This window comes from Marmota monax, unplaced genomic scaffold (assembly GCF_021218885.2).
Source record: "Marmota monax isolate L192 unplaced genomic scaffold, Marmota_monax_Labrador192_F-V1.1 WCK01_AAM20220418_F8-fsc00003, whole genome shotgun sequence".
NCBI lineage: Eukaryota > Metazoa > Chordata > Mammalia > Rodentia > Sciuridae > Marmota > Marmota monax.
The window spans coordinates 11,492,278-11,636,456 of NW_026694084.1; the positions used below are offsets into that span (position 1 = coordinate 11,492,278).

General features: G+C 36.7%; 4 protein-coding genes across 42 annotated transcripts in view; 3 read left to right on the forward strand and 1 right to left on the reverse strand.

Annotated features, from left to right (window-relative positions):
* Positions 1–11,664: 11,664 nt before the first annotated feature.
* Positions 11,665–23,937, forward strand: Cthrc1 (collagen triple helix repeat containing 1). Its single transcript, XM_046464805.2, has 4 exons — positions 11,665–12,000; positions 16,021–16,242; positions 18,461–18,677; positions 23,420–23,937. Exons 1-4 carry the CDS (start codon positions 11,848–11,850, stop codon positions 23,560–23,562), a joined length of 735 nt encoding a protein of 244 aa, XP_046320761.1. The 5' UTR covers positions 11,665–11,847; the 3' UTR covers positions 23,563–23,937.
* A 9,462-nt stretch (positions 23,938–33,399) lies between these two features.
* Positions 33,400–48,152, reverse strand: Slc25a32 (solute carrier family 25 member 32). The gene is made up of 8 exons (XM_046464745.2): positions 47,635–48,152; positions 42,010–42,160; positions 39,195–39,280; positions 37,950–38,110; positions 36,428–36,541; positions 35,956–36,101; positions 34,843–34,998; positions 33,400–33,961 (listed from the first exon to the last, which is right to left on the reverse strand). Exons 1-7 carry the CDS (start codon positions 47,786–47,788, stop codon positions 34,860–34,862), a joined length of 951 nt encoding a protein of 316 aa, XP_046320701.1. The 5' UTR covers positions 47,789–48,152; the 3' UTR covers positions 33,400–33,961; positions 34,843–34,859.
* A 58-nt stretch (positions 48,153–48,210) lies between these two features.
* On the forward strand, positions 48,211–88,447 carry Dcaf13 (DDB1 and CUL4 associated factor 13). Of its 2 annotated transcripts, XM_058585651.1 has the most exons (12): positions 48,295–48,385; positions 54,982–55,040; positions 61,153–61,352; positions 61,918–62,025; positions 66,317–66,406; positions 67,382–67,537; positions 71,040–71,117; positions 72,698–72,780; positions 77,727–77,891; positions 85,983–86,118; positions 87,508–87,671; positions 88,265–88,447. In XM_058585651.1, exons 2-12 carry the CDS (start codon positions 55,022–55,024, stop codon positions 88,350–88,352), a joined length of 1,287 nt encoding a protein of 428 aa, XP_058441634.1. In that variant the 5' UTR covers positions 48,295–48,385; positions 54,982–55,021; the 3' UTR covers positions 88,353–88,447. The 2 variants fall into 2 exon arrangements, with proteins under 2 accessions (XP_046320699.1, XP_058441634.1); XM_046464743.2 differs by lacking the exon at positions 54,982–55,040 and having other exon boundaries at positions 48,211–48,385.
* Positions 88,448–140,775: 52,328 nt separating this feature from the next.
* Rims2 (regulating synaptic membrane exocytosis 2) overlaps positions 140,776–144,179 on the forward strand; it is a 567,034-nt gene continuing 563,630 nt past the window's right edge. For 7 of the 38 annotated variants that reach the window (XM_058585652.1, XM_058585655.1, XM_058585668.1 and 4 more), the window contains exon 1: positions 140,776–141,334. In XM_058585652.1, the coding sequence (XP_058441635.1) occupies positions 141,159–141,334 (176 nt within the window). In that variant the 5' untranslated portion in view covers positions 140,776–141,158. The remainder of the gene's footprint in view (positions 141,335–144,179) is intronic. The other 31 variants (XM_058585661.1, XM_058585658.1, XM_058585659.1 and 28 more) reach the window with 11 other exon arrangements.

Here is a 144,179-nt window from a genome sequence, read left to right on the forward strand (position 1 = left end):
TAATTTTCTACACAGTTGTTAGCAAGTTTAACCAATAGTACCTTCTATGCCATAATTGACAATGAATTGTTCTATTAATTCATGTTTTTTCTTTGGACAGTTACCTATTTCACCTATTTCTTCTTACTTGGTATCCAAACATCTTGACTTTTAAAAAAAAATTTTATAGTGGTAGATGGACAGAATGCCTTTATTTTATTTGTTTAGTTTTATGTGGTGCTGAGGACTGAACCCAGTGCCTCACACATGTCAGGAGAGTGCTCTACCGCTGAGCCACAACCCCAGCCCAATCTTTTTAAATTCCTTTATTTATAAACCTTTTTGCACTCACTAAGAAATTTCTTTGTTTAAAAAGAAATTCCAAATTCTGTCATTGTCCAGAAAAAAAATAAGTTTTATTTATTTATTTTTGGTACTGAGTATTGAACGCAGGGTTGCTGCTTTACCACTGAGTCACATCCCAGCCTTATTATTTTTATTTTGAGACAGGGTCTCACTAAGTTGCTGAAGCTGGTCTCAAATTTGCAATCCTTCTGCCTTGGCCTCCTGAATTTCTAGGATTACAGGCCTGCACCACCCTGCCCCGCTATTTATAATTATTATAAAGTTGAATAGTTGAAACTTGTTCACTGAAACAATTTGTCTTGCATTAATGCTTGACATCCCCATATTCATATTAAGAATTCACACACAAATGAAAATGGATTTATATCCCTTATTTTTCCACTTGCAATCATATACTTAGGTACCTTTGATCCTGGGGGAAAAAATCTAATATTCAGAACTACCAATAACAGGAAGAAGAGAAAAATATTTTTGAGAATGAAATGTTCCTCATCATAGTGAATTCTTAAGCACATTCTCCAAGTATGCAGCATGCTAGTTGGACGTCTGTTAGCATAATCATTACACATATGGCAAGAATAGCACACAGGTTGGTGTCTTCAAGGTGAAAAGGCCAACCAGATAGGCCTCACTTGCCTCCTGCAAAGCACCAATAGCTGTGATCAGAAAGTGTAGATCAGTTTTGAAGTCCTGAACAATATCTCACACCAGACGCTGGAAGTTTGTGAATCTGGAGTTCAGTGGACTTCTTGGAGTGCCACAATACCAGGCCTGATGAGTTTGTTCACACCTCCAGTAGAAGGCGCACTCTTTCAAGCCACTTTTGTAGCCAGTTGTTTCCTGGGTGCTCTATCACAGGTAGATTTCAGGCAGTCTGCTTGGTATGAGCCTCAGCCTCCGTAGAAAGACCTCCTTACTTAACTTCCTTCTTCAACAGGAGCTCGTGAGCTAAAGGTAGACCTGGCCAGCTATGGTGGCAGTAGTACTGCCACAGCTGCGAACACAATCCAAATCTATTGATCTTTCTCCCTCGTGTTACTAGTCAATTCCCATTTTGTCACTTCTTAGCATTCTCTATTAGACACTTTTGGGAGAAGTGAAACTGTATTCGGTTTGCTCCATTATTTGCTAAAAACTTTGCAAATTTTATCGAATTGTAATTTCTATTATAATGATCTGACTTTATAGCAACAAAGCAGTCACATTGATAACACTCAGGGGAGTTGGAGGAGGAAAAACAAGAATCCATGGTTCAGCCGATGCAGTTGGAGATTTGTGGAGGGAGGCTGAAGAACTGGATGTATTTTGTAAACCTAAATGTTTGGGGATGCAATTCCAAAAATCCTGCTTACTTTGGCTTCCTTTTATCATAAAACAGGCAGTTCTTTGTACCTTGAAAGAGACACACAGGCTGCAAAGAGTCATCTGAACTGCCCAGAAATGCCTTTAATCTTGACCATTTTCAAACCCAGATCTCCACGGTGAACAATTTTCTGAGAACTTACAATACAGAGTCTGTTCAGAGAATACTGTTTTTGTAAAAAAAAAAAAAAAAAACCTCTATACACAGGGCATAATGAAGAGAAGAAGAACGTGCCCAGCTTCGGGTAGCTTAATAAAAAGGAAGACAATTTGACAGGAAATGAAAGACTACCCAAGTTGAAAGCATGTACCATGCTATGATTCAAAATAAATAAAAGCAGTTCTTCCAGATCTAACAGACCAGAGTTTGCCCTCGAGCACTGCAAAGGATGTCAGCTTCCAGTTATATAAATATGCAGAAATAAAGGATGATAGCTGTGCAGTATTCTTACTTAATTGAAGGCCAGCGACTTTTGGTCATCTTTCACCAGTAATTTAGGCTCTGTGTTTTTCCATCAACTTGTATTCTCTTAAGACTATAAAATTTCCTACCATTTGTTACCCAATAAGGCTCAGTAAAAAGAGTAGCTAATCATTGAATAGCAAACCAAATAGTCTGGTAACCTAAATACTTAGGAATATGGAGAAGCCACCACTTTGTTGGATATTAAGGTTGACTGTGGGCGTGCAAGTGAACATGAGTCAAGAGGGCAGAATTTAATGCCCCCTCTCAGGACTGATCAGCAGCGTTTGCCCATGGATCCATTCTTCATATTTTCCTGCTCTGCTCTGACTGTGGCAGTCTACTTGCCAGAATTTGTTTTGGAGGCCTGCAGATGGGCTTGAAGAATCAGAGACTGGACAGTGGTTATAGGCGAGCAGCCAGGGTACTGCTCATCTTTCTCTATGCGGGTGGTTCTTCTGGCAGTGGCTTCGTCTTTTTTGTGATTTCAGTTTCTGGTGGACAGTCCAGCATGGTTCCAGCTTTGACTGGACACCTTAAGAATCCCCAGCTTAGGAGAAGGTAGCAGCTTATAGTTATTGCCAATTCTAGGGTTGCCTAACTGTCTTCTGTTTAGCAGGTAGTCTGTGTGGGTGGCCAGCTTTTTGTATAAATACTCCCAGTTGGACCCTGAAAGATACAACTGATGTATAAATTAGGTGCCATCCCGTGAATCATGCCTTCTTTTCATTCTGTATGGAATGCTTGACCTATCTAATTGTTTTAGTCAGCTTTTTCACTTCTGTGACTAAAAGATCTGACAAGAACAATTAGAGGAGGAAATATTTATTTGTGGGACTCACAGTTTCAGAGGTCTCAGTCTATAAACAGATGGCTCCATTCCTTGGGGCTCAAAGTAAGGCAGAACATCATGGCAGAAGAGTAGATCAGAGGGAAGCAGGTCACATGATGATTAGAAAGCAGAAAGAGAGACTCCATTCGCCAGATACAAAGTATATACCCTAAAGTCATGTACCCACAATACCCCACCTCCTCCCACACCCTACCCACCTTCAGTTACCACTCAGTTAATCCTGTCAGGTGATTAATTCATTGATTGGGTTAAGGCTCTCATAACCTAGTCATTTCACTTGTAAATCTTCTTGCATTGTCTCACACATGAGTTTTTTGGGGGACACTTCACATTCAAACTATAACACTAGTAAAAATAATAATAGCTAATTTGTCATGAGCACAAGAATTGTGCTAAGACAGCATTCTCCCAATTGATCTTCATACAATCTTTTGAAGAAGGTACTATCACTATCTTCATCTGAGAAACTTGAGGTGCAAATACATTTTAAGTAATTGGTCCAAGGTCATGATCCTTAAAAAGTACAATCAAAATTCAACTGAGGTGTATATAATTTCAGTCTATCACTTTTAATCATTCTATTCCACTGTCTTTACCATGTTGTATTTATGAAAAATATATATAAAAGTCAGATATCTTAAAATTAAAACTAACTCATGTGGTACAAGAAAAAAAAAAAAGAATTCATTAACCATGTAACTGAAAAGTACAAGCTCACTTTGGGATAGGGTCTTCTTTCTTTCCAGTTCTCAAGAGCTCTTTACAATAACAGACAAAACAGCCACTGATCATTGGTAGCCCCAAACTCAGACTCAGTCTCTGCCAGTTTAGCAGATAGGCCAGTATTTGCTGAGAATGGTTTTCTGTTGTTGTTTTGTTTTGGGCACTGAGGATTGATTCCAGGAGTACTTAACCACTGAGCCACATCCCCAGCCCATTTTATTTTATTTTTATTTTGAGACAGGGTCTCACTAAGTTTCTTAGGGTCTTGCTAAGTTGCTAAGGCTATCTTTGAACTTGCAATCCTCCTGCCTCAGCTTCCCAAGCTGCTGGGATGACAGGAGTGTACCACTGCACCCAGCCCCACCCATTTTTATTTGTTATTTTGAGACAGGATATCACTAAGCTGCTGAGAGTCTCACTAGGTTGCTGAGGCTGGCCTCAAACTTCCTCCTGCCTCCCCCTCCCAAGTTGCAGGCATTACAGGAGTATGTCACCATGCCTGGCCTGAAAATAGTATTTGTTATTGTTGTCATTGTTTTGAAAGAAGTCCCAGTAAGAACTCTTTTTAGCCTGTTTTGGGGATTTCCTACTCATCTCTTAACCATTTACTATGACCAAATAAATGTGATCCTTAATAGCTGGGGGCCTGGATAACATACCCCCCACTTCTGGGTCAAACCCCTACTGGACCTATATGGAATGGGCTCCCTCCTCTAAAGAAGGATTCTGTCACCAAAAGAAATCTAAGTGTCTCTGAATGGACAAAGGCAAGGAATGTTCAACTGAAGAGTTTTCCTCCTTGACTCCAGAAATATAATGAAATTTCTAGTTATTTCTCACCTCTTACAAATTATGTTTGAAATATATTTTCTCATTTTGCACATTTCTAGTTTTTATATTGGCATTCACAATTATTTCTATTTTCAACAGGAAACCCTCCTTTGTACTTTTCTCTGCCTTGCTGGGCCTGAAGGCTAAAGACTACATTTCCCAGAAGTCCTTCCAGCTGACTTCCTGTTAGGGTCTAGTGATGGGATAAGTGGAGGCATTATAAGGAGATAGGAAGATGTAAGGAAGATAAAGGGAACTTCTTGCTATTGAGTCTTGCCAGCCTTATGCTGACTTAGGACAGTACCTGCCATAGCCGACAGCTTCTCTTGCCACTTCTATCACCAGCAGAGCTACAGCCCTGCAGAAGTATCAACACCAGCTGGCCTTGCTCCGTTGATAGTTCAAACTGTGCACTCAGTGTCCAACAAGAAGTCTAAGAACTAAATGTGCACCAACTGGGCAGGCATGAACCTTTCTCAAGGCCCAATTTTCCAGAACTTCCCCACAGACACCTGTTCTCTTTTGTTTGGGGGTAAGCTGTTTCCTTCAATATCTGTCTGGTTTTCTCTGCATTCTGACTTTCTTGCATCTGGGAAAACAATTTTGTATGTTAAATCCTCTCTAATTGAAATATCAGCAAGGCTTATGTCACTACTCAAGTTCTTCTGTCTTAATTCTAGTGACTGTCCCATTGGTCCTTTAAAAAGTGGCAATTTAAGCCCATTTATTTCCATCTCTATTTCAACTACACTAAGTTTACAAGTGCTTCTCGCTAATCTCACCACTCTTCTTTATTCTTCTCATCAAACGGAAAATCATTATTTGACTATTTATATAAAATAGTCAAGCAATTATGCAAATACTGCTATACAAAGACAGAAATGCTGCTGAAACTAAACTTTTGACTGGCAGGTAGTAATCATATGTTACTTTGAAATGTGAAATGTTCATTGTTAACTGATTCATAAAGGATACACTTAGCACATAAAGACTGAGAATTAAGTGAATGTGTAATATTTTAAAAGTTGAGAACGATTTTTTCTGCTTTCCTACAAAGTAAAAGTTTTATATCTATCTATCTATCTATCTATCTACCTTTGGAGGCTGATCCCTACCAATAATTCAATTAGAGTATTTTAATGACTATTTGATCTTGACCAAGGCTGATATCATTTTGTGTTATAAGGAGTCAAGACATGAAAATCAAAAGCTTTGAGCCATAGCTAATTGATATACATAGGAGGCTCCCAAAGTTTTCACCTCCTTAAGTATAAGCCTAGTATAGTCCCCTCCCTTGAGTGTCAATGAACCTGTAAATATGATCTATGTCATTCTTGTGATTATTTTACATTGTATGGCAGAAGGGTTTTTACAGAAGTAATTAATGTCCCTAATCAGTTGACTTAATTAAAAGGAAATTATCCTAGTGTCCCTGACTTAATTGTGTGAGCCATAAGGGACTACACCCTTCCTGAAGTCAGAGATTTAATATGTGAGATAGATAGAGTTCCTTTGGAGGGGCCACCTGGCAAGGACTTCACACCAACTACTGGTAGCTGAGAATGTTGATTAACCCATAGACAGCAAGAAAATTGGGCTCTTGATCACATGACTAGAGGAAATAAATTCTTCCAACAACTTAAGGAAGCTTGGGAGGGGAATTTTCCCCTAGCTAAGCTTCCAAAGGATGATGCACCTGAGCACAACTGTATAATGCTGAACAGAGGATATAACCAGGTGTGCTGGACTTCTGGCCCACGAAAACTGGGAGGTAATAAATCTGTGCTGTATTAAACCACTAAATTTGTAGTAATTTGTTACAAAGTAATAGAAATGTAGGGGATTCATTTGCAGTAGCAGCAAAATGCATAATAGCCACAATAAGAAATAGATAAGACCTAAATTTAAAAATTACAAAGCTTTAATGATTCACAAAATAAGTTTTGGAATGAGGAGATACATTAAGTCCCTAAGATTAAGTGTTTTAAAGATGTCAATAATTTTTATGATAATAAGAAATTCATTCATAACCTAACAGATAAATAAAAAGGCTTGTCTTTCTTTTCATGTAACAGTCTGATGGCCTCAGATATCGATTGACTGTGGAAGAAATGTTGAAAGACTTATAAATAGCCCATATACTTAAAAATGGTCAAAAAATATGATCAAATTTTAAAGTGGCAAAAATTCTATACAGAAATATTTCAGACTAATGAGTGTATAGAGATGTGAGGCCTCATACACTGCTGTGAGTATATAATGGTATGATTTTTATGAATATAATCTGATATTATGTATCAAGAACCTTAAAAATTCCTTCCTCTAGCCAGCACAGTGTCCCATGCCTGTAATCCCAGCAGCTCCAGAGGCTGAGGCAGGAAGATTGCAAGTTCAAAGCCAGCCTCAGCAATGGCGAGGTGCTAAGCAACTCAGTGAGACCCTGTCTCTAAATAAAATACAAAATAGGGCTGGGGATGTGGCTCAGTGGTTGAGTGCCCCTGAGTTCAATCCCTGGTACCAAAAAAAAATCATCTTCTGATAATAATTCTATTTCTATTTTCTATCCCTAGAAAATAATGAGATGTGTGCAAAAGAAGGTTGTAGAATGATAAATGCAGTATTATTTATAAGTTGAAAATAACCAATGGGGTTGGGGATGTGGCTCAGGGGTACAGCACTTACCTAGCATACTTGAGGCCCTGGGTTCAATCCCTAGTGAAAGAGAGAGAGAGAGAGAGAGAGAGAGAGAGAGAGAGAGAGAGAGAGAGAGAGAGAGAGGGAGGAAGGAAGGAAGGAAGGAAGGAAGGAAGGAAGGAAGGAAGAAAGAATCTACGATAATAAAATTTCCCACATCAATTCTACTTCAAATGATTGATGCTATGGTTTGAATGTTTCCCCCAAAAGTTCATGTTGGAAGCTTAATTCCCAAATTCATGTTAATGGTATTTTGAGGTGGGCCCTTTGGGAGGCAGTTAGAATTGGAAGAGATCATGAGAACATGAGAGTGAGTCCCCCCTGGTGACATTAGTGACTTCATAGGCCTTAGGGTCAAAGATGCCCTCTACCTGGAGTAGTCTTCTCATAAATAGTGGCACAGCCAGCACCCTTGTCTTCTTCAAGCCTTTGCCAAAGTGTCACCTTGTCATGAAACTAGTCTACCCTATGCAAAATTATGCCTGGCTTCTTCTATACTGCCACTGCCACTTTTCATCCCTCTTACTTCATAGGAAGAGAAAGATCTTAACTGTAGCTCTTGCTCAGTCTTACCATGCGATACCCTCTGCCATGTTTTGATGTATCAAGAAGGCCCTTATCACATGTTGAACAGACTCCAGCCCATGTTCTTGGACTTCCCAACACCAGAACTGTGAGGCAAATCAACTTCTGTTTATTTGTAAAAACTTTGTAAATCACCCTGTCTCCAGAATTTTGCCATAACAACAGAAAACAGACCATCAAGACAATTGTTCTAAGCCAAAATATAATCATTTCCCTAGGTAATGATGGGTTTGGAAATTGCCATGTGATCTGATCCTAGCAGAAGATACAATCCAAGGTCTATAAGGTGACGTCAGAGGTTTTTTGCCCTAAAAAATGACAGACGGGAGACAGTGGGAGATTTTTCTGCACATTTCTGTGCCTGAATGTGGTATCTGGGGCCTTCTGATTGTCATAAGAAAAGGAAGTCAGATGGTAAAACTGACCCACTGAAGATGGCAGGGTGGAGCAATGGAAAGATCTAGGCACATTCTCACTTCAGGGCCTTAAGGTCGAAGATGCCCTCTACCTGGAGTAGTCTTCTCATAAATAGTGGCATAGTTAACTCCTTTATCTTCTTCAAGCCTTTGCCAAAATGTCACCTTGCATGAGACTAGTCTACCCTAGGCAAAATCATGCCTGGCTTCTCCTATACTGTCACTGCTACTTTTCATCCCTCTTATAATTTTCTATTGTTTTCCATAGAATTTATTGCCTAATATACCTTATGATTACATTATAATTCATTTTTATGTAGATTGTTTACTATCTTTTATGATGAACTAAATTATAAGCTTTATGAGGGCCAAGAAGCTTATCTTTATTATTCACTGATAAACTTCTATAGCTTTGAACAGAACTGAACATATAGTAGACCTCAGTAAACATTCATTCAATGAGTGAATGAAAGAATCCCGAAGTAACAGCAGACTTAAGAATCAAAATGTCTCACAGCGTCACTCTTTGGTGTGCTTCTTCTTTCAAACAGAAGAAAGATTTCCTAGGGGATAAAAAAAAAATGGATTTGTTATGGGTGGTCTAGAGGGTAAAACCAAGGCATATGGGTCAAAACTATTTGGAGACACTTAAGGGAACAGCTTCTTTGGTTCAGAAGAGCCCAGAATCCTCCAAAGGGCATCTCCCTGGCCAAGCCCCTGACTCTGGTTTTACCTTTCCATTGCAGTCCCTTTACTTTGATCCTTTTCTGCCCCTATGACACCTGACCCCAAAGGCACCTACTTGGCTTAAACCTCTGGCTCAATTCTTTCCTCAGTTTCCACCAGCAAGGCTGTATAAAGGTGGAATACTCAAAAGAAATATTACTAAATGCTGAACCTGAACTAAGAATTATCTGACCTCAGTACAATCCTTCTTTGAGGCTTGCTGCATGATCTTGGAAAGTTTATTGAGTTCTGAGTTGCCTGTAGTTGTGTGCCTCAAAAGTAAATTAGGTGGATTGCATTGACTGATTGCTAAATTGAGGCTGACTCTGCAAGTCTTTGTTTCTACTCTTCTGAAGAGGTCAGTGATGTTATATTAGAACTTGTATCACACAAATGAAGGGGGATAAACTATACCCAACGATATTAACTCATTCACTCGCCTTCCTAATTTTTTTCCAAAAGTTTTGTATTGTTTTGGGAACAGGTGCTGAATATGCACGGAAAATGCCATCTGCAGCTACTTCTATTTTAATTATTAACAACTTAAATATTTAAATTCAGGGGCTGGAGTTGTGGCTCAGAGGTAGAGCACTCACCTAGCATGTGCAAGGACCTGGGTTTGATCCTCAGCACCACATAAAAATAAATAAATAAAATAAAGGTATTGTGTTCAACCACAACTAAAAAATAAAAATTAAAAAATATATATATTTAAATTTTAAAATCAAGTTTTTCTTGAACATTTTTAGCTCAACATAGAAGACATAGGCTCAACTGACACATAAATTTAAAAGGTTTAATTTCACTAAAATTTAGCTCTACTTATAACTCAGCCAAATAAATAATTTTACATAATTTTAAAATATATTAACAAATCTAATATATCTGATTTTTCTCAAATGCCAAATGTCTATTAGGAACAACTTAAAGGTCTAATAAGAAGAACCTTTTAAAATACTCAGCACCTCTCTCTCTCTCTCTCTCTCTTTTTGATGAAAATGTAATTATTCATTTCAAATTAATATCACAAATTTAATGTGTTAAATTTTCTTAAGTGTGTTGTATACAAAAATGTCATTGCAAGACTTAGTCCTAAAATTAACCTTGAAAATTAGAATCTGCAAAAGACTCATTTGTTCATCCTTGGCTGGGGAAATCTGGGGAAACAGCACTAGGGACTCAAAACTAATTCCTAATCTTTAATGGGAACTAAAATTTTTAATGGTAGAACAGGCCTAAAGATTAGAACAAAAACAAGCTCATCTGAATAAGATAGTAACTTTCAGAGGTGATAGGATAAAATGCCTTTGCAAACCCACAAAGGAATAGAAGTAAGCACAGAGACAGTAAAATTAAGCTAAACTTTGGGGCTAATTTGGAACCTGGGAGACAAGATATGTGAAAGACCTCTCCTCTGTATGCCATAATGCACTTTTGCTTGATTATAATATCATCTTTAATTAATGATATCCAGCTTACTTATCTTACAATGTGATTGGATTAATTCTGTAAACATGTAATTTAAAACTGCCTGGATGTTAGTGCAGGGTTAGTTCTTTGCTGGTTCCCCTTATCTGGACCCCAGATTTACAGAGAGGGACCATTTGAAATTACAGGAGATCACAGCTGCAGCAGGAGGAGGAGAAGGAGGAACTAGAACTAGCTGGAAGAAAGAGTTTCCAGTGGTTCCCTGCTCTCCCTTCCAGCCTCAAGGCTGCTGTGACCACCGTGGTTTGGCTGCAAAAGGGCATCAGCCAGGACCTCCTTCAGCTTTCCTTACAGGGCCAGATTCCTGGACATGTGATCTGTTGGTCATATGGAGCATGGCACTTAGAAGGACCCCACACTTGGCTTATTGCTCTGTTGGTGTGTTTTGAAATTCTCTCTCTCTCTCTCTCTCTCTCTCTCTCTCTCTCTCTCTCTTTCTCTCTCTTTTAAACAGAGGCCCCTGCATTCTCATTTTTCACTGGGCAGGGCAAATTATGTAGCCAGTCACAGCTTTGGAACTCATTTAGATTTTTACTTCTGACAAACAGGAATGAAGTTTACCTGTGGCTAGGTGTTAGACCAGGAAGGAGCATCCTAGAACTGCCTTGATCTGCTTCCCTGCACATCTGCTCCTTCTCATTAATACTCATCAGTTGAGCTCCCACTAACTTTGGGGTACCGGCTGATCTCTACAGGGAATCTTGTTGAGTTGAATTTGACATCAGCAGCATTACCATTCAACAGCACCCTCCATGTTGCTATAGATGTAGCAGGATTAGTTTTGCGTGTAGTGTACAAAGGTGTACCGGCTCCAACTTGATCCTCCCTGGTGGGTAGCCTGGACCCTGAGAAGCCTTTCTTCCGAATAGAGGGAGGACAGATAAACGGACACAAGGGTTTCGAAAAGGATAATGTCAACCAGAGATCAAGAGTGAATGCTCAAAGTGAACGTCTATCATTGAATGTTGGTTAACTTCCCTGACTGAGCCTCCTCCAAGGCTTCACCTGTGGTTCCTGACCACAGCCACGCCTCCCCGACTCCTCAGGCGGGCGCAGCACGGTGTCCGCGCAGTCGGCGGAGGGTCCCCGCGGCACTGCGGCTGCGGAAGGAGGGGCGGGCCCGGGTCTGGCCCGCCCCGCGGCGGTCGGGGGTGGGGGCACTAGCCTATTACGGGATGGAAACTCCGGGTGTCCAGGGGGCGGGAGGAGAAAGAAGGGAGGTCTGCGCGCGGTGAAAGGCGCATTGATGAAGTCTGTGGCGGCCTCGGAGCACAGCAGGGCTAGACGCTGACCAGGTCTGGCTTCCGCGGTCTTCTCCTCCGCCTACGCCTCCTGCTCCGCCGGGTCTAGCCGCCAGCGCCATGCACCCCCCAGGCCGTGCCACCTCCCCGCAGTGGGGGCTCGGCCTCCTGCTGTTGCTGCTGCTATTGCAGCTGCCCGCACCGTCGAGCGCCTCTGAGACCCCCAAGGGGAAGCAAAAGGCGCTGATCCGGCAGAGGGAGGTGGTGGACCTGGTGAGTTGGGGGAGCCGGATCGGGGCTGCAGCACCAGAAGAGGGTAATCTAGAGGGCACGGGCGAGGTCGTCTGTCCAGCTCTTAGGGGGAGAGTGACCGAACAGTTGTGTATAATGTATCCTGCGATCCTGTGGTTGTCCTGCTTTGTCTATGTATAAGGAAGGACCCAGGTTATGCGTGCAGTAGAGTCTTGGAACTGGAGGGGAGACCAAAATCAGAGGCCATCGTGGGGCGGAGATGCAACGTGGGTCGGGTGGAACTCGCCCAGTAATTTCTGGCCTCAGGGGAGGCCACCCTTGGGAGGGGTGAGAGAGAGTTAGGGCGGCAATGAGGGTAGAATAAAGATCTTGGGTAGGTAGAGTGGGCTAGAAAAGACCCTGGATGGCTTATCTCCTGGGCTTGAGCCAGGGCCTTGCAACGTGTCCTTTGTTGGGGCTGGTGGCCACGTCTCCCTGAAGGAAAGAATAACAACCCCCACCAAGCATTCGTCCAACTCTCTGTAACTTGAAGACTATGAGTCACAGTGGGTCATCTTCCTGGGGAGTATGGGCTGCAATTTACTTTGTTGGACAACCACAGCTGGGGCCAGGAAAGGTTCAGAGGGTTTAGGCCGAAAGGGCAAATGAAAGGTACCAGCACTGACCCTTCAAAGACCCATTTCATTTGCTCTGTTTAGATGAGCAGTCAGGTCTTCAGCCTGTGGCCACCAGGTAGGAGCATCACAGTGGTGCTATGGGAGGAGAGCAAATAAGTAGCCCAAGTGCTTTCTGAGGGTCCAACCTGAGAGAAGGTCTGTTTACTTAAAGCTCTTTCCCTCTAAAAGCCAATTAAACCCTGTGGGGGTGGGGAGGCAGTGTCCTGTGGCAAGAGCAAGTCTTTCACAGACATCTGTAGTCCTTGGCACATCACAAACTTCAACTCTTAGACCAGCCTCTTGCAGACGAATATGGTTGATAGGCATTGCAGAACATAAGACAGGAGACATTTATTGATTTTTTTTTTAAAGTTTCAAATTTGTTAAACTGCCATTCTAAACTGGCAGCCAGTTCTATGCTGGATTCAACAGCGCTGGAAAAAAATTCCTGCCGTTTCACACAGCACTTTTTGGTGATAGGCTGTGTAATTTTGTTCCACAAAAGCAGACTATGTGTTCAGGACTACAGTTCTATTTTAAATCTCTAAATTGTTAAAACTGTACCAAATGGCTGTGGTTTGTGTGTAGTTTGCATTTTATGAATGTGTAATTATGATCACAAAATACCCCTTCTCCCCATAAAGCTAGCAATTTTCCCCCTCTAAGGATTTACAGCCCCTGTGGTTTGGCCACAACTCTAGCCCAACTTGGAAAAGCTTATTGTGCAGCCAGGCTCAGGTGCATCCTGTGGCTTGGGTTTGGTTTGGGTGATAGAAAAAGTCCACGCAGTCATTAAGAAGGTTTCAACAGATTCTATAAAGCAACTTCTTTGTATAGGATCTTTCAAAGCCTTCCTTTCAAGTTCCCACCAAGTTCTGCCCCCTGGTGGCTAGTGAAAGAAAATGGGGTGGGGCAAATTTGAGCTTACCGGATACATTTTTGATTTTATAGACATTTTTTTGAGACTCTAAATGTGTTGGGCTAGCATTTTAAGGTGGATGAAGACAAATTTAATACCAGTCAAACCAAGTCCAATAAAGTCATGTGATCTCTGAAATGCAATTTTTACATGGAAACATGGCACTATTGACATTTTGGGCCAGGTAATTCCTCATTGTGGGGATGTCCTGTGCATTGGTAGCATGGTTAACATCATTTCTGACCTCTACCAACTAGAGTCCATTGGTAATCTCCCCACAAAAATTGCTGCAACCCAATGTCTGTGGACATTGCCAAGTGTCTTTTGGGAGACGAAACTGTCCCCAGTTGAGAATCATTAATAGTATGGAAAAATAATCCTTAATCCATGTAGCATCTTTCCCTGAGGAAAATAATAGTGAAAAAAATGAATAGTACCAAAAGAAATTTTATTGTTTATTCCTTCACACGTTAAATATATGTCCAAACATGTATGTATGTATATGTGTATTATATATATATATACACACACACATATCTATCTATCTATCTATCTATCTATATATATATATATATATATATATACACACACACATATCTATATCTATCTATCTGTATATATATCTTCAAGTGAAAGTGAATGAAATTATTAAAATGAAAATTAATTCTAATGTATGCCAAACCTTAAAAAAAACAGTTTTTATTTTGGCATGTCTTCAAATACTTTTGCAATTTTAAAATACTTTTGTTACTATTTCTCTGAGTAAATAAATAATAGTGCCTTTTTTGTCTTAAAGTAGGGAAAATGGCAGTATCTAAATTACAGAATATCATGGACTAAAACAAAGATCAAGCTGGTGATGTGAGAAGCAAATTTGTTGGCAAACAGTCTAGTAGGATCCTTCATAGATAGTGTTATTATTGGATTTTGTAATCTGATCATGCCCAATCTCAGATTATAAGGTTAAAAAATAAGCTTTGACATCCTTTTACTATATAAAGAGCCTTGGATGTGTTCTCAATGAATAGTATATTTATACAGAATGATAATATTAGACAATTTATACAAATATCAAAAGTATTAAAGAATTTAAATGTATGCAGTGAGTTTTGGAAAGTCTAATGAATGGTACCCCTGTTCCCATGTGAACTAATTCAAGGGTAGGCACAGGAATTGGACAGATGGAGCTCAAAATATCACCTTTGCTGCATGGCTCAGATGTGCAAGCAATTGGGTTTGCTAATGCGCTCTTCCTCAAATCTAGACCCTTGTGGAGTCCAGTCAAGGAGACATCTATCCTGAGTCACAGCCTCATACTAGTCTTTGGGGGATTAGAATGATAATAGCTGGCATGTACAGTGTTTACTGTATTCCAAGCATTGTTCTAAGCACATTTTTTATATATGATGCACTTAAATCTTATATACACCCTACAAAATGGGAATCTTTGTTATTATCCATATTTCACAGATAAGGAAATGCACATCGAAATGTTGAGTAATTGGCCCTATCTTAAATAGCTAATAAGGGGTGGAGCCAGGATTAAAATCCAAAGAAACTGGCTTTAAAATCCATGTATTCAAACTCTACAAAATACTCCCCACTACATACATATAAACAACCACCGCAAAACAGAGAATCCTAGTACTTACACATGGTTTGATATGTGATTGCACCCCTACTGAGGACCGGTGGTCATATGGAACTAAGCCACTTACTTCTTTTTGGGAAGGCAGGGTGGGTTAAAGACCAGAAGTGTTACCCTTGTACTACTTCCTCCATATAAAAATGATTCAGAGGGTTTGGGCCAGCATGGCAAATGAAGGGTCCCAGTGCAGACCCTTCAACAAGTGGAGGATATGTATATCCAACGTAGAGCTGTTACCAGTACAAGGTAATTATTGACTGCTAAGATTTTATTTTACAAATCTGTCCCTAGCAATTCACTGTAGGGAATAATAACTCAGAAGAAAAAAGCTATATAGATGAAGATTTTCATTACAATATTAATGATAGGAAAAAACAAGTAAATTTAATATCCAAAGATGGTGCACTGTTTGCATGAACTGTAAGAAGAGTATAATTATGAAGTTCAAGTCCCTTTATAACCTCTATAAGGTTAGGAGAAAAAAGGCAGAATATGAAATTATATCTATCTAGGAATACAGCTATTTAAAATTATATGTGCTTTAATGAGCAGTGGAAAGAAACAGGCAAATGAAAACATTTTGTCCTTTTTGATTTGTGTGTGTGCATACATATGTGTGTGTGAAGTTTGTGCAATAAAAAATGATGGAAATTGCAATATTTTAGAAATAATTTTTAAAAGAATTATCTATAAGATCTTACCTAGAACACGGACAAGTGGTTTGAAGGGATTCAAATAAATGCAATTTTAATCATTATATTGAATCTTTGAAACTTATGGTGATGAGAGTTATTTTCTCCTTTCCTTTCTTGCTATAGTACAATGGAATGTGTTTACAAGGACCAGCAGGGGTGCCTGGTCGTGATGGGAATCCTGGGGCCAATGGCATTCCAGGTACCCCTGGGATCCCAGGTCGGGATGGATTCAAAGGAGAAAAGGGGGAGTGCCTGAGGGAAACCTTTGAGGAGTCCTGGACCCCTAACTACAAGCAGTGTTCATGGAATTCATTGAATTATGGCATAGATCTTGGAAAAATTGCTGTAAGTAAAGTCTGAATTACTTTCAAGTTGAAGCAAAACTTTAGGATTTTATATTCGACTGTTAATTTTCTAGGTAGGATTTTATTGTGGTTTCTTTTTTTTTTTTTTTTAACCAAAAGACTAAAAAATAAAATAAAATAAGGAGCAGGTAACATATAACTTTTAACTTAAAATTAATGAAAAAGTTGATAACATTTCAGTTAATTTCATAAAAGTATTTTAAGACAAATTACTTTTATGTTTTTTAACCATAATGTTTAAAATAAGTTACTCTTGTTTTTTAAATGCAAGCAAAAAAAGAGAACGTGGGTTTTCTAATCTTTTCATAAAGTGAATTTAAATTTAAATCAGTCTAAGAAATTCTTCTGTGGCTTCAGACCTAAAAACGGAAAAAGTTTCCAAGAATTACCACATTATAGGATCTGCAAATGGGAAGTCCGTTGGTATTTGTCCTTATTTCAGGTAGTATGCTCAGCTTAAAATTGCTGAAGAGAAGTGAAATGTACCAGATGGGGTTTACTATAACCATTTAAAATTATCCTGCAACATTTTGTATGTGTATAGGGGGATTACTCAAAATAGCATGTCTGATGTCTGGCAAGGCATTTTGATTGCATTCAGTTCTCTCTCTCTCTCTCTCTCTCTCTCTCTCTCTCTCTAACTAGAGCTTGAACTCAGAGTGCATTACTACTGAGCTACATCCTCATCCCTTTATAAATTTTTTTGTTTTGAGACAGGATCCCCATAAATTGCTGAGGCTGGCCTTGAACTTGCAAACCTCCTACTTCAGCCTCCCAAGTCGCTGGGATTATATAGGCATACACCATCACACCCGGCATGATTCAGTCACTTTGATTAGTGTTCTTCTAAAGTAATTGGGGGCTGAACAGAGTTGAAGTTGTACTATTTTATAAATCATCATCATTTGTTGATCAACTCTGATGTGATTCCACATGTACACCACAATATCTCATGATTTTAACTACTACTACCACTCCTAGGCAAATAGAAGAGATTTTATTTTTATAAAGTATTCGAGTCTTGCAATCTGCACATTATCCCTGTTCCTCATCTCAGACTATTATCTATAAAGAGTTTGAGACTGACTTCATTTTCTGATAGAAGTTCCATCTAGCTGCCATAGTATTGGTGACTGTGAGCTTTTCTCTGTTCATATGTAATTTCTTAGAAAGCATTTTTTTAAAAATGTTGCCTAGTTATTTAAACATCTGACATTGATAAAATGCTCACTTATTTAGAGTTGTTCATCACGAGTTGCTGAGTTCTTTCTAAAAGCTATCCTAATGGATGTTGCCTTATTAATATGTTTTTGAGTTCTTTTAAAGGTAATCAGAATGAGTACAGGATCTTTTAAAAAATACTTGATTTCTTCAAGTAAAAGATGATAGGGCCATAAGTGAAAAGATAAATTTTTCAAAGACTAATTAGAGGAAAAAAAAAGAATCTTGGACTTATGATTGTGTCATAGAGGTAAAGTCTAATGCTTTACCCCCTTATACTGTTTGCTCAAAGAGGCCTAGTCAGAGATTTATGGATAGCGCTAGCCTAGAATGCAAGTTCCCTGAAGGCAGGGATTATATTTTGTTAACTGCTGCATCCATACCAGCTAGCACATAGTTGGTACTTAGTATTTTTTTTAATGTTTATTTTTTAGTTGTAGTTGGACACAATACCTTTATTTATTTATTTTTATGTGGTGCTGAGGATCGAACCCAGGGCCACGCACATGTTAGGCAAGCGCTCTACTGCTGAGCCACAACCCCAGCCCCGGTGCTTAGTATTTTTTGAATAGAAAAAGAAAAGTAAGGCTGGGGATGTAGTTCAGTTGGTAGAGTGCTTGTTTGCCTCACATGCACACAGCCATGGGTTCAAACCCCAACACCACAAAAAAAAAAAAAAAAAAAAAAGGTATATAGAATGGTTGGTTGAAAATACTGAAAACTAGCTGTTTTTGGTAAATCTGAAAGATACATATAATGAAGTGACGAATTCTAAGAAAGCCATTATTTGATTTTCTTAGAGTTCTTATATCTTATATTAAAGTCTATCTCATAAGGAATTTCCCTTTGTAAAAGTTAAGCTTTTTAAATACATTGGAGAGAAGAATAATTAAGTAAAATTCACAATATAATTTCAAAGTCTCTTTTTAACAAACAGGGAAAGTGTTAATCAAATTGCGTTTTTCCGTTTGTGGCAGGAGTGTACATTTACAAAGATGCGCTCTAACAGTGCTCTGCGCGTTTTGTTCAGTGGCTCGCTTCGACTGAAGTGCAGAAACGCATGCTGTCAGCGTTGGTACTTCACATTCAATGGAGCTGAATGTTCAGGACCTCTTCCCATCGAAGCCATCATTTATTTGGACCAAGGAAGCCCTGAACTGAATTCAACAATTAACATTCATCGAACTTCTTCTGGTATGTAAAATAGTGATATTACCTCAGATCAGTCATGGTTTTAACCGAGTTCCACTATCCTGTTGAGTCACTAGCCCGCTATGAAGGGCTCTCTAGTAAATTTGCAGTTTATGGTCCTCCACCCTGGGGTGCACTTCAAAATTACACAGGATCTTTTTAAAAAATGTATGGATACATGGGTCCCATCTCTGACCAATTGACTCAGAATCTCTAGAGGTAAGACCCCAGCATCAGTGTTTTTCAAAAGATCCCTCAGTGATTCTGATGTGCCCCAGGGTTGAAGAATCAATGATTTCTTACTCATCTACTTAAAAATAGCTGAGGGAAAAGGAAGAGCCCCCCCCACTGCTTACCAGAAGAATTAGTATTTCAGCAATCTTTAGGGATCCAAGTCAGATACTTATCTAAAAGACATCAAGGGCATTGCTTCCACTTTTTCTCAAGTCATAAAGAAGATATTTTAACCCACTCTCTTTGCATATAAAGAAGGTGCAGGGAAATTGAGCATCTTTCCATGATATAGTAGAATTATTTTCAGAAAAGCAAAAACCAGTCTCCCAGCCCTCTTTTTGATTAGACTAAAAAGCTTTGTCATTAAGCCCTTACTTGAAACATGTGATGGACAGAAAGAAGCACTTCCTATCTGAGAAGCAGCCTCTAAAACAAGAAAAAAAAAAAAAAGATATAAAATTCCAGGGGCTGGGGTTGTGGCTCAGTGCTAGAGTGCTTGCCTAGCATGTCTGAGGCACTGGGTTTGATTTTCAACACCATATATAAATAAATAAATAATGAAGGTCATCAACAACTAAACAAATATTTTAAAAAATATAAAATTCCATTTGGAAGTGGTATGTTTAGACAGTAGTTGATATAAGCAACTAATTTTCTATGATATTATCTTCAGGGTGTGCATTAATGTCTTGCTATATAATTTAAGGTCTAAGGCCCAGGAACTTTGACTATATAAATTATTAAACAAAGCATTTCCCAAACATTATGTGGAAATAATTATGATCAATTTGGTAGGGTGTTCAAATAATTTGCTATTAATAAGAGTCTCTGTAACAGTGTGAATTAAAAGTTATTTCTATATAATAAAATCACTTTTCCCTTGCATACTGAAACTCTTTCTTAAGGGAAAGGGAAGCAGGTGCACTTAAGACAGCCCATCCCAGGAGGATTTATGTAGCCTTGGGTATGCCTGGAGTCTGAGGAAACTTTGATTGTCATCTGTTACCTGAGTCTAGGAAGAAAACAGGTCAAGAACTCTCAGTCCTATGTATTTTAGGTGCTTAACCAGCTATGTTACATTAATTATCACAGCAAAAAATTTAAATTTACTCATTTGACAAACAGTATTTGATTTGTTAAAGATGATGAAGTGACTGTTTGACTTTCCCCATGTGAGGCTGATGCTAGACCCAAGTTTTCTGGTTTCCTGAGGCTGTTGGATGATGGGCCTTGATATCAAAGTCTTGGGAAAACAGAATATTACTTGGCATTGTCACCTGGCACAGTACTGAGAACACCAGAGTGGGTGGGACTGTGGGCCCACCGCTTAGTTCCCCCAACTTTAGAAGTGCCAGGTGCCTGGATTCTGATGGACTGCTCTGGATTCAGTTAGCTAATGGAAGCAGATTGCTTCAGACCTACATCCCAAAGGCTGCTGGAATGGACTAACCTCAACCAAATGGGAATCCTAACCAGTCATATGAAAGCACTAAGCTTAAATAGAAAACCTAACCAGTCACTATACTACTTTTATGCCAAGATTCATTGTCTTAAAGAATCTGCCAACCTATAGTTCCTCTTCCCCCTTCACACATACCTATTTTTGCCTGTTATGATGACCCTGCTGGAATTTTGTTTTCCTTTTAGGTGTAGGTGAAAACCCTTAGTAAGATGGAATGCAAGTTGTGTATTTGTATGTGGAAAAGTCCAAAGGATATGCAAAAAGGTGCATAATTATAAGGCATGAGAACAGAGAAAAGGGAACAGGGATTTATTTTTGTAATAAATTTATGTTTTTTACTTTTTTAAAAAAATTGTTCTAATTAGTTACACATGACAATAGAATGTATTTTGACATATCATATGTAAACAGAGTATAATTTCTTATTCTTCTGGTTGTACATGATGTAGAATTACACCAGTCAAGTAATCATATATGCACATAGGGTATTAATGTCCAATTCATTCTACCTCCCTCCCCTCCCTTCACTCCCCTTTAATCTAAAGTACCTCTATTTTTCCCTAGTCCTCATACCCTTATGTGAATTAGCATCCATATATCAGACAAAATATTTGGCCTTTGGTTCTGGCTTATTTTGCTTAGCATGATTTTCTCCAGCTCCATCTATTCATCACCAAATTCCATAATTTCATTTTTCTTTAAGGCTGAGTAATATTCCATTGTGTACATATACCACATTCTCTTTATCTAGTCATCTATTGAAGGGCACCTAGGTTGGTTCCACAGTTTAATTGTTATGAATTGAGCTGCTATAAACATTGATGTGGCTGCATCATCATAGAATGTTGCTTTTAAGTCCTTTGGATATAAACTAAGGAGTGGGATAATTGGGTCAAATGATGGTTTCATTCCAAGTTTCCGGAGGACTCTACATACTGCTTTGCATCAATTTGCAGCCCCACCAACAATGTATGAGTGTACCTTTTTCCCCACATCCTTACCAACATTTATTGTTGCTTGTGGTTTTGATCATTGCCATTCTGACTGGAGTGAGATGAAATCTCAGTGTAGTTTTTATTTGCATTTCTCTATATGAACATTTCTCTATATGAAAAATACATGAACATTTTTTCATATATTTGTTGATGGATTATATTTATTCTGTGAAGTGTCTGTTCAAATCCTTAGCCCATATATTGATTGGGTTATTTGCTTTTTGATGTTATTTTTTTTTAGTTCTTTATTTATAATGGAGATTAATGCTGTATCTGAGGTACATGTGGTTAAAATTTTCCCATTCTGTAGGCTCTCTCTTCATGTTTTTTCCTTTGCTGAGAAGAAGTGTTTTAGTTTGATTACATCCCATTTATTGATTCTTGATTTTACTTCATGTGCTTTAGGGGTCTTGTTAAGGAAGTCAGTTCCTAGGCTGACATGGTAGAGATTTAGGCCTATTTTTTCTTCTATTAGGCACAGGGTCTCTGGGTGCCTAAGTCCTTGATTCACTTTGAGTTGATTTTTGTGCAGGGTGAGAGAGAGGGGTTAAATTTCATTTTGCTACATAAGGATTTCCGGTTTTCTCAGCACCATTTATTGAAGAGGCTATCTTTTCTCTATTGTATGTTTTTGGTGCCTTTGTCTAGTATGAGATAACTGTATTTATGTGGGTTTGTCTCTGTGTCTTCTATTCTGTACCACTGGTCTACAAGTTATTTTGGTGCCAATACCATGCCGTTTTGTTACTATGGCTCTGTAGTATAATTTAAGGGCTGGTATTGTGATGTCTCCTGATTCAATTTTCTTGGTAAGGATTGCTTTGGCTATTCTGAGCCTCTCATTTTTTCAAATGAATTTCATGACTACGTTTTCTATTTCTATGAAGAATGTCATTGGGATTTTAATAGGAATTCCATTAAATCTGGATAGTGCTTTGATAGTATGGCCATTTTGACAATATTAATTCTGCCTATCCAAGAGCATGAATGATCTTTCCATCTTTTAAGGCCTTCTTCTATTTCTTTCTTTGGTATTCTGTAGTTTTCATTGTAAAGATCTTTCACCTCTTTTGTTAGTTTGATTCCAAAATATTTTATTTATTTGAGGCTATTGTGAATGGGGTAGTTTTCCTAATTTCTCTTTCAGTGGATTCATCACTGATGTATAGGAACACATTTGATTTACGGGAGTTAATTTTATATCCTGCTTCTTTGCTGAATTCATTTATTAGTTCTAAAAGTTTTCCAGTGGAATTTTTTGGATCTTCTAAATATAGAATGGTGCATTATCTTTTTAATATATTGATTGCAATTTGACAGAATTTTATTGAGATTTTTTTGCATCTATGTTCATCAGAGATATTGGTCTGAAGTTTTCTTTCCTTGATGTGTCTTTGCCTGGTTTTGGTATCAGAGTGATACTAGCTTCACAGCATGAGTTTGGAAGGATTCCCTCTTTTTCTATTTCATGGGATAATTTGAGGAGTATTGGTATTAATGCTTAAAATAAGTTATTTATTATAAGGAAAGTCTGTATAAAATGGAATTCCCAGATTGAAGGGCTGGTATAATGATTATGTTAGAATTTCTTTTAATATTATAAAAGTCCTTTCTTCTATTTGAGTAGCATCAACTGTACAGATACGTGTTTGGAAGGAGTTCCTTAAAACAATTTTTAAAAAGACTTGCATATCTTAGTTCAGGTCTCTTCCAAATTTGGGAAGTCTTGGCTTTTAAAAGTATAGGCTTCCTTTGTTTAGTAAATAAATTGCTTTTTGATTTCAGGCTATCTCTGTAAGTAAACGGACTCTGGTTTTATGATTGAAACCTGTAAGAAAAGTTAAGCTTGTAACACAAAACAGCTATGCATACATCTTTTAAAAGTATTTATATACCAAGAAAAAGTACATAACTTTATTATGAAACGCTTATCAGGTATTAGAATTTTAGTTAGCTTTATATAAACAGAATTATAACCTAGCTTTCTAAAGTAAATACAAAGTGAATGGTTTTGCTTTCATTTTTGAAGACTTTAATTGTCATTTGTTTTGCAGTGGAAGGACTCTGCGAAGGGATCGGTGCTGGATTAGTGGATGTTGCTATCTGGGTTGGTACTTGTTCAGATTACCCGAAAGGAGATGCTTCTACTGGATGGAATTCAGTATCTCGAATCATTATTGAAGAACTACCCAAATAAATTTTTCATTCCCTACCTCTTTTTTTTTTGAATCATACCTTTGGTTCATTTAAATGACATTTAAAAAATCATTTTATACATATATTTGAGTGAAAAACAAAGCTAAAAATGTTTACAGACCAAAGTGTGATTTCACACTTTTTACTATCCATTTTATTTCAATCAAAATGGTTTCAGGATTTTTTTAGTTGATTAGAATCCTTTCCTCCTATTCACATTCTCTGAACCTATAGTTGGAATGTCATTGTGGTCTTTAGTTTTTCCTATTCTGTTAGCATAGCCTTTTAAAAAAATATCCAAATTACCAGTTTTTGTACAAGTTGTAAATGTTTAAAATTGTTTTATATCTGTTAAATAAAACTTATTTGAAACAAATTTCCTTAAACTAATTTCCACTAAAATTGAAGTTTCCAGTATTTTATATCTGAAGAGTACAAATCTAATTTTGTATTTATTCATTTAACAACTTATGAATTTCAATATGGTGCCATATCTTGAAGAATTCATAGAGAAAAGGATGTCTAAGTGCTAGGAAATTGTAAGAGAACTGTAGGAATTTTATCTTTATTTAACAGAGTAAAAAGACATGGACTCTGGCTTCCAGTTGTTTACCCTTTGGTAGAAAGGATCAGACATACACAAAAATAAAAGTGTTGAAAGGGATAGTGTAGGTCAAAGGAAGAAAGATCAGAAAGAATTCACGAAGGCTGGGTAGGTGTAAGACTGATGAACTTAAGCAAATTATAGGCTTGAATTGGAATTATTAGTATGAACTAATAAAATACTTTATCTTAAGTAAAGCCAGAAAACAGTAAGGACATAATCTTTTAGCCTTGTACTGAAAGGGCCTTCTAACAATGATCAGTCCAGTGACACTCAGATTGTGATCCCAATATACCATTTGCTACTAAAAGGATCTTTAAAAAATGGGTGATTTGGGGACAGGAAATGTATCTGAGCCTGTAACACTTTGCCATACTTGAAAATAAGGCAACTATACAAGACAAGTCAAAAGGCTCTTAAAGAGCCAGCTGGAACTGTTTCCCATTGGCAAGGATGACACGATTTGAGCATAAATAAAAATAATAACTACAGTGGTTTGAAACATATCAAGCATGTTTCAGTGCATGCATTCATAATATATTAAAATAAATTTTATTGGTCATCTTATAGGATACCAGCAAACCAGCTTGTTACTTTGAAAATTGGTAAATAGAACCAAACATTTGTTCTGCCAAGTTTTTATGAAATATAACTCTGTAACCAAATAGTTGATGAAGGGGAATTTCTCTTTATAGAAATACATATACACATACACACAGTATTATGTATCTTATAGCAATATCCTACATTGATATAACTAATAAAAGTAATAACATTACTTTTTTTTCAACCCTATGAATGAAGGAATCTAACAACATTCATCAATGACTGATAACATTCCCAAAACAGTTTAGCGCCTTCTAATAAAATTACATGGCACCATCCAGGAAGTAGTTTTTCCAAGAAATCAAACCTGGATCTGCTTTTGCCTCCATATCTAATCATTAGTTTGTAGGAAATACAGGAGATAAAAGAACATGTTCATTGATACCAAAGATACAATCAGAAAAATTCAGACTTGAAAGACAAGTTGGCTTTTTCAACAAATAAATTGTAAGAAAAGAAAAAAAACATGTATTAAAAGAGATTTAAGATTATAACAACCAATTAAAACGTTTGCATTATGTGGACAGATTCAAGCAAACCATAAACACAAAACAAGAACAAAATTTCCTTGAGATAACTGACATTTGAACACTGTCTAGATATTTAATGGTATTAAATAATTGTTACTGAGGTCCAATAATGTTATTATAGTTATTTTAAAATAATGTTTGCTGGGGCTGGGGTTGTAGCTCAGTGGTAGAGCACTTGCCTAGCATGTGTGAGGCCCTGGGTTCAATCCCCAACACCATGTAAAACTAAAACAAAATAAATGCATTGTGTCCATCTAGTAAAAAAAGTTTGCTGAAGAAAAATTGATATGATTCCTGAAATCAACTTCAAAATAATCTGAAAAGGGGAAGTAGGAGGGTCTAGATAAAATAATATTGAAGATAGTAGATATTAACCCCCCCAAAATGTGACAAAGAACAGGGAATTAAAAACATTTTGGGTAAGAGAAAGAATATTAGTTAAGATTCTAGGGTAGGAAGTCATGTTTAGAGAACAACAGGTTGAGCTCAAAGCATGTGTGTAGGAAAAGAGAGAGAAATTCGGGAAAGGAGGTTGAGAAAATGCTATGGAAGTCAATACCTGATTTGTCTGTAGAGCAGCAGAGTGCTATTGACAGGTGGACAGAGGAACATAGCCAGGCACAGCGGTACACACATCTAATTCCAGAGACTTGGCAGGGTAAGGCAGGAGGATTGCAATTTGAGACCAGTTTCAGCATTTTAGCAAGCCCCTGTCACAAAAAAAAAAAAAAAAAAAAAGCACAGGGATATAGCTCAGCTGTAAAACACCCTGGAGTTCAATCCTCGGTACCAAATAAACAAAAATCAAAATAAATTTTGATAGCTCAGTGAAAAAAAAGAAAATTAGAAGTCCAAAGACTGAAGGAAGGCTAGATGATGAGGCTGTTGAGACAACAAAAAGTCAAACCCACAATCAAAAAGTGGGAAAAAGAAAGAAATGAGTAGGCATTACTCCAAAGAAGATACAAACACATGAAAAAACACTCAACATCATTAGTCATTATAGAAATGTAAGTTAAAATCATAATGATTTAACCACTTTATACCCAGTAGGATGGCTATAATTTAAAAAAATGGAAAATGTTGGTAAGAGTGTGAGAAACTAGAACTCTTAATAACATTGCTGGTGGGAATATAAAATGGTACAGACTAATGAGAAACAGTTTGGTGGTTCCTCAATGTTAAATGTAGAATTACCATATGACCCAGCATTTCTATCCCTAGATATATATCCAAAAGAACTGAAAACAGGTTATAAACAAAAACTTGACCATGAATATTCATAGCCATATTATTCACAATAGTCAAAAGGTTCAAACAACCAAAATGCCCATTAACTGAAAAAAATGAATAAAAATATAGGGTATGAATACAATAGATATTATTTAGCCATAAAAAGGAATGAAGTACTGATATGTGAAAGAATCTAAAAACATACTAAACAGAGGAAGCCAGACACAAAACGCCATGTTATAGCAGACTGGTGTTTGCTGGGGACTGTGGAAGGAAGAATGGGGAACAACTGTTCACTAAATACAGAATTTCCTTTAGAGATATTGAAAATGTTCTGGAACTATATAGTGGTGATGGTTGCATAACATTATGAAGCACTAAATGCAACTGAATTGTATAAATTGAAGAAAATGGCAAGCTTTTGGTACATACATTATACACGGGGTGGGGGTGGGGGTGGGAGAAGCTACTGGAATGGATGGCTTTATAGAAATTGATGACTCTAGGAATAAAAGAGTGAACCTATTTGAGAGATGTCCAAAAGAGACTCAAAAAGAAACTGGATATAGGAAAATGGATCACAGGAGAACCAAGTATCACTTTTGAGATTTCAATCTTGGACACTGGAAGAAAAAGAAATAGGTCCGATTTAGTGGCCAAATGGCTTTGAAGTTGCTGAGTTTGCATTACTAACAGGAAACTGTATCACAGATGACCAATGGGCAGTTGGAAATGAATCTGGTGCTCAGAGGAAAGTTTAGGAATGGAGATGGATATGTGGAAGTTTTTAGCATAGAAGTGATAATTAAAGCCATGAGATCACAAAGAAAAAAAGTGAAGACAGAGGCAAGTGCAGGACAAAGAAAACTTCAGAATAAGGAAGTTTAGTGGTTAATAGCAATTCTAGTCCTTTCCTTAAATTTATTATTGCTTCTCCTAATCAAGTGCTTCTCAACTTTAGCTGTATATTACCCTCACTTGGGAGAAGTAGAGGACTTTCTAACTCAAATTTAGAGGTTACTAGAGAGAAGTGTGGTCAACCAATTACATCAATTACATAAAAATAAATTCTGTAAAGTGAAAAACATCATAAGCAAAGTTGAAATACAAATAAAATAGCTGGTTACAGTATTTGTAACTCGAATCACAACCCCCACTAGTAAAAAGTCCCTAGAAATTGAAAAGTAGATCATAAGCAAAGGTAAATACAGGTAACTGTTCACAATGTTTGAACCTTGTATCACAGTCCTCATTTGTAAGTAGCTCCTCAAAATCATTAACTAAAGACTAAATCCCAAAAGAAAGTAGGCAAAGAACATAGTTCACAGACATATGAGAATAAACAGGTGGGAAATAAATCCCATAAAAATCCAGGAGATTGTCACCTCTTTGTTATTTCTGGGGGATTATTAATCTGAAGTATGTTGATACATATTCTTCATGGTGATACAAGTTGCTGAACCTTTTGTCACCTACCACAAAAAAAAAAAAAAAAAAGCTACACCACATGCAGACTTTATTGGATTTTAGAGGCAACATGTAACACCCGAGTGTGCTACTTCAACTCAACTAGAATCATCCCCATGGCTGCCAGTTTTGAAGGAGAATCACAGCAAGAGAAGGCTCTGAAACAAATCCAGTCTGCTGTAGAAATGGGACTACCACTTGGTACCTATGATCCAATGGAGTCAATGATCTAGGAGTTTTTATAGTTAATAGGGGTGGTAAATGATATCTTCAGGGAAAATCAAAGACAGAACCTCTAGTATTTTGTAAGAAAATTATGGCCTTTTCTCTAAAGATAACTATTTTACCCCCAAAAAACAAAACCCCAAACAACCAAGCATCTGGCATGCTACTGAGCATTGGTAGACATCAGGTGACCATATGGCCTGAGTTTCCCATATTACCTGGGTGTTTTCTGACCCATTTGAAAGTTTGAGAATGCAGATGTGTAGTAGCAATCATAGTAAGGAAATGGCCTATGAGACAGCTTGGGAAAGTCCAGAAGGTACCTTTAATACCAACTCTCCCATACTTCATGCCTACAGCCTCCTGGTGTGTTCAACAGTTGACTGATCTTAAAAAAAAAAAAAAAAAGTGAGCCTGGTTTACAGAAAGGTCTGCATGTTACTATGACACAAGCCCAAAGCAGATACGCTGATGTAAGCCCAAAGCTGTAGCACTATAGTCCCCATAACAGGTGACCCTGAAGGAGAGTGAAGGAAAACTGAGTGGGTACTTCACGCACTGGAGTGAAAACTGATCAAAGTATAGACCTATACTAATTCATGGACAGTTACTGTTGCTTTAGCTGGATGGTTAGGGAACTAGAAGAGCCACAGAAAATGGTAACAGGAAATTTCTGACAAGATGTGGTGGATGGATCTCTGTGAGGATATTTGTGTCCCTTGTCAATGACTACCAAAGTGCAACCAATGCAGAGCACACTCTTAAGAATGAGGGATTGCCAGACAGGGTGGCATATGCCTGTAATCCCAGCGGCTTGGGAGGCTGAGGCAGGACTGAGAGTTCAGAGCCAGCCTCAGCAATGGTGAGGCGCTAAGCAACTCAGTGAGACCCTGTCTCTAAATAAAATACAAAATAGGGCTGGGGATGTGGCTCAGTGGTCGAGTGCCCCTGAGTTCAATCCCCAGTAGCTCCCCTTACCCCCGCCACAAAAAAAGAATAAGGGATAAAATACAGTGGGTGTGTCAGTTTTTTCTCCAGCCACTTCAGTGCTTTCAAAGATACTAGGTAATCATATAAAAGTCCCAAAGTACTTACTATTCATACAGTGGCATCAATTTCTATAGAAACAAGAGTTCATTACATGGCAGCTGATGGAAAGTAAGAGTTTAGGATCTATATCAAATGCTGTGTCACTTATGAAGCATTCAACTACAACCAGTAATAGAAAAATCCAACTGAGACCAACTTTTAAATGAAGAAAATTTATTGTTCACCCTGAAAACTTCAGGGATATATGTTGATGGATAGATGGCGAGTTGATTCAGAATTCCATAAATGTGACTTAGAACATGGTTTCTGTCAATCTCCTATAGTTGCTTCATTGATGTTGACTCTATTTTGGACAAATTTCACCCAATTCATGATCCTAAATTGGTTTCCAGGAGGTCGGAGAGTTATATGCATCCTCATTCAAGAAACAGCAAAAAGAAACATCTGTCAACATACTCAGGAAAAAGATCTTTAAGTGTTACTTTGATTGAATTAAATAACTGTCATTTCCAAACTGGCCATTATCATTAGCAGAGATAGTACCTTCAGATTGGCCTTGCCAATCAGGGCTAATCTTTGGGGAGGTGAGGCCGGTTCCTTCTAAATCATAAAGCTGAGAATGGAGGGAAGAGGTAGGTTTTGAAAGAAATTCAGGCTACTTCTCCAAGAAATAGAAAAGGACACAGGGCAGTCAATAGCAGGAATTCATTACAGATATTTCCTATTTACTCTTTTAGAAAGAAGTTCAAAATTTTAACCCCAAACCACATATTTTCTGTATGTTACCTAACACATATGATTAAGAAAAATCATTTCTTCATTATATTTATTTATCTACTTTAAAAAATATTTTTTAGTTGTCATTGGACCTTTATTTATATATGGTGCTGAGAATCAAAACCAGTGATTCACATATGCTAGGCAAGCGCTCTACCACTGAACCACAACCCCAGTCCCTATATTTATTTTAATAATCACTACAGAGAATTTGCTACAAAATTGGTAATAATACAATTATTATTGTATTATTCAAAAGAAATCCTAATGACTTCTGAAATCAAACACACTTTAGCTGATATCCCTATTTTAGTGTGCTGTCTAAAAAACATGACACTATAATTGTTGTCAGACCACAAAAACATGTATTGAAATGGAATGGCCATCTTTTTTTTTTTTTTTAAAGAGAGAGAGAGAGAGAGAGAGAGAGAGAGAGAGAGAGAGAGAGAGAGAGAATTTTTTAAATATTTATTTTTTAGTTTTTTTCAGCAGACACAACATCATTGTTTGTATGTGGTGCTGAGGATTGAACCCGGGCTGCACGCATGCCAGGCGAGCACGCTACCACTTGAGCCACATCCCAGCCCTGGAATGGCCATCTTTACAAAGCATGATACCCATTGCTTTGGGTATCTGATCATGGTTTCTGATGCACAGCTTCAAGTTGTTCATTTTTTGGCTTGTCTTTTAGTACTCTACAGTCATGTTCTGGTTTTTCCTTTGCCAACCTCTCCCATCTCCATCCCTTCCTAGACTTATAATACTTTTTCATGATAAAGTTTACTTTTCCGGGGCTGGGGTCGTGGCTCAGTGGTAGCACACTTGCCTGGCACATGGGAGACACTGGGTTCGATCCTCAGCACCATTTAAAAATAAATAAATAAGATAAAGGTATTGTATCCATCTACAACCCCCCCCCGCCAAATTAAAAAAAATAAAGTTTACTTTTCCTTTATAAGTTGAAATCTATGGTGAAATACATCCTCACAGTTCACTTACTACCTCAGCTATTTGCAACCTGTCCTCAACTTCTATAAATCAAATCTGCTTAAAATTGCCAATAGCATCAATATTCAAACTACCAAAATATTTACATGGTTGATAACATTCTTTTTTAGTTTGCTTCTCCTATCTGATTGGTTTTCCTATCACCCCTAGCCATGTCTCTGTACTAATTACTTGCACTTCTCTTTTATGGAGTAAAACCCCAACAGGTTTAGTAAGGTTCAGAGTTAGCCTCTGGCTGCATCTTTATGTGTGTGTTTGTGTGTTGCTGGAGATTGAATCCCAGGGCCTTATGCATGCAAGGCAAGCACTCTACTAACTAAGTTATATCCCGAGCCCACTGGCCCAAGTCTTGCAGCTCACTTTTTCATTTATTATCCTGACAACTCACTGCTCAAGACAGGCCACCTCCACTTCCTGCTTGCTACAATTTTCTTGAGATTCCCTTTATAATCTTCCTTCCCTTTATAATCTTCCATCAAGGTCCAGCTTAAATATTTTCCCTTTCATGAACCCTGTTCTAGTTCCCCTCAAGCTGTAAATCACCACCTCTGACTTGATCGACCATGTCTAAGCTACCACCGATTCTTTTTCTTTTTTAATTTGTTCTACTTAGTTGTACATGACAGACGAATGCATTTCAATTCATCATACACAAATGGAGTTCAACATTTCAATTCTCTGGTTATACACAGTGTAGAGACACACCATTTATGCAATCATACATGTACCTAGGGTAATGATGTCCATCTCATTCCACCATCTTTTCTACCTCCATAACTCCTCCCCACCCCCACCCCTTCGCCCAATCCAAAGTTTCTCCATTCTTCCCATGTCCCCACTCCCCACCCATCACAGATCAGCATCCACTAATCAGAGAAAATATTTGGCCTTTAGTTTTTTGAGACTGGCTTACTTCACTTAGCGTAATATTCTCCAACTCCATCCATTTACCTGCAGATGTCATAATTTTATTCTCTTTTAATGCTGAGTAATATTCCACTGTATGTGTATGTATGTATATATATATATAATATACATATAATATATATTTATTACAGATTCTTTATCCATTCATCTATTGATGGGCATCTAGGGTGCTTCCACAGTTTAGCTATTGTGAATTCAGGTGCTATAAACATTGGTGTGGCTATATCACTATAGTATGATGATTTTAAGTCCTTTTGGTATAGATTCCGGAGTGGGATAACTGAATCAAATGGTACCACCAACTCTCGACTAGACACCTGTAACCTTCCTAACCAGTATCCCTGCTTCTTGCCTGTCTCCTAATAGTTTCTCCACAGTCACCAGAATGATTTCTCATACAATCTAAACTTCTTACCATGGCCTACAAGATCCGGTTTCTGTTAAGGTTTATTGGTCCAAGAACTGTGTTACATTTTTTTTTTGATTAATTCAATTAATCCTGTCAATAATCCTATGGCTATGTATCCGATGCTGCTGATGACTCATCTAGATCCCTTTTACAGGGCTGGTGCATTTGTACACTAGTTGCTACAGGTGTTGGCTGCCAACAGCTTTCCACCCTTATGTGGAGGACTGCCCTTACTCTTCTTTCCCTTCCTTATCCATTTTCTTTATTCTGTTATAGAATTTTCCTAAGAGTACTCCTTCAGTCATTTGCCCAAGAATCCCCATCTCAGGCACTGCTGGAGGAACTGATCTGACACATAATTTCCCAGATGAGGAACCAAGAGGTAGGTGAAATGATCTGCCTTAGGTCAAACAGAAAATTAAGAGGTTGAAACTTGAAGCCAGTCTGATTTACCAGCCTGCACTCTTTCCTGCAATGCTGTAGTGGTACTTCTCCAACCTCCCCTCTCTCATTTATCCTCTAGTCAAGTTAAGTCCTGCCTGAGGGTCTTTGTAATTTCTATTCTCCCTGCCTAGAATATGTTGTCTCTATTTTCTTGTAGTTTGTTTCTCCACTTCTTTAAAAATGTCTCAAATATTACTATCTCAAAAAGACCCTGCCTTACACAAGCCATCCTAAGAAGCTAACACTATCCTCAATTCTACTTCATTTTATTTGCTTTCAACACCTGAAATTATACACAGATTTGTTTTCTGACACTCATACTAAAATGAAAATCCTGAAGGTAGGAATGTTTTCTAGCTGACTTACCACTATATCCCTGAAGCCTGGTAACTGGCACTCAGTAACAGGTAGTTGATAACTATTTGTTGTTGAATGAGTGAAGTAAGATCTCCTTTCTCAGACCTCTTATAGAAACTCTCTGTAGAAATTTCCTTGCATGTTCTTAATTTAGAACTGTAGTTATTTAATGCAAATTTTATTATGTAAGCTTACATGCTCTGGAGGACAAGAATTATGATTTATTAATTTGGGGATACATAGCAGAATTCAAATGACGGTACTTCTAAAACTCCAAATATCAACTACAGCTTATCTTTCCATATAGGTATTAATATCAGGATTTCATATGAATTACAATATAATCCAGAAATATGAAAAAAATGCCATGCTTAATTTATAAAGCATTCCTATGCATGTTACAATATGGATTAAATACAATTAGGTACTCATCATTTCATCTTTATTTTTAAAACAATGCCATTTCCAAAATATAAAAAATAGACCTATTTTCAAAGAACCATTAAAATATGGCTTTGAAAACCATAATATTTTATTTACAACAAGTAGATGGTAGTGCAATAGCATGCAATGATGTTTATGATAAATAAAGTGTCAGTATTATTCTGGCATCTTTTTGGGGGTAGGCTTTTATACTTACAGAGAGTTAGAATGACTTTAACAAGTAAAGATCAATAATAGCCATTAATGTAATGTGTACTTCAATGTGAATTTGAGTGATCAATGTAGATTGATCATTTATTTGGGAACTGGATCCATACATCTGGAAATTAAAGTAGAAAGTTAAAACTTTTTTTTTTTTTTAGTTTATTAACAAACACATCCCAAATACTCCAGCATTGGTACAAGGGAATCTACTGAGCATTTCTCATTAAGTGATTCATAGCCACACATGCTAAATAATGACTGTCATAGCCAGACCCTAGAAGTTTAGATTTTACAACTTTAAACTACATTAAGTATTTATGTCCCCCACCAAGAACTAAGTCCAGGATTACGTTTTAAATTATGTTAGAGCCATGGGGGAAATAATAAGCAATGTAATGACAAAAAATTTTAGCTATTTCTCAGAAAATTACATAATTCCTCAAATTTTTACAGTTGGTGTGTTCCAAATGAATTTTAAAACTAAAGCATGTTTACAATGGACTTTTCTCACTAAAATATCCCCACTTAAAAAGATCTGGATTTGGCTAATACCTTATTCAGTAAATTCTTAACACCTTATTCAGTAAATTGTTAAAGTTTAATTTATCCTTGAAACAAACAACATTCTTTTAAGAAGCTGTTTTCTTGCTATTGCACAAGGTCAATTTAAAGTCAATCCAGGCAAACAAGATTCCTCTAATCCATTTAGCAAATGTTGCAAATTAGTTTCTACTTGAACAATGAAATGTCTGAAACTCTACAGTCGGTGTCAGTTTTAACATGCTGATGTCAGCCATGACAGGTAGAGGTAGCCAAGTCCCATATACGTGAAGATAAGAAGCAGAAATCATTGTGAAGACTTAGCAGCTCTTTGACTTCTAAAGATTAAAGACAAATTATGTTTATGAGCCATTTTGCTGTGTGGCATTCTTCTGAGTTTTATGTCTCAAACCCAAAGGAGCTTGTTGCTGTCTTGGGCAAACATACTGAAATTACCTTTCTTTTTTTCTTTTTTAGCTTACTTTCTTGTCTCTAAGGCCAAGTAAAAAATGTGAGACATTTTCATATACCACAAAGGTAATACAGCAGGCTGGAGTCACTCTAATCAAATTGGGGGCAATTCCTTTGTAAAATCCACCGATGCCTTCTTTCCTTTAGAGGGAAAAATAGATATATGCTTAATTTCCTAAACAGTAAGCCAGAAAATACAAATTTTAACTGAGATAGGACAGGGAGTAAATAGTCAAACCTTGCTCTGATTTAAGTAAAAATATAGTTTGTAGCCATTTGTAGGGGCCTACATTCTTTTTATAAACTGACTAAGAAAGGGGTTGGAAACACCTCAAAACTGAACTGGAAAAGTGCTTTAAATTAACCATCTTTGAAATGCTTTTAACTGTACGGATATGTAGCAGTTTTAACTGATCTAATTAAAAATCACATAGCTTATATAAATGTCCACAACAGTAAATCTAACACATATAAAAATTTATTTCCTTGATGCCTCCAATATGGAATAAGGCCTAGGAACTTATCACTTAGGTTCTCATTCAGTATTTCTTGAATTGAACTCAATTTACCATTACAAATATTCTGCTCTGGTTTTTTAGAATTAAAGGTAGATAACAGTTATTCTCATAAAGAAAAGCAAACATCTCTTCCATACTGGGGCCTTCTAAAATGTATTAAACTAGTAGGTTTTACTGCTTCTTACATTCAATACCAAATATTTACAACACCTCAATTTTATTATTTTTTCATGTATCTCATTTTTTTTCCTTGAGATGAGGGTCTTGCTGTGTTGGTCAGGCCAACCTCTTAATTCACAATCCTCTTGACTCAGTCTCCCAAGTAGCTGTGTCACCACCCACAGATCTCATTTTATTTTTATATCCATCTTGTCAGACTAGTTAGTCTAAGTTTACAGATGAAAAAAATCAAGTCTCAGAGAATTAAGTCCATGCCTACACAGCAGTAGTACTTAATGGGAAAGCAGTGACCACTAGCCATATTTTTTACCACAGCAATTTGGCCTTTGTTATACAACATGTACAGAATAAAATAAGTAAGGCTCTTCATCACAACAATTCTGATATTCTGCACACTTACCTCCATGTCTTTGCAATTACATCCGTTACACCACTATAAAACATGTGTTGATCCTGAAGACGGGCTCTCACAACTTGATATGGGTATGTTGCTGCTACAGCAAATATTTTGGATAGTGCAGCCACAGATATATATTCTACTGTGCTCTAAAATGCCAACACAAAACATTTACAGACAGGACTTCTTTAAAAATATAGAATAAAAACTATAAAGGACAAAAATATTTAAATAAACCTTTAGATGAAAAATACTGTTTTTCCTCTTTAATGCAAACTCTATGTAATTATGTGGTTTCACTTTAAACATATGTGTATCATTAACTTAATATATAACTGAATATTTAAATACAAATTAAATTAGTAGAGTCAGCATTCATTATCATAGCCATACTACCAAAGTACACATGACAAAATTTCCATCTCTTAAATGCCTATACAAGTAAATGACATCGTTTTTACAAGAATCATCTTACCAGTTGGGCTTCTGGTAATCTATTGATATGCTGGTTATATTTCAATTTTAGCAATTCATATGCCATAAACTGAAGGGCACCATGTGATGTTCCAAACAGCCCAGGAATAAATCCCTAAAAGGGAACAATTAAAAAAGAGCAAAAACTAAACAACTTTCAAAGAAAGATACATTTAAGTCAAATATATTTTCTCTCCTCTTAAGTGTAGTACTTTAAGCAAAATTTTATATAAGGTTAAAATACTATTTTTTTACTTTAAATTGGGAGGTTGGGATAGGAGGATTGCAAATTTTGGCTAGTCTCAGGAACTCAGTGTGGCCCTAAGTAACTTAGCAAGACCCTGTCTGAAATAAAAGGGGGAGGGGGCCTTGGGATGTAGCTCAGTGGTAAAGCCCCCTGGGTTCAATCCCCAATACTGGCTGCCCCTCCCCACCTGCCTCCAATATGTATTTTCTTGTTAGTTCTTCTTTAAACAGTACATGTATAAACATAAAGACAATGTACACCATCAAGAACCAGGTATGAGCAGGCAGTTAGATTCTGGAAAAGTGAAAAAGGAGAGGTAATGATAATTCAATTAAATAAGTATAGATATTCTAAAAGAATAAAGCAAAAAAGTGATGGAGGAAACACAGAATTGATTTATTTCCAAAACTTTTGCCTATAAGTCAGTAGTCTATAACAATCACCTCATGTTATTGATTTTAAAAACTAGTACACAATTCTTCAAAAAAACTAACATTGAATAAATCTAATTTTGATTTTAAACTGTGGATGACTGAAAAATAAGTACTGTGGGAACTAGGTGTGGTGGCACATGCCTATAGCTTGAGATAATCAGGAGCTTGAGGCAGGAAAATCACAAGTTAAAGAACAGCCTGGTATACAGTGAGACCCTGTCTAAAACTATAATTTTTTAAAAAGAGCTAGGTATGCAAGGGTATGTAGCTTAGTGGAGGGCACCAGCCTATCATATATGAAGCCCTGGATTCAATCTCCAAAAATGTGGGGAAAAAATTTATAGGAATAAGACACAGGTGGGAGTGGATGATAGAGAAGCAGAAAATGGGGGGACAGGAGTTATAAAAATCAGAAAACAGATGTTAATGCCACTAGTAAGATATTTCAAAATTATCACAATAGGCAAGGGAGTAGGGTTTTTGTTATTTAAAAAATTCAAGTAAGGTTTGAAGTTTGCACAATTTCCAGTAAAATAAGATGCTATCAAACTCACTTATCTCTTCTCCAGACATGTTATCCCAACTTGGCTGTTTGACTTACTGAAAAGACACCTGACAAAGTTTTAGACAGTTCTCACACCCACCAGTGTCATGATGATAGAGAATAAATAGCTTAAAATACAATTTCAATATTATAAGTTACATTTGAGTTTTCATTCAATTGTATCTTGCCTAAGGGAGGCTTCTTTTTAGGACTGAATCCAGGTCATTCATAAGAGAAACAACAGAGCCAAGAGAAACTGCAATTTTCAGTTATTGAAAATATATTGATGACTCATTACCTTATACAATCCACGCACACCTTCATACTTATATATTTTCACAAGTGCATCAAACATTCCTTTATATTGCCGCTGTGAGGAGTTAACAACACCTTCATACTGTAACATAAGGCGAGTTTTTGTTACCCATAATGGGTTTGTAATGCAGAGGGTCATGGCTCCTAAAATCAAATTTAAAGAAGATTACTCAGCATACAGATGCTTTTCTACTTAATTCAAACTAAAATACAGTCCATTATGTAAAAGAGGAGGTTACCTAGAAGCTGTATCTGGAACGGCAAGATGTGGTCTTTTTAGGGTCAAATCATAGTCATAATTTTTGAGAGTTCTAAAAAAATTCCTCACGTGGGAGTGAGAGGTAAGTTAAGAGGGAGACAGAAATGAAAAACACTTCAGGATAGCAAAGATGCCTTGACTCCTAACCAATGTAGCCTGGTATAGAAAATAGATGGAAAGGAGACACAGATCTTAGGAGCAGAAGACAGAATAAACCAGAGGGGCTGAAGGTAAAAAGGAAACCAGGAACCTAGCATCTCATTAATCTGTGCATGTACACACATAGGTCCAACCCCTTTATCACAATCTTCCCCAAACCCATTCAAAGTAGCTACTTCCCCTCAAAAACTAACTGTGTGATGCAATAAGTCACAACTCACATTCTTCACCGAAAATGACAACTTTGTAAGAGAAAAAACTAACTAGTCAAGTTTCTCATTTTCTACATTTCTAAGGAGTCCTTTATTAAACCAATATTTGTTGAGTCTTGTTATGATTCTGCTAGCAGCTAGTTATTACAAAATGAGTGAAATTGTCCTTGCTTTAAAAAACATTCAGTAAACATTGAGAAACCAAGGTAGCAAGGTATCAAAATAGGATTTATAAAGATTTATGGGTCTCACTTTGTTCTTTTCTCTAGATAGTACACAAATATAAGTCGATGAATGAGGCTACTAAATTGAATACTTACAAAATTGAACTTATACTTTAAAAAAAAAACATATACCAAATCATCTTAATCTATTAGGGATTCATAACTTTTTAAATTTTTCCACCCTTTGTGATAAGTACAATTTTTGAAATCCAGAATGCTCAATAAAGACAATCCTAAGAAATATTATGTGATAACTAATTAGTATACTTAGATAAATTTACTTAAATTCTGGTGTCCAAAAAAAAAAAAGACAAAAAATAAAAATGGAAAACAAATTTGGAAGGTGATGTTTTATATTTCACACATTGCCTTACCAGCTTCAGCAGCTGAGATGAGGTATTCTGTTGCCTCTAACCGTTCAGCTCTTCCTTCTGTTTTATATGATTTGATGGCATTGTAACTAAAAGAATTAAACATAAGCAGTTTAATTAAAATAGATGTCTTAAAACAGTAAAATCTGTTTTAAAGAACGTGTAACTTAATGGCACTATCCCCAAAGTAAAAGTCAATGAAAAATACAACCACAAAATGAGATCTTATTTTAAAAAAATGAACATGACAGAAATGGTTTACTATAGGATTACACCACCTCTCCCCAACAAATATATATGGCTGGCAATACATATGTAAAATATTTTAATCACATATTCAGCAGTTAATTTAAAAGGACAAGAAAACGGAGAGGATGGAAAGATGTAACTGTGATGCAGAGACTGGGAAGAAAAGGCAAAGGAGAGTCCAATTTGTGCTTAACAAATATGTGTGCTAGGCATCTATGTTTAGGAACTTCCTTTGCTTTCTGACAGATAAACATCAAATATAGATCTTTCTTAATAGATTAACAAGGATCATAAGTGGCATACAAATAAACATAGTAAAAGACATAATAAAATGATAATCATAAGAAAAGACACAGTAAAATAAGAGATCCAGAAACTATGAGATCACAGAAGGCTTTATGTTGGAGGTGGCACTGAGCTGTGTATTGAGATGGGTACAGTTCCAATAAGGAAAGAGATGAGCATGGGGAAAAGTGATAATAAAGTAGATGGTAAGATAGTGAAAACTGAACCTCAATCGAGTAACAGAGATTTGGGTTTTATCTGGCAGAAAACAGTCACTAAACATTTCATTGCAGGGGAGTCAAATCAGGCCTGTGTTTTCTAAACACAAATTTTACTTTCCTCCAAGAAGGATTCAGTTGAATCAATATTTTCAGGTTTTCCCAACACAATTCTAACATGAAACAAACTTTTATTATAAGCAATTCTCATCACATAAAGCTAACTCATATGGCTTGTTCTTAGAAACTCTCTTGGATAATATACAGAAATCAAATTTATAAAGTATTCTTTCCGGGCATGGTGGCACAATACCTGTAATCCCAGATACTTGGGAGGCTCAGGCAAGAGGATCACAAATTCAGAGCCAGCTTGGGAAACTTAGAGAGATCCTGTCTCAGAATAAAAACTTAAAAAGGCTAGGGATGTAGGTCAGCGGCAGAGCACCCAGGCTCAATCCCCAGTACTATAAAATAAAAACAAGCCCAAACATATATGTGTGCATATATCCATACAGTTTACCTGAATATGTCTTTAGGGTGAAAATAAGAAAAACTTTAAACAAAACAAAGGCTGAATTTTAGTTTGTTTTCACTTTAAAAATTTATTTTAAGATTGGTTTGGATACTGCCATTAACTTATGAGAGATTAAGTACAATATATAATGCAAAGGAGAAAAAGGGAAAGACATGGGTGTTGATGTTTTCCTAAAAATGTCCTCTGTTAAAAGAAAGAAAAGCTTTCTCATTCGTGGATGCAGTCTCAAATATCAGAGGCAAGCTCTCAGCAACATGTACTTCTCCACAGCAGTGCCATGTTGCTCCCTCCTTCTTATACACTCAACAAGATGAATATGCCTGCCATAGGCTCTTTCTGTGGCTTCTTCAGAAGGCATGCAATAGAAGTTATTTCTAATAGTGATGCTATCTGACTGGTGAAGGAGTAAGGAAATGAAAAAGAACATGCTGGGAAGATGGAGCAGGTCACATAAGAGTATAAAGTGATTTGCTTCAAAACCTTTTAGCTCTTGCTTTCTTTTCTCAATCAGGCTCTTAAGTTATATGTTTTTAAGGACTCCAAATCTGCCTTTTCTTGCCTTTCCAAGTTCATTATGAATCAAAATGCATTTCTGGGTTTCTTTCTTTCTTTGATACTTTAGTGAAGTAAAGTACCCAGGGTGCTTTACCCCAGTTTTTTTCTGAGACAGAGTCTTGCTAAATTGCTGAGATTGGCCTCAAACTTGCCATCCTCTTTCCTCAGCCTCTTGAGTCATTGGGATTATAGGGATGTGCCACCACACCCAGCAAATCGAATACATTTCTGTAAGTCATCTCAAATATTTCAAGAATATATCTGAGCATAAATAACTAATGATCTCAGGATACTTTTTAGTATTTATAAAATATTCTATTTTAGTATTTATAAAATTTTCTACTTTGTAATTAATCTTGTATTAGTGTATTAAAAAAGTTATCTTCCTTTATAAACAATAAATACCAAAGAGAACTGAAATTCATGATTCATTTTAGACAAGAGTTCCAGGTTCCTCCAATCTCTGCAATACTTTGCAAAACTACTGATAAATAACAAGTTGGTATATTCAACTTTTTCAAGTCTATTTTGGCTGTTAGAAATGCTCAAGAGTCCTGATATGGCCCAAACACCTCAGAAATTCTGAGGGTGTCTTAAAACTTCATTTTGAATTGTTCAAATTAGATGTTTTTCAAATGGCTTTAACTAAGATAAAAAGTTCTCTTCTAATCTGTGAGCATTCTGCTTATAAAAGAAATCAGTTAAAAATCTTGCCCTCCTGAATTCATAAAAATGGCTTCTATAAGGGTTTCCCATCTCAATTCTTCATCCTTTCCTTTACAAACTTTCTTCTAGACCAAATGCTTCTGATGATAATAACCGAAAGCAAAGGAAACTAATAAGCCATTTGTTCTCTAATCCTTCCAGTTCCCAGAACTGATTCAATGACTCATCTTTCTTCATTAACCAGTATAAAAGCCACCAAAACAAAAATTCCTTTTTATTTAATACTGTGAAATCTCCCAGATCTACTCACAAGAAAAAGTAGAGTCCCCAGGATAAACCTGCACCCCAAACATTTGGAGTTACTCCTTGATAAAGTCCCCGCAGTCCATCAAGTTTCCAAATGGTAGTCAAGCAATGTAAAATTCCTTTATACTTTGGTCTCAGTTCCAATCCATCACTCACTGCATTAAAGGATACACAAAAATTCTAGTTCAGAATCACATATAAACATAGATTCATAAATTAGCTATATAAAGAAAAAAATTCAGAAGAAAACCCCTTATTAGGCAGGAAAAAAGTATTTCCTAGGATGTTCTATACTTTAAAATTAATGTTAATAAATTTATCAAAGTATTTATTGAGCACATATTAAGCACCCAAGTAATATTTTAGGAAGCATCAGATTGGCTATTAAATAATCCTCCTGAGTCACTGGGATTACAGGCATGTTGCCAGAACACCTAGCTGTAGTTTTTTATACTGCTTTTTCCCTACTCAAAGAGAATATAGAAACATTCCCCCTTGCTTTTAAGTAGATTCCAAAAATAAGACTTTAAAAAAATGTGATAGTTTTCCATTTCACAGACATTCTATCATTTATACTATCATTCCCCAATTTGACATGTTAATTTTCTTTTTCTATTACAAAAAGTTCTCTAAAGAATATCTTGTATAACAGTTTGTATGGATTCTTTTTTTTTTTTTTTTTTGGTACTAAGGATTAAACTCAGGGGCATTTGACCACTGAGCCACATCCCCAGCCCTATTTTGTATTTTATTTAGAGATAGGGTCTCACTGAGTTGCCTAGCACCTCACTTTTTGCTGAGGCTGGCTTTGAACTCTCAATCCTCCTGCCTCAGCCTCCTGAGCTGCTGAGATTACAGGCGTGTGCCACTGTGCCCAGCTTGTATGAATTCTTATTTTCTTAAAATTAACTATTAGAAGGGGAATTGATATGGCCAGGCGTGGGTATAATCCCAGGGTGCTTGTAATCCCAGTAATTTGGGAGGCAGGAGTCAGGAAGATCCCAAGTTCAAGGCCAGTCTCAACAATCAAGACCCTGTCTCAAAAAATAAAAAGGGCTAAGGTTGTAACTCAGTGATAGAGCACCCGAGTTCAACCCAAATACACAAAAAGGGGAAGGGGGAAATGATATGGGTCAAATTTAAGTTACCAATTTAAGTTAGAAATACATATTGAAATTGCCCTCCATAGAGTTTACAGTTTATTAGCCACAAATAAGCATGCCCAGTTCAATGTACCCTTGCTTCTACTTTACTGTGTGTAATAAGCATGACAAAGAACAATCACTGGTCTTGTGTTTCAGTGTGAGTGTATATACTGGATAGCAATGGTAAGATTTATTTACTACTAAGAGTTGTGGTCAAAAAGTGCAAAATGTTGGCTGGAGATATAGCTCAAGAAAGAGCCTGCCTAGCAGCCACTTTGGACCCCATTGGGGAACAAAACTAACCAAATTATACTGTTAAATTGTGTGCATATACAAGTAAGTAACAACTAATTCCACTATTATGTATAATTACAATGCACCAATTAAAAAAAAAAAACAATTAAAAGAAACCTCACTCATTATCTCCCTGTCTCCATCTTCAATCTCTCCCTTCCTTTTTTTTTTTTTTAAACCATCAGAATTTAAACAACTTAAATCTCTCTTGAGTTACCTCGTCTTTGATCCCATTGCCTTCCTACAGTTAAGCTGCTACAAATGAGAAAACAACAATCCAACTTTCTCACCTCCCTGGCAATCTAGTCTGGGCTTCACCTATTACTTCAAGGGCTCTAGTTAAGGACCTCCAAGTGCACTCTGGGAGTCCTCTCTTCCTTAAGAACCCCTTAGTGGCAGCTGACATTGTTTACCTTCTAAAACATCTCTGTTTTGGCTTGCTTCTTCCCACATCCTCCTGATTTTCCTCTTCTTTGCCACTAAATTTTCCTGGCCTCCTTTCCCTCTGCCCATCCTTAAATATTAGTTTTTATAGGCACTCTTTCTATTCTCAACTAAGTAAATTCACTGCTATCCCTGTACTCCAGTTTCTTGATAACTAGTCCTGATCACTTTCCTAACATCCAGCCCTGGATACTGTTTTTACATGGCTTAACTTTCCGGAATTATTTTTTTACTTTCATTTCTAGCATTTAAATTTTCCCTTCCACTATACCAAACTATCCACTCAGAGCTTCAGACTAATAACATATGCTATTGAATCAGACTTCCTAGGATTGAATCCTAATTGTTAACAATTATTGTGTAACTCTGAGTAAGTCATGTGATTACTCTTGTATCTGAGCTTTCTCGTTCATAATATGAGGGGGGGAAAAACCCAAAAATGAACTCTAAATGAGTTAACATCAATTAAATGAGTCAGTATTAATGAGTTAATATGTGGAAGGTGGAGCTAGGGATATAGCTCAGTTGTACAGTGCTTGCCTAGCATGTGCAAAGCCCTGGGTTCAAGTCCTAGCACTGTTAACAGACCCCCAAACAAACTTTTTTTTTTAGTACCGCAGATTGAGCCCAGTGGTGCTTAACCAATGAGCCATAACCCCAGCCTTTTTTTGTATTTTATTTAGAGACAGGGTCTCACTGAGTTGCTTAATGCCTCACTTTTGCTGAGGCTGGCTTTGAACTCCTGATCCTCCTGCCTCAGCCTCCCAAGCCACTGGGATTACAGGCCAAACAAACATTTAAAGCACCTGGAAACATGTCTACAAAACTGCAAGCACTAAAAATATTAGTTTATTTATGCCACTGGGTCTTTCAATACCACATAAACTTTACCATGTGCTAGTCTTGTTACTGTACACTATGGTTCCTTGGTTAGTATTAGATTTAGTCATATTCTCCTTTCTTCCTACTTTTCCCTAAAAAACTCACAAATCTTTACAAATGGGGTTATTTTAGGAAATTACTATTTTTATACATTCTTATTTGCTGGGGTTGAATCCTTAAAAATTATTTCATGAAGTTAGAACAGATCTCAAAGATCACCTAACCCAATCCTTCCACCCAACACAAAAATATCTTCTAACCTCTGTCTGAACCACTTCTAGTCATCACCAGTTTCATTTCATAACACCACAATGTTGTCAGGCCAAAATCTGCTTCCCTATAATTTCCACTTAACTTATGTCTGACCTTAGGATCAACCCAAAAGGCAGCTCCCTCTCCCCCATAGAAGTTCTCTATCTTAAGGATTTTCCCCATTCCAAGCTAACCTAGTTTTTTCAGTTTTCTCAGATGAAATGATTTCCAATCTTTCTGACTTTGGATATCTTGAAATTTCAATTCACATTCAGAACTCATGAAAAAATTCCAGGTTTGGTTTAGTAGCACATACATTCAGGACTAAACTCCCATCATCAGATATTATCTTTATTTTTTCAGACATTAATTTTATTAAATGGTTTTAGTTATACGAAAGAATAAAAACCATGGGTTAGAGCATTGATGCTGATGACCAGATGCTATATCTCCATTACACATCTAAATTTTCCTCTTTTCTATTATATCAAAGTCACACTGTGGGTTTTATTATTCCTCTCAATACCCTATATGTAACCTAAACCCTACTAGTTTTCCACTACTCTCCACTTCATCAAAATTACCATCTTCTCAAGATACCAAGAATTTTCTTCCCTCAGGTACTGTCCACTTCACAGCATTGTCTTAAATTCATCAACCAACAGTGCTATTTCTCAATGATCATCACAACTGCCACCTTTTCTGCTCCTAAACAAAGTTGCTGAAAAAAGACATCAAGTTATACAGGCCCACACCTGCAGCCAAGCCTAAATTCTTTTATTCACGTTCAAGCCACTGTATACCGGGATTCATAAAGGCAGCATGTAAGTAGTTAAGTGCAAGAGGGTTCCAGAGTTGGACTCCATGGGTTCAAATTCCAGATCTACCTTTACATTCTGTGACGTGGGCAAGTTAAGTCAATTTCAGTTATCCTCACCTGTATAAGAGGATAATAAACTCACAGGATAGTGAACAAAAATGTATCTAAAGCTCAGGTGGGCATGGTGGCACACATGCCTATAATCCCAGTGGTTTGCAAGGCTGAGGCAGGAAGATCTGAGACCCTATCTCTAAATAAAATAGGGAATAGGACTGGGGATGTGGCTCAGCAGTTGAGTATCCCTGAGTTCCTCCAATCCCCAGTACCAAAACAAACAAACCAACAAAAAAAAAAAAAGAATGTTTCTAAAGCTCTTAATTCATTGCCTTTCTTCTAGGAAATGCTCAATGAAGATTAGCTATCAATAATCGTAATTATTTGTATATGCATCAGAAACTCCATGAAATTATCCATTTGTAGTGTCTTTTCTAAAGGTAACACTCCATAATTTTCACCAATTTTCCTTCATCAAATTGTTTCATGTCTTCTTTCTGTCAAAGTATTAATTATTCTACAGAGAACCTCAAGATCCAATCTTGCATAGAACCTTTACAAATGCATATAGCCATTAACAATTATGATTTTCTTGATAGCCTATCTATATTCTTATGTTGTATTTTGATTTATTCTACTATGCCCTTGATGTTTGTTGTCTAGAATTATCTAACATTACTTCTAAGTCTCAAGTCTTACAATTAGATACTAAGTTCCCTGAAGTCAAGAACTTTATAAAACACTTCTGTAATTAAGAGATATATAAGAAGTGAAGTAAATAAAATACCTAGTATTACTGTAAGATAAACCAAAATTGCAAACTGAATGCTCAGGGCAGGACTTAACTTGTATTAATAACTGAAATAAAAGAAAACAGTTTCCAAATGAAGTTACCAAAGTTTATTTTGAAACTATCTTTTACAGAATTTAGTGTTGAGTTTAACTTCTAAACTGCTAATAATTCGAAAGCAACTCCATTTTGAAAATCAGCATCTACCCTGCCAGGCATGATCTTCCTGTTAGGCCCACCCTCAATGACTACCCAACTGCAGAAACCACAGCAAAGGCGCCAAATAACAATCACAGGACCAGACGTTATTTTTTAACTACTCCATTGTACCTGACTATAATAGTTTAGAAGTTTTTTCCAGCAGGCTACTGCGCCTTGCAGAGGGCAGCCTGGCAGATATTCTCTGTCTTTCCTTGAACTCAGAGATGTGTGTCCAGGATATTTGCGCCAGTTATCCTAATACATATTCACTTAAACAAAAGAATATCTAGATCTGGCTACTTTTTCGTTCAAAGGACACTGTACCACACTGTACACATCAAAAACCAAAGAAACTTTGAAGATAATTCTATCCCAAACACCTGGTACTTTCCGTTCTGCTTCCAAACACGTGGCTGACCTATGATTTCGAAGTACCTCCTAGAATGAATGATTCGCCCGTGTGACAGCCAAGTCCTAAACTGTCACAAGCCCATTCCCCCCCTCCCCAACACACACACTTTGCCCACATTCCCCATCCCTTATCCTCGGGGAGCGGGAAAGAGAGCGGCCAGGCCCTGCTTTCTCAAATCCAGTTCCAGATGAGGCAGCGTAAACAGCATCTTCTTCAACGCCCTCCTCCTCGCAGTACAGAAGATACAAGGGAGAGGTCACGGCCCCTTTTTGAGTTTCCACTACTCAGCCCGTGCTTGCAGCGAGAAGGACCCCGGTGTCTAGGCGGGCTCTTACCGGCGAAGCGGATCTTCACGAGGTCGAGCGGGTGCAGCGCGAGGTTAGACAAGACCCCGCCGCTCACACCAGCTACCAGGTTCTCATACCGGACGTGGCGGAATACCGTGCTCCACGCCGACGACCCGGACGCCGACTGGCCCTGACCGTTCATAGGCTCAGGGTCCGAGGAAACCACGGCGCCCAGGGCCGCGGAGGTGGAACGAGATGCAGTGGCCGCCACTGTGGCGACGGTCGCCGCCCGGGAGCAAGAACCGTAGGGCGCGAGCCCACTTCCGGGACTGGCGAAAAAGCACCGACGGCCGGATAGCGGGAACCGAGCCCGGAGACCTTAATGCGGAGGGGCGTGAGGGGGCGCGGCCACACGTCAAGCCGGTGGAGGGCGTGACGGAGGCGGGTTGCACGCCTCCACCTAGTGCCCGCCCTACCTCCCCGGCTGAAGCAGCATGCTTGAGCCAAAGGACGTGGACGAAAACAACAGCTCAAGAACCGCCCCCTGCCAACCTTTGCCGGCACTACTACGGAGCGCCGCGGGATCCAGCTGAGCCCCGCTGGCGGACACGAGGTGGTATCACGTGACAGGAAGTAGTCTGCGAGAGGCGGAAGTGGAGTGTGCGGGAGGAGGAGGTGATACTGACCTGACTGAGAGGCTCTTGGAGTCAGGGAGGAAGAGCCGCCAAGATGAAAGTGAAGATGCTGAGCCGGAATCCGGACAACTACGTACGCGAAACCAAGTTGGATTTACAGAGAGGTGAGGGAAGGTGATTGGGAGGGGCGCCTTCTGCCAGGCGTAGGTTCGGTCGGCCTCCACTTCCTTGAAGTAAATGAGTGGGGAGACCAGCACTTCGGTCTAGTTATTTTCCCAGTTCTCTTTCGCCCAGAGGAACTTTGGATAGTGCTGTTGCGGAACTGGGTAACGGGTATGTTTTTTAAAGTCCTTTTTTTTCCCCTAAGAATTTTTAGCGGTAACTGGGAGTTAGCAATAGGGAGAAATGCTTCCGCCTCCGCAGGTTTCTGTTGAAAAGTGGAACTTGAATGAACCACACTCGTGTATTGAAGGATTTAAGGATTAAACAGGCTTCTTTAAAACTTTCCAGGTTCTGTAATCATTTTATTTCCACTTAAAATTACTTCTGCTTATGGAAAGAAACAGATGGGTTTTAAAGCTATCAGTTTTCGCTTGCCAAACCATCCCTGTGAAAAGTTTAAGGGCAGAAAGGGTAAAGTGAAATTAGTAAGTTTTATTTATAATTAACGACCTGTTCGCTCATTAACATGTCGACCACTTATGAACTGTGATTTTGTTTATGAAACCTAAATGACAAGAGACCAAGCTTGTGTGGACAGACCATTGTAAGTGAAGAGAATAATACCTGCAAAGGCAAGGGCTGTGTCTTCTTTCTCAGGCATAGAAGGAAGGCCCAGGTCTTCGGAGTTCGAATGATGGATAAGCGATGAAAAATGAGGCTGGAACATTATTTCACTTATGATTAATAGAGATTTGCCAACATATTTATGAGCATTGCTAAGATGTAAGTGTAAGGGTAAGTAACAGGACAGGGATGTTCCCTAAAATGCAAATTAGATTTGTCCTTCAGACTTGACATCGTCCACAGTCATTGAACCTCTGGTCCCTACTTCATCTCCAGTTTCACCAATCACTACTTTTCCCACTAGTAGCTTATATTCATCCTTGCCAACATGAGTGCATTTCAGGCATTCTCTTTCAGATTTCCTGTGGCACACACTTTTCCCAGTTAAGCTGCTCTGTCTGGGAAGCTTTCTTTGAACAATAATTTTGCATATTTATTCCCTGCACGGACTCACTTCCACTTCAGTAGCCCTCTTTTATGACATTTTTATACTTTTGTCAGTGTTTATCATAATGTCTTGTGGTTATTACTTTGGTGAATTGTTTTTCCCATCAGACTATACTTGCAAATAGAGGGAAAATCTTTTTTGGTGTTCACTGTTTAGATAATAACCTGGTACATAGTAGATGCTTTATGAATGTCTGAATGAATGAATGAATGAATGAATGATTGGATGGGCAGGTAATTGGTTATAGAATCTCAGTGTTAAGATGTTCTTATTCATCTAATCTCGTTATTAAGGTATTTTTCCCTACATTTCCCTATTTATACTTTCTGATGGAAATAACAATAAATGGAAAGATAGAAGTTTTGGAGCTCTGTAAAATAAAACAAGAAAGACATTTATTGTCTTTATTCCATTTTTATTTTAAGTGTTATTTTCTTATAAATTTTACAAAGTATTCAAGAATTGGGGTAAGCATTGGGGAATCTGTTTTCTAAAATCCCATGGTAATTCTGATGCAGCTGGTTAATATGTGTGAGAACACCTTACATAAGTATATGCAATGAGGTCTGGGGATGTAGCTCAGTGATAGAGTGCTGGTCTAGCATGCACAAGGCCCTGGGTTCCATTCCCACCACTGCAAATATATAATAAATGCAGTGAGTTTATAAATTATTATGTCTTCAGTGCTGGTGATGTATGGTAGGTCCTCCATCAATATTAATTGAATGTTTCTTATTGACTGGATTATGAATTTAGGGGTGGACAAGATGTTATCTGAAAAACTTTATAGAAGCCATAAGATTTGAATAGAATCTAAGGGGTACATAGGGCTTAGATGGGCTAGAATGAAAGTTGGAGTAAATTTTTGTTGGAAGCCATAGTGTGTGGAAGAATTCAAGAGTGGAACAGTACAAGACAATTTTAAATGACAGTGGGTAAACGTGTTGTCTGGAACTGAACTTCACAAGGAACTTGAAACCAAACAGGTAGATTTGGGCCAGATTGTAGAAGACCAGAAAGGAAACTGGAACTTCTGGTCTTCTAGAACTTTATTCTATAGGTCATAGATCTCTGAAAATGGATGTTTGGGGAGGGGCATTTATTACAGTGTGGAAAAAAACAATTGGAACTTCAGTCTATTTCCAATCTTAAAAAACAAATGAATTTTTATTTATATAATATTTGGATTGATAGGGACGACCTTGTTTCAGCCATGTTAAAATAGTCACATACTATATAAGGTAATTCATATATCCTGAGGAGTGAAGGATTGACAGAGCAATACTTCTAGCTTCAGCATTTTGCAGTTTATATCTATTGGGGGATTATAACTTCTAAATGATGAAAGGACCATGAAAATCTTTTCATGTAGAAGTTTCTTGGTTTTATTATGGCAAAGTTCTTGAAAGAGTTATGGAACATACAGTGAATTAAGCATTTCTTAAATTTGGCAGGCTTCAGTGCTTAAGAATGTGAAGTAGGAGGCTTTTTAAAGTTTTTCTTTTTTAGAAAAAAAAGTGTAACAATCCTAATATTCTCTTGTACCAGACTAGAACCTTTTAATCTATCACAGTGTTCAATTGTATTCAAATTTTTAACCATTTTTAATGATGAATGGCAAAATGACTTCAAAAAAGTCTTGTAATATGTAGATATTATTTTGATGATGTATGCTTGGAAATATATCCACCATTTAAAAATTTTTATACTGAAAATGATGAAAGTGTTATCTATAAAAATTCATTTTGCCTTTGAAAAATTTTGGAAACAAAATTTTTTGTTGTTGTTATTGTTGAAACTGTTGAAATAGCAATTTTGTAGGAACAACAGCTGTTGACATCAGAGGAAGTAGAACTTTCTGGGGGGTACAGGAATTAAACTCAGGGGCACTGAGCCATATCCCCAACCCTATTTTGTATTTTATTCAGAGACAGGGTCTCATTGAGTTGCTTAGCGCCTCAGTGTTGTGGAGGTTGGCTTTGAACTTGCGATCCTCCTGCCTCAGCCTCCCGAGCCACTGGGATTACAGACGTGTGCCACCACGCCTGGCTAGGTAGAACTTTTTAAAACATGCTTCAGAAATAGACTTTGCAAAACTTATGGATGGAACTGAAAATTAAATATACTAAATGAATGTAGCCAACTGTAGACTTCTCTTTGGATCTCCTTACCTTTGTGAAGTACAGGCAGTCCTCACTTTCCACAATGCTGTATTAACTGAACCAGTTCTCCTCTTTGAGACATTCTCAGTGACTGAAGTCACAGGTATTACCATGGGAATGTGCCACACAAGGAATTGGTTCCAGGGTGTTTTCAATGCCATTAATATAGTACTGTGCAGAAGCTAGTACTGCCTTGAGTTCTTTTCAACTATGTAGCCCTTAAAACCAAATGCTGAAACAAATTGAGATCCGACTAGAACCTTTTAATCACAGTGTTTAGTTGAAGTTTGTTTTTAAATTTAATTATTAATGCATATTGATTGTGTGAATTAATGGATTTCATTGTTAGGTTTCCCTCCATGCATGTAACATGATTTGATTGTATTCAACTCCCTACTAACCTTCATCCCCTTCCCTGAAAATTCCCCTTCTACTTTCATGGGATTTTGTGGGGTTTTTTGTTTTGTTTTGTTTTTAATTTGTTTGTTTGTTTTTTAGATTCCACATGAGAGAAAGCATGTGATACTTGTCTTTATAAGTTTGGCTTATTTTACTTAATGTGATGCTCTCTAGTTCCGACCATTTTCCTGCAAATGACATGATTTCATTCTTTATGGCTGCATAGTATTCCAAATAAATAGTCCTGGTACTCTCTTGTGTATGTATATCACATTTTCTTTATCTACTTATCTGTTGATGGTCTTCTAAGATGATTCCATGACTTGATTATTGTGAAAATGCTCCATTGAACATGGGTGTGCAGGTATCTTTTTTATATGCTGACTTTAATTTGTTTGGGTATATGCCCAGGAATGGTATAGCTGGAATGTATATGTTCTATTTTTAGTTTTTTGAGGCACTTTCATATGGTGTTTCATAGTGCCCGCATTAATTTACTTTTCTACCAATAGTGTATAAGTGTTTCTTTTCCCCTTGCATTCTCACTAGCATTTGTTATTTTTATTTTCTTGATTATAGCCATTTTAACTGGGGTTAAGAAAGAATCCCAGTGTAGTTTTGATTTGCATTCACCTTTAGCTAAAGATATTTTTCATGTATTTATTGGCCATTTAGTTTTTCTTTTGAGAAGTATCTGTTCAGTTCACATACTTATTTGTTGATTGGATTACCTGTTCTTTGGAACTTTTTTGAATTCTTCATATATTTCAGATATCAAGCCTATGTCTGAATAGCTGGCAAGATTTTCTCACATTCTCTAGGCCGTCTTTTCACTTTGTTGATCGTTTCCTTTGCATCCTTTGCAGTGAAGAAGCTTTTTAATTTGATGTAATCCCATTTGTCAGTTCTTGCCATTAATTCCTGAACAACTGGAGTCCTATTTAGAACTTCACTGAATCTTGAAGTATTTGTCCTATGTTTTCCTGTAGTAGTTTCGGGTCTTACATTAAGGTCTTTTTGAGTTGATTTTTATATAGGGTGGAAGGGATCTATTTTCAATCTTTTTTTAACTAGTGTATGCCCAGTTTTACCATACCTTTTGTCAAAGAGGCTAACTTCTCCAAAGTCTATTTTTGGCACTTTTGTCAAGAATCAAGTGGCTGTAGATATGTAGGTTTATTCCTGGGTCCTCTGTTCTATTTCATTGATTTACATATCTGTTTTTATGCCAGTACCTTGCTGTTTTTGCCATAGTGACTGTATAGCATATTTTGAAATCAGGTATTTTGATGCCTCCCTATTATTCTTTTTACTCAGGATTTCTTTTGCTATTTTGGGTCTTTTGTACTTTCATATGAATCTTAGGACAAAATTTCTAGTTCTGTGAAGAATGTCATCAGTATTTTGATGAGGATCCTAGATTACTTTGGGTAGTGTGGCCATTTTAACAGTATACTCCCAAATGATGACAGGGTGTTCTTTCCATCTTTTAGTGTTGTCTTCAATTTCTTAACAGTTTTATATTTTTCATTATAGAGATCTTTTACCTCCTTCGTCAGATATATTACTAGGGTTTTGTTTGTTTGTTTGTTTTTGAGACTTGTGAATAGAATATTTTTTCCTGATTCCTTTATCTGCAAGTTCATTGTGGGCATATAGGAAAGTCATTGAGTTTTTTTTTTTTTTTCTTCACATACACAGCTTTTATTTTGAAAAATAAAATACAAAAGTCATCAAGTTGTGAATTTGTAATTGTATACAGTAGTCACTGATTTTTTTATATGTTGGTTTTGTGTTCTGTTAGTTCAATAACTTTATTAGTTTTAATTTGTCACCAGTCTATGTTTGGTAGACTCTTTAGGGTTTTCTAGGTATAGAATCATATCATCTACAAATAAGGATAATACAACTCTTCTGTTTATCCCTTTTCTTTTGCCTGATTGCTCTAGCTAAAGTTTCTAATTCCGTATTGAGTAAAAGTGATGAGAATGGATACTGTTGACTTGTTTTTAATTTTCGAGGAAAGGCTGGTAGTTTTTTCCTTATTCAGTATGATGTTGGTTATGGCTTCATCTCATATGTCCTTCATTAGGTTGAGATGTGATCCTTTTATACCTAGTTTATTCAGAGTTTTTGTCATGAATGTTGAATTTTATTGATGGCACTCCTGCATTTGTTGAAATGATCATAATGATTCTTATCCTTAATTCTATTTATATGATGTATTACATTTATTAATTTGTATATGTACATCCCTGGAAAATACCTTGATAATGATGTATGATCTTTTTGGTGTGATGTTAAATTTAATTTGTGAGTATTTTATTGAGGATTTTTGTACTTATTTTCAAATGATTTTATAGTTTTCTCTTTGGTTTGGAAGAGTTCCTTTCCTTCTCTTTTATGGAATAGTTTGAGGAACACTGATTAGTTCTTTGAAAGATTGAATTCAGCAGTGAATTCATCCAGTTTTGTGGTTTTCTTTGTTGGGAGGCTTTTTATTACTGCTTCAATCTCACTGCTAGTTTTTGATCTATTTAGAATTTTATATTCTCTTAGTTCAATTATAGCAGTCATATGAATCCAGAAATGTATCCATTTCTTCTAGATTTCCAAGTTTATTGGCAATGGCATATAATTATATTCCCTTATAATCCTCTGTATTTCAGTAGTATGTGTTGTATTATCCCCTTTTTCATCTCTATTTTCATTTATTTGGGCCATCTGTGTTTCTCAGTTAGTTTGGCTAAGGGTTTTTCTATTTTGTTTACCTTTTCAAAGAACCAACTCTTCATTTCTTCATTGATTCTTTGTATTTTTTTTTTTTAGTTTCAATTTCATTTATTTCTGCACTAATGTTTATTATTTCTTTCCTCCAACCAATTTTTAGTTTGGTTCTTTTTTTCCCTAAGACCGTGAGATACACCATTAAATTATTAATTGGAGATATGTTTTTCCAATGTAGGCACTCACAGCTATGAACTTTCCTCTTGTAATTGCTTTTGATGTGTCTCTCAAAATCTGGTAAGTTATCTTTCCATTTTTATTTGATTCTAGGCATTTTTTAATCCACCCACCTACCCCTGATTTTTTCAGTGATACCCTGTTTATTCAAAAGTGTATTGTCCAGTCTCCATGTGTTTGCATAATTTCTGAAGTTCCTCTTGCTCAATTTCTTCATTATTCCATTATGGTCTGATAAGGTACAATTTGTGTGTGTGTGTGTGTGTTAAGACTTGCTCTGTGAATTAAAGTGGGATCTTAATTTGGAGAAAGTTTTGTGTATATGCTGCCACTATTGGGGTATTCTGTGATGTTTGTTGAGTCCATGTGATCTATAATGTAATTTAACTCTGATATTTCTTTGCTGATTTTTTTTTTTTTTTGCCTGGATGACCTGTATATTGGTGAGAGGGAGATATTGAGGTCACCCACTATTATTGTATTGAGGCCTCTTTCTCTTTTTATGCCCTGTAGTGTTCATGTTATATAGTTGATGCTCCAATATTCAGTGCATATGTATTTGCAATTTTTTAAAATCTTCTTTTCATGAATTGTACCTTTATCAATATGTAGTAATCGTCTTTGTCTCTTCTGATCAGTTTTGGCTTGAAGTCTATTTTGCTGGATATTAGTATTGCTATTTCTGCTTGTTTTTAGATTCCATTTGTTATATCTTTCTCTGTCCTTTCACTTTCAGTCTGAGCATGTCTTTGCCAGTAAAGTGAGTTTCTTGCACACAGCAAACGGGTCTTGTTTTTCAGTCCAATCACCTACTCTGTGTCTTAATTGGAAAATTCAAATAATTTACACTCAGGGTTATCGTTGAAAGACATGTATTAGTTTCTGTCACATTATTTTACTTTTGTTTGTTGTGAATATTTATGTTCTTCCTTATTCATCTTAAGAGGTTGATGCTACTTATGTGTTTATCAACTTTTCAATGTGACTTATTTTTTTTGTGCTCTTATGGTTATGTTTACCTTGCTTCCTCATCTGAGTATAAGATTCTTTGAGTATCTTTTATAATGCTGGTTTAATGGTCATGAATTCTTGTAGTTCATGCTTATCCTGGAAAGTATTTCTTTGTTATTTTGAAAGATAACTATGCTTGACATAAGTGATTTGGCATTTCTCTTTTGCAGCTTTTAATATATTTGTTCTATACTCTTGTTTGTTTAACTACAGTATGTGATGGAGAGGTTCTTTTCTGGTCATGTCTCTTTAGGGTTTTAAATGTTTCTAATACCTGGGTGTCCATGTTAGCTCCAAGATTCGGGAAATTTTCTGTTATTTCACTGATTGGAGTTTCTGTGAAATTAACCCATAGCTCTACTCCTTCCTCTAAACCTGTGAGTCTTAAATTTGGTCCTTTAATGTCCTGGGGAACTTATATGTTCTAACCATAATTTCTTTTTTTTTTTTTTTACTTACTGTTTGGATGTGATAATCATCCACCTTGTCTTCAAACCCAATTTTCTTTCTTCTTTTGATCTGTTGATGGAGCTTTCAACTGATGGTTGCCCCCCCCCCGCCCTTTCTTCCCCTCTCCCTCTTTGGACTTACTGATTTTTGCATTTCCAAGATTTCCAGGTCTTTTTCCCATTTGCTGTCTTTTTATTGAATTGCTTTTTCATATCTTGCATTGTTTTTATTTATTCATTCAACTATTATATGTGTCTTCTTTGAATTCATTCATCATTTAAAATATCAGTCTTGTAGATTCTTTGTCTGACATTTCATTCACTTCAGTATCTTTGGAGTCATTTTCTTTTTCTTTTCTTTTTTTTAAAGATACTTTTTAAAATATTCTTTTAGATATTGATGGGCCTTTATTTATATGTGGTGCTGAAAATCGAACCTAGTACCTCACACATGCTAGGCAAGTGCTCTGCCACTGAGCCACAACTCCAGTTCCTGGAGTCATTTTCTAAAGAGTACTTTAGGAGGGCTTATGTTGCCTTGATTTTTCACTTTTCTTGTATTTCTATGATGGAATTTATGCATCCATTAAGATGGAACTTTTTTGTACTTTTTTTACCTTATTAGTGAACACTTTTTTTTAAAAATATATTTATTTATTTTTTTAGTTTTCAGTGGACACAACATCTTTGTTTGTATGTGGTGCTGAGGATCGAACCCGGGCCGCACGCATGCCAGGCGAGCGTGCTACCGCTTGAGCCACATCCCCAGCCCATTAGTGAACACTTTTAATGAATGATGTATTTAGGGAAACTGATTTATATGTAGTGTTGAATCTGATTCCCTGTGGCTTCTTTGGCTGTGATTGGTGGGTTTTGACTCCATGCTTGCAATGTTATAGTTTATGTGACCTGCTTGTTCTGTAGTTCTCCTGAGAATGTGGACCCTCTAGAGGTTTAAACAGATGTATTGTAGACAGCTGTGTACATGGGGTGCACCCTGTGTGGTTACTCCTCCATATTTGTTATAGATATGCAGTCAAAAAGGATGTAGAATCTATCTAGGTTTTGGTTATTCATAGATGTGATGTACAGCAATTGTGTTATTTCTCTGTTGTTGTTGGGGAATGAATGACCAGGAACAGGACTTCAGGTCTTCCCTGGCCATTCCTGATTGGGGTGAGGTCATCAACTGGAGGGTTTCATCTCCCTTATTATTTAAGTTGAAATAATTGCCAGAATTCAAGTAAGATTAAGTTGCAGATAAATTGAGGTGCAGATTCTCACAAGAGGCTGGAAATATAACTTAGTAGTAAAACATCTGCTCCACATGCTCAAGGCACTGGACTTGATTCCCAGAATTGCGAAGAATAAAGGGCATAACACTACCATATTTAAAAAAAACTAGGTATGCAAATACAGTAATAGTAAATTAAAAGTAATTCTCACCACTTTACCAATAGTAGGAAAGAGAAGAACAGAAATACAATGAAGTTACTAATTCATAAGGGTAAGAAGTAACAGATACTAAAAAATAATAGAAAGGAAATAGAAAAAAGTGAAAGTTTGGAAAGTGAGAAAAAGAGAAGAAAGAAAGGTCCAATTAAAGTTTTTAATTTTTTTTTTTTAATTTAGAAAGGGAGAAGTTAGAAGAGAAAAAAAAGAAAAAAGATTCAATTAAAGATTTTTTGAAACCAAATGGAGAGACATGAAGAAAAGAAAACAAATATTAAAAGGGAGAAGAAATGAGAGGGAGAAAAAAAGAAAAGGGCAAAAAGGCAAAAGAAAATATGTATATATTCATTTGTTTTGTTTATTATTTTTTTGGTACCTGGTATTGAACCTAGTAGTACTGTACCACTGAGCTATAGCCTCAGCCCTTTTGACTGTTTTATTTTGAGACAGGTCTCCCTAAATTCCTGAGGCTGGCCTCAAACTTGAGATCTTGCCACTTCAGTCTCCCCTAGTAGCTGGAATTATACGCATGTGCCATCGCACCTCTTTTACATTTTCAAACCAAACTGGAATGACCAAAAAATGTCTTAATATAAGAGGAAACATTTCCTTTCTGCCAATAATGTCAATTGTGTAAGAAAAAGAGGGTGTTTTCATTCCTATGCCTTACCAAAGGAATCTTCTTTTTGTACCCTCTTTGACTGTGTACCCTATGTATTTACCCTTTTTTTATGTGTGTGATGTTCACCTGGAAATCAAAGCTGAGCCAGTTGTAACAGTGCTTGGTTTCCTTCTCATCAGTACAGGCTAAAATCAGTGCTTCTGGGTTCGATTCCCAGTACCAGGTATACATGTATACATATACACACATTTTCTTTGCCTTTCTTCCTTTTTTCTTCTTTTATCTCTTTCTCTCATTTCTTTTTATTTTATTTTATTTTTAAATATTTCATCACAAACTTTCTGCCAGTAGCATTTTACTCTGGTTTTATTATCACTGCATATTCCTAGGGCAGAACTGACACCAGTCATTGTAGCACTCTTGGGTCTCTGGTCCTTTCTTTGATGGCTGCTTCAAGGGTCGGGAAATGCTGTGGGATCTCAACTGCACTTAAGTGAGTGGGTGTCAACAGATTCTTCACCTACTCTATCCCCACTGGCACTGGTGTTCTGAAAATTAGTTCTCACATATATTCCACATGCAATTCTTGTGTGTCCCTGCCCCCCGCTGGAGTTCCCATAGCTGGTTTCTCAAGTTGACAGTTATAAGTGGAAAGTCATCTTTGTTCACTTAGGTGTCACAAATCATCCTCCTACTACATAAAGCTCTGTAGTTTTATATCAAATGCTTTCCACCATAGCCAAACCAACTCGGAAGGCCAGCACTTGCTGGTTTAGCGTTTAACATTTGCGCTAGTTCCCAGAGAAAGGAACGTGTAGGGATCTTTGACTCCCAAACTCCAGATAAGACCTTTTCAAGATGACTCCTTGATACTACACCATGATTACATGTAGGGTAATAGAGAATACTTCCCCAGTGCCAGTATGCTAGTTAGAATCCAGGTTTGCTGTCTGTTTAGACTGTACTTGCGCTTGGTGTCAAAACCTCTGCTAACTGTGCTTTCTGGGTCATTTTCATTTATCTCTTTTACTTGTGTCACTGTCTCACTTTCTGTTCTACTTTCCAAAATCTCACTTAACCTCAAGGAGTAGCTGTTCTTTATTTGTTTTGATTCCATCCCCAGGAGAAACTGGAGTCATTGGGTACTGCTGTTGTACCATGTTGGACTTTCCACCAAGTTTTTTTCTTTTTCAATTTTGTTTTACTTTGATGACAAGCTTCTTTAATTACATGCTCTCATTTAATATACGAATGTAGAAGGGGAGACACTGGCTGAAAAACTGTTACTAATGGGATACACAATGTAAAGGTGACTACTACAGGGAACCTTTAAAAGTTTTTGAGCATGGGGCTAGGCAGGCAGGCTGGCACATGGCTATAAATGCAGCTACCTGGGCAACTAAGGCAGGAAGATTGCAAGTTTAAGACCAGCCTGGGCAATTTATTGAGACCTGGTTACAAAATAAGGTATAACAAAAAGGGCTGGAAATGTAGCTCAGTATTAAAGCACTTGCCTAGCATGTTTGAGGCCTTGGGTTCAATTCCCAGTACTGTTTAAAAAAAAAAAAAAAAAAAGGATTTTTGAGCGTGGAGTAACAGGTTAGTGGAGGGAGGGAGAAGAATGAATGAATATTTCAGAGGATGAGTCAGAACTTTGAGTTTTGGTATTGGGGAATGTAGAATATGGAATTCACAAGAATGACCAAAGTTTGAGCTTTATTGTGTATTGGATATAATGTACTATTAACAGGGAGTCAAAAAAATAATGATAGGGTGAAGTCATGGGGGTAAGAAGATACATTTTTTACTTTATACATTGAGTTTTTTTTTTTTTAAGATGTATGAGCTTAGAATTTTTTTCTAAGAATTATTAACTGAGGCAACATGTTTGGCAGAGTAATTAAGAACATGGTTTATGGAGTCAGACTTTATTAGTTTGAATACCTGCTCCATCACTTCATAGGCAGTCATTTAACCTCTCTGTGCCTCAGTTTCCTTATCTATAAATAGTAACAGTACCTAACTCATAGGATGGTATGGAGATTAAATGAGCTAATATGAAGTATTGGAGCAGTGCCTGGAACCTAGTGACCTGTTAGAGTTTTTCAAGTAAGTAAACAAATGTGGAAAGTGCTCAATAAATAGTAGCTGTATAATACAATTATAATCACATTGCGTGCCTGTCTTTGTAGTATTTAACACCAGAGGTTAAATAGCATTCTCTGCTCCCTGAGCAGCTTTGAGTTCAGTTGAGCAGAACTTCCTCATACACTTGTTATGTGCCAGGTACCATGCTAGGCATAAGGAGTACAAATGAGGAATGTGTCAGCCCTTCTCCTGAGAGGACACAACCAGTAGAAGGATGTACAGCAGGACATGTAGAAGGAAAAGCCTTGTGTGTGTGTGTGTGTGTGTGTGTGTGTGTCCGTGTCCTAATTATTTTACGAGATGTATGCATTCTATGATTTTTTTTGGTAGTTTTAGAAAAATGTATGGACAACAGGTGTTATACTTTTGTATTCTTCATAGTGCTAGGCATCAGTGTCCCTATGTAAAAGCTCATTGAATAACACATTGATTAGTTTTGGAAAATATTAAATGTGAATTATTTTTTTAAGAGGGATTGTTCTTATTTCAGTTCCAAGAAACTATGATCCTACTTTACATCCTTTTGAGGTCCCACGAGAATATGTAAGAGCTTTAAATGCTACCAAACTGGAGCGTGTGTTTGCAAAACCATTCCTTGCTTCCCTGGATGGTCACCGAGATGGAGTCAATTGCCTGGCAAAGCATCCAAAGAGCCTGGCTACTGTCCTTTCTGGGGCATGTGATGGAGAGGCAAGTGACACTCTAAACCTTGATGTTTAAAACTAAAACATTTTATATTACAAATATTTTTTCTTTAGTTTTTAGTTATTGTAGGTTTTACTTTCAGTTTCATTCTTTAAGATTAAATTGTTTGAAACAGTAAGTTTGATAGTTTTATCTAATCCCCAAAAATTATAAATACAGTAGCGTAAGGCTCAATTTGACAGTAATAAAGTAACTTTACAATAAAGATGTGAGTTTTTTTCATAGAGGAGATTATTAATGATTCAACACTTTAATTTCCTACTCTGATAAGGAAAAAGCTTTGAAATACTTTAAACTAGAATCAACAAAATTTGTGATGATTAAATTTTCTTCTCGTTGATACACACGCGCACACACACGCGCACACACGAACACACACATCCATGTGCATTGAATTAGTCTAGGTCGAAGGAATTGTTTCTAGCTGCCTGGTAGAATGATTCATAGCCTTTTCAGTGGAAAATTTCTTTTTCTTCAAATGTAGTATTCCTGTGCCTGACTGTTGTTACATTTATAGTTCACTGAAATTTCCTGGTGTGTTTTATCATAGGTTAGAATTTGGAACCTGACTAAACGAAAATGTATACGTGCAATACAAGCACATGAAGGTTTTGTACGAGGAATATGTACTCGCTTTTGTGGGACTTCTTTTTTTACTGTAAGTACACAACTGTTGTCATTGAATCTTCTCAACATGTAAAAGAATGATTTAATTGAACAAATTATTTTATAGTTCCTATATTTGTTCCAAAGTCTTATTGGAGTTTTACGATATAAAGAGCTTATTGAACCTTGAAAAGTTCTAGTTTTTAGTTTTTCTTATACTTTTTGTCTTCTTATAAATAATTACTTAACATCATTGAACTAATATTGTACTAGCACTTAAAAAGAGGAATTAATGGAAGGTAAGACTGGCAAGGTAGTTTGGCTTACTCTGGAAGACTGTCTGCTAAAATGAATAATAGTACTTCAGCTGTCAGATAGTAAGGGATCATTGAAGGGTGTGTGTGTGTGTGTGTGTGTGGTAAAATATACATAACATAAAATTTGTTTTAACTATTTTTAAGTGTATAGTTCAGTGTTATTAAGTATGTTCATGTTTTTGTTCTATGATTTGCCATCCTTGGAGTGAAAACAGTAGAAAGAAATGATGACATTTAGTAACTTGGAGGTTTAACAGTCTTGACAACTGAAAGGTACCTAGGAAGAAGATAGTTCCTATTATAGAAAAGGACAGGTCCAGGAGTATGAGCAAACTTAGAGGAGGGGAAAAGGTATGGTTTGATGACCTGGTCTGCCAGTGGTTATTCTAGTGAAGATGCCTGTCATCCCTTTACAAATATAGGTCTGGAGTTAAGGAGGATCAGAGCTAACTGTGGCATTCTCAGTAAAAAGTTAATGATTAAAGTCATAGTATGGCATCAGTAGGAGGAAATGAAGGGGAAAATTGTAAATACAAGATGTCAGAGGAGGGGCATCTAGGAAGTAGGAAAACCTGGGAGTAACCACAGAGCTCAAAGACCCTATTAATGTGGACAAGGTGCCTGACACTATACTATATGTCATAGAAGGAATTTTGTGACAAGTTGGAGCAGACAGCAACTAAGGCTTTTTCCATTTGTCCAGTTGGTTATTCTTCTGGATATATTGATTCATTTAATATCCCAGCTAGAGTATTTACTGTATGTTTTTTAGATGCTCAAAATGAATAAAGGCTGGTTGGAAGCATTATTCACAATAGTAAAGATACGTAATCAATGTAAGTGTCCATCAACAGATAAATTGTTAAAGAAAATGTGGCATATATACACAATAGAACACTTTTCAGCCTTTAAAGAGAAAATTCTGTCTTTTGCAACAATAAATGAACCTAAACTAGATGTGGTGACATCAGCCTGCTGTTGGAGGATTATAAGCTCATGCCCCACCTTAGCAATAGTATGTGCCTAAGCAACTTAGTGAGACCTTGTCTCAAAAGAAAAGATCATAGGAGGTGGGGATGTGGCTCAGTGGTAAAACACCTTTGGGTTCAGTCCTTAGTACCAAAAACAACAAGAACAAAAAATTAATGAACCTAGAGGACATCACGATAAGTGATTAGCCAGGTAGAAAAAGAGAAACACCGCATAATATCACTTACGAATGGACTTTAAAATGGTCATACTCACAGTAACAAAGTAGAATGATAGTTCCCAAGGGCTTTTGGGGGTGGGGTTCTAGGAAGACAGGCAGAAGAAATAAGCTCAGGAGATCTGTTGTACAGTTTGGTCATAACAATAATAATTTGGTATTAATAATATACTGTATTCTTGCAAGTTGCTCAAAGAATAGATTTTAAATGTTCTCACCACAAAAAAATAAGCATATGAGATAATGGATTTGTTAATTAGCTTGATTTAGTCATTTTGTGGGGAGGGCATGTATACCATAGATTTCTGTCACCTTAAAAAATATAAAATAATAATTAAAAACAATAAAAATGTTTCATGTTCACCACTTAGTCCCTTTTTTCAGATATCTTAAAATAATGTTTACTTTGTTAGACATGAAACAGTTTTTATTGATGCACTGTAATGAAAGTTGCCACAATTTTGTCACTGTTTTAAAAAATGTTTATTATACAGTGTCACAAAAGATAAGCCTTCATCAACTGACTTTTATAATATCTAAGGTACCCCAGTTTGTAATATCAGAAGGTCTTTCTTAGCTTACCCAGCATGGAGATGAAATATTCTAACCAGAATGTTTTCTTGTTTGCACAAAGTGTTGTTAAACCTTTTTCAAGATTGATGTTCTGCTGAAGCTTGTACTCAATAGACTGTGTACAGCAGCTTAGTCATTTACAAGGAAGTTCAGTCTTGAGCTTGCAGATATTATATCAGAAGCTTTGAGAGAAATTGCCTCAAGGGGGTGTGTGTTCAAGGACACAGTTTATCCTGTTTTCTATAAAAGCTAAAATATCCCATTGGTCAAAACCCGATAGGCCAAGCCCCAGGTATCCGGATTATACCTTACTAACTCCCAGTAGAATCAGATTTCAGAATTGAGTTTTAGTATGTTGTCAGTAGCTCAGATTCAGAGTTATTAATAAGATGTAGTCTAACTAGATACTTTTAGCCTATTGTAAGGATGTTGTTACGGATTCTATTTATTAGTATCTTCAAAACCAGAAATTCCTGATTCTATTGCCAAAACCTGTCTTTAATCAGTTTTCTGATGTTTTGTGTAATGTGAAGTGATTTGCTGGAAATGTTTCCATTTTTTAATTTGCTGCAAAAAGAAAGCTAAATTCATGTTCCTTTTGTAGATAAAAATGTCTCATTATTTTTATTAAAAATTCAGTATAGGGGCTGGGGTTGTGGCTCAGCTGTAGAACCCTTGCCTCGCATGTGTGAGGCAACTGGGCTCAATTCTCAGTACCACATAAAAATAAATAAACAAATAAAGGTATTGTGTCCATCTATATCTAAAAAAAATTTTAAAAAGTTTAAAAATTCAATATAAATTTTATATAACATAGAAATATAAACTTTATTTATTTATTTATTGTGGTGCTCAGGGTTGAACCCAGGGCCTTGTGCATGTGAGGCAAGCACTCTACCAGCTGAGCTATATCCCCAGCCCAGAAGTGTAAACTTTAAAACTAGCAATTTGGTACAGTTTAAACATTCTTAATTTGAAAGCTGAAGTACTTTAAACTCTGAAAGTTTTTGAGCATTGGCATAATGCCAAAAGTGGAAAGTTTTATGCCATAAAACAGTTTCAATAAAAGTAGAAGGGAGACCAAATAGAATAGAGGAAGGGATCAAGAGAGAAGGAAGAGCATGAAGGAGTACTGGGGAACAAGATCTACCATGTACAGAGATATACCACAGTGAATCACATTTTTACATATAATTTATGAATTTAAAGTAATAATAGATGGGAGATCAATAGAGTAAAGCAAATAGATCTGGGGAGGGAATGGGAAGGAAAAGCAGAATGAAATTGATCAAAATCTGTTATGTATAATGAATGCCATAATTGTGTATAATTACAGTGCATCAATAAAAACTGTTTCATGTGTACATATTAAAAATATTGTAAAAAATTACCTTCAGACAAGGGATACTCAATGTGTGTATGTATAGTTATGCAGTACCACATATATTATTACTATATATTTTAAACCACAGACCATGTTATATTACACTTTCTGTTTTGCATTCCTATTTGACCTAATTTCAAATATGACTACCAAATACTCAGAGCTAAGTTATTATATATTTTTACTTAGCCTTTTTGGGGTTGAGCTGCCTACACGTCTACTCACCATTGTTTTGTCACAATCTAGGCAACCGTCAGCGTGGTGAGAAAACAAATGATGCTTTTTCTAGCATTAGCAAATAATTTTGATCTTATGAACCCCCCAAAAGTTCTCAGGGTCCTCCAGGGACCTTGAAAACCACTAATTCAGTAGTTTGCAGAGTCCTATGTCACAGGAAGAAGGGCTTTATTACAAGATTATAAATAATGCCTTTTCTCTTGCTTTTTTATGTCTTATTTCATTTTTACATTTGTAATTATATATCATTGTATTATGTATGGCATCAGATCGGCTTAAACTTTACCTAATATTCAAGCCATTTATTATAATCCATTTTTCCCTAATTTGAAGTGACATTCTTATGACTGAGTGCATTTTGCATCATATTTATGACCTTCTTTTTCCTATTATTATTCTTTTGCTTTACTTATGCTATTTTATTTTTAATTTTATCTACTTCATGTATGTGTCACAATTCTTTTCCATAGAAGGGTGGCATGTAACTGCATTAGTAAATGTGATAAAGGAAGAATATTGTATGTGTGGTTTTTTAAAAATGAGATGTTTATAATTTGATATGTGTTGGCAAGTTTTAATTTATAACTGTTGTTCATTACCATCATAATAAAACAAATATTTCTAGGTTGGTGATGACAAAACTGTGAAGCAATGGAAAATGGATGGACCAGGCTGTGGAGAAGAGGAAGAGCCACTGCATACAATCTTAGGAAAGGTATAAATTTAAATTTCCTTGTAATTTGCCTATTAAAACTCTTCTCTCTTTTTATTATTTCATAATTATAATTTCCAGAAAGGAAAAAATGTAAATATGAAATGAGAGGTTTTTTTCTGTAATAATTGAACTATTTTAAGCAATTTTTAATTCAGTTACATTTCTTCAAAGCTAAAGAATTTGAACAGTTTTTTGGAGTTTATTATAGTAGGGCTTGATTTGTTTTTAGCTATAGGACACAAAGGAACATTTATTATAAAACAACATAGAATAAAATCTACAAGGTAGAGGTTAGAAAAAATAATGCTTCAGCTTCTGTTTGGTTTTATATCATCATAGATCTTACACAGCTCAGATTTTCTTGAAAGAAAATGAAGGAAATGAAGAAGTGTAGTGTATGATGCTTCTTACAAATTGTTCTGTAGATGAGATGCTATGGTTTAGTTATCATAGCTTAAGTTTAATTCAGAATGTTTGAACTATCCGTGTTTTATAATGCATACATTTTTATGTTGAGGCAAAATTCTAAAATTAGATTTACTCTTTAACCTAAATATGTTCCAATTTTTTAAATCACCACTTTATTTCAGTATTGTGATTAATCTTTTCTTGACCTTCTGGCTAAGAGCAAGTGCAGTATACTGGTTAGTATATATTTTGGTTCTGCCTCAGATATCAAGAAATTCCAAATGTTCCAAGGGACATGAAGGTGTTGTATGAATTTAAGATGGAGATAATTCCCAGGTGATAATTCCTAAAACAAAATTGGGTTCATTCTTAAATCTTTTTTTAACTCTTTAGAATACTTTCTTCCACTTGCAGGAATGGCTTTAAAAGAAGTCATTTTTTTGTTTTGTTTTGTTTTGGGGATTTCCTTAAAAATGAAAGTATGGATAGATGTATTTAAATTTTTAGCCTGCAAATTTGAAATAGTAGTGGAAACATCCATCTGTAACAATCTCTTTGCTTTTAAAGACAGTGTATACTGGAATTGATCATCATTGGAAAGATCCTGCTTTTGCCACATGTGGACAGCAAGTTGACATTTGGGATGAACAAAGAACCAATCCTATATGTTCAATGACCTGGGGATATGACAGTATAAGTAGTGTTAAGTTTAACCCAATTGAGGTAATGTTATTTTAAAAAATATGTTGTTGTTATTTAATCATTTCAGCTCTGTGTAGGAAACTTTTGGATAAAGGAGTTTTTAAAATTTTATTGGTTTTCTGGCATTTGATCACTTTTTTCAGATTATATCCAAGTTCTGTCAAATCTCAACATGTTTCTCTGAAGTTTAGTTCCAGACATCAGTGTGTTAACATTTTGAGAGAAAGGATGTATGTGTGCTTATGGAGGTAGAACTACGCAAATACTCAACTGTTTAACTTTGAATTTATGTATACCTTCAACACTCATGTTTCACTGATTATTTCATTGTACTTTTAGAAAAATGTTAGTTTTTTTTTTAAATTATCGGAGGTCAGAAACAGCAACATTGAGCATTGTTTTCTTTATAAATCATAAGGATATAGTGCTTCATAATAACATGCATGATCATTATTATACTGTGATAATTAGTGATAGTTTTCTTTGTTTAAAAGTCTGCCAAGTTCCTTCCTGGTCTAAGAGAAAAGACTTAAGAGATTGGCCACTACATATTATCTATTCAGGTGTGAATTTAGGAATGAAGGCTCCCTGGAGTCTATGCTAGCAAAGACTCCAGATCTTTTCCTGGGCTTTATTGTTAGAATGCATTTTAATAGCCAGGTGTTGTGGTGCACACCCGTAATCCCAGTGGCTGCGAAGGCCGAGGCAGGAGGATTGCCAGTTCAAAGCCAGCCTCAGCAACTTAGCAACACCCTAAGTAACTTAGCAAGACCCTGTCCCTAAGTAAAATATAAAAAAGGGCTGGGGATGTGGCTCAGTGGTTGAGCACCCTAGGGTTCAGTCCCCCCACCCCAAAAAGAACACATAGTAATGATGAATTCATTGTTCAGAACACTCAGTAGAGATGCTTTCCTTCAGAAAGAAAAAGAGATCAAAGCATGCATAATCTCATTTTACAAGTTATCAGGAGGCTACCATATTAGGTGCTGTAAACAAAAATCCTGATATGTAAGTTTTATACCCTCAGAGACTCAGACTAGTAAAAGGAGGGAAGAAAGATTAAGTCAAAGTAGCAAATAATGAGAACTATGTGATGTAATAGAATATAAGGTGCTGTAGTGTGATGTGAGTGTGTCTTTGAAGTATTGCCAAGAAAGCAGTCTAAATACACCTTTCTTGCCACCCACATGTGCCTATGTACACACTTCTAGGAGATGCTACAGATCTAGAGCAGAGGTTGGCAGAGCACAATCTGTGATCAGATGTGACCCATTGCCTGTTTTTATAAAGTACTACTAAAACACAGTTTGGCTCTCTTGTTTACTTACTGTCTGTAGCTGTTTTACACTATAATGGCAGCATTGAGTAATTGCTGTAACATGGCCCACAAATTCTAAAATACTTACTCTCTGACCTTTTACAGAAAAAGTTTACTAATTCCTAGTCTAGAGTATCTCTTTCTATTGTACCCTCATTCCATCCTCCAGCTTCCTTCATGTTTCCCTTGGTTATAGAGTACAGTACGGCCTAGAGGACCAAGCTGGCTTTACAGTGTAGGACTACAAACACAAGCAACTTGAAAGAATGTTTTATGTCCCACTTACTGTGGAGCCAAGTCAAAACTGTATTTTCTGCCAGTGTACCTTTGAATTGATTTTATCCACATCACAATTCTTCTCTATATTTTTTATTTTAAAATGAGTTTAATTATATCTCTCAGTGTATGTCATAGGTGTTTTTGTGAGCATAAATTATAGTAATGTATGTGAACATTTTTTAAAATGCTACTCAAATTCAAGATGATGATGATATTACTATAAAAAATAATGAACCCAGACAGATGGATTTCTGCTTTTCAAGGGACAAATCTTTTGCTTTTCTATTTTGGTGAACATCTACGTCAAAGGAGCTGATGGCCAATTCAGAAATCATAAGTCACTGCTAGTCATGACCTAGCAACCAAGTTTCATTAATAGTCATGACCTAGCAACCATGTTTGTCACACTTGCCTACATAATAGCTCTATTCATTCTCCTGTTTATTATTAAACCTATGAACTGAGTGCTAAAAACAAATGGTGTGTGTTTCTCTTATCCTGTATCAAACTTAATGGAAAGGACATGTTGCTGTGAACAAATGGAGTATGTTTGTCTACTCTAATTATTAATAATTAATCTTCTGTTAAAATATTGAAGCCTAGTATTCAGTAAAACCAAAAATTTATCTTGAGTGTTCCCATATTTTACAATGTGAAAATTGACTTTCAGAGTAGGTAGATTTTTTTGCTTTCCTCAGATCAGTCTTTATGTTTAGAAATGGAATCTGGTCATACCCTAAGATGACATAAGGAAAAGCCAAGAAAAGTTGAGGGGTCTCTAGGGCAGCTCTCAGAGGCAACAATTGAGAGAGGAGGCTTTTGGAAAAGTCTGAGAAGAAATCATGGTTGTAACATTAGCTTTATGATGTTGATTTGAACAGTATGTGCTCAGTAGTAGTAGGAGTTAGCAGACCATACACCAATTTAGTAAGTCCTGATCCATTTGCACTATGAAATAGTCGGCAGAAGGAAGAGTTGTGTGTTAGAAACCATGAGTGAAGAGAAAGGGTAGTATTTAGGGCTCCTGAACTAGGTAGTAGAGGGCTTATTTTCACTTAATGTCAGTGGTTATGTAAGTACCTTGCACATTTAAAACTGATTTAGGAATAAGCTAAATATTTGAAACATCTTAAAAAGGTTGGACAAAGAACAGGCCTAATTTATATAGAGAGTTAACAAATATTTAACTTCTAATAAAGCAGAAAATTTACGTGTTAAGAAAATATTGTCAAATAGAGGTAGTGACTTCTAGGGAACCTGAGACAGGAGGATCACAAGTCTGAGGCCAGCCTTGGCAACTTAGCAAGACACTTTCAAAAATAGAAAACAAAAAGAACTGGAGATACCCTTCAGTGATAGAGTATCTGGGGTCCAATCCCCAGTACCACAAACAAAAGAACAGATATTAACTTTTAAATGACATTACATAAGACTGTCGTATTGCGGTAAAATTAGCATATTCCCACATTGCGGTATATATTGTCTTTTCAGAAAATAAGTAGCCCTGAATATCCAAAGCCATGAAATTGTTTATACTTTTAAGTTCAGTAGTGTCACTCCTGAAATTTTCCTAAGGAAAACTGTTAGTGAGTAGAAATATTTTAAGTGTTGTTTATAGTAGTGAAAGCTTAAACAAGTCAAAGTTGAAGAATACATAAATAAAATATGTTCTATTATAAATTTAAAAACAGTGTTAGCTGCACACTGTTATCACTGGCATCTAAAATATATGCATGGGGACTTCACAATGAAACTACTTAGGTTTCTAAGATTATACATGATTTATAACCTCATAAAATGAGCTTTAATATTACAATTTGGTGTTTTAGCATAAAGATTAAGGTTATTAATTCATTTGTGCACTGAATAGACATGGTTTGCTGCCAAGCCTGACTTTTAACTGGTGATTATTATAATTATTTTTAGACATTTCTTTTGGGAAGTTGTGCTTCTGATAGAAATATAGTACTATATGATATGAGGCAAGCTACTCCTCTGAAAAAGGTGAGTTTCAATTTTGTCTTTGCTTTTTCATTTCTCTGTAAATTGAGTAGCTGAAAATGTGGAGCAGATATTTTTATTTTCAAAGAGATAGTCTTATATCCCAGAGTGGCATTCTCTCAGCTTCTCATTGCACTGTAGAGACCCTTAAGTTTCTGTGTCTTCTATGATGCCAGCATGTCTTAGACATCTAATTTGTACTTATTGAATTGAAAATTATTTAATGACATATCTTGTATATTACTTCTTAGAAATATATAATAATATATCGGGCCTCATGATTATCAGATGACATATATGATAAATAAAGTATTTTATTCCTGAAAGTTTTAGAACTCATTCACATAACCAGCTTTATTTGTTTAGATATATGCTTATGGGTACTATTTAGTTTTCGGGGTGTTTTTTTTTTTTTTTGTTGTTGTTGTTATTTGTTTGTTTTTTAGACAGGCACTATCTTATCCAAGGTAATAGACTTCCCAACAGTTCTAAGATGATAATTCCAGGACTTACATGTCAAAGCTAATACAATTTATGCTAATTCTGAAGAGGGAGAGAAATATTGTCATAGGTGGAAAAATGAGTACTATTTTTTAATGGTGTTCCACTACTTTTATTTATTTATTTATTTATTTTTAAGAGAGAGAGAGGAGAAAGAATTTTAATATTTATCTTTCAGTTTTCGGCAGACACAACATCTTTGTATGTGGTGCTGAGGATCGAACCCGGGCCGCACGCATGCCAGGCGAGCCCACTACCACTTGAGCCACATCCCCAGCCCCTTCCACTACTTTTAGGTTGTAGAAAATAACTGGTTCCATCCAGTTTGCACTCTGTTTATTCTTTTCAGTCAGTCAGGCAATAGGCAGAGTATATTAAACACTGTTTTGTTTTTTAATTGTTGTTTCTACTGTCACTGTGTTTTCTCTTCCTTCATTTTTCATTTTTATTTTTTGTGGTACTAGGAATTGAACCCAGGGTTTAATGTGTGCTGTTGCCCAATCATGGTACATCCCTGACCCTTGTCATTGTTTCTTGTTATCTTTTCTAAATATAGTAGTTTTCAATCGGGTTATGTTCCCGCACAAGGTATAGTGTTCAAACATGAGAAGAACAGTTACTGGAGAGCTGCTTGTTAAATATCCTACAGTGGACAATCACACACAATAAGATTATCCTCCCCAAAATACCAGTGGCATTCTGTTGAGAAGCACTCTAAATTATTGGTAATCATAAATGAGTTCAAATTATGCTGGTCTTTTGAAAACATTTCTTCTGCACTTTAATTCTAAACTCACCATTAATTTTGTCCCTAATTTGATACTTAATCATTTAAATTATTTGAAATTCAGGGACAAGGTATAACCATTTTTCTACTTTTCATATTTGCCACTCTGCCTGTGTATTCAGGAAACAATTATTAATTGATTTCCCATTCCTTGAATGATAGTGTATACATAGTACATGTTTATTAAATATTTGCTTCAATCAATGGGGGCGAAAAAGAAATGAAGAAGGAAATTTATTCTTTTTAAAGATAATTAACTTCATACTAACAGGCTAATGTGTGCTTCCTTTCTCAGGTTATCTTAGATATGAGAACAAATACAATCTGTTGGAACCCTATGGAAGCTTTTATTTTTACTGCAGCAAATGAAGATTACAAGTAAGTTTTTCTTTTGTAAAAATTTATTCTATCAGAAAAGGCTCAATTGCATACATTTTACTAATACAGTATATTTTACTAGGTAAGTATACCTTCATATACAAGTTAGAAAACTGATGTGTTTTATTAAAAATAATTTCAAAATTGGAAGGGCTTCTTAGAAAATTATTTTCTGTTTTCAGAATGATGTATACCAAGGATAGTAAACTATAACCTCTGGAAAAAATCCTGCGTTGTGTTTTTATAAAAAGTTTTACTTCAGTTTGTTTACATCCATTTATGTGTGTATTAGATATGGCTGCTTTTGTGCTGTAATGCCTCAGTTGAATAATTTTGATACAGACCTTATGGTCTACTTGGCCAAAAATATTTACTACCTGGCCCTTTATGAATGAAGTTTGGTATTTTGATATACTCTATACGTAAAGACTAAACCATCATGTTTTAATGGAAACAAAAATAATTGCCTACAATTTTGGGTGGGTAGGGGGTACTTAGGCACTTTACGACTGGACTACATCCCTAACTCTTGTTTTTTATTTTGAGACAGTCTCTCTAAGTTGCTTGGGGCCTCAGTAAGTTGCTAAGGCTGGCCTTGAACTTATGATCCTCCTGTGTCAGTCTCCCAAATCACTGGGATTGCAGGCATGTGCCACCATACCTGGCATCTGCCTACAAATATTGGTAGCTCTTACTTATGTACTTATGCCATCAACTGTCACTGTTTCAGTATTAAGGCAGAAGAAAAATTATACTTGAAATTTTTAGCTTAATATTTGCGGATAGGTTATTCTGTGACTCTGTTGTGTAAAATTTACTTAGCAGCCTTATATTCTATTTTTTTTTTTGGGGGGGGGTGGGGTTGAACTCAGAGGCACTCAACCACTGAGCCACATCCCCCAGCCCAATTTTGTATTTTATTTAAAGACAGGGAGGGTTTCACTGAGTTGCCTCACTTTTGCTGAGTCTGGCTTTGAACTTGCAACCCTTCTGCTTCAGCCTCCTGAGCCACTAGGATTACAAAGCATGAGCCATTGTGCCCGCAGCAGCCTTATATTCTTGATCTATGTAGAATTTTGTTTCCTTATGTAATGTTTTAACATTTGTTGAAGCATTGCACAATGGCTCTTATTTCATCTTTTCTTGAAAGATGAAAACAAAAACAAACATCACCTTTTTTAGGATATTGAAGCAGAGAGATTAACCTGCTAATTCTTATCCAATGCGTTTGTTGTAGTACTACGTATATGGTAGGTTCCTAATAATTTTGTTTGTTTGTTTCATTGGAGAAGGTTGAAGTTTGGTGGTGGATTGAACTTAGATATTCTGTATTTAAATTTTGTATTCCACTTTATAGATGTGAAAGCATAAACAGTAATATTAGTTCATAAATGCGACTTATTACATAATGTTTTAGTGGTAATGACTAAAATCATCTCCTATGATTTCTGTACTAAAAAGACGCACAGTTGGTTGGTTATTAACTAGCAGTAACCACTCACACTAAACGAAATCCTTTTTTGCTTTTATTGATGTTTTAAAATTAAATGACAGTGTTCCAATTAAAGGCAATGAATGATAAGAGTAATACTGCAGTATTGTGACCACTTTAATAAAGTACATTCTCATTAGCTATTTTGACAAGGTGGACTTTTTTCAGAGCTTCCTTGGAATTTCTTGCCTTGGGAAGAGTTATGTATCATAGCACCCAGAACAAAGAACAGTATAAGAAGTGATTGTTAGAATGTCCCATAATTGCTTTTACTTGAAAATCATCTTGCTGTGGTATCCCTTTTCTGTATATGTAAATATTTTCCTTCTTTTATAAATGTCCTTTAAATATTCTAATTGTTCTGAATTAGAAACCCAAGTTAGAATCTAGGTCAAGCAGTAATTGCTGTAGAAAGTTGGGCACATCATTTAAACTAATTCTTTGTCATAGTTTTATCATCCATAAGAAGAGAACTTTGATATAGATGATCCCTAAAGAGTCTCATAACTCAAACCTTGTTGAGAACTGTTGTACTAGGCAGGTAACATTCTGAAGCAGTTGTCAACTCAAAAATTTAACCTCAAAAATCAGTATGATCTTGGGTGACAATTCTTTAAAAGTTTAAAAAATTATTTCTTAAAGAGCAGTGCAATTCTTTTTTTCGTACCAGGTATTAAACTCAGGGATGTTTAACCACTTAGCCACATCCCCAGCACTTTTTTGTATTTTATTTGGAGAAAGGGTCTCACTGAGTGGCCTAAGGTCTCGATAATTTGGTGAGGCTGGCTTTGAACTTGTGATCTTGCTCCTGCCTCAGCCTCCCCAGCTGCTGGGATTACAGGTGTGTGCCATTGAGCCTGGCAAGTATTGATTTTTAAAAACATACCTTTGAAATAATTTTAGGTTTACTAAAAAATTGCAAAAATATGACATGTTGTCATTGTCCCCTAATGGTAATGTCTTACACAACATAATCATAGCAAAACCCAGAGGTTACCATTGGTACATTTCTACTATTAACTAAGCTACAGACTTTATTCCATCACCAGTTTTTCCAGCAGTGTTCTTTTTCTATTCAGGGTTCTGATGCAGGATCTCAGGTTGAATTTAATTGTCATGTTTCCTTAGTCTACTTAATCTATAACTGTTTTTCGTCTTTTCTCATCTTCTGTAACCTTATATCTTAGTTCAGACTGCTGCAACAAATTACCATGAAATAGGGTGGCTTAAGCAACACACATTTATTTCTCAGAGTTTAGGAACCTGGTGGTTGGAGATCCAGGTGCCAACATAGTCAGGTTCTGATAAAGGCCCTCTTCTAGGTTGCATTCAGCCATCCACTCTTGAACTCCCCTCCTCTCTCCTCCCCTCTTCTTCCCTTCCTTTCTTAGGGCAGGCTAGTTCTCTGGATTCTTCTTATGAGGGCACAGATTCTATCTCTTCCTTTATGACCTTATTGTTTCCCCAAAGACCCTGCCTCCAAATACCATCACAATTGGGGATTGGACTTCGACATATGAATTCTGAGAAGACATACCAACATTTGGTACATAATACTTAGTACTTTTTTTTTTTTTTGGTACCAGGGATTGAACCAGGGGTGCTTAACCACTAAGGCACATCCTTTTTATTTTTTATTAAGATACAGGGTCTCGCTAAGTTGTTTAGGGCCTCACTAAGTTGCTGAGGCTGGCTTTGAACTCATGAGCCTCCTGCCTCAGCCTCCCTACCTTCTGGGTTTACAAGCATGTGCCACTATGCTCGGAACCTTAGTCCTTTTGAAGAGGACTTACCTTTCACTTATTTTGAAAACTGCCCTTAATTTGGGTTTAGCTAATGTTTTCTCATTATTAGATAGAAGTTATGTTTTAGTCAAGAATACCACAAAATTGATGTGCCTGTCTTAGTATGTTAATCAGCTTTCTTTTGCTGTGACAATACCTGAGAAAAACAAAAGAAGAGAATACTTATTTTGGCTCACAGATTTTTGAGGTTTCAGTCCAATGTTGCTTGTAGAACTCATGGCAGAGGAATAGTATTTACCTCATGGTGGTCACAAAAGAAGTGGAGATTACCCCAGTGACCTACTTTGTACAACTTTGCAGTTTCTACCACCTCTCAACCTTTAATTTAGGAATTTATTAGTAGATTAATCCACTGATAAGGTTAGAGCCTTCATGAACCAATCACCTTCCAAAGGCCCCCACCATTAACACTACTGCATTGGGAACCAAGTCTTAAATACCTGAGCTTTTGGGGGACATTTCACATATAGATCATAACTGTATCATGTAAAGATTTGGTACTTGATGTCAGTATGTTTTACTAATGATAATATTAACCTTGATTACGGTGACGTCCATCAGATTTTTTACTACAGTTATTATACTTTCTTTTGTGATTATTACATAACTTTGGGGAAGATACCTTCTTTTTTCTAAAACTTAAACTCAGTAATCTTAGCATCTTGAAATATTTTGGTATTATTGGTCACTGTAATGCTGTATTACTTTTATCCATTGTCTTTGTTGGCTCATTTGGGGCACTATTTTAGTTGTTAAAAATTATTTTTAATCTTGAAACTCAAAAGTCAGTAGGTTTTACCATTTATGCATAAAGTAACTTTCTTATTTTGGTACACCCCTTGAAAAGCTGTGTTCACTTTTTAAAAAAATTTTTGTAGCTCAGCATAACTGTTTTTATGTATGTTTGTTTGTTTAGAGCTTTATAGTTCTGCTCCCTGGTATGTCACTGTTAGGAATATAAATTAACTCAGCTTTGTTGCAAATGATTTCTCAACTCAAGCCTTAAAAATGCTCCTGCTTTCAGATGTGAAAATCCTACTTTAGAAATCTGTCCAACTTTAATTGAATTTCAGTTTTTAATTCAAATTCAAATATTTGAGTTTCATTTAAGTATTATTTTTTAAAATTGGAAACTATGTTTCAAAAAATAGAAATTATTTGTACTCATTTAAGAATAAAATCTTTTCAAAGATTATTTAATGATATGAGAAAATATTCATGAGAAAAATATAAATTATTTTTATATTAAAATATAAAGCTTGATACCGTGTTAATCTCAATTTTATTAAAAATATAAATTTAAATAGCATAGTAAAAAAGATGTTTAAAAGTCTTTATTGTACCAACTGACTTTCTCTGGGTAATAGAGTTAAAGGTAATTTTTGTATTCTTTGTAATTTCTTTGAAATTTTCACATTTTCTATTTACATTATGAGGAAAAAAGTGTGTGTGTGTGTGTGTGTGTGTAATCTTAAGGAGCAATAAAAAGTTGATATTTTTCCTTGTCTCTTGCCTGCCTGTGTTCAGAATTGAGCTATTTATTTAGATGCCCATGATTAATCAGTGGGTCTTATTTTCATTAATGCCTTTTAGAAACACATATGGCTTTTTCTAGAAATTTATATCAGAATTTTAAAATTCTTTTACAGCTTATATACTTTTGATATGCGTGCACTGGACACTCCTTTAATGGTCCACATGGATCATGTATCTGCAGTGCTTGATGTGGATTACTCCCCCACTGGGAAAGAGTTTGTGTCTGCTAGTTTTGATAAATCTATTAGAATCTTTCCTGTTGACAGAAGTCGGAGCAGGTATGTGACAACCAATAAACTACTTGTTTTTCTTTGATTTTGGGGGGTGTGTGGAGAGGGAGTCCTAATCTTAAATGTTCTGGCTGGTTATGTATATATGATGGGGCTTACACCCATGCATTATGGCTTGGGATATTAGCTTCCATTGTATCATCTATGGGCAAAACATTAGCCTATCAGGTGGTTTCTTTCACTGAACAGAGCATTATATTTATGTAATTAGTAAACTTTCTAGAAGTTTTTAATTTGCTGATAAAGAACTCACATAAGTTTTAACTAACGCAATATAAGAGCAATTAACATTGGTTGCTTCTTATTTCTTACTCATTCACATTCAACCAATGCAAATTTTTTTTTATTGGTTGTTCAAAACATTACAAAGCTCTTGACTTGACATATTTCATACATTAGATTCAAGTGGGTTATGAACTCCCATTTTTACCCCAAATACAGATTGCAGAATCACATCGGTTACACATCCACATTTTTACATAATGCCCTATTAGTAACTGTTGTATTCTGCTACCTTTCCTATCCTCTACTATCCCCCCTCCCCTCCCCTCCCATCTTCTCTCTCTACCCCATCTACTATAATTCATTTCTCTCCTTGTTTATTTTCCCATTCCCCTCACAACCTCTTATATGTAATTTTGTGTAACAATGAGAGTCTCCCTCCATTACCATGCAATTTCCCTTTTCTCTCCCTTTCTGTCCCAACTCATGTCTCTGTTTAATGTTAATCTTTTCTTTCTGCTCTTCCTCCCTGCTCTGTTCTTAGTTGCTCTCATTATATCAAAGAAGACATTTGGTATTTGTTTTTCAGGGATTGGCTAGCTTCACTAAGCATAATCTGCTCTAGTGCCATCCATTTCCCTGCAAATTCCATGATTTTGTCATTTTTTAGTGCTGCGTAATACTCCATGGTGTATAAATGCCACATTTTTTTTATCCATTCATCTATTGAAGGGCATCTGGGTTGGTTCCACAGTCTAGCAATTGTGAATTGTGCTGCTGTGAACATCGATGTGGCAGTATCCCTGTAGTACGCTCTTTTAAGGTCTTCAGGGAATAGTCCGAGAAGGGCAATAGCTGGGTCAAATGGTGGTTCCATTCCCAGCTTTCCCAGGAATCTCCATACTGCTTTCCAGATTGGCCGCACCAGTTTGCAGTCCCACCAGCAATGTACAAGAGTACCCTTTTCCCCACATCCTCGCCAGCACTTGTTGTTGTTTGACTTCAGAATGGCTACCAATCTTACTGGAGTGAGATGGTATCTTAGGGTGGTTTTGATTTGCATTTCTCTGACTGCTAGAGATGGTGAGCATTTTTTCATGTACTTGTTGATTGATTGTATGTCCTCCTCTGAGAAGTGTCTGTTCAGGTCCTTGGCCCATTTGTTGATTGGGTTATTTGTTATCTTATTGTCTAATTTTTGGAGTTCTTTGTATACTCTGGATATTAGGGCTGTATCTGAAGTGTGAGGAGTAAAGATTTGTTCCCATGATGTAGGCTCCCTATTTACCTCTCTTATTGTTTCTCTTGCTGAGAAAAAACTTTTCAGTTTAAGTAAGTCCCATTTGTTGATTCTTGTTATTAACCCTTGTGCTATGGGTGTCCTATTAAGGAATTTGGAGCCCGACCCCACAATATGTAGATCGGAGCCAACTTTTTCTTCTATCAGACGCAGAGTCTCTGATTTGATATCTAGCTCCTTGATCCACTTTGAGTTAACTTTTGTGCATGGCGAGAGAAGGGGATTCACTTTCATTTTGTTGCATATGGATTTCCAGTTTTCCCAACACCATTTGTTGAAGATGCTATCCTTCCTCCATTGCATGCTTTTAGCTCCTTTATCAAATATAAGATAGTTGTAGCTTTGTGGATTAGTCTGTGTGTCCTCTGTTCCGTACCATTGGTCCACCCTCCTGTTTTGGTACCAGTACCATGCTGTTTTTGTTACTATTGCTCTGTAATATAGTTTGAAATCTGGTATCGCTATACCACCTGATTCACGCTTCCTGCTTAGAATTGCTTTTGCTATTCTGGGTCTTTTATTTTTCCATATGAATTTCATGATTGCTTTATCTATTTCTACAAGAAATGCCGTTGGGATTTTGATTGGCATTGCATTAAACCTATAGAGAACTTTTGGTAATATCGCATTTTGATGATGTTAGTTCTGCCTATCCATGAACAGGGTATATTTTTCCATCTTCTAAGATCTTCTTCTATCTCTCTCTTTAGGGTTCTGTAGTTTTCATTGTATAAATCTTTCACCTCTTTTGTTAGGTTGATTCCCAAGTATTTTATTTTTTTTGAGGATATTGTGAATGGAGTGTTTTTCCTCATTTCCGTTTCAGAGGTTTTGTCGCTGATATACAGAAATGCCTTTGATTTATGCGTGTTGATTTTATATCCTGCCACTTTGCTGAATTCATTTATTAGTTCTAGTAGTTTTTTTGTAGACCCTTTTGGGTCTTCTAGGTATAGAATCATGTCATCTGCAAATAGTGATAATTTAAGTTCTTTTCTTATTTTTATGCCTTTAATTTCTTTCGTCTGTCTAATTGCTCTGGCCAGTGTTTCGAGAACTATATTGAATAGAAGTGGTGATAGAGGGCATCCCTGTCTTGTTCCAGATTTTAGAGGGAATGCCTTCAATTTTTCTCCTGAGGCTTAGCATAGATGGCTTTTAAAATGTCGAGGTAAGTTCCTGTTATCCCTAGTTTTTCTAATGTTTTGAACATAAAGGGATGCTGTACTTTGCTTTTTATGCGTCTATCGAGATGATCATATGGTTCTTATCTTTAAGTCTATTGATGTGGTGAATAACATTTACTGATTTCCATATATTGAACCATCCTTGCATCCCAGGGATGAATCCTACTTGATCATGGTGCACAATTTTTTTGATGTGCCTTTGTATCCGATTTGCCAGAATTTTATTGAGGATTTTTGCATCTAGGTTCATCAGAGATATTGGTCTGTAGTTTTCTTTCTTTGAGGTGTCTTTGTCTGGTTTCGGAATCAGGGTGATGTTGGCCTCATAGAATGAATTTGGCAGAGCGCCCTCTTTTTCTGTTTCCTGAAATAACTTGAAAAGTATTGGTATTAATTCTTCTTTAAAGGTTTTGTAAAACTCTGCTGTATACCCATCCGGTCCTGGGCTTTTCTTGGTTGGTAGTCTTTTGATTGCTTCTTCTATTTCATCCATTGATATTGGTCTGTTTAAATTGTGTGTATCCTCCTGACTCAGTCTACAACCGATGCAAAATTTAAAAGAGCAAATAAAATTGTCAGCTGTCCCATAGTCTTATTTGTGTGAGATTCATATTGTCTTATACAGCTTGGCTCTCTACTATACAGTTTGTTACTAAATATAATACAGTATATATTTATACATCTGTAATATATGGTATCATATATACAACTGTATGTGTATGTGTATATGTGTGTGTATGTGTGTATTTTGGGTACTGGGTATTGAACTCAGGGAAGCTTTACCGCTGAACCTCATTCCTACCCCTTTTTCTTTTGAGATAGAATCTCACTAAGTTGCTAGGGCCTCAATAAGTTGCTGAGATTGGCCTTGAACTTGAGATCCTCCATGCCTCAGCCTCTAGGCATGTACCACCATGTCAGTGTTATATTTTTGTACTGAGGTAATGTATAGAAAACGATGACAATTTAAGGGACTTTCAAGGGTTATTTTTACTTGATTTTTTGCTTTACTGACTGACTTTATTTTTCTAGCAGTCCTGGGTGTCAAACCTAGCACCTCTTATATGCTGCACAAGGACTCCACCACTGAGCTGTATCCACAGCCCCTTTAGGCTAACTTTAAAACTTAGCTCCTGTATAAGACACAGCCCCTTGTGCATGTGCAGTGTGCTTTGGCTTACAAAGCACTTTCATACCAGCCATAGTGGCACATGTCTGTAATCCCAGTGACACAGGAGTCTAAGACAGGAGGATCTCATGTTTGAGGACTACTTTAGCAACTTAGTAAGACCCTTTCTCAAAGTAAAATACAAAGGGCTAGAGATGTAGAGGGCTTCTGTGTTTAATCTCCAGTACTGCCCAAAAGAAACAAACAAACAAAAAAACACTTTGATACACCTTCTTACTGTTCCTTAGTAATAATATCTTAGATATGTTTCTAGAGATATATATAAAGCAAATTAAAGTAAATCAAAGGAAAATTTTCTACAAAAATTATGAGAATTCAAGTATTATAGTAGTGTCACTCAAAAATAAAGATACAACCACTTCCATTTTAATATGACAACTGCATATTAAAATAGAAACAAAATAAATTAATCTCTAAAATGCAACACACACACACACACACACACATATGCATGTATGAGTATGTGTACACTCTTACTTCATTTAGTGTCCCGGTCTTGGTTGATAAAATTAGTTGGAGAAAACCAGGGATTATTAAGGTAGTAGAAAAGGAAAAGAAAAAAAGTAGTAAAATGCAGGACTGGGAAAGGAAAAAATAGAAACCTGTGTAATGAGATTGTGTGACAGCATGTGGAAATGGCAACACACTTTATCAGCTTCCTGAATGTTGATAGTAGCAGAGAATCTTTCTCAGACCGTTTGTTCACTTTTAAAAATTAGAGCGTGCTTAATTCAGTGTTGTAGCTACAGCAGATGAAGATGCTCAACATTTTAGTGCAGTGGTGAGAATTTTGATCATTACTCTTAATGATAAATTAAGCCTGTGGTTTAGTAGGTTTCTGAACCTTATGGAAGAATGATGTTTGTTTTCAAAGACATATCCTACCCTTTTCCTAACACACCCTCTTTCTGTTCCAGCAGGGTCAGGACTAGGGAAAGACAAATTAGGTGCATTGGGGCAGAATTTAAGAAGTTTCTTGTTCTCAGGGTTGGGCCTGTATATATACCACCTTGAGCATGAATGCCTTCTTAAAATTCAGACAGCAAGTACCTCATTTGCCTCAACTTTGTTCAGCCCTGTGTTCACCACAAAAAGATCTTTGAGACATTGTTGCCTAAGAGTCATGCAATTCTTCCATGCCTTTTTTAGTCAAAGCTGATTTGCTTGTCTTGCTCTTCAGTGTTTTAACTTGTGATAGTTGCATGGTTCTCTATTCTTGATTCAAGGAAGCCACATTGATTCCCACACTTTGTATCATTAATTGCTGGGAAACAATTATCATCATCATTGTTTAATCTGATTTTGAAGATAACTTGAGTTAAAGGCATACTGAAAAGAGCATTCTGATGACTTTGATCTTTATTCCATCATCTTCATTGTAGAAATACTGATATTTGTTCTTATATGGCTGTTGCTTCCTTTGCAACTGCCTTAATATTTTCCACATTGTCTTGAATGGTTTGTGGGGATAATTTAGTCAGGCCCAAGGCAAGACTGTTAAGAATCAAGAGACTATAGTCCTTCATAATTTCTTGTCACCAGAACGTCTGAAGATAGTAGGACAATATACTTTTCTAACATGATGCATAAAGACAAGAAATGAAAAACAAGCAAAAAGTTAGAGAAATGGGAATATGTATTTGTGTATTTACCTTTGATCTCAAAGACCTAGTTGCTGAGTTGGGGTTGAATTATTCCTAAGCCAATGTGGCTGGCTAAATGCAGATAAGGTCAAATTATTCTGGAATTGTATATAGAAGTTCTTATCCTCATTTCCAGGGAATTTTTTTCCTGATGTCATTTGGAGATTTTGTAATCATCATCTTAATATATGCTGCTTCCTGTTGTGTTTAGATATAAATGGTATTCCCTATGACCTTTGCTTCATCTGCTTGAAAGCTCATCCCACTTTGTTTCCATGGTCTGCTGTTGTTTCCTCTCATTATGTGCATCAAGCAACTCAGGCCTAGGCAGCTTTTTTAATATCTATATTTTTAAAACAATTTCCTTTGAAAATCAAAGAAGTATGGGTTTTTTTGTTTGTTTGTTTTGTATTCTCCACTATGGGAAATTAAACCCAGGTGTGCTCTGCCACTGTGCTGCATTATTACCTCAACTTTTTTTTTTTTTTTGGATATCAGGAATTGAACTCAGGGACACTCAACCACTGAGCCACACCCCCAGCCCTATTTTGTATTTTATTAGAGACATGGTCTCACTGAGTTGCTTAGCGCCTTGCCATTGCTAAAGCTGGCTTTGTATTCGTGATCCTCCTGTCTCAGCCTCCTGAGCTGCTCAGATTACAGGCATGCGCCACCACACCTTCAGTCCTTTTTTATTTTGAAACAAATTCTCACTAAGTTGCGCAGGCTGACCTCTTATAATCTTTATATATTTATAAAAAGATTTATATGTATTTTATGTATTTATATATATAAATATATATACTTTATATATATGTTATATATATAAATATAATAATTACAAGCGTATAGTTCTCCTGCTTCAGTTTTCCTAGTAGCTGGGATTACAAGCTGTCAAACCTGACTTAAAATGTATTATTTTAAAGTGATTTTTTTTAAACTAAGGTTAAGTCAGTGTTGGAAGTAGGTTTCTCTGAAGATTTTATTCAGTATTTACAAATATTATACAGGTATTAAACAAGTACATTCACTGTAAGAATTAGTTCATTTGGGGGAAAAATAGTTTATTTTGACTACTAAAGAATTTAAATTTTTATAATGTATTTGTTTCTTAATAGTATAGTTTATAAAATCTAGCATGTATGTGAACAAGAAGTTAAGAACTCTGCATAGTTTACCATTAAGGATGATTCTAAGTTAGTTAAATGTCTAACCATTCGATTTCACTGGTTTGAACAAGTTTTTAAAAAAAAAAAAAATATATATATATATATATATATATATTAGTTTTAAGTGGACATAGTATCTTTATTTTACATTTATGTGGTACTGAAGCTGGAACTCTGTGCTTCAAACTTGCCAGGCAAGCGCTCTACCACTAAGCCACAATCCCAGCCCACAAGTTATTTTCTAATAATTACTAAAGTCTGATTGGATTTCCATAAATTTAAACACATTGTATTGCTGTGGGAAGAAGAGGGGCTTTTAAGAAAGAAGAAAAAGCAGTCAATGTCATCCAGTTTTCATTTAATAGGCTGTTCTGTTTAACCATCCTCCCCCCTTTAAAAAATAGATTTCTTATGATTTATCATACTGATTAAACATAACTCTTAGAAATAACATAAAAGACTAGTTGGGTGGTTATACATTAGAGCTACTTTTATTGATAAGAATTATATTTGATGTGGTTGTCCTCTATGGGTTTTCTTCTCCTGTGTATAATTTGTTGAGCCTCTTTCGTTTCCCTTAATGTAATCTGCATTTTCAGTCATTTAGTCCAGATTTGGAAAATTCACTTCCCCAAAAGTCTTAGCTTATTTTTCCTGACCTAATCTTTTAACTTGCTTTAAAATACTGTTTTTAACATTTCCCAATATAGTATCTTCTGTGAATTCACTTAGCATGTTTCACAAATAGGTATCAAATTTGACTATAAAATGATTCTTACTCAACTTATAAGACACTTTTGTAGCCCTCCCTTTCTTTTCACACATGTAAATCAACTCTCACTTCAATTAAGCTTTTAAACAATGTGCGGAGGCAAAAAAAAGTCACACATCAGATTCAGCAGATCACAAGGTGCTCTTTGAATGCTATTGTTTTTTTTTTCTAGTTTTTGAGTGTTGGGATGGGAGGGTAATTGTTGACCTGAACTGAAGTGGAAATGGGCAAAAGGGCTTATTAAGAGCAAGCCATTTTTTATTGTTACAAAGTTACCCCAACTTTAAAATTTTATTGTATTTGCAATCATATATTTTGTGAAATTCTCTATACATCTGATTTTGCTTAATTTGTTTGTATTTTTTTTTATTGGATTATAAATTCTTCCAGGGGAGGAATTGTTTTAAAATTCCCTAGAATTTAGCACAGAACAGTATTAATTTGATTCAGTAAAAACACATTGAAATGAACTTGAATTTTCCTTTTATATATAGTCCCTTAGGATTAAAAAATGGTATCCTGGATACTTGGCAGGCAATGGGTGAAGAAAATCTATACTAAAATCCCTAGAGTTTTAACTTACTTCTTCTTCTGTAGAGAAGTGTATCACACAAAACGAATGCAACATGTTATATGTGTAAAGTGGACTTCTGACAGCAAGTACATTATGTGTGGGTCTGATGAAATGAACATTCGTCTCTGGAAAGCTAATGCTTCTGAAAAATTGGGTGTGGTAAGAGACCCCATTTTCTTTCATCTCCATAAAGCTAGTTGTTAATTTATTATCATGGATATCACAATGTTATAAAGAGATTTATTTGAAGTTCTTAAGATTTATTTGAAGTTCTTTAGGTATTTTGATGAAATTGATACCTCTGTGATTAAAAAAAAAAAAAAAGGTAGCAACAAAACAAACAAAGCTACTATTTGGTAATATTTGAACGTACTTGGTTTCTTTGTGTCTTCCTTGAGGTAGGTAGTGAAGATGTAGGGACTAGAAGCTTAAAATTTAGAAGCCTCTGTCTTCTGTTAGCAGACTAGTAATTGGTAGATCAAAGGTTTAAAGTCACTGTAAGATCTCTTTAATATCAAAGCCACTAAAACACTTACATAAAAGGTAAATACAGAAAGCTTCAGACTTTAGGGGCTGGAATTGTGGCTCAGTGGTAGAGCATCTGCCTGGCATGTATGAGGCCCTGGGGTTTTATCCTCAGCACCGCATGTAAATAAGCAAATGAAATAAAAGATCCATTTACAACTAAAAAAATGTTAAAAAGAAAAAATAAAAAGCTTCAGACTTAAAAAAGATTCAATGAAAATACAGCAGATATTATCATTGGCTAATTACCTTTGGGTTGTGGGATTGTGATTGGTTTTTGTTTTGTTTTTAATGTTTTTTCTGAATGTACCACATTTTATATAAGAAGCGTACAGAATATTTTTATCAGAAACAAATATTAAAGTAAGCAGTAAAGGTTAAGGGTTGGAATTGTGGTCCAGTGGGAAGCGCTTGCCTAGTATGGGTGAGGAACTGGGTTCAATCTCTAGCATTAAATAAAAATAAACAAACAAAGGTATTTTAAAAATGACACCATGTTTTAATAAATAAATAAATAAGAAGTAAAGGTTAAGTACGAATTATTTTCTCCTTAGGCCCAGAAGGAAAATCAAGGTATAATAAGCTGTAATTAAAGGCAATTCTAATTTTAAGTTTAATGATTAGTAAGTATTGCCTTGTGCCTGAATTTAGTTCATCAATATATGTTCCCTGATTTGTAGTATCCTTAACATTAAACAAAACCTAATTATTATGAAGTCAGATACTTTGTTTCCTTTTCTCTTTGCATACCTATTTTCAGAAAAAAAATTATTGAGTAATTGATTTAGGTGTTTTTCGTGTGTTGTTTATACCTACAAGGAAGGCCTACCTCAGTGATGCGCTCAGCCCTACTTCATAGCACTGTTGTGCTTCATTTGTTGGCATCTATCCACGTTGTGGACGTGCTATCTAAAAGGAAATGTGGTGCTAACAGGGTCATGTTATGAATATAACTTTGTAAAAGGCACAAATACACCAATGCGCTACTCATTAAGATACCAAAATGCATTTTTCTTTTTTTAGCTTACATCAAGAGAAAAAGCAGCTAAGGATTATAACCAGAAATTAAAGGAGAAATTTCAATATCATCCTCATATAAAACGTATAGCTCGTCATCGACATCTACCAAAATCTATCTACAGCCAGATTCAGGAGCAGCGCATCATGAAGGAAGCTCGTAGACGAAAGTATGTACTGAGGCAAATGACTGTGTCACGGTTCCCTTTTCTGACTTTCCCATCTCCCCCACACCCTTTTTTCTTTTTTCTTTTTTTCTTTTTTCAGCAAAAGTGAAAGCAGTGAGTATAAGAGTTCCTAATATACTTCACGTAACATTTGAGATCTAACATTTTGTATCTAAAGCAGAACTGCCCCTGCATTGCCATTTCTCCTGTGGAATATTCTCTTTGAAACACTTGAATTAATGCACATAATGCAAAGTATTAATAGAAATTTTAATAAGTCAGAGCTCTTTTTTAAAATTTAAACTATAAAAATGACTATTATTTTGCTCTTTTGTTAGATGTTGGAATAGGATCAAATCGTTTGTTTTTTAGTAACTGTGGCAGGTTTGTTTTAGACTAATAAAGAATACTGCTAAAACGCAAATAAGTAACAAGTTTATTTCTAGTTAAGAACATCACCTTTTTACGCATTCTCATTGTGAAATTTTTTTCAATAGTCATTTTTCTGGTGAAAGAAAATGCTTTATGATTTTTTGAGAACATTTTCTTTGGTTAAGATGATTTCTCATAAACTTGCTTATTTTGTTTATTTCTAGGGAATTGAATCGTCGTAAACATAGCAAGCCTGGATCTGTGCCAATTGTGTCAGAGAAAAAGAAACACATAGTGGCAGTTGTGAAATAATATTTGATATTCCTACCAATCCTGATGTGTAATTAATTGTTGCTTTGAACTGGGAACTCTACAAATAAAAGTACTGGCTCTAGTTTAATAGTAAATATGAATATGTGTTTTTTTCTTTCCCTGTCATCACTTTACTTGCCTTTCTTTTTCTGTTTTCCCTGCTTGTGTTTTGACATATCTAAGACCTGGTTGTACCTTAGCCTAGTGAACTATTAGTTTATGGACCACCTAAAAAATGAACCAACCATACTATATTTGCCTGGCTTCTTGTCAGGACATTTGGTGTTAACTGCCATGAGAAGTCCCACCTGCTGAGTCACTGGCATTACCTGCTGCTACAACCTGTGGTTTCCATAGTGATGTCCAATGACTTGTACACAACAGAACCTGCCTGGTAATGACGAGCAATTTCCTGTAATTCAAGCCTTTTACTAATCTAAAAATGGGAGCATGATTTTGACCATTTTGAAATGTAACTTTACCACTTCAAATCTTTTGGAATAAAATGCACAGATGTGTTTTAACAAATGAGCATGTTAGGGTAGAACCAAGAGGAAGGAAATAAGGATGGTGGCAATATGAAAGGGTTACTTAAGGAGGTAGAGAAACCTAAGTAACTAAATAGAAAAGATTTATTATAGCCCCTTAGGTTTCCAGTGCCTTGCTATTAATCAAGTCTTGTAACTTAGTTCCTGCTATGTGACCCTTTTCTTTGATGGAAACAAAGCAGATTGCTCTTTGACCTGTTCTTTTATAATCTCCTCTCATCACCTTATTTTCAAAGAATAGGAAGGGGAAAACCTTAATTATTGTCATGAGCCAGAAAGAATAATCAGGAAATGAAGATCTTTTTATCTTTAGAAAATATTCAGACGAGCTTGAAGGTTCAAGTAGTGAATCAAAAAATTCTTTGCAACTCAGTAAACACTGGTGATTCATAGTAGGTCTTACAGCCCCATGTTAGAAAGTCCTAAGTAAGTACTTGTCTATTTGGTGACAAAGATTTCAAAACATAATGGGTCAGTGTTTTCCAGTTTTTTGTTATTATGACAGTCCTAATAGTGCTAATAGTGTATATATTTTAAAAAGTAAAAACATTGTTTGCTTTGATCCCTTCCATTAAAGTTGTTGAATAGCTTGGATTAAATCAGGGCCAAGAACTCTTTTTCAATGAATGAAAGAGTGAGTAATGTATAGAATGAACATTCTTTCATTTATTCAACATGTGTTGAGTCTTAGCTGTGTGTTTATGTGGGTGTGTGTGTGTGTATGTGTTTTGAGTCAAAGGCATACTTGGATTGCTTCATAATCACTGAAGACAATGTCTGGAAATGAACTCATTTTGCTCCAGCCCCTAAATTTCATTTTCTGCATTCCCTGAATTATACACCACCCACAGAGATACTCAAGACAAGCCTGGGTGTAAGGGCACAGGTTTTATTAATACTAGTAACAATTGCAGCTAATATTTATTAAACACTCACTACACTACAAATGATTTTTATGCACTTAATTGAAATTAATTTACCTTCAATTCTCATAAAAACTCAAAAAGGAAGGCCTTAATATTGTCCATATTTAGTTTCTGTATTCAATTTATAAGAGTCTTAGAGCTCTGTCTCAAAGGAGATAAACATGGAAACAAGTAATTGAGAACATTATGATGTCTTAGCAGGATTCTGTAGTAGCACAGAAGAAGAAAAGCCTTACTTCCTGCTGGGGAAGAAAGAAGCCATCCAGAGGTGAAACAGTGTTTTATTATTTGCCCCTCGTTCTGTCATATTGCAGGGGTGAGTAGAAATGGAGTAAAGCTATTTTCAAAATAAATTTGAGATTTCTTATTTAGATATATTACTGTTAAACTGTTTGGCAATGCTGTGTTGCTAGACACTTATTACCCCAAGTCAGTATTAGTTTGGGCTAATATTCTTTCTCTAAAGAGATAAGGGAATTATAGGATGGGAATTAAATTAGGTAGTAAAGATTAATGAATCAAAAGGCACAAAATAGGGCTGGGGCTGTAGCTCAGTGGCAGAGCCCTTGCCTAGCATGCATGAGGCACTGGGTTTGATCTGTAGCACCACATAAAAAATAAACAACAACAAAAAATAAATAAAAGGCTCAAAATGTATACCCAGGGGTTTTAGGAGAGAGAAGAAAGGGTGAGTTTGAGATAAAGTTGAAGCTGAGTGTGAAAAGCAGAAGATGTGGCCACAGAGGGTGTGCTGCAGATCCTGGTGGATGGGCCCTTGACGAAAACAACAGGCTTCCAGCAGGTATTCGCGCACATACATGCTCATGCATATAAAAGAGTATAGAGGCTAGTAGCAAAAAAAGAAGAGATCTCTTCTATCTTTACCCCAATAATTCACCCAACCAAAGGCTAAAATCAGTTTTAGGATCAACATCAAAAACAACCCTTAGGGCTGGGAGTGTGGTAGAGTGGTAGAGTGCTTGCCTGGAAAGTGTGGGGCACTGGGTTTAATCCTCAGCACCACATAAAAATAAATAAAGGTATTGTGTCTATCTACAACTAAAAATAATAATAATAATAACCTGATTGATATCATGATTCCTTCCTCTTCTGCCACTACTAAATAAAATTTCTATTGCAACTAAAAGATTAAAATACAAATGTTGACTGAGTTAATATATTATTGATCTAAATATGCGAATTTTATTGTAAATTGGGGGTAATTTTGTCACAAGAAAAAAATATTTTCCACAAGGCCGTTCAAGGACTTTGTAGGAAGGAGTCACAGAAACCCAGGGCAGCTGAGGCAGACCTCCAGGCATTGAGCTGGGCCCAGCAGTAGCCAAAAGGAAATGACACTATATATATATATATATCTGCTTGGGTATCTGCTCTATACACCTGCTGGCTTCTATTTGTTCAAAAGTTAAGCTCTTCATGTCCCCAAACAGTTGCCCTAGCCTGGCTTGACATGACCTTTCAGTTCCAAAAATCTTTTTAAATTTTTTTTAATTTATTTATTTTATTAGGTATATGTAACAGCCCAAAGTATTTTGATTCATTGTACACAATTGCAGCACAACATTTCATTTCTTTGGTTGTAAACGATGTACCGTCGTACCATATGTGCATACATGTACCTAGAGTAATGATGTCCATCTCATTCCACCATCTTTTCTGCCCCCATACCCCCTCCTTTGCACAATCAAAGTGCCTCCATTTTTCCCCACCCACACCTCCACCCCATCCCCATTATGCATCAGCTCCCACTTATCAGAGAACATTCAGCCTTTGTTTTTTTGAGATTGGCTTACTTTGCTTAGCATGGTATTCTCCAACTCCATTCGTTTACCTGCAAATGGCATAGTTTTATTCACTTTTAATGCTGAGTAATATTCCATTTGTGTATTATACCACAGTTTCTTTATCCATTCATCTGTTGAAGGGCATCTAGGTTGCTTCCACAGTTTAGCTATTGTGAATTGAGCTGCTGTGAACATTGATGTGGCTGCCTTACTATAGTATGCTGATTTTATGTCCTTTGGGTATAGACCAAGGAGTGGGATAGTTGAGTCAAATGGTGGGTTCCTTTCCAAGTTTTCTAAGGAATCTCCATACTGCTTTCCAGATTGGTTGCATCAGTTTGCAGTCCCACCAGCAATATATGAGTGTGCCTTTTCCCCACATTCTTGCCAACATTTATTATTGTCTATATTCTTGATAACTGCCATTCTGACTGGTGTGAGATGAAATCTTAGTTTTGATTTGCATTTATGTAATTACTAGAGATGTTGAATATTTTTTCATATATTTGTTGATTGTATATCTTCTTAGAAGTGTCCAGCTCCTTAGCCCATTTATTGATTGGGTTGTTTTGTTTTTTTGTTTTTGTTTTTTGGGGGGTGTTAAGTTTTTTGAGTTCTTTATATATCCTGGAGATTAGTATTGTATTTGGCATGCATGTGGCCAAAATTTGCTCCCAAAATGTAGGCTCTCTGTTTATCTCATTGATTGTTTCTTTTGCTGAGAAGAAGCTTTTTAATTTGAGTCCATCCCATTTATTAATTCTTGATTTTATTTCTTTTGCTTTAGGAGTCTTGTTAAGGAAGTTGGGGCCTAATCTGATGTGATGAATATTTGGGCCTACTTTTTCCTCTATTAGGCGCAGGTTCTATGGACTAATTCCTAGGTCCTTGATCCACTTTGAGTTGAGTTTTGTGCCTGGTGAGAGAGAGAGGGGTTTATTTTCATTTTGCTGCATATGGATTTCCAGTTCTCCCAGCACCATTTGTTGAAGAGGCTATCTTTTCTCCATTGTATGTTTTTGGTGCCTTTGTCTAGTATGAGATAACTGTATTTATGTGGGTTTGTCTCTGTGTCTTCTATTCTTTACCATTGGTCTACATGTCTATTTGGATGCTAATACCATGCCATTTTGTTACTATAGCTTAAACTATACTCCAGTGACCTATTAATTGGCCATTTACCTGTCTGCTTTCTGACTTCAGTTCCCCAGGGGAGAAACTCCTTATCTGTAATCAATTCGTTGGAGGTAGGGTTCTTATAGCAGAGTCATCTCAGAGCTCTGGGTTAGCAGCTTTTAAATGCCTGCCATTGACCACTGGCTTAGTGTGGGCTAGAGGAGCAGTGCTTTGGAAATGAGCAGTTGGTAGGAAAATTAAAAATGCTTAGTTGGGCTGGGGATGTGGCTCAAGCGGTAGCGCGCTCGCCTGGCATGCGTGCGGCCCAGGTTCGATCCTCAGCACCACATACAAACAAAGATGTTGTGTCCGCCAAATACTAAAAAATAAATATTAAAAAATTCTCTCTCTCTCACTCTCTCTTTAAAAAAAATAAATAAATAAATAAAAATGTTTAGTATATTTCAATTAAAGCATCAAAAGAAATAGCAATATCATATTGGTATTTTTGAAAGGGAGACAAAGTTGAAGACAGCAGTGTCTCTCAGGTCTGGATATAGACCCTAATTGCCATCCTTTCTCCATGTGGCTTCATCCTGAGCCCCTGTGCTGACTAGGCCATGGCTCCTGCCAGATCTTTGTCCTGGTGGCCAGCCTTGCCCTGCTTATTGGCATAAAACTGGCACTTGCTTTATCCATCTCCTATAATGAACCACCAAATGAAAACCCAGCCACCCAATGAGCCCCTGAATTGTGGCTGAGTTTGTTAAACTGCATCACTGCTGAGAGCACTGCAGCCATTCCTAGCTGCTGCAGCTCTTAGGTTGCCAGCCAGACCTGATGCCCTGCATGCCCTGCATGCTTTGCACCTAAGAAGAGCACAAATTTTGTAGACTTTGTAATTACCTCAAAGGGAATTTTATCTTTATTATAGCAGGAATAAAACAGAAACTAAAGAAGTGTGTTGTCCACTTATGTGTTCAGGAAGCCTTGCTTTGCATGATTTATGAAGGATTTTGTTGACTTTAACACCTTGAACTTCCTCATGAAGAAACCTGTTTCCCTAAGGATTAATCAAAACATCACAACATTAGATATTTGGAAAAGTGCCTTTGAGCAATTAGAATTGGGAAGGAATATAAGCCCAGATATTGAGTTTGATGTGATGGTAATACATACTCCTCAAAACTATTGTTCTCAATATTTGTAATTTTAATTTAAAAATTCATTTGGATTTACATGTATTATCAAAGTACATAGAATCCCAAATATAAAAGCTTTAAGCTCAAATATAACTAAGTAACTAGAACAAATGTCTTTGAATCTAGTTTCAATTCTATAAGGAAATAGGTCAGGAAATTAATTTGTAAAAAGCAATCTTGTTAATTAGATTTCTTTCCAGGTGAAATTTGAAGCTTTGAAAAGCATTATCCAATCTGATTTATAATGAATGAATTCAATTTCAGTTGTAATAAAGAGATTTCCTATTCATCTGGGACTTTCAAATCACTATCATTTGTTTTATGAGAAAAAATGTGAAATATTTTCTAGAGGAAATATATATTTTAAGATAATTTTACTAACCATGTTTTGCTTAAGTAAGGTAGAAGTAGTTAATTGCTCTAAGTCCGCACTCCATAATAACAATCATGCCTAGAGAATGACTAGAGGCAACATACCCTCTCCAAGAGTGTCAAACTTATATGTAAAATGGATTTATTAACTTGGGTGTACCCACACTCATGGGGTTCTAATGAGACCATGCCATGCCCTGAACAAGCAGCAATCTTCACAAAGATATTTGCTTCAAGATCTAAGAAACAGTTAAGGGCAGGTCAGCCTGGGTGGTTATTATTTGAGTTGGTTATTGGAGGTAACACTTGAGAAGGGTTCTTTTGTTGCCCTTGCAAACATTTCTGAAATCCTTCCCTGAAATTTTGTTTTTTCATTACAATAGTACTTTAATAAATTATATGCAGTGTGCACTTTCCTAGCTGCTGGCATCTATTTGGATGGAATCCATGTTGTGTGATTCTTGAAAGTGACGGAGCCAAAAAACCACCTCTCTTGATTCACTTAGGGCAAACAAATTAGATGTTCCTGCCCAAGACTTTGAGTCTGGGGTTAATGAAGTTAGGGACAGTTTTGTTTTGTTTGCAGGAGCAGGGATTGAACCCAGGACCTCCCACATGCTAGACAAACACTGTGTCACTTAGCTACATGATGAGGTTTTTTTGTTTTGTGTGTGTGTGTTTATTTGAGACATGGTCTTGTTTCCTCTTGTCCAGGCTGGTTTTGAAATTGTGGTCCTCCTGCCTCAGCTTCATGAATAACTTGGATTACTGTGCCTAGTTTGTAGGGACAGTTTTGAAGTGACACATGGAGTGACATTTAGCAGCAGCAGAGTGCAGACAGTCATGCCCATTGAAACATCCCAAATATGCCATTTCTGCAATAGAAACTTTGGCTTGATTTCTGTTCCCTTCCCTTCCCTGGCTCCTGTCAAATTTCCAGCCATGGGGTCCAGCCTTCCTATCTTATCTGTGAGCTATTCTACATCTTTCCAACAAATTTCTTTTTTGTTGAAGTTAGCTAAAAACAGTTTTTGTTGCTGTAACCAAGAACAAGTATATAGTCCTTGGACAATTAATTAGAAAACTACATTTGGGATAGTTACATTAGAAAGGATTCCTATTTCCTAGTGTTTCTTAAGTAAATCTTGCTTCCTGAGAATTATTTTTCTTTAAGAAAAATTGATAGAGAACCCTACAAAGAATGATAAGCCCTGCAGAATCTATTGATCTTAGTATCTTGGAAATGAATTGCCTTTTCTTCTAGTATGGATAGTAATTATTTTCTTCTATGGGGCTGTACATTTCCCTTTCTCTTTTCTTTTGTAACCCTTTCTCTTCTCAAGACCATTGTTTTCCTCTTCTCCTAACCACTGCACCACCCACATTTCTACCATCATTGCCCTACTTGATAACTTCAGTTGGTCAAGGAAGGGTTTTTACTAGAGACAGGTAGAACAACATAGAGGGAAAACTTTGGTCAACTTCTGAGAAAGGAAGAAAAGTAAGAAAGGAAAGTCTCACACATTCCTATTTGATTTTTTTCACTTATTCATTTTGGCAGTGCTGGCAATCAAACCTAGGATCTCTACATACTAAGCATGAGCTTTATGCCAGCTCCCACATTTCAATTTTAATAAAACTCACTTTGGTATATTCTCTACCCAGTTTCTGCTTTTCATTCTTGGGATAGAAAAATAAGAAAGAGAAAAGATAGAAAAGGAGAGAAGACCTTATCACTGATACAGTGCTGGGGTCTTCTGAGAAACAGGTATTGTGAAGGCCCCCCTTCAAGCTCTGATTCTTGGGATCAAGTCAGAAAGATTTCAGACATGTTGCTCAGAGTAACAGACATGAGTTTATTGAAGGAATAGGAAAAGGGAAAGCAGACACTGAAGGGAGAGATTGGGTTCTCTCAGAGAGGAAAGGGACAGTGTGCCCCTTCTGCCCTCCAGTTCCATTGGGGGTTCTGGGGAAGTTTTGAGAATCCTGCCCATGTCTACCTCTTGACTTTTGACTAACAGCAGGATGACATCAGACTTTCAATTCCCAGTTGCCATGACCACTCTAAATCACGTTTTGCCATGCTGACCAGTTCTAATCAGAAACTGTTCTTACAGATTTATGGTTAGGGGGAATTATCCTTTTCTCCCTTAATTCTAGGATGTGGTCTGTGAAAGGTTCCCAAAAATCTCCTTTAGGGTAACTTGTGTTCCTCTTATTAGAATTATTTCAGGCCTGTATTTCTCCTGCAGATAATAGGTAGTTTGCTGAGGAATGTAATGTATCCTGTCCAGTTAAGCCAGGCAGGGCTGCAGGTAAACTGCTTCTTGGACAAGAATCATGTGGGGGTCAACACAGTGATCCCATTTAATGTTCCCTTAACCTCATATTCCCATCACTCGCATCTGTCTGTCCCCTATAATCACAACTTCCTATCCTCAACCTCTTATTTCAAACCAGACTGCAAGGGACTTTGTATTGCTTATTGTTAATTTCTCAGCATATGAACAGTATCTGCCACATTGGAGGTGCTCAGTTAAGTTTGTTGAAGAATTGTGACAGAACAACATGATTTATGTAAATTTCTATTCTAGCTACTATAATGCTTCTAATAAGTTCTTATGAGCTGCTTTAGAAATTTATGCCAAATTTATAGCTATTTCTATTTTTCTATTAGAAAATAAATCCGTAAGTTGGGTGTAGTGGCACACACCTATAATTCTAGCTACTTAAGGATACTAAGGGAGGAGGATTGCAAGTTTGAGGTCAGCCTCAGCAACTCAGCAAGACCCTGTTTCAAAATAAAAAACAAAAAAGACTAAGGATATATATAGCTTAATACTTCTTAGGATTGTTAGGCAAATTAAATGAATTAATATGTTGAATTCTTAGAACAGCGCTTGTGTATAAGTCACGTTGTGCAAGTATTTGCTATTTTCATTCTTTGAACACAGACTATGCTGCATAGACTAGCAAACTTAATTTTGTGAGTGTAGGATGTATGTTGGTCTTGTTTATTTTTATTTGCCCAATGGCTAGCACAATGCCTAGCACTAATTGTACATTAAATATTTGTAGCATGAATACAAGGAATACCATATGATCATTTATTGAACATCATTATAGTAGAGAATAGCAGAGAAGTTACCTCTTATTGAGAAATTTCCATAATTATCTGAATATGAGGGTAATTATATCTTCTTAACAGGATTGTTGTGAGATTTCAGTGATAGTAAAGTCCTAGCACAGTAAGCTCTCCAATTATAGACTATTGTTTATTCTCCAAACTCAGAAGCTAGCAGGTCTCTTTCCTTGGGTTCCAGTATTAGGTTCTGCCTCTCTTAACTGTCCCTTTTATTATGGAATTTGCCACAAGATGGTTTGTTTTGTTAACTTCCAACAGTTCTGTAAATTCTCTATAAAAGACTAGTGGACTCCTCTGCCTTCCGTAATAGCTAACATATGCCCTGTCTGGAGTTTACTCCATCCTTAACGGATATTTAGAAGATAAATGAAAATGATTAGAATGTACTTTCCAAACACAAAATATTGTACTATAGCAGTCAGCCAAAAGGGATTAATATAACCAGATATCTGTAGAAGAACTTTATGAAGACCCAGTCTATCTTGCAACTTCAATGACTAAGATTGTAGATACGATAGAAATCTATAAATAGCACGTAAAAGAAAATTCATTAAATTCTAGACCTAATGCATTATCCCACTGTAAACAGCATGTTCCTTCTTCAGATGCTGCAATAAATGAAAAAGATGGTTGTCATAGAGATAGTTAAACTGTGCCCTTTGGCTAGCAGATTTGAAGTCCATTCCATTCAGTAGAAGGGAAGGTATTTTGTCTATAAGTGATATTTACAGATTATTTCTATCACAATTGTAACCCAAGTTATTCAGCTCAAATGTTAAGCCTATAAACATTGCTCTTTACAAAGACTTTTGTTCCTTTGTAAAATGTATTTTAACATTTATATATAAACCTTAAAAGCCTTGGAAAATATATTTTTAAATTCTGCCCTCCAAGATATTATAAAAATATTCCTTGAAATATATTCTACCACCTACATGGCTTCATTTCTTTGAAGCTCATAATTTATTTTTTGAATCATTTGTCAGAGGCAATATGTAGTATCACAAAAGATGCACCAGCACAGGAAATGCTTATGAAACATGGAAAACTCATTTAATAATAACTCATAGTAATCAGTTAGCAGAAAGATTTGTAGATGGTAATATTCAGATCCTTATGTAGTCATTTAATCTTTTCTTCAAAATTCAGAAAGTAATTACAAATCCACAGCTGGGAAAATCTGCCAGTTGATGCAAGCATTTGCTCCAGGGAGAAAATTTGTCAAGGTTAAGCTTATTTTGTCTGGTTGGGTAAGATAGGTTCTGTGGATAACAAAGACGAAGGTGGATTTTTTTGTGACTTGAATGAATTTTATGTGATCGTAAATCTGACCACTCTTGCCTGAAATATTGCTGCATAAATTTATTTTTCAGGCATAATAACTTAAAAGAGATTTGTGTTCTCTTTTTTCCTGGCATTGAGGATTCAGTCATGACCTTCCCTTGCCCAGGTCAAGGTTTAAATAATTGCTTCATTCCCCTATGCTCTATTTATATCATTTTGCATGTGTATATGAGTGTGTATGTGTGTGTGCGTGTGCATGTGTATGCGGGAGCATTAAGGGTGTATGTTTTTTGGTTTTGGTATCAGGGATTGAACCCAGGGGCACTCAACCATGAAGCCACATCCCCAGCCCTATTTTGTATTTTTTAGAGACAGGGTCTCACTGAGTTGCTTAACACCTCACTTTTGCTGAGACTGGCTTTGAACTCAAGATCCTTCTGTCTCAGCCTCCCCAGCTTCTGGGATTACAGGAGTGTTTCGTGTGCTACTGCACCCAGCTGGGTGTATGTTTAACTGGGCATTTGAAAGAAAGGAGAATAGTAGGGGAAAATGTATAACCTTCAAAATAAAAAGTTATTATTGCCAAGACCAGACCCCTTAATGTTCTAAATTTAGGTGAATACATGATCATGTAGCCCATTATGTATCTTTTCTACTTCCCCAATCCCCAGTGTTTTTCTCTTTAATGTACTAAAACCAAATGAATCAATATGTAACGAGATCTTTTTAGGATCGGAAAAGAATGACCACAAATCATTAGGATAGAATATCAGTTTTCATTTTTAAAACTTGAGCAACTACACACTTCCTAGGTAACCAGAGTTGATATAGGAGACATACAGTAATGTTCTTGTTTATTAGGCATAAACTAAGTTTTCTTTTTTTTTTTCCTCATCTAAGAATGTCTTTAATATTTGTTCAAGTGTGGCAGACAGCAAAAGTTTCTAACTTCAAATCCATTCCCAACTCTCTTTATTTTCATCCCTCCATTAAAGAAGCTGGAAATGCTAAACATTTTCTTTCTACTTCCACTGTAGCTAGGGGTAGCCTTGCAAACAGATGTAAACAGAAGTCTACTGTGAAGTTTCTGGGAAAGCTTTTAATTCCTAATAAAAGGAGATAATGTTGGTGCTTTCCCAATCCCCCACCCTGCTCTCCTCATTATGTTCACTTAAGACATGTTCACCTTAAACATATGTTCATACATGTCAGGCACTGCAGTAGCCAAATTGTGACCCTGAGTCCAAAAACATGAGGCTAAATATGGTAGAATGGAAAGAAAAAATGCCAGGAGGTTTTGTGGTATTATTTAGCAGATCTAACTTTCTTCAAATTATATGAGACAAACAAATCCCTGTTGGTTTAAGCCATTGTTATTTTGATCTTCTGAATTCTTATAGCCAAGAAAACATCCTAATGAATAGAAGATGCAGTTTGAGTTTCAGTCTGAGAAGCACCCACCCCCAAGGATATGTGAATACTTTTCTGTTTTATTTGTTTTCTACTTTATGTGAGATGTTCAATCTGTAGTAATCATCAAAAGTTTTTTTTTTAAAATTCAGCAAGTGAGCTGACTTTTTTAAAATGTGAAAGACAAGCTATAGTTTGGTGTTATATAAATATTAGCACTGTATCAAGATGTGCATATAACACAGTTTAAGTTTCATCCTCAGGATGATAATAACTTTAACCAGTTTGGAAATGAGGCCAATTACAGATCAGGAAGAAGCAAATTTAAAATTATTCCTTTTTAATCAGGGTTCAGATGGCTCATATCCACTTAAAAACATCAAGGCATTTTCTGTAGAGCTTAATGAAACTGGCTTTCATAAAATAGAAAGCACACCCTCCTAGTAAGGATTCTTAGTTCTTCCACATCAATTCTGTATCTCTGGGAATAGAACTTGCTCTCAACAGACTCATGTGCTGTTAGTGGAATAGTGAATAACTCCTCCAAAGCACTTCTGTGACCTTCCCCTGGTCTTAATTAGTACTCCCACAGAATAGTAGATGTACTTCTATAGTTTCTAAGCTGTCAGCTGCTTGCCACGTATCTATCAGCTCCATCATCTGACACTATCAAGTTCCCCATGATCTAGCAGTCACTTCAGAGAGCCAGTCATGTTCCAGTTAATGTCACCTGTTCTGATACAATTATTCATCAAGTGCTCCATGATTCCAGTTTCGAATTTGCATGTCAGATCATTCCACAACAATCTACTATATTTTGTTTTAAATTGGGGTTCTAACATACAAATAACCAGTTTAAAATGTACAATTCAATGGCATTTAGTGTGCTCCATTCCATACCCATCCCTCTATCAAGCTCTAAAATATTTCTATAACCCCCAAAGTAAGCCTTGAACCCATTTAGCAGTTAGTCCCTTGCCATTCCCCTCTTCTTCCAATCTGGCGCAAACATTAATCTGCTTTCTATCTCTATGTATCTACCTATTCTGGAAATCTCATATAGAGGGAATCAGATAGAATGTAAGCTTTGGTATCAGGCTTTTTTATTAGCATAATGTTTTTGAAGTTCTTCCACATCATAGCATGGATCAGTACTTCATTTCTTTTATGAATAAATAATATTTCATTATGTTCACCTACCACATTTTATGTATCCATGTAATTGATAGACACTTGGGTGGTTTCTACCTTTAGGCTATTATGAATAGGGCTGCTATAGACATTCACATACAAGTATTTGTTTAGTACCTGTTTTAAATTCTTTAGGTTATATACCCAGGAGTGGAATTATTGGATCATGTGAGGAACTCCTACACTGTTTTCTGTAGCAGCTGCCACATTTTATAGATCTACCAGCAATCTACAAGGGTTCCAATTTGTTCACATCTTTAACAACCCTTGTTATTTTCCTTTTTAAAAAGTTATACCATCTGGGGCTGGGGTTGTGGCTCAGTGGTAGAGCGCTTGCCTAGCATGTGCAAGGCCCTGGGTTCAATCCTCAGCACCACATAAAAATAAATAAAATAAAGGTATTGTGTCCAACTACAACTAAAAAATAAATATTTTTTTAAAAATTTTAAAAAATAAAAAGTTACACCATCAGGACTGGGGTTGTAGGGTTGTAGCTCAGTGGTAGAGTGCTTGCCTAGCATGTGTGAAGCACTGGGTTCAATTCTCAGCACCACATATAAATAAATAAAATAAACGTCCATCAACAACTTAAAAAAATATTTTAAAAAAGTTACAGCCATCATAGTGGATGTGAACTGGTGTCTCACCGTGCTTTTGACAAATTATATTAAACATCTAGTTGGTCACTTGCACATTTTCTTTAGAGTGATGTCTAGACAAATTCTTTGCTCATTTAAAAAACTGGGTTATCTTTCTGTTGTTGGATTCTATGCCTTTTCTGTGTGTGAGTCATTTATCGGATACATGTTTGCAAATATTCCCTCTTGTTTATGTGTGCCATCTTCTCAGTTTTTTGATAATGTTCTTGGATACACAAAGTTTTAAATTTTTTAAATATATATATTTGTAGATGGACACAATAACTTTATTTTGTTTATTTTTATGTGGTGCCAAGGATCGAGCCCAGTGCCTCACGCATGCTGGGCAAGTGCCCTACCACTGAGCCACAACCCCAGCCCCAAAGTTTTAAATTTTGAAGTCCAATTTATTTTTTTTCTCTTTTGTTGTTTATGTGTTTGGTATCATATCTAAGAGTTCATTGCCAGATTCAAGGTCATGAAGATTTATAGTTTTCTATGAGTTTCATGGCATCAAATACTTTTATGAAGTTAGCTTATGTTATAGTTTGGATATGCAGTGACCCCCAAAACTTCTATGTTAATACAGGAATAATCAGAGGTGAGAAGATTAGATTATGAGAGCTGTGACCTAATCAATCCCTCCTAGTTTGAATGAAGTCAGTCACAGGTGACTTGTAGGCAGGTGGGGTGTGGCTAGAAGAGGGAATTACTAGGGGTGTTCCCTGAAAGTGTTCATTTTCCCTGTGCCCACCCGCTACTTCTTCCTAGCTGCCAGGAGTGAAGTAGTTTTCCTCCACCACTGCCCTGCCACCATGGTGTTCTGCCTCACCTCAGGCCCACAGCAATGGAGTTGGCCCACTGTGGATGAATCTCTGCAACCATGAGCTGAAATAAACCTTTCCTTTTCTAAATTGTTCTTGTCAGGTATTTTAGTCACAGTGACAAAAAACTGACCAACATACCACAACATGACTGACTGAAAAGTGAAAAAGGAATAAAGTTTCTGTACTAACCTGCTCAAGAGAGAGCTTACCTGATACCAAAAGGTTTAAGTTTTATGTAATTAGAAGTTGGTCTTGGATTCTGCTACCTAGATATCACATTGTCCTCTTAGCATTTAATTAACAGAGATTGCTAATTGATGAGCTAAGTGAGAAACGGACAATTTAACAAGGTCAGCATAGCCCTTGGAAGACAGGCAGATGATTCAGTGACAGGATATAAAGCTTCTTTCCAAATGAGTGCTTGCAGCACAAACCAATCTTTGCTATGTTTGAAAATATTCTATCTACCTACTGTTGCTTGGATTTTGAATGTCCCCCAAAGACCCATGAGTTAAAGGCTTGGTCCCTAGGGTATCACTACTGGGAGTGGTAGAGCCTTTATGAGGTGGAAGGGGGGGAGGTATAGGTGGTTATTAGGTCATTGGGGATGTGCCCTCCCAGAGGATTGTGGGACACGGCCCTCATCTCTCTCTCTCTCTCTCTCTCTCTCTCTCTCTCTCTGGCCATGATGTGTTTTTGCTGCATGCTCCTACCATGATGTGCTGCCTTGTCACAGGCCCCAAAATAATAGGGCCAACTAATCATGGACTAAAATCTCCAGTACTTTGAGCCAAAACAAACCTTTTCTCTTTATAAGTTAGTTATCTCAGATATTATGTAGTAATGGAAGTCTGACTAACACTACCATGTAAACTCATTTCATTCCTTAAACAGCTCCCTTAGTAAATATCTTTCATTGACTATCATGGCAAAGCCTCCACCAGTAAGATGTAAGACAGAGCTTTGAAATGAGTAGTAGGATCCGCTCATAATTCTTTCCAACAAACAAGCCAGCATTTGGAAAACTGGGTTAGAGATTAAGTTTGTCTTTAGCTTCTGTTGTACCTACTAAAGTTTCAAAAAAAGGACAGCCTTCTAAGTAAACTGGACCACAAATATGATTAATTTTTTTGGTAGAGCATCCCTAAGTTTTTAAACTTTGTAAGTTGAAAAACTATTTATTCACTTCTTACAAAATTGTTCAAATTTAGGGGGACTTGTTCATTCTAATTTAACTTATAAGAGGATGATTCATAAGTTCAGAGGTCAAGTTCAGAATTTGTTGTGGGCAGAATTTGTATCTCTCCAGATTCCAACATTGGCTATTTGCTTCAACTTCTGTCTCTCAGTGATAAGACCTTTTAGGAGAACAAATTGTTACTGCTGCAATTGGTTGGAACTCAGTAGAAGTATGTGTGATGGGTTCAGGTAGTATGGAACATTTGTTTTTTTTCTTTTTCAGTACTAGAAATTGAGCCCAGGATGCTTTATCCCTGAGCTATATCCCCAATCCTTTTTAATTTTTATTTTAAGACAGGATCTTACTAAGTTGCTTAGGGTCTAAGTTATCCAGACTGGCCTTGAACTTGCTATCTTCCTGCCTCAGCCTCCCAAGTCACTGGGATTAGTGCACCCAGCATCAAGTAGTATGGATCTTTATCTGCCCCTCTCTACTCAGAATATGAGGGTAAATATTGCACTCCCCCATATAGCTTTTCTTTTTCATAACCGGATACAAGCATATCAAAATATCCAGGAGCATCTCTCTTTCAGTAGACCGACAGATCTATTTATACTAGAGGAGATCTTACTCTTGGGTTAATGTAAAGCTCTTTTACCAAATGGCTGATAATTTTAGCAATCCAGTAGTTTTAATGACTTAAAATAGGACCCCCAAGACTCTAAAGTAGAAGGAAATTAGTGGTATTTCATTTGTTTCTCCCCCATGCGCCCCTGAAAGCAAAAAGGAGCCTGAAGAAAAGTAGATCCTAAGTGCATTTAAAACTCTTCTTCTTCTTTTTTTTTAATATTTATTTTTTAGTTTTCAGCAGACACAACATCTTTGTTTGTATGTGGTGCTGAAGATCGAACCCAGGTCGCATGCATGCCAGGCAAGTGCGCTACCGCTTGAGCCACGTCCCCAGCCCTAAAACTCTTCTTCTTAAATTCAATCCAGGACATTTCTGTGGACAAACAACATATATATTTCAGAATTTCTTGAATGATATCCATGTATCACCAGTAGTTCACAGATTGATTTCAGCCGCTACACAGATAAAGTGCTTTTATTTTGAAAGTTTTGCATTTACATCAATGGATGTCAGGAAAAGATCTAGTTATCAAACTCATGGTGTCAGATATTACTGCTTAGGATGAAGCTAAAGTGTGAAGATTTTTTAAAAATAATTGTGTCAAAGGATTATATTAAACAGGTAAGAGTGTAGGTGATATGAGGATATCACAAAGATGATTAAATTAGCACCCAAAGACTAAAATTTGGGAACTACTGAATGTATTTCTCATATTAAGTAACAAAGTGTTAGCTGCTTTAATGCCATGTCATCCTAGCTGATGTGCTACATCTGACTGATTACATTCAGTTCCCTATCTTCTACTTTATTTATGATGGTTACAAATATTACTCTCATTTGCTTGACATTCCAAAGTACCAACTTTGTTTGGAAAAATGCTTACTATGGTAACCTCTGGGGACTGCTTTCTTCCAATCTTCCTTTTTATTCAAGCACTCAGATTCAGCATTTATGTATAAACATACTCCCTTATGATTATGCCTCATCCTAACTTTCTCTTATCAGTTGTTCAGCCTTGCCTTTCTCCTAGCATTTCTTTCTGTCCACCTACTCCTGAACTGCAATTCTCTTGAAACTTGCATTTAGCAATTTATTTTTTTTCTGTCTGGCACTAAATGTACATTACATTCCTCATCCATGACATTCCTATCCACTCCTCTTCCTAGTTCTTCCTGCCTCCTGCAACACTTGGTGAAAATAATTACAACAAAAATAGTTAGATGTAATTACTGGCTATTTTTACAAAATTAACTGTAGCTTGCCCCTGCACTCTTCTAGGTATAGTCTAACTAAATAATTGACATTGGTCTTGTAAGGTGAAAGTATCCTTCCATCTGGGAGGCTGGATAAAACTAATATAAGCTTGATTTCTTGCCTTTCTTAGGACTGAAGCTGACTTTCTATTTCCTTTTGTATGACAGCACAACAGTAAGCAGAGGCATTTGACAATGCCACTAAGTAGACTGCAGTTTTTTGAGAAACCCAGTCACTTTATGAATTGGGCTAAGAGACAATGGCTCAATTTTGGAATTTTTCAATAAATAGTTTAATTGAGTTATTTCTTTAGATTCTATCATATCCCATTTTTATTAGTTTCTGTATCAGACACTAACCTTTCCTTGAACTTATCCCCTAATTTTGGAGCTATATCTTATTTGGAGTTTTAATGGATTATTTGCATTCTTCCATTTAATTCCTCAGCATCTCATCTTCTAGACTTATAGTATATACCATATAATAAGACATTTCTATCTTAATCAGGTATGTAATTATAAAGTTATCATTGATAACCAGGTTTTGGATGATTAAACCTTATGATTTAAAAAAAACAATGAATATGATAGTATTCTTGTCTACATGGAGGCAAAAATAATTGAAATATAGGGGGCTGGGATTGTGGCTCAGTGGTAGCATGCTTGCCTAGCATGTGTGAGTCCCTGGGTTCGATCCTCAGCACCACATAAAAATAAAGATATTGTGTCCAATTATAAAATAATAATAATAATAATTGAAATATAAATAGGCCTAAATTGTAATGAGAGGGCTAGGTAGGATGAAGTTTTCCAAAGTACTGAAAGGAGAAGATTGTAGGTATAACAGTGAGAGAAATAGATGATTTAAAAAAAATTAGAATTCATCTGGAGAAACACTTGGGGAAAATTTAAGAACAGGAAACTAGAAATTAGAGAAACTAGAGCAGGGACAGGTAGTTGTAAACTGCTGGAAGAGTCCAGGGATAAACCCTCCCCCCAGCTTTATATAGATAAGCTATCTAGAAAGCCTTGGAAAGAGGAAGCAGCAGCTTAATTCACTTTATCTAAACAGATTGAAAGGATCTTGAGATGAAAAATTTAATAGAGATTTAGGATGGAATCCAAATACAACTACTCAAGCAGTGATTGGAGGTTGCAGAAGGAAAGCAGTCTTCAATTGGAAGCAAGGACATTATCTAATGGCTAGCCTAAGCTTAATTATCAGCTGATCTGGCAGTGAATTTTGGGCAACAATTTTTAAAAATTTGTTCTTTTTAATTATACATGACAGTAGAATTTATTTTGGCAGATTATGCATACATACATGGAGTATAACTTATTTTATTTAGGATCCCACTCTTGTGGTGGTACATGATATAGAGTTACCCTGGTTGTATAAACAAATACAAGGCTAGGAAAGTTATGACTGTCTTTCCTATTCCCCTCCTCTCTCCCTTCCCTTTGTTTCCCTTTGTCTAACCCAATGGATTTCCATTATTCCCCTCACCAATCTCCCTTGTTTGGGGTTATAAGCAACAATTTTTTGAAATTGAGCTGAATGAATTAAGAAGCATCAAACTGGTTAAAGTAACCGGACTATATTCCTGTCACTCTGGATAACGTGTATCCTGAAATGTTCTTACTGCAGAACAAAGTCATATTAAAACCAAGTGACCGACTGGGCTTATATACAAGACCCAGAAAGGAGGAAAACCAGACCAAACAAAGATAATACAAGGAAAAAGCATTCATATGGCAGACAATGGAGAAACTTCCTAGTCATGAGAATTCTAGAAAGATTCTGGTGGTTACTCTGATATACGTTCATCCCAAGGAATAAAGAGAATTATTTTGAGGAATGGAATATTTTTAGAACCATTCAAATTATGCCTTGTCCTTAGAATGAACCAATGTGGATCAAAATGTATTTTTTTTAAACAATAGCACACAGAAAACCAATGGATAACTAAGCATAAGTGAAATACTTTTACATACATTTCCTTCAAATGAAATTCATATATATGTTTATATGTGAATAATTTGGAATATAGAAGCAGACATTTCTAAGAATTCAGTGTTATCTGTAGATGCTGTCCTCTAAGCTGGTAGAATAGAAAATATTTTAGGGAAAGAAAGCAAGTAGGGAAAAAGAGCTGATGGTTGGAGAAACTCAGAATTAAATTATACCTATTGTAAAGTAGATAATATTTGTGCTTATTGTATGTGTTTCATGAGAAGTAAACAGTTAGACAAAATAATAATTTTACTTTACTCCTAGTCTGCTCTCATTCTATTTTTATATCTGATTCTCTGCTATCTGGGCTTTCAGTTAATCGGAATTAAACTAGAATTCTAGGAATCATCTGGAAGTTATTTCTTTCTTCTTCCTTAGCTAGCTAATATTGATACATTCTAGCTTTATCAGCAAAGAAATAAATCACTATTCTTTTATATTTTTTTCCTTCAAATTCCTTTAACTCTTTTAAAGTGGTACTGTTCCAAATAGCTAACATCTAATTTAAAAAATAAAACGATGATTCATTCATTTCCTCTGCCAGAGCCACATTTCAGCCTCAGGGCTCAGGGTGGTGGCAGCTTGAGGTTAGTTCTAAAATCAAAAGCTGCTTGAGACTGTTAGCTTCAAGGTTCATTTCTTCTGAACAAGAAACTTCCATTGATTATATACAGAAAACAATGGATGAAAATTAGGCTTTCTATTTGGGAGTTAGGTATTCTCTGAGCAAAATTAAAAATGGTGTGGGCAGAGTGAATTAGGATGAAATGGTCCCTATTTTGACAAAGCCCTTTACACACAAACACATACACATACTAGGTATCATGGCTAATATCCACCCTCAAGAACAAAGTTAATTACCAAATATCTACAGTGCCCTATTAGTTTTCTTTTAAGAGCAGCAGATTATGATAATTAAGGTAATTAAGACTATGGACTCTGCATTTATTTATTTTATTGATTCATTGTATAGTTATACATGAAAGTAGAATTAATTTTGATATAATTATACAAGTGTGGAATGTATCTTATTCTAATTATGAACCCATTCTTGTAGATGTACACAGTGGTGAAATTTACTGCTGTGTATTCATATATTCACGAACATAGGAAAGTTATATCAAATTCATTCCACTTTCTTTCATATTCCTATCTCCCCTCCCTTCCTTTCATTCTCCTTTGTCTAATCCACTGAACTTCTATTCTTCCTCTGTGTCTCCACTGAACTTCTATTCTTCCTCTGTGTCCCCTAATATAGGTTAGCTTCCTATACAGATAAAACATTTGACCTTTGGTTTTTTAGAGATTGGCTTATTTTACTTAGCATAATAGTTTCCAGATTCATCCATTTACTGGCAAATATCATAATGTTCCATTATGTATATATACCAGATTTTCTTTATGCATTCATCTGTTGAAGGGCACCTAGATTGGCTCCATAGCTTGCTATTGTGAATTGTGCTGCTATAAACACTGAGGTGGCTGCATCACTTAGTATGCTGGACTCTGAATTTAAATCACAGCTATATAACCCACTGGCTATATAACCTTGAAAAGTTATTTAATCTTCTCAAATTTGTTTCCTCTGATGTTATATAGGGATTAATAATCATACATAATATTTGTTGGTATATACCATGCATTCAATATTCATTTACTTATTCATTTTTGATTTAACAAATTGGAAGATGGGTTAGAAGAAAATTTTCAGACTTAAGCCAAACAAAGGGATGGAAAACAGAGAGTAAAAGAAAAATGGGGCACAGCGAGTAGGTTAAACACATGTGCAGTTGGAGTCCCAGAAAAAGACAAGAGAGAGAGAGATTGTTTCTTGCCAAGTTCATTTTACAAATGAAGAAACCAAGGCACTGATAATTAGGTAAATTGCCCAGGACTACACAGCTAGTAAATGATAAAGCTGGAATTTAAACCCAAGCAGTCTGGCTACTAAATCCAGATATAAAGTTATTATATATATGCTTTTTCCCATTTTTAATTTTTTAAATTTATATATTCTTTTTTAAAAATTAATTTATTTTTAGATATATATGACAGCAGAATGCATTTTGATTCATTGTACACAATTGCAGCACAACTTTTCATTTTTCTGATTGTACATGATGTAGCATCGTACCATATATGCAATCATACATGTACCTAGGGCAATGATATCCATCTTATTCCACCATCTTTCCTGCCCCCATACCCCCTCTCCACCTCTCCTTCCCCTTTGCCCCATCAAAGTTCTTCCACTTTTCCCATGGTCCTCGCCCCCCACATTATGGATCAGCATCCATTTATCAGACAGAACATTTGTCCTTTGTTTTTTGGGGATTGACTTACTTTGCTTAGCATGATATTCTCCAACTCCATCCATTTACCTCCAAATGCCATAATTTAATTCTCTTTTAGTGTTGAGTAATATTCCATTGTGTATATATACCACAGTTTCTTTATCCATTCATGTATGAATGGATAAAGTTTGCTTCCACAGTTTAGCTATTGTGAATTGAGCTGCTACAAACATTGATATGACTGCATCATCGTAGTATGCTGATCTTAAGTCCTTTGGGATTCCTCCCTGAGGAGTGGGGTAATCAAATGGTGATTCCATTCCAAGTTTTGAAAGGAATCTTCATACTTTAAGCCAATTATATTCTGAGGACTTTACATTCATTAACTCATTAAATGCTCACCAGATGGCTTGGGTTGTGGCTCAGTGGTAGAGTGCTCGTCTCCCATGCGCGGAACCCTGGGTTCGATCCTCAGCACCACATAAAAAAATAAATGAGTGAAATGAAGGTATTGTGTCCAACTATAAAATAAATATTTAAAATAAATAAATAAATAAATAAATGCTCACCAGAAAACCCTATTATCCACTATCATTATCTTCACTCTATACATGAGAAAGGTTGGGTAACTTGCCTAAGATTAGAGAACTAGCTATTGGTAGACCTGGGATAAAATTCCAGGCAAGTCTAATCCTGAAAGCCTACGGTGAGAATCATTATGGCTCTCAGTAACAGTACAAAATCATTGAAGTCCTGTGGGAATTAAATGGAAACGGGTACTTAAAGTGCTTCACCCAGTGCCTGGACATACTAAGATGATGTTACTGTTACTATTACTGATTATCCTCTGATTGCTTGTGGCTCTGTAAGAGCTCAGGTAGCAATTGCAGCTGGGGAGAATAGCAGAAATGTATAGAACTGCCTGAAATGACACCTTGCTCTCAGGGTTCCTAGGAAGTGAATCCTTACTGGGGAGAATCCTTAAATCCCTGCTCATTTATTCCCATTGCCTAATTGCAAGATAGCAGGTGATTGGATAACAGAAAAATCATAGGGAAAGAGAAATGGCCATAAATCCTGTGTGTGGGGGATAGTGGTTAAAATTTGATAGAATTAAGATCTATCTCACCTGAGGGCAGGCTAGCATGTGACACAACATTGCACTCTTCAAAAGATGCTAAGGTATTTATAATAGTAGGTAAAATTTTTATAACCCCCATGCTGTGCCAACTACTTTTCTAAGTACATGTTACTTTATGTGTTTCTCAGAAGAGCCCTGTAAGATGAATACTATTACTCTGCCCATTTTAGAGATGTGGAAACTGAGGCCCAGTGCCCAAGGCCAGAGACTTTGGTAAGTTACAGAGTGACCTGAACCCAGTATCTTAAGTTCCTCTCACATACTAGCTTTAATAATTTTCCCACATTACAAATAAAATGTGCTTACACATATTATGTAGGAAGCAAGAGATTAAATAATATAATGTCAGAATACATGATAGGTCCTTTTTCTTGTAATGAAGTTGTTTGGGAGTTTTCTCATATATATGACACTTCCTATCTTTTGCCATTAAATTGCACTCTGATTTCTTTGCCTGAAATGCTTTCAACCTACTGTCAAAGATGGAATTCTTGATAATAAATTCTGTATCCATTTTGCACAAGTGGATAGAGGTAAATAGAGGTGTCTTGCTGCCCACAGTCAAGCCCTGTGGGGATAATCATAGAGCAGGAGCTGGTGGGGTGGTATCCCTTTCTGCTTTTCATTACCTTTACTAGGGCAGAAGTTTTGGGCATATACTGGCAACCAATAACAACTTTGTTTCATCTTATTTAGCATCCTGAGAGATGGATTTTTCCTCAACTTACTGATGAAACCATAATTCTCTAAAAGACCAAGAACAGGATTTGTAAACAAAGAAGTTAGAGAATTCCCAAGTTTTATATGTTCTTCTAACAGTGAAGACATACAGCATACTCTTCTTTTGGAAGAGACACAGAAAAATTTAATTTACCTTGATAAATAGGCATAGATAATAGTCATGGTCTTCTAACCCCATCTGCTCCTCATGAGAAGAAGAAAAGGTCTACAAGGCATTGTCAGTAGAGTTTGTTCTCCTGTAAGAGATTTTCCTGAGGGTTTTACATAAGCAAATGTTTTGCTTGTTTACTACTTTGTGGTTCTAGATAGAATGATTTATGTTGATATGTAATACATTTATTTTATACATGCATTTTCCAAACTCATGGCCAGCTTGAGAGAAATAAATGTTTATTTAAAAACTAAGTGTTGACTTAATTTTTAAGATAGAATCTACAAGTATATTTTATAATATTTTTGAGACATTAATGATTAAAAATATGAAGGAGAGAGAGGATAATGTTAAAACTCCCTGAAGATTGTTATTGTTATTTCGCATGTGAATTTATTGATTCTACTCTGATCCTAATAATGAATTCTTTGAAGGCAAAGGGTTTGCTGAACTTTTGAATTATTAAATAAATGAATTTAGTATGGTCACCATGTAAGTTCCTTAAAAACTTTAAAGCATAAGTAGCTGAATAACACCACTGAAATAGTTACAGCAGAAAATTGAAATATTTTTAAATGAAATTGGGCTATGTAATAAGTAGAACAATGAATGTTCTGAGGAAATATTAGTAACAAGAATTAAAATCTTTTATATGATGAATTATCAGTGAAAGAATGTCATTTGCATGTTGATTTTACATATTTATATTAATAAAAACTAGCAGAAAACAAAGAGTGAGAGTGAAAAAGTAAATACAAAGAATTGACTTAGTCATTATGACTAAATGATTAAACCTCAGAATTTGCATGTGATAGGAGACAGGAATCCACTGCGTCTTAGTCCATTTCAGCTTCCATATTCTTCTGTAGAATGGGCACCTATATTTGGTGTTTGAAGAGACTTTGTAGTTGTACAAGTAGTTGGTTCCTTTCCAAACCAACTACTTCATTTAGTTCTCAACCAAAGAAACAATGGAGAACAAGACTGGTATTATTATCTCAGTAAGTATTATTCTTACTGAGAGCAGAGATGTTGGTCCCTATTTTAGATAAGATTAGATAACTGAAGAGACATGCTATTCCTGAAAAATAGAAGAGACCAGACTCATTAAAAAAAAAAAAAAGTTAAGGGGTTGGGTTGTGGCTCAGAGGAAAAGCTCTCACCTAGCCTGCATGGGGCACTGGATTCGATTCTCAGCACCACATTAAAAAAAATAAATAAAGGTATTGTGTCCACCTACAACTAAAAGAATAAATGTTTAGAAAAAAAATTAAGTCAACACAGTTTTTAAATAAACAATTATTTTTTCTCAAAATAATCTTACAAACTTAATACTGTATTAGTAGGAAAGAAACCTCTAAAGATACCCCTAAATAACAATGGTTCAAGTAACATAAAAATTTTATTTTTCTCTCATTTGACAGAAAGGGAAGAAGACAGTCCAGCAGAGTGGGTATTTCAGCTTCTCAGGGTCATCTAGGGATCCAAATTCCCTTTGTCAGATTACTCCCACATACCCTGAGGTATTGTCGTTTTCAGTGTGACCGAAGCTGGCTTACACCTAATATATCCATGCTGCCGTTTGAAACAAAAAGAAAAGTGAAAATAAACACCAAATAGCTTCCTTTAAAGGACATAAATTGGAAGTTGTGATACCCATCTGGCTGCTTCAGCTGGTAGGGAGGCTAGGAGGTATAGCCTTTAGCTGAAGGCTGTGACCAGAAAAAACATCTGAGGTTCTATTACCGAAAGGAAAAAAAAATGAAGAATGGATATTAGGGCAACTAACAGTCCCTATTTCCGACACATTAATGCTTTCCTTAAATATCTGATGCTTCTGGGCTTTCTGTTGATATTTAAGATTGAGAATTGATTTGAAGATTTGTGATAGGAAGCAGTATTTGAAGAGAATCAGTCTTCGCTGTTGGTTCATTTCACAGCCAGTTTCTTCATCATTTGTGTGAAATTCCTGAATGTCAATATTTATAAGGCTCCCCCTCCCACCTCAGGACTGTTCAGTTTTCAAGAAAATAGTTCTCCAGTCTTGCACAAAGATAAGAGTAATCAGTCCCTAGGGCTGTCTTAACAAAGTACCACAAAATGGGCAGCTTAAAATACCGCAAATGTGGGCTGGGGTTGTGGTTCAGAGATAGAGCACTCACCCAGCATGCGTGAGGCCCTGGGTTTGATCCCCAGCACCACATAAAAATGAAATAAAGGTGTTGTGTCCACATGCAACTAAAATAAATAAATAAATAAATATTTTTAAAAATATCAGAAATTTGTTCTTTCACACTTCTGGAGATCAGAAGTCCAAAATCAAAGGATCAGTCACCAAGCTCTGAAGGCTCTAGGCTTCTTATCTCTTCCTAGTTTCTGATGGCAATTCTTGACACTCCTAGCAATCTGATTTCCTTGATTTGTAGCTGCCACCACTCTTAATTTCTACCTCCATTTTTATATGGGCTTTTTTTTCTATGTCTCCATATGTCCTTGGCTCCTATAAGAACATTAGGCATTGGATTTAGGGCCCACTCTAATCCAATAGAACATCTTTTTGTGTATGTGTGTGGAATTGAGGACCTCAATGAGGGGTACTTAACCACTAAATTACATCTCTAGCCCTTTTTGAAACAGGGTCTTGCTAAGCTGCCAATGCTGGCTGGGAGCTCACAATCCTCCTGCCTCAGCCTCTGCAGCAGCTGAGATTACAGTTAGGAGTAATTTCAAGGGACCTATTGTACAACATAGTGAGTAGAGCTAGTAACAATGTGATTGAACATCTTTGTTTTTAATTAATTAATTAGTATATTGTCAAAATTATATATATTTGTCTTGTACAACACAATGTTTTAAAGCATGTATATATTGTGAACTGTCTAAATTGAGCTAATTAACATTTGCAGTACCTCACATGCTCATTTTTTTTGTGTGGTGAGAACCTTTAGAATCTATTCTTACTGCTTTTCAGGAATACAAATCATTGATACTAACTCTACTCACCACGTTGTACAATAGGTCCCTTGAAATTATTCCTAATGGTAATTTTGTATCTTTTGTCTCACAGTTCCTCATTATGCTGTCCTCCCTATTCCTTGGTGGCCAGCATTCTTCTCTCTACTTCTATGAGTTCAACATTTTTAGACTTCACATATAAATCATGTTCTATTTGTCTTTCTATGCCTGACTTGTTTCATATGATATAAAGTCCTCTAGGTTCATCCATGTTGTCACAAATGACAAGATTTCCTTATCTTTTAAAGGCAGAATAGTATTTCATTTTGTATATATACAACATTTTCTTCATCTACCCATTCATGGATAGACACTTAGGTTATTTCTATATCTTGGCTATTGTGAATAAGGCTTCAATGAACATGGAAATGCATCTATTTCTTCTTTCCTTTGGATACATACCCAGCAATGTGATTGATGGATCATATGATAGTTCTATTTTTATTTTTTTTAGGAACTCCTCTACTTTTTACTATAATTTACATTTTTCTTTTTTTAAATTTTTTTCCTTTATTTTATTATTTATTTATATGTGGTGCTGAGGATCGAACCCAGGGCCTTGAACGTGCTAGGCAAGCGCTCTACCGCTGAGCCACAACCCCAGCCCCTAATTTACATTTTTCTCCAAGAATGTGTAAAGGTTCCCTTTTCTCTGCATCTTCACCAAAAATTTTTACCTGTCTTTTTACTTTACTTTTCTTTTTCTTTCTTTCTTTTCCTCCCTCCCTCCCTCCCTCCCTCCTTCCTTCCTTCCTTCCTTCCTTCCTTCCTTCCTTCCTTCCTTCCTTCCTTCCTTCCTTCCTTCCTTCCTTCCTTTTTTGATAAGGGCTGTCTTAACAGTGTGAGGTAAGTATTCCCTAATAAATAATGACACTGCTGGGTGTGATGGTGCCTGTAATACCTGTGGCTCAGGAGGTTGAGCAGGAGGAATGTAAGTTTGATGCCAGCCTGGGCAATTCAGCAAAGAGGCCCTAAGCAACTTAGTGAGACCCAGTCTAAAAATAAAATAATAAAAAAGATCTGTGGATGTAGCCAGTAGGTAAAGTAGCCCTGGGTTCAATCCCCAGTTCCAAAAACCAACCAAACAGACAGAAAACAGTGATGCTGAGTATTTTTTATTTTTATGTACCTGTTGCCATTTGTAGGTATTTTTTTTTAATGTACATTCAGGTCCTTTGTCCCTTTTAAAATTGTTTTTATGCAATTGAGTTGTTTGGATTCATTATAGATTTTGAATACTAACCTTTATCAGATGTATGACTGGCATATATTTTCTCCCATTCTGCAGGTTATCTCTTCACTCTGTTGGTAGTTTACTTTGATGTGCAAAAAGCTTTTTAGTTTGATGTTATCTGTTTGTTCATTTTCTAAACCAATATCGGGGAGTTTTCTCCCATGTTTTCTTTTAGTAGTTTTGGTGTTTCTGGTCTTATGTTTAAGTCTTAATCCATTTTGAGTTGATTTTTGTATAGGTGTGAGGTAAAGATCTAATTTAAATCTTTTGCATGTACATGTTGTCTCAATACCAATTGTTGAAGAGACTGTCTTTTCCCCATGTGTGTTCTTGGGACCTTTTTTGAAATCAATTGATTGTAGCCAGCTGTGGTGGTGCACATCTATAATTAAGCTAAGGCAGGAAGATCACAGGTTTGAGGGCAGCCTCAGCAACTTAGTCAGACTCTGTCTCAAAATTTTTTAAAAAACAGGATGGGGATATAGCTCTGTGGTAGAGCACCCCTGGGTTCAGTTTCCAGTACTTAAAAAAAAAAAATTAGTTGACTGTAAATGATGCTTGGGTTTCTTTCTTTTCATACATCTTCACTTTTATTTATTTATTTTTATGTGGTGCTGAGGATCTAACCCAGAGTCTCATGCATACAAGGCAAGCACTCTACCGCTGAGCCACAACCCCAGCCCGCTTGGGTTTCTTTTTGCCATCTTACTTATTCTATAAGTCAATAATTCTGGTTCTTATGAAGTACTATGCTGTTTTGAATACAATCACTTTGTAATGTGTCCTGGAATTAGGAAGTATGATGCCTCTGGCCTTGTACTTTTTTTCTCAAGGTTACACAATTCCAGATAGACAGGAGGAATAAATTTTGAGAACTCTTGTACAACAAGGTGACTATAGTCAATAATACTGTATATTTCAAAGTAACTCAAGAGTAAATCTCAAATGTCTCATAAAACATGACAGGTAAAGTTATGGATTTGTTAATTAGCTTGATTTAATCATCCACTTTATATACATATATCAAAACATAACATTGTACTCTACAAATGTATATAATTATGATTTTCTAATGAAAAATAATACCAATAATAAAAAAGAACATAAGATGTTACCATGGCACAAGATATTCAATGAAGCCAAGTAAGATGGAAATTAAACTTAATAACACAGAGTGAACCTCAAATTCCTCCTGATCTCAATGCCATTTCTCTGTTATTTTTAACTTCTCTAAACATTCCTCAATACTTCTATCTTCTTTTTCTATCTTCCCATATTATTTCTTTCTCTTTCGTTCTTTATTTTTTATTTTTTTTTTTTTTTGAGGGAAGGTACTGGGAACTCAAGGGCACTCAACCACTGAGCCACAACCCCAGTCCTATTTTGTATTTTATTTAGAAACGGGGTCTCCCTGAGTTTCTTAGTGCCTCGCTGTTGCTGAGGCTGGCTTTGAACCCAAGATCCTCTGGCTTCAGCCTCCCAAGCCGCTGAGATTACAGGTGTGCCGCTACCATGCCAGCCTTCCCATAGTATTTCAACTCTGTTAAATCTCATACTCACAATTATTACTAAATACTTGAAACCATTAGGGAGCTACCTTTGTACCAATCTGGCACAGCATCAGATAGAGAAGTTAGTGTTGGGTCACCATGGAGATCTGTAATTACATTGACAATAATGGTGATAGCAAAAAACATCCCCATATTGTTAGTCTTGTTTTTCTAAAAATTTCTTATTTCTGCCACCTCCTCTTAGGAGAACCACATTAGTGACATGCTTAAGAATGATCATATAATTTTTTTTAAATGCTACTGGGGATTGAACCCAGGGCTGCCCTACCACTGAATTATATCCTCAGCCCTTTTTATTTATTTATTTTTGTTCTGAGACAGGGTCTTAATTAAATTGTGCATGCTGTCCTTGATCTTACAACCCTCCTGCCTCAGCCTCCCAAGTCACTGGGATTACAGGTATGTGCCACTAAGCCTGGCTAAACTTTTGTAAAACTATTATATGCTGATCCACAATGCAATGTCTTTTTCTCATAAAAGCTAAAACACAAAATCTTTTGAGTTTCATTCAGTGAAAATTCTGGAAGGAATATCTTTAAGAGAAAGAGCTGACTAAACTACCCAAATTATGTGACTTCCATTTTCATCTTTTCTTGGGAAGACTTGTGCTGTCCCACTAAAGGGCTAAGTAAAATATTAAAGATCTTCCCTGACCATGTGCCTGCTTTGACCTTGCACATCCTGGATGGAACATCTAAAGAATGCTGATTTCTTGGTGGGTTTGGCTTACTCAGAGAATTCACTCATTCACTTATTTCAAGGCTATCACTCCTTTCCTTTGGGGACCTGGCCAGACCTTGAGAGGATCACTAGGAGTTGGGAATAAGATTTTGGAGTCTCACCTGTGAAGAAGACTCTGCCGGGGACTTCCCAGTTAGAACCCTGTAAATCTGCCTTAGGACCTCCAGCTATATAACTTCAGGTGTTGGTATTTCCTCCAATCTAGGGCTGTATTTTCTTCTATTTCTCTCTTGCCTATCAGTTTCACTTTTGCTCTTGCTTCCATATTATTACTAAAATAAATGATGTCTAGTATAAAGAGAATGTCTTTATTGTCTTTTAGATCCAACCTGCCAAATTCAGCAGCTGCACACACATGCAATGCTTTAATATTATGTCACTTTGAATTAAACTCTAGTCCAACTGTAAATGATATTTCCTTCCTTGCTTCTCCTTAGGGCAGAATAAATAGGTGTTAATTTGAAGTTTTTACTAAATATGAAGATAGTATAAAAATTTTAAAAATGGCATAAAACATAAAGAATAAAATTGTGGCATTTGCTGGTAAATGAATGGAACTAGACAATATCATGCTAAGTGAAATAAGCCAAACCTAGAAAGTCAAGGGTTGAATGTTTCCTCTTGTATGCAGAAGCTAAACCAAATTAAGGAGGAAAACAAACAATAACAATAACAACAACAAAAAGGGGGGGTTGGTGAGGATCCCAGAAAAATAGAAGAGAGATCCAGGGAATACAAGAAGGAGATTGAGGGGGAGGGAAGAAGGACTGGAAAAAGGAGTAACAGTGGAGTGAACTGGACCAAACTTTTCTATATATATATATGTGAATATAACACAGTGAATTCTACCTTCATGTATATCCATAATGCACTAATTAAAAAAAAAACTATAAATAAAAGAAGAAAGTTCAGTAGGGTAGAGGAAGAAGGACAGGGGAAAGGAGAAGGGAAGGGAAAGAAAAAGTACTGGTGACTGAATTGGAGCAAATTATATTCCATGCTTGTATAATTACGTCAAAATTAACCCTGATATTAGGTATAACTATAATGCACTAATAGAAAGAAAACAGCATAAAAACAAGCACAAACGAGCTGGGCATGGTGGTGCACAACTGTAATCCCAGTGGCTCTGGAGGCTGAGACAGGAGGATTGAGAGTTCAAAGCCAGTCTCAACAATGGTAAGGTACCAAGCAACTCAGTGAGACCCTGTCTCTAAATAAAATACAAATTAGGGCTGGATGCTGGGACTTTAGCTCAGTGGTAGAGCACTTGCCTAGTGTGTGTGAGGCCTGGGTTTGATTCTCAGCACCACATAAAAATAAATAAACAAAATAAAACTAAAAATATTTTTTAAAAAATAGGGCTGGGATGTGGTTCAGTGATTGAGTGCCCTGAGTGCCCCAATATCCCCAGTACCCCCTCCAAAAAAACATAAGCATAAAAGATACAAGTTTTTGATAGGAAGTATGACTTTATGGCAACCCTAAATGTTTAGATCAATTTTGCAAGCATATTTTCCTTCTCTTTCATTTCCCTGCCTCCATATCATAGATGAACTTTTTTTTTTTTTTTTTTTTTTTTACATAATGACTCATTTTTGTTTTTTTGCACTGGGGATTGAACCCAGGGATGCTTTACGAATTAGTCCCAGTAATTACTGGAACAGTAATTGCTCCCAGTAATTTTTACTTTTCATTTTAAGAAAGGGTCTCACTAAGTTGCTGAGGCTGGCCTCAAATCGTTCTAGCTCAGCCTCTGGAGTTGCTGGGATTACAGATGTGTACCACCATGCCCCGCTGACTCATTCTTGGACCAAGGCCTAGGAGTCTGGTTTAAACTTTTCAGATTAACTAGGGTTTTTGTTTTGTTTTGTTTATTCAGTTTCAGGCTTCTAATCTGAGGTACAGACACCATTCATAGTGGATTACTGGAATTATGATAACTGACATGAGTTATCTGAAACTTTCTTCCTCTAGTCAAAAGATATGCTAATTTTTTTAGTATTCTGTGAAGAAGTGATTTAAAGAACTTTTTATCATCATTGTCATTATCAACACAATATGGCTTTAATCATGTTATCACCATAACACAAACACAGTAACAACAGAGTAGGCCTCTCATAAACACACACAGGGAATGAAGGAAAAAAATATGAGCAGTCTTAGAGTAGAAAATGATGACCTCTTGCACTCTGAGTTAGAAAATGTTTATTTTTCTTTCTTTTTTTCTATAAGCAAAGTTAAATCAGCTCTTTCTCTCCTCTCTCTCTTCTCTTTCTCTCTGATTCCTGGTCATCGTGAGGTGAGCATGCTTCTTTCTCCACTACATCCTTCTGCCATGATGTTCTGCCTCACCTTGGGTCCAGAGTAATCAACTTGTCCAATGGTGGACTAAACCTCTCCAACAGTGAAACAAAATAAACTTTCCCTCCTTTAAAAAGAAAAAGAGATAAAAGAAAAGTCAATCAATATATTCATTTAAAGATGAGATAAAATTCAGAAATGTGAAATGATGTTTCATCAATTCACCCAATCAAATCTATTTACATTTTTTCAACATTTATATTAACAATAAAAGCTAAAGGCAAAATGAAAAAATCCTCAAAGAAAAAAATATTACTATACTTAGATTTTTATATCAAGTGTCAAGATTTTTTTTTTTTTACAAGTGTAGCTTTATTAGCAGGGCTTGTTGATCTTAAATTGAATTCAATAAATACTCATTTTGGTGTAAGGCACTGTGGTAAAGAATGGGCGAATATAAAGAAGAATAAGGCATTTTACATACTTTCAAGGAATTCATAATATAATGGAGGAGGCAGAACAATCCTTTAAACTATGACCTAGGAATGCATTTTTTTTTAAGATTTGAGAAATAGAAACTAAAGTAATTATTCACATAATTATCGTTTATTAAATATATCTTTAGAAATAAGTATTTTCCTTTTAACATGTTAGTTCTCACCTCTATACTTTTCTGTGTTGCTCTGGTGAACTTTATAAAAAGCCTTCTTTCGCGGCTGGGATTGTGGCTTAGCGATAGAGCACACACTTAGCATGTGCAAGGCCCTGGGTTTGATCCCTGGCACCACATAAAAATAAATAAAATAAAGGTATTGTGTCCAACTACACCTAAAAAATAAATATTTTTTAAAAAAGGCCTTCTTTCATTTAGTGGTGTAGGAGTACCTTTTTTTTTGGTGCTGTGCTGGGGATTGAACCCAGGGCTTTGCGTTACCAACTGAGCTATATCCCCAGCCTCCAGGAATACATTTAATAGAAAAAAGTGGTAATTGAATGGTAATGATCTCAATTTATATAAAAAAATTGTATCACAGATATCTGGATTTACTTTATTCTTTTATAGTAAATAATTCAAGGATAATTTTTCTTAATATTTCAGATCAATCATATTTGAATTAAAAACATGAATTAAAAAATTAAAATTCTGGCCAGCTGCAAATCTACAAACAGTTGCACTGTGAAGTCTTTATTATAAGAGACCTATCAGATACCCAAATTTCAAGTCATAACATTTCAATAAAATAAATAATGTGTGGTTTCCATTAATAAAATGTTTTGTATAGAAATTATAAAATGTTTTTATACAAATTATCAAGTCTGTCATCACTTTCATTTGCAAAGAATAATAAGTCCTGTTTGTAAGAATATCTTGGGTTGTATATGGAAGCAATAAAGAGGTTAAGAGAGCAGTTATGAAAGAAATGAATAGAATATGTTTTCCCAGGTGCCACTTGAGGGAAAACATTTTGACAGATACTAAAGAAATAAGAAAATTGAAATTGTTAAGGCTAAGAAAGCTAGCTGTGGAGGCATAAATAAAATTATCAAACACAGCTATTAAAAAATCATACTGGCTTCAAACTCATTCTGAAAACAGAAACAGGATCCTGCAGGCTCCTGTTTTGGGCAGTGAAGTTGCCTGAGTGGACAGAGAGACCATTTCTTACTATTCTCTTCTTGAGGGCAATTCTAAGAGCTGCGATAAATTTTTCTACCCACCCCACAGTCGAGACACATGACTAAACTGGCCAGGGTCACTCCAAGTGAATTTTGGCTGACTAAATAAAGACAGAGACACAGAAAGTACACTGCTCCTCAGCCACAGCTTCCACAAGGGAGGCGAGGCAGGCAAGAAAGAGGAGGAACACGCCTGTAACCGGGGTTTAATTGGGGAGAAGCCATTCAAATGAGGCAAGGTGTAGGGTTACAACAAACAAGTGGGTGTAATCCAACCCCATCGGGTGACACCCACTCCTGGAGTTGTAAAGTCCAATTGCATTGTGATGTTCAGTACCTCTTTACTCAGGACTTAAAAGGTGTGTACATAGCTCCTGTCCAGCTCAGCTCCTGACACCCCACTTTCAATCACCTATTTCTACTTTCTCAATTAAATTATTGAATTCTCAATAAAATTATTTTATCCTTCATTGATCATTTTCTGTATTCAGCTTAGAGCTGATTAGGAATAGAATGACTTTGACTTCAAGACATTTATGTATAAAAGATGACAGTATAAGACAAGTTAAGGTAGTGTTTATAGAAATTGATGCTGTCTCAAAATGGCGATATTACCAAAAGTTCTCTATAGGTTTAATGCAATGCCAATCAAAATCCCAACGGCATTTCTTGTAGAAATAGAGAAAGCAACCATGAAATTCATATGGAAAAATAAAAGACCCAGAATAGCAAAAACAATGCTAAGCAGGAAGTGTGAATCAGGCGGTATAGCGATACCAGACTTCAAACTATACTACAGAGCAATAGTAACAAAAACAGCATGGTACTGGTACCAAAACAGGCGGGTGGACCAATGGTACAGAATAGAGGACACAGAAACCAATCCACAAAACTACAACTATCTTATATTTGATAAAGGGGCTAAAAGCATGCAATGGAGGAAGGATAGCATCTTCAACAAATGGTGCTGGGAAAACTGGAAATCCATATGCAACAAAATGAAACTGAATCCCTTTCTCTCGCCATGCACAAAAGTGAATTCAAAATGGATCAAGGAGCTTGATATCAAATCAGAGACGCGCCGTCTGATAGAAGAAAAAGTTGGCTACGATCTACAGTCGGTGGGGTCGGGCTCCAAATTCCTCAATAGGACACCCATAGCACAAAAGTTAATAACTAGAATCAACAAATGGGACTTACTCAAACTAAAAAGTTTTTTCTCAGCAAAAGAAACAATAAGAGAGGTAAATAGGGAGCCTACACCCTGGGAACAAATCTTTACTCCTCACACTTCAGATAGAGCCCTAATATCCAGAGTATACAAAGAACTCAAAAAATTAGACAATAAGAAAACAAACAACCCAATCAACAAATGGGCCAAGGACCTGAACAGACACTTCTCAGAGGAGGACATACAGTCAATCAACAAGTACATGAAAAAATGCTCACCATCTCTAGCTGTCAGAGAAATGCAAATCAAAACCACCCTAAGATACCATCTCACTCCAGTTAGATTGGCAGCCATTATGAAGTCAAACAACAACAAGTGCTGGCGAGGATGTGGGGAAAAGGGTACACTTGTACATTGCTGGTGGGACTGCAAATTGGTGCAGCCAATTTGGAAAGCAGTATGGAGATTTCTTGGAAAGCTGGGAATGGAGCCACCATTTGACCCAGCTATTCCCCTTCTCGGTCTATTCCCTAAAGACCTAAAAAGAGCATGCTACAGGGACACTGCTACATCGATGTTCATAGCAGCACAATTCACAATAGCAAGACTGTGGAACCAACCTAGATGCCCTTCAATAGACGAATGGATAAAAAAAATGTGGCATTTATACACAATGGAGTATTACTCTGCATTAAAAAATGACAAAATCATAGAATTTGCAGGGAAATGGATGGCATTAGAGCAGATTATGCTAAGTGAAGCTAGCCAATCCCTAAAAAACAAATGCCAAATGTCTTCTTTGATATAAGGAGAGTAACTAAGAACAGAGTAGGGACGAAGAGCAGAAGAAGATTAACATTAAACAGGGATGAGAGGTGGGAGGGATAGGGAGAGAGAAGGGGAAATTGCATGGAAATGGAAGGAGACCCTCAGGGTTATACAAAAGTACATACAAGAGGAAGTGAGGGGAAAGGGAAAAATAATACAAGGGGGAGAAATGAATGACAGTAGAGGGGGTAGAGAGAGAAGAGGGGAGGGGAGGGGAGGGGAGGGGGGATAGTAGAGGATAGGAAAGGCAGCAGAACACAACAGACACTAGTATGGCAATATGTAAATCAATGGATGTGTAACTGATGTAATTCTGCAATCTGTATATGGGGCAAAAATGGGAGTTCATAACCCACTTGAATCAAAGTGTGAAATATGATATATCAAGAAATTTGTAATGTTTTGAATAACCAACAATAAAAAATTAAAAAAAATTGTCAATATAAATAAACTAACATAAGCTTAAAAAAAAAAAGAAATTGATGCTGTCAAAGAGATCATCCTTAGGTGGTACTTAAGGATGACAGAGTGGATATCATGACCTCCACAACCAACTTTCATTACCTGCTTTCCCACTGTAAACAATATCAGACCTTAACTTGAATAACATGCATCCTCTTCCATGAGTTCAAGTACTCTGGAGGAAGTTGATGCCCCCTGGTACTTTAGGAGAAGCTGTGGTTAGTTTAATCAACTACAGGCGCATTCTATTTCCCCTGCGTATGTCATTGTTAGGTTGGGGCAGGAGATGAAGGATGGGAAGAGAAGGATATGAATCAATTTGGGTGACTTTCAGGACTGTTGTTTGGAATATTAGGAAGAATCTTTCTTCTTCCAATACCATGGTGCATGGGTGTAAAGCCTGGAACCACTAGAGTCATTTTGCTAGGTAATGCAACCTGAGGGCCAAGGAAATATAAAGAGGAGGGCACTATCAGGACAACTGCAAGGAACAGAGGCAGCCATGGACCAAGGCAACCTGAAGTCTTTTTACTGTGGATCACTACATTTTCTTATTGTTTAACCCAGTTTAAGTTGGTGTTTTATGTAGCTGAAAGCCCTCAAAGTTAGATGGCACAATTAAAATAAGTAAAAGGAGCTGTTTTTATTCCTGGTGTAATATTGAAGAGATGAAGATAATTCAGGAGGCTATGAAATATAAAAAGTACATAGATATTTGTGAGGTGAAGAGGGTATATACTATAATAGGATAAGCAAAACAATGGGTTAGAGAAAGATGAAAAAACCATGACTTGGGCTATTAATTTTGGACTTTTTGTAGGCAAAGTCAATTACTGAGTTTTAACTGGGAATATAAGAATAACACATTTAAAGTGGATCAAGAACCTAGGAATTAAAACAGAGATCCTGTACCTAAAAGAAGAAAAAGTAGGACCAAATCTCCATCATGTCGATTAGGCCCTGACTTCCTTAATAAGGCTCCTATAGCACAAGAATTAAAATCAAGAATTAATAAATGGGATGGATTCAAACTCAAAAGCTTCTTCTCATCAAAAGAAACAATTAATGAGGTGAACAGAGAGCCTACATGTTGGGAGTAAATTTTTACCACTGGCACATCAGATAGAGCACTAATCTCCAGGGTATACAAAGAACTCAAAAAGCTATTCACCAAAAAAAACAAATAATACAATCAATAAATGGGCCAAGGAACTGAACAGACACTTCTCAGAAGATGATATACAATCAATCAACAAATATATGAAAAAAACGTTCAACATCTCTAGCAATTAGAGAAATGCAAATCAAAACTACTTTAAGATTTCATCTCACTCCAGTCAGAATGGTAGCTATTAAGAATACAAACAACAATAATGTTGGTGAGGATGTGGGGGAAAAGGCACACTCATACATTGCTGGTGGGACTGCAAATCGGTGAAACCAATATGGAAAGCAGTATGGAGAATCCTTGGAAAACTGGGAATGGAACCATCATTTGACCCAGCTATCCCACTTCTTGGTTTATACTGAAAAGACTTAAAAACAGCATACTATAGGGACACAGCCATATCAATGTTTATAGCAGCACAATTCATAACAGCTAAATTGTGGATCCAACCTAGATACCCTCCAGTACATGAATGGATAAGGAAAATGTAGTATATATACACAATGGAATATTACTCAGAATTAAAAGAATAAAATCCTGGCATTTGCAGGTAAATGGATGGAGTTGGAGAATATAATGCTAAAAGAAGTAAGCCAATCCCAAAACACCAAATGTCAAATGTCTTCTCTAATATAAGGATGTTGATTCATAGTGGGAATGGAGGTGGGAAGCCTGGGAGGAATAGATAAACTTTAGATAGGGCAAAGGGGAGGGGGAGGAAGGGGAGCTTATAGAGGCAGGAAAGACCGTGGAATGAGATGGACATCATTACCCTAAGTACATATATGAAAACACAAATAGTATCACTCTACTTTGTATTCAACCAGAGACATGAAAAATTGTGCTGTATTTGTGTAATATGAATTGAATTGCATTCTGCTGTCATTATAACCAATTAGAATAAACAAAATGAAAATATTAAAAAAAAGAATAACACATTTCTTGGGCACTTCTTTTTTTATGTTTATTTTTTTAGTTGTAGTTGGACACATTACTTTTATTTTATTTATTTTTATGTGGTGCTGAGGATGAAACCCAGGGCCTTGCACATGCTAGGCGAGTGCTCTACTGCTGAGCTACAACCCCAGCCTTCTTGGGCACTTCTTATAAGATGAACATTATGCATGTATTACCTCATTTAGTTGTTAAAATCTTTAACAAAATACTATCATTTTCCTTGATTTACAGATGATGCATACTTAGTAACATGTTTAGTAAGTGGTATAGCTGAGATTGAAATCTTGGATTCTAACCTCAGAGATGGCTCTATTAAATGATGCTTTAGTTTGCCTTCTATGTGTTATAATAAAAGATATGTTTTTCAAAAGGTTCATCTGGTAGCAGTACAGAATTATTTGGAAGAAAAGAGTGTAAGAGACTAAAGCAAGAAAAAGTAATCCTGGCATCATATTTTAGAACTGAAAAGAACATCCTATTCATTTTTTAAAATATGGACCCCAAAGATTGTGACAATTAAAATGATATAAAAATCCAGGTGTGGTGGCATACACCTGTAATCCCAGCAGCTTGGGAGGCTGAGACAGGAGGATTCTGAGTTCAAAGCCAGCCGCAGCAACTGTCTCTAAAGAAAATACAAAATAGGGCTGGGATGTGGCTTAGTGGTTGAGTGCCCCTGAGTTCAATCCCTGGTACAAAACAAAAACAAAAAACAAAAAACAAACAAACAAACAAAAACCCCAACAAATTAGAGGTGTCCTGACTCAAGTACCAATGATTTTTTTCCTATATTATGTTTATGATACTGTAATTATTTGTTAGGGTGATAATAATTTTGATTAGGATGGTGGCATTGAGGATAATTTAAAAGATATGTCTGGGATATTGTAAAGAAATAATTAATGATATTATATTTAATAATTGACAGGGCATATGGGGCTTTATTAGATGATAGAAACCACCAGAAATAATCATGGATGTTTTTAACATTCCTATTCTGGAAGATTTATGGGAATGATATTGACAATGACAGAAAAATAGAAATTGGAGAAAAAAATGTTTTTCTTTTTGTTGTTGTTGAAGGGATAGTTGGTAAACTCTGTTTTAGGTAATATTAAGCTTGAGGTGATAATGAAATCTTCAAGTATAAATGCTTTGTAGACATCTGGGAATAAAGAACTAAAACTGATGATACACTTTTAGATAGTAGTTTCTTTGAGGTGATAGTTGAAGCCATAATTTTATCATTAATCTTAAAGTAAGAGTAAAATGAAGTAACTATATTATTATCATCATCCACTTGTGGTCTTTTCAGTTACTTGAAAAAACATTTGTAATGCTTCTACTACTAGACTTGGATAAAATTCCTTCAAGAAGTGACATACTTAAAGTTGTACCTTATTATGGTCATCAATTCAATATAAATTTGTATATTATGAATTTATAATTCATTCCTATGCATATATATTTTAACAGTAGGATGGCTAACATCCTTCTATTTTACTTTGGGTACTTTTGAATTTATCAGATTTTCATCTATAGTTTTAGGGTAAGATATCCAAATAATCTCTTGATTACATCAATTATTTTAAAATCTATTTTCCCCACTTTTTGTGGCCACAGTAAAAACATAAAAAATTCTACTTTCATACAACATTTTTCTCCCTTATACCATCTTCATCTGATGTTCATCTGTGCATATGAACCCAACATCATTTGCTCACTTTTACATTTCACAAGATACATTATCATGAAAAAATTACTTGAAATGTAAATATTTCAAAAATTAATTTACATTAGAGAAAACTAAAAAAGTAAATGTTCTTTTTGGGATGACATAGTAAATGGTATGATTTTTCACAAGATCTTATTTCATCCTTTCCCCATGACATAGCAACCATGAGGTTTTGGTGGGCCATGTTTATCAGGTAGTCTCACTTCCTTGCCACAGTGATAGGTTCAGGTTATTCAGACCTATGTCATCAGAGCATGTGTCTTGGCCACAGAAGAAGGAGAGGTCCTCTGATCACTGCACAGTTCAGAACAATTTCTTCTTTTCAATACCTGGGGGTGGTCTCAACTGAGATACATCCCCAACCCTTTTTATTTTATTTTGAGACAAGGTCTCACTAAATTGCCCAGGGTCGTCTCAGACTTGTGATCCTCCAGCCTCAGCCTGGTGAGTAGCAGGGATTACAGGTGTGTTTCACCATGCCTGGCTCAGAAATTCTGTTGAATGCATATGGGAGGAGACTAACTCAGATATGGAAAGGTCCTAATAGTTTTTGTTAGCCATATTATGTCATGAAAAGAATCAATGTTAAAGCAGCATCATGAACAGCAAAGCACAGATCCACAATGAAATGCTGAGTCCCTGATAAGACTTTATATAGGCTTCTGGATCATTCAATTCTTCTTTTTTTTTTTTGGTGGTACTGGGATCGAAGTAGTGGTGTTCTACTACTGAGCTATATCCTCAGCCCCTTTTATTTTTTCTTTTGAGACAGGGTCTCACTAAACTGCCAGGGCTGGTGTTGAAATTGCAATCCTCCTGCCTCAGCCTCTTGCCTTGCTTTGATTATAGGCATGTGCCACTGTGCCCAGCTGAATTAAACAATTCTGAAATCTTATCTATTTATGGATTTTCTAGTTACATGAGCCAATAATTTGCATTATCACTTGTCAGTTTGTGTTGATATTTTCTTTAGCATTACTGAAAGTATCCTAAGAGCTAAAGCTTTCATTCTCTTCTCTTACTAGGAAAAGTCTGGAATAGACTCCATGCTCATACTTTTGCACTCAGTTCTCACTTCTTGACTACACTTCTTGTGGCAATTGTACAAGACTTGAAATTGAGCCTTATTTATCCACTGCTTACATGCAAGGAGTGTAAGTCATCACTCTTACAGGTTTACTTACAAATGAGCTCATTTTCTCATGGGTGTTCTGGTCTTCTGGGATTCCAAACCTTGGTGTTGTTTCTTAAAGGAAAATGATATCGTTTAGCTTGCCAAGATATCCTTGCCCTCACCGGGTACACTAGTACACACTTGTAATTCTAGTGGCTCAGGAGGCTGATGCAGGAGAACTGCATGCTCAAAGCCAGCAACTGAGGCCCTTAGCAACTTAGCAAGACCATGCCTCAAAATAAAAGATAAAAAGGGCTGGGGATGCGGCTCAGTGGTAAAGCGACCCTAGGTTCAATATCCAGTACCAAAGGAAAAAAAAATCTCCTCACCTTCAGTATGGTTTACAAATATTTCCATATCTTAAAAAAAATTTTTTTGTAGTTGTAGATGGACAGAATGCCTTTATATTATTTGTTTATTTTTATGTGGTGCTGAGGATCAAACCCAGTGCCTCATGCATGCTAGGCAAGCACTCTGCCACTGAGCTACAGTCCCAGCCCCCCATTTCTTTTCTTTTTAAATATTTTTAGTTTTAGATGGATGCAATACTTTTACTTTATTTATTTTATTTTATGTGGTGCTGAGGATCGAACCTAGTGCCTCACAAGTTCTAGGCAAGCACTCTACCACTAAGCTACGACCCTGGCCCTTAAGCCCTCCATTTCTTTCTTTCTTTTTATATTTACTTATTTTTAGTTGTAGTTGGATGCAATACCTTTATTTTATTCATTTTTATGTGGTGCTAAGGATTGAACCCAGGGCCTTGCACATGCTAGGGGGGTGCTCTACTGCTGAGCCATAACCCCAGTCCAGCCCTCTATTTCTTAACATTGACTTGACTACTGCATTAAAAAAATTCTTAATGAGCCACCAGCTGAATGTCATTGAATGACCTCAGTGACACCATGGTAAAAAATATTATTTACTTAGACATACTCTACTCTAATTCTTGTCATATACAATTTGAGATATAACAAAAGGTCTTTCTTTTAAAAAAAATCTTAAAATATCTTACAGGAAGAAAAGTTTAAACTTTAAAAGAAACAAACAAAGAATAAAGGCAGTGGGATGTTCTTCACAATGTTGACTCCTGGATTGGGGATATAGCTCAGTGGTAGAGCACTTGCCTAGAATGAGGCCCCAGGTTTAATCCCCAGCACTGAAAACAAACAAACAAACAAAAAACCATAATGTTGACTACTTATAATATAGATGCCTAACTGATCTTCTATCTGTGCTGTCCAACTGAAATTTCTGGAGATGTTCTATTTTGGTGGTGTACAGAATGGTAACCACTAGCCACACACAGCTACTGAGTGCTTGAAATATGACTAGTGTGAAGCTGGTCATGGTGGCACATACCTGTAATCCTAGCGACTCAGGAGTGGAAGTACAAAATTCCTTACACATGATTGCTGAATGAGTAGTATGTTTCAAAAGTCAGAATTATATAATGGCTATATTCCATAGAATCATTACATTAAAAAGGTAGAAAGAATCTTACTGATCACCTAATAGAAAAATCCTTATAAGAAAACTAAAGCTTCCAAAGTTGAATGACTTCCAAAATTTTTGATAAGGTAACATTTTCTTGATATATTCTAGGTAACCTATAAAACATAACAATTAATAAACATGATAAACATTTTTCTCATTCTGGTACTGGAATGAACAAAATTTCCTTTAAGTAGTAAGATAAAGGCTAACAATGTTAGGTTTATTCTTGATTTTTTTCTGGTAATCCTTTCTTCACCTTTCCCTTGTGGGAAATGACAGGGCTCTTTTCTATCTTATTTTCACTTTAGTGTTATATGACGCTAATCAGAAAGATAGTGAAGTAATTAGGGATGCAGTACCATCAGTACACAGCTGATAGTAAGCTTTGCATCTCCTGTCATCAGATCTAGGATGAGGTTTCTTGAATTTCATGGTGTCTAGCAGAGTAAAGGACATGCAGTTGGATCAGGCACCATCTAGATAAGACTAAAGCAATCCTCATAGGCAGAGGGAGATGTTAGAAGCATCAGCCAGTCACATTGTGGAAGACAAATCCACCCTGTCTTAATGTGTTTTCTGTTTCTAATAATACGATACCATACCCTCAGTAAGTTTTATAAATAAAAGAGGTTCACTTTGGCTCTTGAATCGGGTCCATGATAAAGAAGGACCACATCTGGTGACCATCTTCTTGCTGGCAGAGTCTCAAGGTGGTGTAGGGCATCACTTGATTAGAAATAAAGAGCACATCAGACCTAGCCCAACTGGCAGACTCATTCATTAGATAACCCATTAATCCATTAATGCAGCAATCCATTAATCACATGACTGGATTAATCCATTAATGATAACAGACCATAATCATCCCTTAAATGTCCTACCTCTTAATATCTCATAGTGGGGATTTTTAAAAGATGAATTTTAGATGTAAACCATACTATCATTAGTATACCCTTTGTCTCTGAGAGCCACAGTTTTGTGGGAAATTTGGATTATAGCCCATTCCAAATTTCCTAGATTTTTGTCCAAAACTTCTACAGTCACTTTCTACATGTTTGTAAATAAACAGATATTATCTTTTCTTCCTGCTGAGAGGCTTGCTATAACTTTATTTTCTTGCACTGTATTTCAGGCCTATGTTGATACTTCAGTATTGATTACAATGCTTATCATACAAGTCCTTGGGTAGTTGATTCACTTTTTTGCTCTGTATCTTCATTAGAAAATAGGCTCAGTATTTCTTTTGGTTATTTCTGGATTTCAGCTGGTGTCAAAATCTTGTCCTAGGGGAATATTTAATCTAATCAGAGTGATTTACTCTTTTCGATTGTGGAATTCATTAACTTCATTTCAAATGTTTAGCATGTAGAATTGCAATTACAGGATGTTTATGACATAGACATTTATTTTAGGAACACACTGTTTAAAATTTTTCTTCCTTCCATTTCCTTCCTCCCTCCCTCCTTCTCGGCTCTTTTTCTTCTGTTCTCTCCCTCTTTCTCTCTCTCTTGGGGATTGAGTCCAATGCCATACAGTCACATCCTTAGTGCTTTTTATTTATTTACTTATTTTTGAGACAGGGTCTTACTAAGTTCCCAGCTGACCTGGAACTGATGATCCTCTCCTGAGTAGCTGGGATTATGGGTGTGTGCCTCCAAGCCAGGATTAAAGATTTCCTATATTCATTAAGTATTGCACATATGAATTTAATTCATGTTCCACTAAATTTAGCATGACCATATAATATGAGGTGTAAAATGGGATTTTGGGGGACTGAAATAAATTGCAACTAATAATCACAACTGATCAACAGTTTAAACAAGGACTGTCCTGGGAAAACTGATTTAGTGTCAACCAAACTGGAACATTTTATGATCACCTTAACTAAATGTTAGTTTCTGTTCTAATTTTTTTTCACATATTTGGGAATATTTTGGGTTAAATATAACTATTTTATTATGCGTATTAAATGTCAGGCACTACAATAAAAGTGTGCTTAGATTTTGGTCAGGGAAACAGAATATCTACATGTAACCACATTAAGCAAATGAGTATAGTGTAATGAATACTGAACATGGGGCCAGAAGAAACAGATTTGAAAACTAACCTTGAAATTTAACCACTCCATTTAGTCAAATCACTTAATCTGTCTGAGGCTCAGTTTTCTTATCTATAGAATGGAATGATACTAATTCTTTATTATGGTTTGGATATGAGGTAACCCCCTGTATTAATGCAGGAGTATTCAGAGGTGAAATGATTAGATAATGAGAGCTGTAACCTAATCAGTCCATCCTAGTTTGAATGGACTGGATGGTAACTACAGTATAGTGGAGTATGGTAGGAGGAGGTGGGTCACTGGGGGTTTGTCTTGGAAGGGTTCATCTTCCCTATAGCCCCTTCCCCTCTCTTTGCTTCTTGGCTGTCTTAAGCTGGCAGTTTTTCTCCCACTATGATGTTGCCTCATCTTAGCCTAGAGGAATGGACTCAGCTGGCCATGGACTGAAATTCTGGAACTGTGAGCTAAAATAAACTTTCCTTTTTTAAGTGTTGTCACGTATTTTGGTCACAGTGATGCAAACCTGACTAATATATTCTTCATAGAAGGTGGTAAAAAAATGTAAAAATATCTAATATAGTGTCTGCCAAATAATGAATACTTAATAAAGGATTTATATTAAATTTATATTAAATAAAGAGTTTATCTTGATATCATAGTGTAATGAATGGCAATAAGAATGGAAGTTAGAGATGTAGTCTATTTGTAAACACTTCTGTTGTGAATAATTTTTCTGGTCTTTCATGACCAATCCTTCATTTATATTATTTGGAAGCACATCTCAAATATCACATCATTTTGTCCAGAGATATTTCAGTATGTATCACTAATGATTTATTTTTTAACGTCATCATGATATCATTATCCTAAAAATACCAATAATTTCCTATTATCATCAAATACCCACTATTCAAATTTGTAATTCTGTTATGTTTTTTCCATTCTTTTTTAAAGCTTTGGGTCCAAATGAGATTCCCTACCAAATTGTAGATCCTACCTCCATCTCTTCATTTTCTTGCAATATATTTGCTGAAAAAACTTTAGCATGTTTTCTAGAACGTTTTAGAGATTGCAATCCCATAGTGTAGTTTAATATGTTCCTCCATCCTCCAAATGTCCTGTAAATTGGAAATAGTTCCAGAAGATGTTTAGATTCATGTTTAATTTTGATTTGTTTTGTATTTTGCAAGATAACTTCATAGGTGGTATTATGTTCTTTCATTAAGAAGCACATAATGACTTGTTGACTATTTTTATGGTGTTAGCAGCTGCTGTTATTTAATCAGTATTTTATGCCTAGATCCATTCATTCATTGGGGGTTGAAAACTATTTGTGCCCTCATAAAATTAATTATAAAATAACTCCTCGGTTGTAATTAAGATAAACATTTAATTAAGAAAATAATAATAACAGTTATGTCTATATATACCAACTTCTAACATTGTCCTGTTTCACTTTACAGGTACACTCATTGACTGTTACAAGGGGGAAAAATAGAAATAACTTTTTATGTTATAAATGAAAAATGACTGAAATATTATTTTCCCAGATTCTTTCAATATAATAGCTCTAAGCTTTTTATGATGCGATAATTAAGAAATAACCTCCTATACTGCCATATACACAAAAAGTAATTAATAAAACGTATCTACACTAACATCCACTAAATTTTTCATTACTTCTTGGCTGTGAATACCAATAATTAAACTGTACTAATCCTTAGCTGCTTTTCCAGGAACAAACAATGTATTCTTTCTCTGATGCTGTGTTCTTTGGTCATCACTAATAAAATACTATTATTTTAATTTAAAATGACATTATTTTACTATAACCAATAGTCATACACTTTGAACTGATTATCTAATAATGTTGATTAACTTTGGATGAACCAATCACAGTCTCCCACTCAATTCCTGGTTAAGAAATAATATGTTGCATTTTGACAACTGGCAAAGATTAACAGTCAGCTGTAGCTACTGTACCAACTGACTCACTTGGGGATTTAAACCATGACCTTGGCCTCATTATCATGCTGCTATAATCTACTGAGCAAAATAGCTACAAAAATAAATTCTGAAAACAGGAAGGAAAAATTTGCTATTCGTGTCTCCATGCTTAAGCCACTGTACATCTGTGTCATTTGAGTAATTCTATATTAGCAGGTATTTAGATATAGATGAAAAACTAAAGGTAGGATATTCTCCTGAAAATCTAACCTGATCATGTCATTTCTCTGGCTAAAAAACTTCCACTGCCTAGTTATTACAAGACAAGTTTAAAATTTTAAGCATAGCATATAAATTGTAACATAATCTTGCCACAACTATTTCTCCAACGTTAACTTTTGCTACAACCCTTTCTTCATGTTCCAGTGATTTTCTTCATTATTTTGCAACTACTCATATATTTGTTCAACATATATTTATTGAGCTCCATGAATTCATGAGACACTCTGATAGGCCCTGGAAATAAAGGCACATTCCTTGCTGTTAAAAAATTCATAGTCCAGTTGAGGCTATAGACAAGGAAAGAAATGGCTACAACATACTGTGACAAGTGCTATCTGTGAGCAGGGTATGTACAATGATCTGACAGCCTGGGGCAAACAGGTGGAAGGAGAAAAAGAAGATGAACATATGGTAGAGACAAAGAAGTTAACTGAAAGAGGTTAGGGAAAGGGAAAAGAAAAGGTGATCCAAGCTGATGGCAATAAGTTACAGAGATGAGAAACAACACATTTGGTAAAGTACAAGAAGAATGTCATGGCTGAAGTGTGGGATGAGTATGTAGGTTGGATTGGAAGTAAGGTCAAGAGGAAAAATATAGATATTTTGGCAAAGAGTTCAGAGCTTCTTTACATCCACTTTTCCTGCTGTTAAGAATGCTTTTTCCCTTTCTCCTGCCCAACATTAACTAATAAGAATAAATCTGTTTTCCCAGAAATCTATTAAACAAATATTTGTTGGAACACTTACTATATACCATGTGTTTTTCTGGGTTCTTGGGAAATACTAGTAAAATTCTTGCTGAGGAAGTAGATATCAATGATAAACATAATAAACTGTTGTATTATTCAACTTAGAGTAAAAATACAGTCTTGTGGCAGTGCAATGGAAAAAAGAAAAAGCAGGGTAAGATAAAGGAGGCTGGAGTAAACAGGGAGAGTATGGGGCAAGTTGGAATATTAAATAAAATGGCCAAGTAAGTAAAATTTGAAGGAGAGGGAGTTAGCTAAATGAATAGCTTTCCTAAAGATATTCTAGGCAGAGGGAACACTTAAAAAGATAGTAACAGGAGATGAAGTCAGAAAGATCAAGTGGGACTTTTAGACTATTAAGGAGTTAAATCTTGATAAAGTGAGGAGCCACCTTTGGATTCTGACCATTGGGGTGTTGAGACTAATGTTTTAGGATGCTTGCTCTTCATGCTGTATTGAGAAAAGACTGTAAAATTACAAGGATAGAAGCAGGGAGAACTGTTAGAAGCTGCAGGAATGCCAAGCATCTATTTGTGTGCAGTAGGGGAGCAGCAATGATTATGAGCATTATGAGACAGCTAGATTTCTTAGCAGAATACTCGGTTCTCAGTAAATTATACCGATGTGATGATTTTAGTTCATAGTTGTGGACTTTAAATATGCCACCTAATACTACAGATTACAAGTTGCCCTTATTAATATGCAAAATTGAAAGTCCATACTTTCACAGGCTTCACAAGCCTCTAGGATCTGCAGAAAAGGACTTAGATTTTGGAAATAGTTTGTGTCCTATTAAGACCTTGAAAATTCAGTGATGAAGATGGCCATCTTACTTCTAAAGTTAACAAAAACTCAGTTTTGACTCAACTTTGAATGTTTTTATACACTGAGGGATATGCCCTAAAATATAATGCCATGCAAGACACAGTGAATAATGATAAACATTTAAAAAAATTTTTTTTAGTTATACATGGGCACAATATTTTTATTTTGTTTATTTATTTTTATGTGGTGCTGAGGATCGAACCCAGTGCCTCACATATGCGAGGCAAGTACTCTGTCACTGAGCCACAACCCCAGCCCAATGATAAACATTTTAACTAAAACACTAAACGGAACAGACAAATCAAAACCTCTAAGCCCCATATTATAGAAAGACCAAAGGAGATCTTGTAAGATATTTTACTTTATTTAGTTCTAAACAGTCTTATGTTAAATTGGGGCAATTATTTTGAAAAGTAGCTCTCTTTGGCTAAAGCTCATTTAAAAATTATATATATATATATATTCTATTTTAAAACCAATACAAAATTTTAATTCAAGTAAAAAGTTTGTAACAGTACAGTATAGTATTTTCTACATAGCATTGCTTTTTATGATGTCTATCATGTTGGTATGATATATACTGTGACAAAATTTTATTTCATGAAGGTATGTGACTAATGGTAGACTTATTTATTTAATACTGGGGATTGAACTCAAGGATGCTTCACCACTGAGCTACATTCCCAGTACTTTTTATTTTTTATTTTGAAGCAGGGCCTTGTTCAGCAACTGAGGGTCATGCTAAATTGCTGAGGCTGCCCTTGAACTTGCAATCTTCCAGCCTCATCCTCCAGTTATTGGGATTACAGGCATGTGCTACCAAGCCTCCAAGTAGATAATATTAATATAATTCCACGTCTAAGAATTTCATTTAGTAGAAAAACTTATCTAGCTGTAGTAAAGACTGTAAAAAGGAAACAAACAGTAAGCCCACTTCTGCTTCAATCCTGTAAGAAGTCAAATGTCTCAGTGATTCAGGTTTATGTCCATAGAATTTCATATGTTGGCACAGTCATTAAGGTAGGTGAGAGTTAAAAATTCTTTAAATCAAAATTAAATAAATTGAGTTTATATGATCTCATCTGGTTTGCCTAGCTCCAAACAGACTAAATTCGATTTGTAGTATGCATGCATCTTGGTGAAACTGGTGATTAACAACGATAAATAACAATAAAAACAGCAGCTAAGTAGACTGTTTCCTTTTCTCTTTCCAATAACAGGGCATGAAAGAAAAAAACATAGAAATTTAAGCTTAGTAATCGCAGAAGATTTCTAGGGCTGCTTTGTCTGTTCCCAGTTCTTTTAAATTGGGAGCTTAGTCAGATGGTACCTGGGGAACAGAAGGAGGAGGGAGAGAGTTTACTACACAACAAAGAGTAAATATCAAACCCCAAAGGCTTTACACCACTCACCAGACCATAATCTGACCTGGTATTAAACAGCGCGAGAGTGCAAGGCGGGGTAGGGGTGTGTACATTCAGACACACAGCCCAACTCTGTTGTCCACAGCGCTTGGAGAGCGCGGGAAGAGGGGGGTGACCCCGGGCCATTCATGCCCAGCCCAGTCCCCCACCTGGCAGCTCCTGGCCCCGCCCCCGCGGAGGATTGTCAGGGCGGTGCTCAACCCTACGCTGAGCCAGGCGGCGGCCACTTCATTCTTCCAGGAGTGGCTTTGCCTCTACGCTGGTCTTCTTTCATTGAGTCCTTATCCGTGCTTCAAATATCAGACTCTTACAAAACCTCGGATCTTGCTTCTCTGCCTCCTTGCAGACTAGAGTGAGAGCCCAAAGGGCCAAACAGGCAGAAGCCCTAGACCCAAGCGCGGTCCTCCTCTCCCTCCGGTTGAGACTTATATCTTCACCCTCAGCCTCCAGCCGGCCGCCTATTCATTCTCACCTCATCCCCGACAATCCCTGAGTGTCCCAATCTCACCTCCACGGTCTCCTACGTCTTTTCCTCAGTACCTCTCCGAGAATTCTCTCCCACCAGCCCTGTTTTCCAGAACTTCCTCACCCCGCGTCACTACCTGAGGTCCCACTCCCTCTTATCCCCCCACCGCACACCCACCTCGCAGCTCCTCCTCCTTCCTGGCTCCCATCCCTGACATTTCAGGGGGACCCCCTTGTGCACGTCCTCCCCCTTCCAGGACTCCACCCCGGACAGCTCTGGAGCCCTTTCTCCACGCGCTCCACTCCTTCACCTCAGGGCCTGACACGCCGGCGCCTTTCCCCGGTACCCCCACCGAACTCCGTCTACGACCTGATAACTGGCGCTTCACCGCACTCAAGCTCCCTACCCGCCCCACACTTCGGGCGCCGCCGCCCAGCCCCCACGCTCACACCCCTCTCAACCTCCCCACCTGCCACACCTGGCACGCTCTTCTCTACCTTCGCTCCCACTCTTCCCCGCACTCTCGGCAATCGGTGTCCCTCTTCCCTACCACTCCCGCTCGGGCCCCAACCCATTTGGGTGGGGCGCCCGTCGTGCCCCGGCCTGGGCAACGGGGAGGTGACGCGGCCCCCGCGGGGAGAGCCTGGAAGGCGGAGGGGCGGAGGCGGCGCGGGCGGCGGCACCGAGCAGCGGCGGCGCAGCGAGCGGGCCCTACGCGCCGACTCCACAGACCCAAGGGGCGGCGGCGGCGGCGGCGGCGGCCGAGGGACCCCGAGCAGCGCGTGATGAAGGCGGGGAGCCCGACCCTGCTGCGCGTCCGAGCTCGCTTGAATCCGGACGTTGACAGTGGAAGGGCCTTGGACAGAACACTCTCCGCCAATAGCCCCTGTCATTCCTTCTCGGCTTTCGCTTCTCCACTCTAGCCCAGGGTGGGGGTGGAGGTCTCCTGCGGCAGCCTCGGGCCCCGCGGCCGGATCCTCACGGTTTCTGGAGGGGTCCTCCCTCAGAGCGAACAGGAGCCCTGTGACGCGTCAGCCGGCGGGACGGCTGAGCTGCTTCTCAGGGAAATCGCCCTGCTTCCTCACTACCCTCCCCGCTTTTGCCTCAGCGCCCCACAGGCCCGCCGAACGCCGCCTCTCGGCGATCGGAGCGAGTTCCCGGAACTCCCCCGGGGGCCTGGTTCGCAGGCACCCCTTTCCCCTCTGAACGACGCGCGCGCCCCCGGCCCCCGCGGCGGCCGGACACACTCGCGTCCCGGCCCGCGCGCCGCCCTCCCGCCTGCTCCCTCCAGTCACCCCACCCTTAGCTGTCCCTGCCACCTCACTCCACCACCCTCCCCTGCCGCTCCGCGCACTCCGCCTCTGGGCCTCCAGCTCTTCTCTCCCCGAACCGCTCACTTGCCAGCCCTTGGCCCCGGGAAGAAGAAACATTTCCCGAAGCGATCTCCTCAACCCTCCCTTCCCCACCGCGGTCGCCCTCCCCTCCCCCTGCTCTTTCTTGGGGGGAGGGGGGCTGTCGCCTCAGATTGAAGGCCATTGATTTGTATGTATTTGTCCCAGTGCCGGAGGCTGCCCCAGCCGCTGGCGTCCGTGCCGCCGCTGCCAGTGGAGTTGGCTCCCTGCTTCCCTAGGGTGGTTCAGGTCCACCAAACATGTCGGCTCCAGTCGGGCCCCGGGGCCGCCCGGCTCCCACCCCGGCGGCCTCTCAGCCGCTTCCGCAGCCCGAGATGCCCGACCTCAGTCACCTCACCGAGGAGGAGAGGAAAATCATCCTGGCTGTTATGGATCGGCAGAAGAAGGAAGAGGAGAAGGAGCAGTCAGTGCTCAAGTAAGGACCGGGCTCCATCTTCCCGCCTCCCTCATGCCCCTCCGCCCCCTCGGTCGCTGCCCTGCGGCCGCCTGCGCGTCCCGATCGCCGCCCTCCCTCCCGCCCGCGGCGCCCCGGCCACGAGGGCTGCAGCCGACGCCGGCCGCCCGGGCTGCTTTCTGGGTGTCAGAGCGTGGGGGTGTGTGTCGCGGAGGGAGGGCGCGGAGGCCGGCTGAGGTGACGGTGGCGAGTCTTTGGGCGGTGTAATTTGCCCCGGCGCCCTCCGGCTTTCCCCGCCGGCCAGTTCAGCTCCGTGGTTCTGGTGGGGATGGGGCTGGACCCAGGCTCCTGGTTTCCCTTTTCCCGCCCTCCCCTCCAGGAGGCAGTGACTGGGACAAGGAATCCAATATGGCCGTGCACAGGTGCTCCCTGGCCGGACCCGGGTGGAGGCGCGCCGGCCCGGGTTGCGGGCGCCGCCGAGGGTCTCTTGTCCTGCTCCTCTGCGGGGCCGCTTTGTCCCCAGCGCCGGGAAGAACGGAGCTGCCCTCGGTCGCCGCCGGCAAGAGGGCGGCGGCACTGGCTAGGGGCCTAAACTCAGTAGTGTTTCGGGTGGGTGTGCGATCGCCGCCATCTTCCAGCCCCTCCCCCTCGGCGGGTGCTAACACCCTGCACTCTGCTGCTCTTCCTATTTGCAACTAGTAAATCTGTGTAATCCTGAAGAGTCTCCAGTCTGTATCAGTATTGTGATTTGGCTTGCTTCCTACCTTGTGAAGTTCTACTCTTTGTGCTCGTGGTCCAGGCAGCCCGGATTCTGCCCAGGGTGGGAGGCGAAAAGTAGTCCTAGGCATTGGTTAGATGCTGTGTAACTTCAGCACTAGGGAACTGTCCAGGCAGGGTTATCGGTATCTCTGAGATTGCTTTCTCCTGGGTGTAACCGATTTGTTATTACAGGTTTGCTTTTAAATGTTTCATGGTTATTTGAGTTCTCTGTTAATACGAAAGAGACTGTGCAAAACAAGTGCAACCTTTTTGTGTTTTTCCAACTCAACTTTTTTCTTTTTCTGTTGTTGCTTGAAATGAGTTGTTTACTGAAAGATTAACTTGTACAGTTAATGTATCTTAATATATCAAGATCAGTTTATATATCAAAGGTGGGACCGTTCTTTTGTTATGTCATCAAATATACTTTCCCCACATTCTTCATAGAAACACACGATTGAAAGTGTCGGGTTCCTCTACTCAAATTTTTAAAAAACAGGTTAAGTTCAGTATTTCGTGCATTTATGAAGACATATTTTTTTCTTGGTCCACACATATATTTATTTTTCCATATTTTAATAAAAAACAATTCATGTAATTTATGGTAGCAAACTTATACTAAAAAATCTCATATTAGAAAAAAGATACAATTTCTCATGAAATATTGAAGGACTAAGAGAGCAAATGTATTATGCATTTCTGATATATTAATTGAAATTAAGAATTACTTCTTCAAAGCTAACTTCTGTGTTTGAATATTTATTTGGGAAAGTGATTTATTAATTGGCATGGGGTATGAAAACTAAGCAATTTGAACAGTTTATTTCAACTAGTGAAAGAATAAAGAATTATTTTTTAAAAGCATTTTTAGCACACTCCTAACTTTGCTTAACTTTATTGTGGATACTAACAAAGCCAAGCTTTTTGAAAACTTCCAACTTTATGTTTAAATATATGAATTTTTACTTTTTGTTGTACTTGCTAAAAACTGTTGTTGCCAAAATGATGCTTAAGGTATAGTTCTTTTTGATCCACACATTTAAATGTAAAATGTGTTTTTTTTTAATAGTGGGGTACATAATTGTGTTTATTGGCTAGTACATTACAATTCTACAGACATCTATTTAACATATAGAAATTTAAGTGAACTTTTGAGTACTGAATTAGAATTATTCAAAATGAACAGTATATTTCATAGGAAAATGTTTTAAAGGTTTTTTTTTTTTAGGTAGCTGCATGAGTATATGATATATACATATGTAAAACTACGTATTATAAAGATACATATGTTTGTGCATTTAATGTGCATAATTTCAGTAGACGTAAAATTCTCTAAATATATATTCATGAAATATATGACATTATGTACATAAAATAAATATTTACATATCTAAATTTATTTATTTAAAATAAATTTATTTAAAATATCTATTTGCATTTCTACCTAACAGTCTTGGAAAGGGATCTTAACCTCAAAATGGCTATATGATTTCAGAACTATTTTTACATTCATTTTAAGAAGTTACTTGGAGAGCTGGGTTTGCAGCCTAGTGGCAGAGTGCTTGCCTAGCATGTGTGAGGCACTGGGTTTGATTCTCAGAACCATATATAAATAACTAAAATAAAGGTCCACTGACAACTAAAAGATATTAAAAAAAAGTTACTTGGAGATTAAAGCATAATATATTTAAAAATTTAGTTTTAAATATTGTTTAAAATATTTTGTAATAAAATAAAATTAGGCAAGGAAGTTGAGAAGAATAGAATGTATAACAGAATTATATTAATGAGAGAGAAATCATTTTGAAGAATTTGACAGTTTAATAAGTAGTATATTATCAGTATTGGATATTAAATAACAAATATGATATGTAAGAAAAATACCAATATTCTTCGGTGATTAGTATTTCCAAGAAAGTTTTAGGTTGTGACCAAATCGGCCTTTCTCTGTAGTGGTACTCATTTAGTTGCAAGTTAATATCTATTTTGAGAGGTCATAGGGAGAAATAAACTGAAATCCAAATTCGTATCTGTTATCTTTTAACAAATATGTTAAAAATGAGTTTGAGGGGCTGGGATTATGGCTCAGCAGTAGAGTGCTCCCCTA

Coding starts and splice junctions, on each gene's coding strand:
- Cthrc1 (XM_046464805.2), top strand. CDS start 11,848: ATGCACCCCCCAGGCCGTGCCACCTCCCCGCAGTGGGGGCTCGGCCTC. Junction 12,001..16,020: donor AGAGGGAGGTGGTGGACCTG/GTGAGTTGGGGG, acceptor TTCTTGCTATAG/TACAATGGAATGTGTTTACA. Junction 18,678..23,419: donor CATTCATCGAACTTCTTCTG/GTATGTAAAATA, acceptor TTTGTTTTGCAG/TGGAAGGACTCTGCGAAGGG.
- Slc25a32 (XM_046464745.2), bottom strand. CDS start 47,788: ATGAACGGTCAGGGCCAGTCGGCGTCCGGGTCGTCGGCGTGGAGCACG. Junction 38,111..39,194: donor CATCTCAGCTGCTGAAGCTG/GTAAGGCAATGT, acceptor ATTTGATTTTAG/GAGCCATGACCCTCTGCATT. Junction 36,542..37,949: donor GTGTGCGTGGATTGTATAAG/GTAATGAGTCAT, acceptor GTTCCCTTTTAG/GGATTTATTCCTGGGCTGTT.
- Dcaf13 (XM_046464743.2), top strand. CDS start 48,316: ATGAAAGTGAAGATGCTGAGCCGGAATCCGGACAACTACGTACGCGAA. Junction 48,386..61,152: donor CAAGTTGGATTTACAGAGAG/GTGAGGGAAGGT, acceptor TTCTTATTTCAG/TTCCAAGAAACTATGATCCT. Junction 86,119..87,507: donor CTTCTGAAAAATTGGGTGTG/GTAAGAGACCCC, acceptor TTCTTTTTTTAG/CTTACATCAAGAGAAAAAGC.